At 33.6% G+C, this 139652-nt stretch overlaps 9 protein-coding genes across 20 annotated transcripts; 7 read left to right on the top strand and 2 right to left on the bottom strand.

Moving 5' to 3' along the window:
- The first annotated feature begins 11271 nt into the window (after positions 1–11271).
- LOC124833474 (ribonuclease J) lies at positions 11272–28040 on the top strand. Of its 3 annotated transcripts, XM_047307968.2 has the most exons (17): positions 11272–11432; positions 11507–11744; positions 11837–11960; positions 16603–16659; positions 16963–17154; positions 17230–17307; positions 17908–18090; positions 18182–18262; positions 19165–19230; positions 19317–19409; positions 19690–19815; positions 20092–20205; positions 24650–24745; positions 24834–24931; positions 25007–25407; positions 26175–26650; positions 27573–28040. In XM_047307968.2, exons 1-17 carry the CDS (start codon positions 11336–11338, stop codon positions 27666–27668), a joined length of 2616 nt encoding a protein of 871 aa, XP_047163924.2. In that variant the 5' UTR covers positions 11272–11335; the 3' UTR covers positions 27669–28040. The 3 variants fall into 3 exon arrangements, with proteins under 3 accessions (XP_047163924.2, XP_047163925.2, XP_087962462.1); XM_047307969.2 differs by lacking the exon at positions 24650–24745; XM_088106336.1 differs by lacking the exon at positions 11272–11432 and having other exon boundaries at positions 11603–11744; positions 11837–11946.
- Positions 28041–36980: 8940 nt separating this feature from the next.
- Positions 36981–41532, top strand: LOC124833477 (proteasome subunit beta type-5). The gene is made up of 8 exons (XM_047307971.2): positions 36981–37109; positions 37220–37350; positions 37537–37666; positions 37802–37908; positions 40366–40500; positions 40581–40684; positions 40764–40864; positions 41239–41532. The coding sequence occupies exons 2-8, from the start codon at positions 37237–37239 to the stop codon at positions 41364–41366; spliced, it is 819 nt and encodes a 272-aa protein (XP_047163927.1). The 5' UTR covers positions 36981–37109; positions 37220–37236; the 3' UTR covers positions 41367–41532.
- Positions 41533–56352: 14820 nt separating this feature from the next.
- LOC124833471 (uncharacterized) lies at positions 56353–57016 on the top strand. The gene has a single exon (XM_047307965.2). It carries the CDS (start codon positions 56453–56455, stop codon positions 56873–56875), a length of 423 nt encoding a protein of 140 aa, XP_047163921.1. The 5' UTR covers positions 56353–56452; the 3' UTR covers positions 56876–57016.
- Positions 57017–62551: 5535 nt separating this feature from the next.
- On the bottom strand, positions 62552–74458 carry LOC124833473 (uncharacterized). 5 transcript variants are annotated; one of them, XM_088106330.1, is made up of 27 exons: positions 74225–74458; positions 73961–74135; positions 73756–73883; positions 73536–73652; positions 73143–73289; positions 72336–72967; positions 70795–70916; positions 70591–70682; positions 70210–70456; positions 70062–70131; positions 69319–69482; positions 69143–69213; positions 68872–69042; positions 68377–68448; positions 68109–68210; positions 67716–67805; positions 65440–65515; positions 65274–65367; positions 65123–65192; positions 64782–64961; positions 64236–64358; positions 64064–64147; positions 63791–63975; positions 63534–63672; positions 63394–63453; positions 63214–63318; positions 62552–63131 (listed from the first exon to the last, which is right to left on the bottom strand). In XM_088106330.1, exons 1-27 carry the CDS (start codon positions 74324–74326, stop codon positions 63018–63020), a joined length of 3732 nt encoding a protein of 1243 aa, XP_087962456.1. In that variant the 5' UTR covers positions 74327–74458; the 3' UTR covers positions 62552–63017. The 5 variants fall into 5 exon arrangements, 4 of the variants coding, with proteins under 4 accessions (XP_087962456.1, XP_087962458.1, XP_087962457.1 ...); XM_088106332.1 differs by having other exon boundaries at positions 63214–63312; XM_088106331.1 differs by having other exon boundaries at positions 70068–70131.
- Positions 74459–84300: 9842 nt separating this feature from the next.
- LOC124846113 (elongation factor 1-delta-like) lies at positions 84301–86442 on the top strand. Its single transcript, XM_088106329.1, has 8 exons — positions 84301–84446; positions 84707–84815; positions 84916–85032; positions 85127–85214; positions 85335–85464; positions 85579–85692; positions 85964–86125; positions 86242–86442. Coding segments are annotated over exons 2-8 (699 nt in total). The 5' UTR covers positions 84301–84446; positions 84707–84729; the 3' UTR covers positions 86244–86442.
- Positions 86443–94437: 7995 nt separating this feature from the next.
- Positions 94438–97184, top strand: LOC124842948 (SWI/SNF complex component SNF12 homolog). 2 transcript variants are annotated; one of them, XM_088106328.1, is made up of 3 exons: positions 94438–94568; positions 94910–96447; positions 96870–97184. In XM_088106328.1, the coding sequence occupies exons 2-3, from the start codon at positions 94931–94933 to the stop codon at positions 96937–96939; spliced, it is 1587 nt and encodes a 528-aa protein (XP_087962454.1). In that variant the 5' UTR covers positions 94438–94568; positions 94910–94930; the 3' UTR covers positions 96940–97184. The 2 variants fall into 2 exon arrangements, with proteins under 2 accessions (XP_087962454.1, XP_047175521.2); XM_047319565.2 differs by having other exon boundaries at positions 94458–96447.
- Positions 97185–112413: 15229 nt separating this feature from the next.
- LOC124829058 (SNF1-related protein kinase regulatory subunit gamma-1-like) lies at positions 112414–115377 on the top strand. Its single transcript, XM_047302499.2, has 6 exons — positions 112414–112706; positions 113081–113253; positions 113667–113837; positions 113932–114207; positions 114599–114765; positions 114876–115377. Exons 1-6 carry the CDS (start codon positions 112541–112543, stop codon positions 115171–115173), a joined length of 1251 nt encoding a protein of 416 aa, XP_047158455.1. The 5' UTR covers positions 112414–112540; the 3' UTR covers positions 115174–115377.
- A 56-nt stretch (positions 115378–115433) lies between these two features.
- LOC124829059 (uncharacterized) lies at positions 115434–120049 on the bottom strand. 3 transcript variants are annotated; one of them, XM_088106325.1, is made up of 6 exons: positions 119840–120049; positions 119368–119538; positions 119189–119278; positions 118845–118964; positions 118702–118773; positions 115434–115774 (listed from the first exon to the last, which is right to left on the bottom strand). In XM_088106325.1, the coding sequence occupies exons 1-5, from the start codon at positions 120014–120016 to the stop codon at positions 118750–118752; spliced, it is 582 nt and encodes a 193-aa protein (XP_087962451.1). In that variant the 5' UTR covers positions 120017–120049; the 3' UTR covers positions 115434–115774; positions 118702–118749. The 3 variants fall into 3 exon arrangements, with proteins under 3 accessions (XP_087962451.1, XP_087962452.1, XP_087962453.1); XM_088106326.1 differs by having other exon boundaries at positions 115434–115771; XM_088106327.1 differs by lacking the exon at positions 115434–115774 and adding an exon at positions 115829–116178.
- A 1406-nt stretch (positions 120050–121455) lies between these two features.
- LOC148203530 (uncharacterized) lies at positions 121456–128011 on the top strand. Of its 3 annotated transcripts, none has more exons than XR_015784179.1 (7): positions 121458–122095; positions 122183–122366; positions 122467–122717; positions 123128–123242; positions 125115–125207; positions 125522–125661; positions 127488–128011. XR_015784179.1 is itself a non-coding variant. In XM_088106323.1 (7 exons), the coding sequence occupies exons 1-7, from the start codon at positions 121737–121739 to the stop codon at positions 127602–127604; spliced, it is 1263 nt and encodes a 420-aa protein (XP_087962449.1). In that variant the 5' UTR covers positions 121469–121736; the 3' UTR covers positions 127605–128011. The 3 variants fall into 3 exon arrangements, 2 of the variants coding, with proteins under 2 accessions (XP_087962450.1, XP_087962449.1); XM_088106323.1 differs by having other exon boundaries at positions 121469–122095; positions 125518–125661; XM_088106324.1 differs by lacking the exon at positions 125522–125661 and having other exon boundaries at positions 121456–122095.
- Positions 128012–139652: the final 11641 nt, after the last annotated feature.

Raw genomic sequence — 139652 nt, 5'->3', positions numbered from 1 at the left:
AGCACATGTTTTTAGTTTCATAGAGTTGCACAAGGCAAGGCTAATAAAAGCAAAAAATCAATGGTGGAGAAGGAAAAGTAAGAGGCAAGAAAGGAACAAAATAGTAACATGACAAGGAACTTTCATGCATAGGAGTTTATAAAAGAAGCAAAGTCCTTAATGCACATAAAGTGATGAAAAAGCTTCTACCACCTTTTTTCATTCTTTTGGACAAACAACTATTTATTACGTATATATTTAACTATCTTTTTTAATGCTGCAACAGTTAGTTTTGGCACAAAATGTGAATACCTACTTTCTTCATGACCAATAATTGAAATAATTTTAAACTATCAACGGTTTATTTTGAGAATGACGCGGGCAAAGAGTGAAGGAAGAAAGATTGAAAAATTATATTTAATAGGAGTAGGAAGACTTAATTATTGTTTTTTTCAAATTTAAAATGGATATCTTTATAAAAAAAATCATGATTTTGATACTTTGTAATTGAATTTTAGTCGCAATAATCTGTATATGGTAAAAGTAAGTATATTTTTTTTTATCAAATCAGTAAGTATGTTTTATTTGTTTTTTTGACAGTATGTGATGCGAATGTACTGGTAGAAAACAGGAACTTTTAAGAACAGCTTTTCACATTAATTGGAAAACCAATTTAGATTTAGAGATATAAAAAGTATTACTTCTCATATTGAAATATATATATATATATATATATATATATATATATATATATATATAATTCATTTTAAGATTTCAACAAATATAACGATAAATTATTTAAAAAATTAATTTTTTTTAATCAGTTATAAGTTACAATTGATCAAACAAACAAATTTTCTATAGCATATTTGTTATAGTATATCACCTTTTTAAACATTCTATTCATTTGTTGCGTTTAAAGCATAATAATGTAATGTCTAAAATTAATTAAGAATTCTTGGAACTCATAACTTATAACTTAGATAAATACAATGTAATGTAACAAACTTACGTAACAAATACAACTTATAACAACAACTTCATTACCATCTTTCATGAAATGGTCCTATAGTGATAATGGTGAGTGTATCTCTTCGCACATAATACTTATAACTTTAAATTGTGTTTGCCAAGCAATTAAACATATTTGATATATATATATATATATATATATATATATATATATATATATATCAAATAATAACTATATAGCTTAATTAAATTACCTACTAAAATAATTATTAAATATACTTTTTATTATCATGATTATATTGATTAATATTTTACATTTTCAGTGTAAAAGTAAATATAATTAAAAATAAGAATTAAAAAAATTGTTACAAACGGTTATAAATTTAAAAAGATTAAATATAATTTTAGTTATAAATTATGATATAAAATTGGATTTTATTCATAATACAATTTGATCCCAAACTCCAAAATTCATGTATGTTTCTATGTGACAGCATATGAAAACACACACGTAATAATGTGATTTTTTACATCATTAAATATTTAATGTTGTTTGGTAACGAAGACTATATTCATTTATTAATAAAATCTAGAAATGAAAATGATTCCAAGTTTAGGATAATATAAAATCTATTTTTTCATGAAAGATAAAAGACTTAACTCATATTAATCTTTTAAAAAACTAAAATCATTTTAATTTTTAATATATATAAAAATTAATATGCCTTATTTTTTTTAAAATAATTATCAAAATTTGTTCTAATGAACTTAACGTAAGTTTAAGGTTTAATACCCAATTTTGTTCCCAGTTTGGTTCGAAAATCTTAATTTAGTCCGTCTTTAGAAAAGTAATTGTAATGGATCCTTACTTGTAATTATGTGAGTCAAATTAGTCCCTTTCGTTAACTATAAGCAAACGGAGTTAATGGGCTGATGATGTGGTAGTAGTCATTGGTTAGGTGTCACCATGCAATTTTGTGCGTGCTTACGTGGTGTTAGGGCAGCTGATTTTAAAATTGGGTTTATTTAATTGGGGATAAATTGGCAGCAGTTAGGGTTTGTAATTAATTTTGTGCAATTGAATAGAAAGAAAGTTAGGGCAGCTGGAGTTGGAGTTCTTCACGTACATTGCCAACACGGAGCAGTTGTGGGTGTTGTTGTTCATGATCTTCTCATTTGTGTTGTTCTTGTTTACGGGTTGTGCTTAAGTCAGTGGTTGTTGGTGGTTCGCGGTTGGCGAGTTCTTCTTCCTTCTCAGTGGTTGTCTCGCTTTGGGGTTCGCAATGTCTTCGAATCACGGTTGTTCGTCTTGCACATGGGGGAGCTCTCGTGGTGGTTCATCCAGAGGATTGGTTGGAAGCCAAATATGCCATTGTGGGGAGGCTGTGTTGAGAGTGGCAAAAACAGTTAAGAACGAGGGGAAACAATTCTGGGGCTGCCCTAACTACAAGGTTTGTAGTTTAATGTTTGTGATAAATTATTTTTAGTTATTAATGAAAATTTTGTGGTTGGATACTTTGAACAGCGGACAAGAAATGAAGAACTTCAAGGATGCAATTTCTTTAAATGGCTTAATGAAGATTACGTAGATGATGCTGCTAGTACTATTGGAAGGCAAAGGAGGAAGATTAATATAGTGCATTAGCTTCCTGTGGTTGGAAGGACACTAGATGTAGGCTTGGCCGAACCAGTATAAAAACTCAGTGTTTGATCTTTCTATCCCTACACTCTTTTATTCAGTCGACTTCTTTGTATGCAATCGACTTTGTTTCCGCTGCATTTACACGTCTTTTACCTTGCGTTTCAAGAAAGCTTTAAAGACATCACCTTTTGTGAAAAATATTTTAAAAGAACATTGTTTTTACATTTCACCAATTCACCCCCCCCCCCCCCTTGGTGTGAGAAATTGAGCCTTTGTATTTTAACATTTTGGAACACTGATTTGAATGTTTTAAATTTGGACTCTTTTATAGTTGCGCCTACGAGCTTGGATAGATACATCGTACATTGTCAATATGAATTCCTTACTACGAGTTAGACATGAAACATGCATTGGAAAAACTCCATTTAGATGGTGTTTAAACATTGTGGATCCTTTAGAGGTCAATTTAAAATTGTTGAAAGAGATGGTATGTCGGTGGGTTGGCCACCATCAATCGTTTAGAGTTAGCCAACATCTGGTGCGTTTCACTGTGGTCAATGTATTGATGACTTTAGGTTTAGGAGTAGGGGGTTTTGACGTGCCCTACGATGAACCAGTCGTTGGTAAAGTTGGTGAACCATTTAATTCAAAAACAACGATTTTGAAAGACCTGATAAATATGTTTAATGTGCTTGCAGTTAATGATGATATTGAGGTAGATGTGGTATGTCGTTTGTATATATTAGTTTGTTTTGTGGTATTTTATTTTCCTAGGAAGTCAAAATATGTTTCTAACACGCCTTGTTTAGTCTTAGATGACTTAGATAGTTTGTCTGATTATGATTGGACTAGTGTTGTACATACATATATTGTACATAGTATAAATAGATGTAGTAAGAAAATACTATCTAGAGCGATTGCTGACTGATAAACAAAATTTTTGATCCCAGCAAAGGTGCCAAAAACTTGTTAAGACTCTGGCAAGTGTACCGAATTGTATCAAGTAATATAAAATGGTAAGACCAAGTATCGTATCCCAAAGGACACACGACCTAAATTGTTATGTGATTTATTGATTAAATAGTACTTGAAAACAAACTCTTTTAGGTTTAGAATGCAAATACTAAAAAGTAAATATGAAGGTTTAATACCCAATTTTGTCCCCAGTTTGGTTCGGAAATCTCAATTTAGTCCCTCGTTAGAAAAGTAACTGTAATGGATCCTTACTTATAGATTTTGTGAGTCAAGTTAGTCCCTTCCGTTAAATATAAGCAAACGGAGTTAATGGGATGATGATGTGGCAGTAATTAGTGCTTAGGTGTCATTGTGTGCGTGCTTACATGGTATTAAACCTAAATTTATATATGAAATGGGGAAAACCCGAGGTTCCTGGCTCCTAAAAAAACGCATCCCCAGTCATTACTGTACACCCTCACACACCCACCTTCACCTTACTCGCTACTCACTTACGCTCATTCTCACTCTCTTACTCTTCTTCTTCGTCTCGTCTTCGTCACCTTCGTTTCAATCACACCTTCTTTTTCGTCCGGATTGTCGCCCGCGAAATCATTTCGACCGGATTGCTCTTCGACTGTAACCACCCCCAACAAACATAACCCAATCAACACACAGGGCAGAACAGATCCAGCATTCACCCCTCACACTCAGATGTACACAATACACACTCGTCATTTTCAATCCCAGTAAAACATCGAATCAATCAATGCCAAATTAATCAGTAAATAAATTAAAAAAATGAGAAAAAGAGAGGGAAGAATGCTTCGGTCCGGTGGTGATGCTGGAGACGAAAGAACCCTTGAAAGAGAAATAGGAGAGTCCATCGCGGCAGCCTCGGTGGCGGCAGTTTCCGCCTCTGTGGTGGCGGTGACTATGGACGGAGAAGGGAGAGAACTTCCCGCGTGCGACGAGCGATGGAGGAGGAGAAATTTCGCCTCGATTGGCGACGACTCTGGTGGCTCGCGGCTGCTAGTCGGGTGGAGGTTTGGACGTGCGATGAAGACGAATCCCTCCCTTGGTTGCCGGTGTCGGAGAGAGCAAACGGGATCGGAGAAGCAGTGGCACAGTGGCTGGAGTTGACGAAGCAGTGGCGCGGTGGCCTGTTTGGTAGAGGGCTTTTCGCGGTAGACAGAAGGAGAGTGTGTCGGCCTCACGCATGAAGAAGAGAATGCAGCGGCGCCGCGGTCGGCAGTGGTTCCGGTGGGGCCTGAGGTCGAAACAATGCGGTATCGGCGGTGGCTCCGACAGGTGGGAGGGGAGCGTCGACGAAACCATGGCCTGGTGTTTGTTTGTCCATGAGAAAGTGGGGGTTTCCGTTTTGTGTTGAAGAAGAGGAGATGAATTAGGGGTAAGGGCAGCTTTCTTGGCTTCTTTTGTTTGAAGTAAGGGTAAGGGCAGCTAACTTGACTCACAAATGTACAAGTAAGGATCCATTACAACTACTTTTCTAACGAGGGACTGAATTGAGATTTTCGAACCAAACTGGGGACAAAATTGGGTATTAAACCTAAATATGCATGTAATTTGATCAACTAGACAAAAGTGCAAAGATGAACGGGTTTGATATTATGGAATGAATATGTTGTTGGGGTTAGATTTTACCTAGTTTACTCTCATGTATATGTGAATTCTACTTCTCCATTAATGTTAATGTCACTCTCTAAAACACTTAAAACTCAATTCCTCGGCGAAGAAAGTCTATCCTTAACTATTAGTTCATACAATTCCTAGCATTCCTAATAATTAATTCTGAAGAACAGAAGCTTAAGATAACCAGAACTCATACCCTCATTTTTGAGCAATACTGCTTCTGGGAATAATTCTCTAGATCATGACTTGTAATCTACCTTCCGGTACTCATGCAAATCATACATCATGCTAAAGAATGATTTAAACGAAGCAAGCATTACGCAAAGAAGAATTACTCTAAAAATTAATGAAAGAAGCAAATAATATCAAGAATCAATTCAATACATGAGAGTTTACAAAGGTTACATCATCCCCAACAACAAATAGAGTATAGTTCACCATTAAAATGATGAAACTAGATGAACAATGGAAAAAGAATGAAAGATAGAACCCTAGAAATTGAAGATAGGAGCTTCCGCATCCATTTCCGCCTTGGAGGAAGTGAAAAGTGTGTTTTTGAGTCTATTCCATCCAAAGATACAAACCCTAGGACGTCCAAGTCCTTAAATAGAACATAAAAATAACAGAAAATAAGTCTAAGCCCACGAGATTGGCGCTCAACGCCCCACTTATGGTTAGAGCTGTCAATTTGACCCATGACTCCGGGGCTAGCCCTAACCCACTCTTGAAAAAGCCCCCTCTTAAGAATCCCCTCAAATGGGGGCCAAAAAAAAAGTCCCAACCCCCAAAAGCCCCCTCTCAAGGGGTTAGGGTCAGGGTTAAGGTGGGTTTAGCCCACTAAAAAAATTTTGGAAAATAAACTTCAACATTCTGATAATAATTATTAAAAGTACTAAATTTTATATTCATGTAATTGATTTCTTATTTCAAATTATTAAATAAAACTAATTAATTATAGTATAATAGAATATTTAATATTCAAAATAACTACTTTTTTAAATAATTAAAAACAATTGCAAACCTACAACTAAATAGTATTACAAATTTCTTTTTGCTAAAATATTATAAAGATGTTTAATTTTGTTGTCAATTTTAATACAATTATGTCTTATATTGCAGACACCAATTATTAGAAAATTATATATAATTAGTAATATCAAAATAACCCAAGGAGAGATAATAACATATTAAATTAATTTAGTATTTGCACTGTTTTTACAGTTCTTAAAAAGAATCACTGTTTTTGTTTCCTCGACTTCTAAAATATCACTCAATCTGTTTTTAATTATTTAAAATTAAAAATAATTCAAAAATTTTATTATCTAAAATTTTTGGATCAAAAATAATATTAATATTTTATGTGTAAATTAAACTTATGTTTTATTTTATTTTTTTCTCTCTGATAATCTTTTCTCCAAATCACCATAAGATATACTATAAAAAAGAAAATTAATTTCTTAAAAATTTATAAAACAAAGAAAATTTTAAATAGACGTAAAGTACTAAAGAATGACAATGTTATAGTGTTTCAATTCTTTAACTAACACATTAAATAATTTATTTTTAACTTTCAATTAGAACACATAACATAAATGTATGTTTATGTTTATGACATTTAAAATGTAAACATTTTGAGTGAGTAGTACGACAAGATTGAATCCTATGGACAAATACAACTGTAGCCTGCATAAGGTTTATGAGTTTTTTCTTTTTACTTATTATTTATGTTATGAGCATGATTTGTTGAGTATAAAATGAAAAATAAAATCATTTATATTCAATTTCTTTTTCAATAGCTTTTTAAGAAAATAAAGAAGCCTTATTTTTTTTTTTTAAATTAAGAGCTTCAATTACAAAAAATCTTCTCTTAAATTTCAATTAGGATAATTTTAGATAGAAAGTTAATTTCTGACTTATAACCTATAAAAAAACGAAATTAAATATTTAAATTTCAAATTTATAAAATGACCCTTTAATTATATACTTAGAGAATCTAACTCAATAAATATTGTCATTTTGTTTTTGTTTCTTGATTCTAGAACTCTCCTCCTATAAAAATTTCAATTTATTTTCTATAATAACTATTTTTGTAACAGATTAACAGTTAATTATATTTTTTCTTGTATTCAAAATGATCATTTTTTCTAAAAAAAAGGCCCATGGGTTGGCCCTGTCCCACAGGACTTTTGAAGAAATTTTGGCCCTGTGTACTTTTTCTACAAGGGGTTTTTTGGCCCTGTGAATTTTTTTCGGCCCCAACCCACGTGGGTTAGGGTCAAATCATGTAAGGAGGGCCAAATTGACGGGTTTACTTATGGTGCTCAGCGATGTGCGGTTCAAAAGTTACGTTCAGGGTAAGCTCAGAAGGCAAGCAAGCGTGGTACGTCTCGTCATAGTTGCGCTCAACGCCCCTGAAAAAGGCGCCCAGGCGCGAGCCAGGGGTATCATACGCTGAGGGCTCCAGAAAAGGGCAGTCAAGCATGAGACAACGTGCTCTAGCGCTAAGGGCCCCTAAAGTGGCACTCAGTGCTGTTTGCGATCACCATTTTATGCTTTTCCATCTCTTCCCGAGTTTCAACTCCTTCCTACTTCAACTTCTTCTTCCAAATCAACCCAATCCCGCTTAAAACCAATGAAATCTAGCACAAAACCATCAAATTCCCCTTCAACTCTCTTTACTCATCAAAACCATGATTCCAAGCTAGTTTCTAAGTCAAAAAGAGTGTTTTTAGTATCAAAATTAAGTATCAAATAATGGTATTTTCAACCGTTATCACAACCTCAAACTTAGAACTTTGGTTGTCCTCAAGAAAACAAAATGTAACTTAGCTTTCAACCAATCCATACAATGGTTCTAACACATTTCAAACTTTTCTTTCAAGACAAATAATTGCTCAAATCAGCTTATCGTAAAGAATATCAGTTAAGATGAATAAATCTCGTGATTCAATTAAGCTCATTGTGGTGCTCATATACTAACAAAATATTCATCAGATGCTATACTCATGAATTATCAACCAAGCAAAGATGAAATCATGCATACATGGAACTATTCCTCACCAAGAAAAAGTGTTTCTCTCAAACACACAAGTGTATATAGAGGTGACTCATGCACTCTACTATCACAATGTCACATAAATCAACTTTGCCTTTCATTTAACCACAATCAATCAACTCACAAGCAAGTATCATCACAAGGGCTTTTGTATGGCTTGTAATGTGGGTGGGCTAAGAAGAATAATTGGTTTTTTCGGATCACAAAATCCTTGAGTTAGAAGAGTAATTCATAATTTCATCATCACAATCTCTTTTTTCAAGAAACCATTCTTACTTCTTCCCAACTTTCCCTTGCATTGAGCTTTTCTTTTGCTTTCTTTTCTTTTTATTTTGCTTTTCATTTACTCAACACTTAGCTCAATGCTTATTTATTTTCCCTTTTCAAATTTTCCAATAACCCCAAACTTGAACCTTTATCAATACCACACAAATATTCTCAACTTAACTCAAGGTAAAGATTTTCAACAGGGGTTTTCAAAACCTGTTTAAAGCTAAAGGTTCAAAGGATAGAACACATTATGCTCTCTTTTATTGGGCTAGAATCATGCATTGGCTAAAAAGGGATAACAACAGATGACCTTCATCATATGACACATACAAGCAAGTGATTCAATCATAGAAACCTGGGCAAAGTCATTCATACTTTCAAAGTAATAGCAATCATTCCCAAAGATTCTAGAGTTCAAACCTCACATAGGCTAATTCAAGTTCCAACATTTAGATAAACGTCTTGCTTAGTAACATAATCACAATTCATGCATCTGTTTCACAATATTATGAGCAACCACCTATATATCAGCATCATGCATCATCTCAACATCAATCAATATAATCAGCATCATGAAGCAACATTCATCACAAACATCATTACATTATGATCACAGGTTGATCACTAGGCTGACCGACCAAGCCGATCACCAGGTAGACCATTAAGTCGACCACCAGACTGACCGACTAGGTCGACAACCAAGCTGACCACTAAGCCGACTAACTAAACCAACAACCCACCAAGCCGAACACCTAGACTGACACATAGGTCGACCGGGCTGACCACCAGGCCGACAACATGGTCAGATTATCAACGATAATAACACATTAAACTCTTAATAAAGATTAAGGTGTGATTGGGTTGTCATTAGGTCAGCAAAATGTAAAGACCTATTGCAACTAGTATAAATAAATGTCTCATGTATGACTTCAGACATCATGCACACAATATGCATTTTTAGTCATTTGAATGGTCACCTTCTAACTTAAACATCAGAATATCTTTTGCAAGTACCATCACACATGTTCTGGATGAGCAGAACAAAATGTAGTTGAGTTTCCCAACAGCTCGACCAGTCTCCTCAGTAGTCCATCTAGTTTGCTACATGTTCTACTCTTAGTTTCCTACACTGCTCGATCTACCTTCTACATATCCTGTTTGATCTGCTAGTGCTTGGTCAGCATGTTTTGTCTAGTTTGCTACCATGCTCCTCAACCATCTCCATCCTCAAATTTGGCCTAAGATCCCACACCCCGATAATGATATTACTCGATAAATTTGAACCTATTTCAATAACAATTATTAATAAACACTCGTAATAAACATTCATGAGGTGCAATGTTCCAAATATGTTGAACCTTATTTTTGGTGTGTATGTACTCGAAACCGTAGATGGTGTTTCTTGTTGATGACACAAAGTCCGAAACAAAACTGTAATGAACATTACACTGCTAGGCAAGGCAGAGGCATACACTTGTTGCGTCTTCAATCGTGCATATTGAACGATTGGTCGGGTTTAACTCTGAAATAAGATGTCATCATAACTAAAATTATTATATTATATCTATTCAATACATCAAATTCCTCTTCTTAAAATTAAGAACTAAATTTTCATTCCAATAATCATATTCTCTTAACATGAGTAAATGGTAGTTAGAAAATAGAAAGAATTTCTTTTAATTATTTAAATTTTGAATTCGGTAGTATATGACATATGTATGTTAATCGTTTTGGATAAAGTTGTGCGTGTTATTATTAAAAAAATCCTTTAATCATAGTATGATATCATTAAAATACTATTTACACTTTGTTTGATGTTCCGGATCCAAATAAAGAAATAATATTAAAAATACGGCAGGATACGTTGTTCTATATTTTATATATTTGTATCCATGTTTTTATTTCTTTTATCTCTTCTCTATTTCGCTTTGATTAAATAATGTCTTTAATTTTTACTTTTTTTTTTATCTATTTCCGCTCTATTAATTTGATTTTATCGAACTCATTTCATATTTGTTTTTTTTTCTCTATAATACATTATTAAGTTATATTGCTTTAACAAAATTTAATATTTTTTCTTAAATTTCTAAATTTTGCATACAGTTTTTTTTTTCCATTTGGTCACTGATAAAAAAATTGGTTTGGGATTTGATTCCTTATAAATTTTTTGGAGTGGCGATTGAATTTTTTTTACTGGAGAATAAATTTAAAAGATTGAAAGGAAAAAATGAAAAAAGAAATTATATAAATTAAACGAAAAGAAAAAAGTGAAAAATTAGTCAAAATTTTAAATTCGAAATAAAAAAATTATTATAAATTCTTAATAAAAAAACATATTTAAATTATTTTATTTCTAATTTAATATTTATTATTTTAATTAATTGTTTTATTATAATATAAGATAATATATATATATATATATATATATATATATATTATATATTTAAGGCACTTCTGTTACTTTAATGGAAAAAATTTATTTCAGAAACATTTTTTATGATATAATTAATTATTTAATTATATTTAAAATGTAATTGATTGTGTATAAATTCTTTCCACAAATCTCTTCATTGTTCCGAAGAAAGTTTAACGTATAAAATCCTTGTAATGTTTCCGAGTATTTTTTCATTTTTCAAATACACTTTTTCTATTTCAGCGGTTTCATCCAAGTGACATGAATGGCAGAATAATATTGACACGTGTCCCTTTTTCTTTCTGTTATCTATATTAAAAGTTTTCTAATTTTAGATGAAAAAAACTCCATTTCCCGCTATTCCACAGCTCCTTCGAGGTGGGATTTCTTCCAACCAATGGCTGCTCTGACCTCTCTCTCCCTCTCTCTCCGTCCCCTCTCTCTCCGCCGCAAACCAACCACAACAACCTCCGCTACACTTTCTTCACTCCCAGGTACGTCACCACCCAACCAATCCACGCCATTTCGCATTCACGTTTATGGCATTTCACGCACGTGCTGTTTTCAGGGAGAACCCATGGGTCTACAACCAAAGCGCCTCGCAGAAGAGCTAGGCGAATCGAAGGTCCTAGAAAAAGCATGGAGGACTCGGTTCAACGCAAGATGGAGCAGTTTTACGAAGGCTCTGATGGGCCTCCGCTTCGCGTTCTTCCCATTGGTGGTTTGGGGGAGATTGGGATGAACTGCATGCTCGTCGGCAACCATGACCGCTATATCCTCATCGACGCCGGTGTCATGTTTCCAGAGTAAACCCTTCGTCTTCTCTGTGTTACCGTATTTTGTGGCCAAATCAAAATTAGTGACACCACTTCTATTGCATTGTGCTGCGCTTCTTCAGCTATGACGAGCTTGGAGTTCAGAAGATTATACCTGACACCACGTTTATACGAAAGTGGAGCCATAAAATTGAGGCGCTTGTCATAACACACGGTCATGAAGATCATATTGGTGCGTTGCCTTGGGTAATGCTTCCTTCTCTGTGCTTCTTAAACCAATTAGAGTTTCTTTCGAAAAACTGCCTGGCCTTCTGGGAGCTGAAAATAAGAAGAGTGAACTCTTGCACATGTTAATGTGTTAAAACTGGCTTATGCACAGATTAATTATTGAAACTTCTATTATATTAACTTTTTTTTTTCTATTTTTATATTTTATAAATAATGGCTTTACGGCTATGTAGAAGTTTATTTCTTTTATTTTTCTCTCTCTTTGAAGTGTCTATGGAGAAATTTATCAACTGTGACCCTTAATAATATAAAAGATGTTTTACTGAATTGTGGGCCTTGCAACTTGGTAGTTATAACTTACAAGGCTGTTTCTGTTCAATTTGTGTAACGTGATTGTGGACTCCACTGACAATCGACTATCACTTCACATTTTGGAATTTAATTTTTTGTTAGGTTTTTTTAAGGGAGTATTTTAAGTATTTGTTGCTTATTTTTAGGAAGTTACGTATGGAAGTTGTTTTATTCCCCCCTATGTATAGTGCAGCTATTAGGCAGCAGTTATCCTTTTGCTGTTGCAGTTTGTGATGTGATGTAAGGCATATATATTGCCAAACCAGTATTGTTTAATATTACAGTTGATTTCTCTACTTTCTCTATTTTACTCTTCCCGACATTTGGTATCAGATGCTCTATTAGGGGGGCTGGTTGGAATTAGAAACAACAGTATCTGTGAGTGTAGTGTTTGAAGCATGACAGAAGATAGCTGTTTTATGCAACTAGTAATTCCAAAGTTTGATGATCATTATCATCATTAGGCAATGCTTATGGAAAACATTTTTCGTTCAAAACAGTTTTGGAGTTTGGTGGAAGATGGCGTTCCTGCAACAGAGGATGTTCCTCTCACAAAAGTAAAGAAGAAAAACATTGATGATGCAAGGTTCAAAAATTTGAAAGTAAAGAACTACCTTTTTTAAGCTCTAGAGTGTTGTTTTCAAGAAACTATCCTAAAGAAGGATACAACAAAAGACATTTGGGATGCCATGAGACAAGGTTCCACTAGAGTTAAGCATGTATATTTGCAAACCCTTCCAAAGAATTTGAAGTTATGCAGGTGAGTCTATGAATGAGTATTTTGCTCAAACGCTTACCATAACCAACAAAATGAAAGCAAATGAAAACAAACCCGGATGTTGAAGATGTTGAAAAGATCTTGAGATCAATGGCACCCAAATATGATTATGTTGTGTTATGCTGAACTGTCAAAAGGTACATTTACCTTGGCCATGGATGAGTTGCAAAATAGTCTTCTTGTTCATGAACAGTGAATAAGTTCTGATGTTGACGAGGAACAAACTTTGAAAGTTACTTATGTTGATCAATCTAGAGGAAGGGGAGGTCATAGTACTTTTAAAGGAAGAGGTCGAGGAAGAGGTAAAAGAAGAGGAAGACAAAAGTTTGATAAAACCACAATAGAGTGTTACAAATGTCAATTGTTTGGTCATTATTATCAATGTGATTGTCCAAGCGAGGAAAATGATCAAGTAGTAAATTGTGTAGAAGGTGAAGAAGAGGTGTTGCCGATGGCCCACTTGGAGTTGCAGAAAACCAATGAAGAGAACACATGGTTCCTTGATTCAAGTTGTAGTGATCACGTGTGGAAAAAAAGAGTACTTTTCAGATTTTGATGAGAACTCTAGAGATTTTGTAAAACTAGGCAGCAATTCCAGTTTGAAGGTAAAAGGAAAAGGAAATTTGAAGTTACTAGTCACTGACATTGTGCCATCATCACAAGAGTGTTTTTTGTGCCAGAGTTGAAGAACAATTTGCTGAGTGTTGGCCCATTACAAGAAAAGAGACTCGTAATTGTGGTTCAACATGAAAAATGCGAGTTGTACCATCCAAAGCGAAGTTTGATTATGGAAACAAAATGTTCGTACTACATGCAGTGTTTTAGTGACTTACATTTGCTTGTTTTACCAAAGCTGTAGAAGATGTTGTGCAGCTTTGGCATTGTAGGAATGGATATTTAAGCTTCAAAGATCTCCAGATTCTATATCAAAAACAAACGGTGAATGGTTTACCATAGTTAAAGTCACCCTTAAAGTTGTGTAGAGATTGTTTAGTGGGAAAACAACACTGAGATTCAATTGAAAGGAGGGATAGAAGTGCACCAATTTGGATGCAAGATTATGAAACTGGAGAAGGCTTGTCAGATGAAGAGAATGTAGCATCTTTGCTAGTGTTTGCTGCTGCAGCTGCTGATCCAATTTATTTTGGAGATGTTGTCAAGTGTGACTAGTGGAGAAGGGTCATGAATGCTGAAATAGAAGCAACACAAAAGAATGGCACATGGTGAAGTTAGTAAAGGTCTGCCTTGTGGTGAAAGGTTATCCTCAAAAGTATGGAGTAGATTATACAAAAATGTTTGCACTTGTAGCACATCTAGACACTATTCATCTTGTGATAGCATTAGCAACCTAGTAACGATGGACCATATATCAGCTGGATGTAAAATCTGTGTTTTTACATAGTAACATAAATGAAGCTGTCTTTGTGGAACAGCCGTGTGGATATGTTGAAAGAGAAGCGAGCAAAAGGTTTATAAGTTGAAGAAGGCACTTTATGGCCTTAAACAAACATCCGATGCCTGATGAGTATAGAAAGTTATTTTATGAAGGAAGGATTTGAGAAGTGTGAATATGAGCATACTTTATTCATCAAGATAAAAGAAGGTGGGGAAATTTTAATTGTTTGTTTGTATGTTGATGATCTGATTTTCACAAGGAATGACGAGTTGTTGTTTATACAGTTAAAAAATCCATAAAACATGAGTTTGACATGACAAATATGGGTAAAATGAGGTATTTTTTGGGTCTTGAAGTCATACAAAAATTTGATGGAATTTTTCTTAGTAAAAAAGCTTTACTGTGGAAGTGCTGCACAGCTTTAGTGTGGCAAAAAAGCAATTTTGTGAGAAATTCAATGGTTCCAGGCACAAAACTTCTGAAGGATGAAAATGGTGTCAAGGTGGACAAGACTTACTTTAAACAAATCAAATTGTCCAATCTAATGTATCTCACAGCTACTTGACCTGATAGAATGTTTACTGTGAGGCTTATCAGTAGGTATGGAGAATCCTACTAAGCTTCACTTACAAGCAACGAAAAGGGTGCTTAGGTATTTTGAAAGGAACAACAGATTTTAGAATTTTCTGAAGGAAGGGAGGAAATTGTGAAATTGTTGGTTATACTGACAGTGATTATGTTGGGGATTTGGAAGATAAAAAGAGTACTTCAGGCTGTGTTTCTAATGGTTTCAGGAGCAGTATGTTGGTCTTCCAAGAAGCAACCAGTAGTTAGTCTCTCAACTACAGAAGCTGAATTCATTGCTGCAGCCTCTTGTTCTTGTCAAGCAGTTTGGTTGAAGCGAGTGCTAGGAAAACTAGACCAAACGAGCAAGACAACTGTCCTTCATTGTGATAATACTGCAATTAAGCTTTCAAAGTATCCTGTTATGCATGGTTGCAGCAAACATAGATATGTATTTCATTTTCTTCGTGAGTTTATAAAATCTGGTGATGTGAAGATGGTTTATTGTGACACAAAGGAATGATTAGCAGATATAATGACTAAACCATTCAAACATGACACCTTCTTGAAGCTTAGGGGACTTTTAGGAGTATGTTCTGAAACTGAACTGATGTAAACTGAATAATTGATAACATTCAATTTAAGAGAAGAATTGTTAGGTTTATTTTAAGGGTGTATTTTGAGTAACTGTTACTTATTTTTAGGAACTTAAGTATGGCCGTTGTTTTATTTCCCTACTATGTATAGTGCAGTTATGCGGCAGCAGTTATCCTTTTGCTGTTGCAGTTTGTGATGTGATGTAAGACATATATATTGCCAAACTAGTATTGTTCAATATTACAGTTGATTTCTCTTCTTCCTCTGTTTTGGTCTTTCTAACATTTTTTGCATTTTCTTGGACACTTTTTATCCCTTCAGTTTGGAGACTATCAGATTATGATTTCCCCCCCTCTAATCCCTCTATATCTTCAGTGGTATATTATAGAGTTATTTATTTACACATTTTTTTAGAGGGGGAATTCTTACTAAAAACACTTGGAGAGCTCTTTTTAGCTATTGCTTCCCCCACTCTTGCTACTCTAAGAGTATTTCCTACTGCAATGAGCTTCCTATATCATGAATCCGTGTGTAGCAGAGCAACTATTTCTATATGGGTATCACAGATACAAGAATAATTACAAGAACGTACAATTACCCTAATTTAGATAATCACAATGATATGATCTGCCCTATTTACAATATTACTATAATTACAAGAACAACTATTTCTATATGGGTATCACAGATACAAGAATAATTACAAGAACGTTCAGTTACCCTAATTTAGATAATCACAAGGATATGATCTGCCCTATTTACATTATTACTATAATTACATATTTCCTATGCTAGATTTCAAGATGCCTTTCAAGATATTCTTAGTTATTCTTGCCACAATAAAAATTGATGTTCATAGGTGTCAATTTGTTTGTTATTGACAAGTGATTCTAACCAATTATTGATATTTCATAACAATGTTTATTGTTCTTTCCTTTTGTCTATTGTTAACTTAACTTACATTGTTTTGTCAGGTCATCCCAGCATTGGATTCCAATACACCAATTTTTTCATCTTCCTTTACAAAGGAGGTATCTGACTAGAAATTTTCTTGAAATAAGTCAACTTGTTAATTTGTTCAGTTTATGTGTGGATTGAAAATATTAAGGCATAGTAAGCGATAAAAGTCGGATCTTAGTGTTAACATTATCATGAAGTTGATTAACTAGTGCTTTAATTCTTCATTTTGTGTTACTGTAATTGATATTTGTTATTTACAGTAAAAAATTGGTACACTTTCGTCAAAATATTCTTTCAGATCAGATTAAAAAATGTGTTCTTTGTGTTGTTTATTTTGTATGGTCCAGAGAAGATAAAAGTTTTCTTTTTAACAGCTTATAAACAAACGTTTGAAGGAACATGGTATTTTTGTTCCATCTAGACTCAAAGTATTTAGAATGAGGAAGAAGTTTGTGGCTGGGCCATTTGAGATAGAACCTATCAGGGTGACCCATTCTATTCCTGATTGTTGTGGATTAGTTCTTCGCTGTTCTGATGGTACTATTCTTCACACTGGGGACTGGAAGGTCAGTATTTTACTTTTACATCTCCGAGCGTTGACCCTCTCTTTTATTTAGCTTAATCTCCTGTTGATTCAATAGATTGATGAGACACCATTAGATGGGAATGTTTTTGATCGTGAAGCTTTAGAGGAACTCTCTAAAGAGGGAGTAACATTGGTAAGTCACTTGGATATTTGCTAATTGCTCCTCGATCTTGGTTTTGAATAATTTATCATGGGCTTATCCCTAGATTAACATTACGGATTTGAAGATTGAGGGGCTTTAATAGTCTTGTAATTGACATTTCTAACGGGTCAGGTGTATACTTACAATTATGGTTTGTGGTGTTCTCTGAGTAGTGCCTTATATATTAAGCTTAATATGGCTTTCATGGCTAGTCCTGGACTTAAAGGAGAGCATGTTTCCACATTTTCAAAATTTCAAATTGTATTCCATTGGTAAATATTAGGCTTTTTAAATTAGCAATATTATTGTAGTTCAGGGATGTTCTTTTCAACATTTTTTCTCCCCTTCTACTCATTATTGTTAGAAAGATATTTTTCCATATTTTTGTTCTGCTCTGTTTAATTTTGCTATTATATATTTGAAAATGAATAGTATTAAATGTCATGTTAGATGCACATCGGTTTATATTTAGTATGACCATGCAGACAGTTTTCTTCTTTTTTGGTTAGATCAAATATGTATCTCTTCCATCTTTTTCCTTTAATGTTGACAAAAGATAGAAACAATGTTTGCTCCGGACATTACATACAGATGATGAGTGATTCAACAAATGTACTCTCACCTGGTAGGACAATCAGTGAATCAGTTGTGGCAGATGCATTGTTGAGACATATTTCAACTTCTAATGGAAGGGTCATCACCACCCAATTTGCATCAAATTTACATCGGCTCGGGAGTGTGAAGGCTGCTGCTGATTTAACTGGCAGAAAGTTGGTAATGTTCTCCCTGTTTAGTATACTTAAATGCAATCAGAATTGACTTATTTAGAATGACAAAAATATTAAGAGATTTTAACTGTTATCAGGTATTTGTTGGCATGTCCTTAAGGACATACTTAGATGCAGCTTGGAAGGATGGAAAGGCTCCAATTGATCCATCCACTCTGGTATTAAATGTTTGAACTTTGCTGCTGAAATTAGAGAACTAGTAGTTAAAAGAAAAGAGAGAGATTGAGAACTTGTATTCTGTTCTTGATATTTTTTTGTACCTTCAATTGAAGAGATCAGTTATATACTAGTCAGCTTTCAAAGCTTGAGAGAATAACTCTATTACTCTTACAAGAGCTGCAGAATTCTGCGTAATTCATGAGAGATTGATTTCAGCGCCATAAGTATAGTGCATACCAGCATGTTTTATTAACTAGGTTGTTAGCAGAAAGTCAGTGAAAGCATGTTTTGGCTTTTTTAGAATCTGGAAAAATCTAATGCTGATCAACTTGATTTATTAATTTTATATTTGAAGAAGTTCGTTGCAAGAAGATTAATCTTGACTTCTGAATTTTTCCTAATTATTGAAAGGTTCCACCTGGTCATCTAAATACAGTATTTGTTTTTTTAATCTCTGATGAACTACTTGGTTCTCCCTCCTTTGTCACTGAATTCAAAAATCATCTTTCAGAATATGCACTTTTGGACTTCCAAGACTAGAAGACTTTCATGTTAGATGGTTTGTTACAATTATTAATATAATTCTTGGGCTGTTGTACTTTACCAGCTTGAACTTTATGGCAAGTGAGTTTTTTGTCACCATCAATCACAACATCTTTGTTAGAATTTTCTCGAAGTATTTATTGGTTACTTTAATACCTCGTGAGCCAATAACTATTTTTTTAATTGTATGATTCTAATGAGTTGCATGTTGTTTGGATAATTGTGTCCTGTTTATTCATTATTTGTTTGTGTTTATAAATTTATATTCAAAACTATTCATCTTTATCCATGTATATAACAGCTTTTGTGAGTCTCACGTCTCTTGCCCTGCATTTCGTTATTTCTAATTATACATAAGGTGAAAGCAGAGGATATTGATGCTTATGCTCCAAAGGATCTACTAATTGTAACAACAGGTTCTCAAGTACGTTATTTCAATATCCTTAAAAGAGTGGCTAATTTCATGAATTATAAACATTGACATGACCATATTATGTACTGTTGTGTCAGGCAGAACCTCGTGCTGCCTTGAACCTCGCATCATATGGAAGTAGTCATGCTTTCAAATTAACCAAGGAAGATCTTGTTTTGTATTCAGCTAAGGTATGAGAAAATATTGTATTATTTATTTGTTTTTATGACTTTATCTAAATGCCAAGATTTCTGTAGTATAGTTAAATGTCTGTGTCTAGCGAATTGATATCAGTATTTGAAACATAATAGTATACTATTTTTAGGCAGCTCATTCTAGTAACATGTTGGATTTTTCTGCATGACCTTTCTCTGTGTCAATATCTGATTTTATTTTTACTGTAAGAATACATTACTTTTTTATCAACAAACAAGTTTATGTTTTTACTCTGATTCTAAATTAATATGCTAGGTTATCCCTGGTAACGAGTCTCGTGTGATGAAAATGCTAAACCGTATATCGGATATTGGATCAACTATAGTTATGGGAAAAAATGAAGGTCTGCACACATCTGGTCACGCATATCGTGGAGAATTGGTAATTTTTTTAATTGCATGTCAATGTTTCTTTGTTCCTTTTATTTATTTTTTCTCAAATTTAGGGGACCAAAACTGGATTCACTCCAAATTTCAAAGACAACATATTAAGCCTTCTCGTTATATCTCTTATTCGTGGTTAGATATCCTGATTGATATTTCACGAATAGTAAGAATTAGCAGATCTTGTGGACTAGTTTTTTTGCTTTGATGCCTTTTCAGTTTAGTCATTCATTTAATGAGTCTTCTAATACGATTTCCATGTGTTTTTTGGCAGGAAGAAGTACTTAGAATAGTGAAACCACAACATTTTCTTCCCATCCATGGAGAACTTTTGTTCCTGAAGGAACATGAATTACTGGGAAAATCAACTGGCATTCGGCACACTGCTGTGAGTCATTTGCTTCTGTATAAGATGTTGTGATGAAATGCAGAAGAGATTAGTGGCCTATAACAGTGAGATATATATGTTAAAATACCAATATTTGGTCCTTTATTCTTTAGAAGTTTCATTATGATCATTTTTTGTTTACAAAAGTACCAAAGTTATCCTCTCCATCAGCCAAAAGGTTACGCCGTTAGTATTAAAATAATTAATTAAATACTGACTATTTTAATCATTCTAAACAAATGTCATAGGTCCATAAAAAAGATTTCGTACTCCAGCATCAATACCGAGCCAGTAGCAACAATACCTAAAGACAAAATCATGGGGTATTTCAGTGGAATTAAACCAATAATTTCCAAATAATCCATTAAAACATTTATTTGTTACTTCCTTCACCCTTCCCTAACCAGAATGATTTTGATCCATAGAGCCTGCGGATTACATTCAGACTTAGAGAATTGTCGGAAGGAAAGGAGAGCGAGGACAAGAAAAGAAAATGAATGGCAGGAAGCCTCATGTGTCACTGAAAAGGCGATTTCTGACTGCCATGGGCTGTGGTGCTTTCTCGTGGCTCTAATCTTTCTTTCTCTGTTCTTTTACCTTGTATTTCTTCCCATTTTCCTCTTGCTCCACCAATTCAGCCCCTTTCCCTCTTCTTACACTTGCTTCCATGGTGGACTGCTGCAACAGCAACCCTGCAACTAGGCCCTCTGTTAAGAAAATGCTTTAGGAATATTTTATTTTATAATTTTAATTGAGTCAAAGTCTATTCCTTATTTTTAGGATTTAGTTATTTTTTTTAATTATGGATTGGAGTAGTGGATTAAAATTAAGATAAAAATGTTAGTGGGTAGTTACTTTTTCAGTTTTTAAATATTATAACAATTCTTTATTATTAATTGTAAAATAATGAGAAACGTTACAATATTTAAAACCTGAAAAAGTAACTATCCAATAACATTTTTATCCTAATTTTAATCCACTACTCCAACCCATAATTAAAAAAATAACTAAATCCTAAAATTAAGGAATAGACTTTGACTCAATTAAAATTAAAAATAAAATATTCCTAAAGCATTTTCTTAACACTCCTCCTTGCTTTAGGAACTGCAAACGTCCATGATAGGTTTCAATAAAAAGTATCTGAATCCTGAACTGTGAATTCTATCATAACCCTTCTTGAGAGCTTCAGTGTTGACTTTATTAGCACCTTTAGGCTCCTTCTCTTCTTTGTCTTCATAGTCAAGAAGGTCCTCTTCGTACGCCTCGTTCCAATAACTTACTAAATTGTTTCCTAATTCATCCATGATACGATCATTAATCTTTCCACATGGTCACCTTTTGTTATATGAAACTGCTGAGGAGCATTATAGCTAGATGGGACAACAAATACATCACTTTGTAGGGGCATGTCCTCAGCCCTATTGACCTTCCTGATGAAAGAAATTGTTTTGCCTCCATGGCAAACCACAACCACATTGAGAAGGATCAAAGCAATGTTGCAGCCATTGCTGCAAAATAAGAGAAACTTTTTGCACCCAACATATGATGAGGATGTCTTAGCTTCTTGTGCCAGATTTCTGTCACATTTTCCTTGAGTGAGAATACAGTTTGCTCCTCCTCCAATGGTTTTAGAGCAAAGCTTTTCCCTTACATTTTCACCTTGAACATATCTTGACCAGCTGCATCTTTAATCAAGCAATTTTTGTCTTCAAAAATAACTCTAAATTCTCTTTCAATCAGTTGACCAACACTTAACAAATTTTGGTCAATTTCTGAAACGAAAAGAAGGTCTGCAATAAATTTTGTGCTTGCACAGCTTGTAATTGCAACTGGCCCCTTTCCTTTGACTGAGATATAATCACCATTGCCTATTTTGACTTTGGTGACATCAGTTGGCCTCATATCTCTAAAGAGTGCCTTGTCAAAGGTCATGTGGTTAGTACAACCACTATCAATTAGCCAAGATTCACTTGAAGCATTGGTTGAAAAACAGGTTGCAACAAAAAGTTGATCTTCCTTTTCTTCATTTACAATTTGAGCATCTGCTTCCTGTTGCTGATTTTGGTTTCTGCATATGACAGCTTCATGCCCAAGTTGATTGCACTTGGTGCATTTAGCGTCAGGCCTTCTCCAGCACTTGAATGAAGGATGACCCATCCTGTTGCAATGCTTGCAAGGAGGATACTTTCCCTTGGAGCTTCCTTCTTTGTTTTCATTTCTGACAACACCTTCTCTATTTTGTTGTTGGTTCCTTTTTTTGTTTTTCCAACTATCTTCATGTTTAACAGGCAAGGCTTCCTCAAGAAAGCCTCTTCTCTCATAGCCCTTCGTTGTTCTTGTGCCTGCAAGGAATTCAACGACTTTGCCAAGGTGATCTTTGAAAAATCCTTAGTGTTTTCTAACGTGGATAGGGTAGCTTCAAATCAACCAGAATATTTTCAACAATACGAGAGTCCTTAAATTTAGAACCAAGCAATCTTACTTTGTTTGCTATGTTCAAAAGCCTCTCAGAGTACTCCTTGATAGTTTCAGATTCCTTCATCTTCTGCAATTTAAAGTCTCTAATGAGATTCAACACCTTCATGCCTTTAATTCGATGATCTCCATCATATTCTTCTTTGAGATAATCCTATATGGCTTTGGCTGACTTTAGAGACATGATTCAAGTGAAAATGGTTGGTGAAACTACTGCAAAGAGGCACGCCTTTGCCTTAGCTTTTTTGGTTTTTCCGTCCTTGTGATTCTTGATTTGAGCCACCGTTGGATTGCCAAGTAGCACAGGAATTTCATAATCCTCTTCAACTGCCTCCCATAAATCCAGAGCTTCTGGGTAGGCTTCCATTCGTACCGCCCAAATTTGATACTTTTCAAATTTTAACTTTACAATTAATAATACAGAACAATTTTAGCTTCAAGCTGCTACTGTTTTTATTCTAAAAACCAACACCCTCCCTTTCCTGTTTTCCCCCTTTCTCACCCCAGTTGTGGTGATCTTGCTCTCATTATCATTGCATCTTTGTGTCTCTTGCTCACCTTCTCTTTTTGTCCTTCTTTCCTTTCATTCTCCTTTCTTTTTCTCTTCATGTAGTCAAGGAGAACACTATGTGCTCTTGCAATTGCTCCAAGCATTCTTGATTGAGGCTAGGGGTCATTATGATGTTAATGGTTTAGGGTTCCCATTTGTTATCATTTGTAGAATGTTGAGTTACTGGGGTCAAAGTTTACATCTCTTAACCTATTTTAAAAGATAAAATGAGGAAAATATTTATCCAAATTCAAAAAGTAGAGAACCAAAATGAAAATTTGATGGCAATCTCCTTAGCTAGTTGGGCCTAAGCTAGAAGATAAAGCCAAGTGCAGGGTGAAGGGTGAGTGTTTGCGAAAGTTGGTGGAAATGACAGCTAAGCTCACGGTTTTGTGTAGTTTATGGTGATGGAGGTGATGTTTGATGATTCTCTAAGAGAGGTTGGGCCAACTCTTGGAAGAAGGTGGCTAGAGGAGGCCACTTGGGTTGCTCTAGCCTAGGGTGACCTAATAAGAGTAATATGGCACAAAATTGGAAGCATAACAATACTTTAAATTAAAGGTGAATACAAGAGTGGGAGACACCACTATTTATAGGCTAAGGGTGTCTCCTAATTTGTAGAAACTAGACCTAAAAACCCTACCTTGGCTAACTTGGAGAGCAAGGAGAAAATCATCTCCATTAGGAGAAGGACAAGTGGCGAAAATCCTCTCTAATGAGAGGGGGACATGTGGCCACTACCTATGGAGAATCTTCTCCATTCCTACATGTGATCATTAACTAGGAGGAAAAACTCTCCAAAGAGAGGAATACACATGGCATGGACGGCCCACTCTCCTTGTCCACCAAGTTTGATGAAAACTTTGACCCCTTGGTAAACTAAACCAAATTTGTGTCCCACTTTGGTCAACATTGAGCTTTGGCCTTTTGTTGATTTGAGTGATCAAAACCCTATTATACTTGGCCCAAAAATACAAGGCCCAAAATAAATCCTACACTACTAGGCGTATAATACAAAGCCCAAATAAATCCTAAACTACTTGGCCCAAAATACAAGGCCAAAATTTATTCTTACTCTACTAGAAGCTTCATGATGGCTCAAGATGGCCCAAGAGGAGAGAGACTCTAGGCCTATCTTCCACAAATGACTCCAACTCTTCTTGAATGTGCTTTGGCCATGGCTAGGGTGTATGCCATTAAAATTTTAAAAGATAAATGAAAAAAGAATGACAAAAAAGATAAGGGACCAAAAGAGTATTTTTAGCCATATATATATATATATATATATATATATATATATATATATATATATATATATATATATATATATATATATATATATATATATATATATATATATTAATATATCATATGACTTGTTCATAACATATGAACGAATTGATGAGCTTTATGCACCAGGTCATTAAGAATGGAGAGATGCTTGGTGTTACACATTTGAGAAACAGAAAAGTCCTTTCTAATGGTTTCATTTCTCTTGGAAAAGAGAATTTACAGGTTGGCAGCCATCTGTGCTCTGTTGGCTCCCTAGTATAAATTATCTAATAATTTATGTTTTATTTTCTGGTTTCATTTTTTCACGCAGTTGAAATATAGTGATGGAGATAGAGCATTTGGTACATCAAGTGAACTTTTCATTGATGAAAGATTGAGAATCGCATTAGATGGCATCATTGTTACTAGGTAGATCTTTCAAGTTTTAAATTAAAAAGAAGGAAGTATGCACTGTTTAGTGACATCTTAATATTTACTTTTCAGCATGGAAATATTTCGCCCCAAAATTTTAGGTAGTTTGGCTCCAAATACCTTAAAAGGGAAGATAAGGATTACCACAAGATGCTTATGGCTCGACAAAGGAAAGTTGATGGATGCACTCTACAAATCAGCCCATGCCGCTCTTTCAAGCTGCCCTGTAAATAGTCCTCTGGCTCACATAGAAAGAACTGTGTCTGAGGTATTGAGAAAGATGGTGAGGAAGTATAGTGGTAAACGGCCTGAAGTTATTGCCATTGCTATAGAAAATCCTGCATCCACTATTACTGATGAGATAAACACAAAATTGTCTGGAAAAACCCATGCGGGTCTTGGAATATCAACAGCAAAAAGAGCAGTAGATAGACATGAGAAAGGAAATCAGCCCACCTCACTGCAAATTACAGGTAACATCAATGTACATTTGAGGAATGCGTATAGAACTGTGGAGATATGGTCTGTTTGCTTTTGTGCTTGTATTCAGATTTTATTAAATATGTGACATCAAGTGTATGTTTGCTTGATTCCCTCGAATCTCCCTGAGTTGAAGGGTGTGTCTATATCTAGGTGACTCCCAGGTGACTGTTGCTTGCATGGCTAGGGGAGCATGGCAGCATCTCTAGTTGAGAATAAAGTATCTCAGGGCTAATGTCTTTCTTTATCATTGACATGTGGCACTCAGTTTCTTACATATAACTTATTTATTGTTTGTGAAGCTTAAGGAAGGTTTTTTATGTATACCTAGCTAATCATGGTTTTCACACTAGAAGTTTCCTTCTCAACGAATCCAATATAAGGTCAATGTCTTTGTCCGAATAAGTTTTGATTGCTCAGAAGTTGGCTACTTTTTCTAGTGAATAGAGATAATGAATTCACAGTTGTTTCAAATGCGCAAGCAATTGACAATATGAATGTTTTGGACTGTACTTGTTCTTAAATGAATGGCACTGTAAATTTCTTCATTATTCAGATGCTTTTGTTTGACTTTTAGTAAAAAGACATCTGAATGCAATGGACATGCATGGTTTATAGACACTATCTGACTTCGCTCATGCATTTTTACACACCTGGAATGGAGATATATAGCTTCTAACATGCATTTCTTCTAATGTAATGTTTTTTATGCTTGTGCCCTTCATGTTTTTTCTTATGTGTATTCTATTATTTGGAACAGATGATAGTATTCATAATGCCAGTGGACCTGAGGATTATTTATCTGATGAAGACAACACTGCAAGTGGAGCTGAGGGTGATTTATCTGAGTTAGAGGATTCAGATGAATTTTGGAAACCATTCATTGCACCATTACCTGTCGAGAAGCCTTTGGGTGCTAACAATGCATATGATTCACAAAAGGAGCATGAGTCCAATCGGAAGAAAGATGATTCTAAGATCATTGATAAAGCTAAGTCTGAAGAAATCTCTACTTCTGAACCCAAGTCTTCAAAATCAGTAAAGAGAAATAAATGGAGAACTGATGAAGTTAAGAAGCTGATTGGTATGCGTGAGGAACTACATGACAGATTTCAAGTTGTGAAGGGAAGGATGGCCCTCTGGGAAGAGATATCTCAAAAATTGTTGGCTGATGGGATCAGCAGAAGTCCTGGACAGTGCAAATCTTTGTGGACATCTTTGGTACTTAAATATGAGGTGTGTTACTTCTTGTTACCCGCCTTTTGTTCATATTGTAAACTGTTCAGCCACTTAAAAAACCATCCTCAATTGGTAAGCTGCTTTTTATGATTAATGCTGATCACCGGTTGTTTGGTATAATGTATAAATGGGATGAAAAGTTCATGCGCTTAATAATGATTCGTGAAAATTTTCACCCACATAACAATTTGACCTTAAAGAAAGCTTCTGTTCATGTGAAATAAGCAATTTAATTTCTTATTCTAGTTGCCACTTTTTAATTAATAACTCGAAGGACATTTGTTTAACCTGTTTACAATACTTCCCTGAAATCTGAATGTCAAGATAACTTATTCAAAATATTCACATCATAGGCACCGATCTACTTTGCCTTTTGTGGGAGTTCGATTTTGTCAAACTTTCTTTTCTTGTGTTTGATGGAAAAACCATTTACAAATTTTGGTCTTGTGAGGTTTTCTTACACCCTTTTAGTTGTCAGAGTACCCTCTCTACAAGGGATTGACTTGATACAGCTAGGATGAAAATTTTGTTATAACTTCGTGTCTCTTGTGAATTGCGATATTAAATATCTACTGTACCCTTTTATCATTGTTGGCAAAAGAAATTTAGCCAGTTTTTGTTTCAATGAATTCCTCGTATCTCAAAGAATAAGTTAAAGAAAACGGGATTCTTTCTTTCATTGTTCTCTCTCTTCTTGTTAGTTACATTAATTAACATACAGATAGTAAACTCGTTCTGTGAACGAAACCACCTTACATTTCATATTTTGGTATTATCATAATAGAAGGGATCATATTCAGCTGCAGTACAAGTGTACTGTAGAACAGTACAGCTTTTGCACTGAACAAAATGATAACAAATGCTATTATATGAGATAGCTACTATATCCACAAATAACTTATTTTTGTATTTTAAGCAGGGGATCAAGAATGAGAAGGATAGCAAGAAAAGTTGGCCATATATAGAGGACATGGAAAGGATAATGTCTGATAAAGAAGCTCCTGCAACAAAATGATTGGAAAAATAGTGGATACTGGGCTGGATAAGAAATATTTTAAGAGCCATCTATTACAATTGTTGATCAGTTTGAGCATGGTGAATGGGAAGATAATTCATGGCTTCCATGACATCGAAGATCCATAGTTTTGTAAGGGTTGAGGGTTAGACAACATAAGTGGGTTTGCCTTTAAATTGATACGGGAATATCTAGGTATAGGCAACGATTTCTTACCCACCTCAAATGCCTGTCTCCTTTTTAATTTGTCAAATACATATCTTATTATTATTTTTTATTATTTTTTCTGGTGGCACATATTGGGTGCCCGAAGCAGCAATTGAAATGTCGGTATTTTTCATATTGAACTGAAAAAAAGTGTTATTGCTTTTACCTTCATGTGCCAACTTAAATTCCCAGTCATATGTATACGTCAAAGTTGAAACATAAAAAGGGGGAACTGTCAAAAGGATTTGAACCATATTTTAAAAGAACAAGGTGTTGTTTCGTTTAGAAGTTGAGTGAGATGGTTCTAGGAAAATTTAGGTCTGTCTTGGCAAGCATTGAATCATTGATGACATTTAACAGGTGGGTTTTCACTTATTCTGGTTGATTTTGTTGAAGGCCGAGTAATATATGTTGTAAAACTTGATATTGCAAAAGTTAGTTAGTAATGTATGAACATTACTTTTTAGACGTTGCTTCTCCTACGTGGTCAAATGAACACTATAAGATTCGGTCAGTGTAGAGTTTCATCAAATCTTCAAGGTTTTGTAAGTCATAGGATTGATTTATGGTGGGCTGTGATTTTGATCATTTTCTAGTTCTATAAACAGAAGCTTGTGTTTATCTCCAAAAACACACTTTCTTCTTTTTCTCTTAATTTTTTTTTCTTTTTTTTCTTATAACATATTGGATTTATTATTTTACTCTTTTTAGAGTTTCTTACTAATTTTTATATTCTCATAAACTTTTGGAAAGTTCATGATATCCTATCCTTAAAAAAAAGTGAATTTATACATTTAGAAAAAATCTTTATTCGTGGCTTTTATTATTTTTTGTCAACATTTTACAACATTCTTAAGAACTTATGGTTGATATCAACAACCCAATCTTGAAGGATCAAAACATTGTTTCCAGAACGTAGTTGGTCTTCGCTATACCTTTCTCGGATGTGTTGCAAATCAAGATCTTTCTTGGTTAGAATTTTTGGCGTTGGCAAGAACGTGAGTATACTTTTTTAGACAAGTACATAATTATTACTAATCTTTCATCTCCAAAATCCGATTATAGTTTCTCTTCAAATTCAAACCAAGTTGAAGATTGGATTCATGCGAACAAAGTATGTTGACACACTTTACTTAGTGTACTTTCTAATGATTTGTTCCTATAAGGAAGTAAAAGACATTTGAGATTCATTGATTTTCAAATACATTATTGAAGATGTCGTCAAACAAAGGTTCGTCATTGAGAACTATTACCGCGTGAAAATGATTGAAGATAAAAACATAAAGTCTCAAATTAATGAGTACTACAAGCTGCTCGAAGATATCAAAAAAGAGAATTATATCCGATAAATTTATTTCAGAACTTTTGATCGAAAAATTGTCGCCATCTTGAATTGATTACAAACAACTAAAACATAGACACAAGCAGATGTCACTTTCAGAGCTCATCACACATATAATTATTAAAGATATCAACAGGACAAAGTGTGCTACTGCGAGGGCCAAAACTTTGTCTGCAAAAGCAAATATGGCATAAGACAAACATGCTCCAAAAAATGTACGAACATAAACCTGATCATAATTGTCGCAACCGGAATCGTGACGGGACGACGATCCAAAAAAAGGAACGAGTTTTGATAAGAGATTTGGGGTCGCTATCATAGCTTATTCTGGAAAACTACGGAAAAACCATAAAAGGATAATGCATGGTCTACAAGAACCAGATTCTGGGTTCGGGAGTCGGTTACATGTAGGGAAGGTATTAACACTCTACAACGCCTGCCCTAAGGCAATACCTTCAACTAAATACGCGAATACGATGTGGTTTTCAAAATGTTTAACTATCCCCTAAAATAAAACTCTAAAGAGACAAAATATATTTTTTAGTTTTTTGGGCCCGACAAGGATTGACCTTGCTCCTACGTATTCTCATTCAGAATGAGAAATTAGGGTTACGTAGTTCTTTTGAATCTGTTTGAGAAATTTGTTTGGAAATTGTTTGAAAATTTGTTTTGAAATGATTTTGGATTTTGGTAAGTGAAAGAGAAAAGTTTTTTAGCACAAGGACGATGTGAGCGACCACACATGTGCTTAACCTTTAAAATGTATTTTTTTGTATTTTATATAAAAGAAAGATAAAAGGTTTTTAGCATAAGAATGATGTGAGCGATCACACATGTGCTTAACCTTTAAAATATTTTTTTGGTATTTTTTATGAATGAAAGAGAAAATGTTTTTAGCACAAGGACGATGAGAGCGATCACACATGTGCTTAACCTTTAAAATATTTTTTGGTATTATAAAAGAAAGAGAAAAGGTTTTTAGCACAAGAATGATGCGAGAATCACATATATCCTTAACCTTTAAAATACTTTTTTGGTATTTTTTATAAAAAAAAGAGAAAAGGTTTCCAGCACAAGGACGATGTGAGCGATCACACATGTGCTAATACCGTTATTTACTTAGGAAAATTGAGGGTATTGAGTGCTAGGCTGATGCGGACGATCGCACGAGCATTCATATTATTATTTAATTTTTTATTATTTTGGATAGTGAGTACTAAGCTGATGGAGACGATCGCACAAGTACTCATATTATTAAAACGATATTTAATTATTTTTTGCTTTATAATTTTTACTTTTTATCTTTCATTTTTTGTAATTTTTATAATATAAAAATAGTATTTACAAAAATATTTAAAATAGATTAAAAAATAGTAATAATAGTTACGTAAGGATTTAATATAACATAAGAATAACATTTACTGAGTATTTGAAATGAAACAATGATATTATTTACATATCTATTTGTAAAAATGACAATATTATTTATATAAGTATTTAAAATGAAATTATAAAATATAAAGTAAAAGTAGTAGTTACGTAAGAATGTTTAAAGAGACCTAAAAATGAAACAAACTAAAATTATACTGTAGTTTTTAAAAGGGTACTAAATAATTAAGGACTAGTAAGACTATTTTTGTTATTTTATAATCTATATAATAAAAAACTAACAAATCAAAATTTTATTTATTTATTTGCAAATGGAGATGGATCAGATGTCCTAAAGCCATTTTTTAAATTTTATAATTTTATTTTTTTCTTTTTATCTTTTTATTTATTTATTTTTGTTGATTTTTATTAGATATTTTCATTAGAAAAATGAGTGTGTGAGATGGAATACAGCAGACAAACAAACCTAATAAAATAAAACACAAGGCAAAGGGGTGGGGTTATCTTAAAACAGGTCACATGCAGTAAAAAAAACTAATAATCAACAAAAAAAAAGAAAAAACACAAATGTATAAAATAAAATTCAAACAACAACAAAACAAGAAAGGCTTAGTAAAAGAGTAGGAACGCAAAGATTAAAAACCAGGAATGTGTGTATAGTTCGAGTCCACGAGGATAGGGGTGCAACAATGAATTTGTAGAGGTACGATCCAAGCCCAAGGCCCATTTTTTCTCTCAGATAAGAAACCAAGTTTCTTCCTTCTAGATTCACAACAGCGTTTCTACTTCAAACAAAAGAAGCCAAGAAAGCTGCCCTTACCCCTAATTCATCTCCTTTTCTTCAACACAAAACGGAAACCCCCACTTTCTCATGGACAAACAAACACCAGGCCATGGTTTCGCCGACGCTCCCCTCCCACCGGTCGGAGCCACTGCCGATACCGCGTCGTTGATGCAGGTGACCGTCTCTACTTCGCCGCCGTCAGCCTTGGAGGCTGCTACCGATGCTACCAGCTCATCTTCCCCTTCAAATGGGGTTCATCTTTTCCCAGGTTCACTACCGCGAATCATGGCTCCTCGCTGATGTTGCCGCTCACCGCCACACCACAATGTCGTGACTGGGAATTCCTCCTCTGTATTGTGTTTTATGTCTTCGCATGGAAGTGGCCCTTAGGATTTTTGGCGGTTGATGGGTGAAGTCGAACAGGATGTTGAATTGGGTTTCTCTGTTTTTGTTTGTTTTTGTTTGAATGCAGGGGAAATAGGAGAGAAGTATGATAAGAAGGATGAAACTTAATATTTGACTGAGATGAGGATGGTGGAAGGGTGTTGGTAGTAGCCGTAAGTGTCAAGATGGCTATGGCAATGTGTGAATATGGATGATGGTTGATGATTGGGTGAGGGGAGTCAAGGTCTAGTGGAGAATCCAAGCGGTTGATGGTGGCTTGCAAGGGAGACAAAGGTTGGAGTTTTTATTGTTACCGTGGGCAGCGGCTAGGAAAAATGAGTGAATGAGGATGTAGGTTGGGGAATGGTGGGTGTGCCTGATGGAGGAAATTCTTGAGGAGTTGAGAGTAGTGTCTCCCTGTTTAGTGAGTAGAGAGTGAATAGAAGTTTTTGTGAGAGGCGAATGATGGGTTCTGTGTTGATGTCTCCCCCTTTAGCCTTGTTCACGCTTCAGATGAAGCTTAAAGTCAAAATCATGGCTTGTCCGATCCTGTTCTGCTTTGCTAAGACAATGTAGATGCAGCATGCATGACGAGCAGAAGATTTGCACCAGAATGGAAGATGGCGTAATGGAACCAAAAAGCCAAAACACTAAAGTTGGCTCAAATTGGACTGACATTTTTATGTTTTGTTTCTTTTCTGTTTTTTTTAACATTTGACAGAATGAATTAAAGTAAAAGAACGTAAAAATAGAATAAAATAAAACAGACTAAAATAAAATAACTCTAAATAAATAAATAAAATTAGAATAACCAAAAAATTAAAATAACCAAGAATAAAATAAGAATAAATAAAATAAAACACAATATAATAAAATAGAATAAAATACAATGTAATATAATACAATGGCTCAAAATAACCTAAAATAAAAATAAAAGTAACAATAACATAAAACAGAACAACATAAAAAATAAATAAGATAAAATAAATTTCATAATTATTTATTTATTTATCCGAACGAAATTGGATGTTGACAATAATAGAAAAAATAATTTTCGAAAATATCGTTCCAACGGATCTAATCCCACTTTTAAGAAGAAAGAAAATTGTTTCGTGTGTGGAAAGTCGGGCCATCATACACCATAATGCAGGCGCAAAGCAAGAAACAACAATCCTCCTAGGGAAAATATAACTGAAGGAGATTATATTATTGTTGGGTCTTGTGAGTTCTTAAAAAAATAGAATATCTCATGAGAAAAATGTTAAAACCCATGTGAGTTGTGGAGAGGTTATCAACCCAACTTTAAATATCTAAGAGTATGAGGGTGCCAAGCTAATGTGATGTTAACCAATCCTAAGAAAAAGAAAATAGGCTCTAAAACCTCTCATTACATGTTCTTAGGTTATGTTGAACATAATGTTGCCTATAGGTTTCTTGTTCTTAAAAGTGATATGCTTGAGAGTAATTCTATAGTAGAAACGAAAAATGTCGAGTTTTCTAAACATGTCTTTTCCTTAAAGGTTAGTGAGAAGTTTGAACCTATTGATAATAATAATGGTGACACATTAGGCGAGGATTTGAGAAGAAGTAAAAGACAGAGGAAGGAAACTTCCTTTGGTAATGATTTCTATACTTATCTAGTTGATAATGATTCAACTAACTTTGTAGAAGGTACTAGTGCTCCTGATGCAAAACAATGGGATAATGCCATATGGACTGAAATTGAATCAATTAAGAAAAATATTACTAAGACCTTAGTAGATCTTTTTAACGGAGCAAAACCTAATGGTTGTAATTGGATCTTTAAGAAAAAGTATCACCTTGATGGATCTATAGAGAAGTATAAGGAAAGGTTAGTAGCTAAAGGCTTTACTAAAAAATCCAACAAAGATTATTTTGATACTTTTGCCTGTGTGACTTGGATTTCCTCTATTCGAGTGTTGTTAGCCTTAGTAGTTATCCATAAGCTAGTGATACACCAAATGGATGTTAAAATTGCCTTTTTGAATGGTGATTTGGAGGAGAAGATTTATATTACTCAACCTGAAGGTTGTGTAGTACCTGGTCAAGAGAATAAAATATGTAAACTTTTAAAATCTTTGTATGGATTGAAACAAGCACTAAAACAATGACATGAAAAACTTGATAATTTATTGCTATGTGGTGGTTTTTCACTTAATGATGTTGATAAATATGTGTACTCTAAATATAAAAATAACGATTATGTCATTATATTCTTGTATATGGGTGACATGTTAATTTTTGGTACATGGAATGAGATATTCCCTAGAACTAAATTGTTTCTAGGATTGAATTTTGAAATGAAAGATATGGGTGAAACCAATATAATTTTAGGTATTAGAATCATAAGGAAGTGAGATAGTATAGTACTATCCCAAGAACAATACATTGAGAAATTTCTTAAGAAGTTTGATATTATGACTTCAAGATAGTGAGTACCCCTTATGAAGCTAACTGTAAATTAATAAAAAATAGAGGAAAATCTATATCTCAGCCTCAATGTGTCAAGATAATTGAGAGCTTATTGCATTTGATGAACTTTTCTAGACCTGATATTACTTATGTCGTAGTAGACTGAGTAGGTACACTTAATGTCCAAATCAGGAACATTATGATGCACTTCTAAGACTTGTGAGGTACTTAAGAGGTTTAATGGATTATGCCATTGCATATAATGGATTTGTCGTTGTACTAGAAGGGTACAATGATGCTAACTAGGTCTTTGATTCAAATGATACAAAATTCACTAGTTGTTATGTATTCACACTTGGGGGTAGTGCGATTACATGAAGATCAACTAGACAAACATTTATTGCAAGATCAATAATGAAATATGAGTTTGTTGCTCTTGAGATGACTAATAATGAGATTGAGTGGTTCAAACATTTCTTAGTGAGCATTCCACTATGAATGAAACCAACTCCATCAGTGTCAATACATTGTGATTGCCAATCGACAATAGTTATAGCTAAAAACAATAATTACAATGGAAATAAACATATACAATTAAGACACAATTTGGTTAAGCAACTACTAAAGAGTAGAACTATTTCCATTAGTTATGTGAAGTTAGAATGGAATCTAGCAGATCTTATAACAAAACCTTTGAAAAGAAATATGATCTTAGAAACATTGAGGGAAATGAGACTTAAGCCACTTACAAATAAACAAGTGATGGTAACCTAACGTTTGTGATTGGAGGTCCCATGAATAAGGTTCATATGGGTAAAAACATGTAACTTTTTAGTTTTAATAACACTAAATTGATTTTTAAATCAAATATGTTCATTCTTATGGTATATGTGAAAGTGATAGAAACTGCATTATTGAGAGTTTAAACTTTGTAATAAAATTCTTTTAGGTGAAAGAATTTTAGTTTAAATAAAAGTTTTAATAATCTTCATATCCCTTATGGGTAGAATATGATTTGCAGCATACACTTGATGAAATCACTTATATGAGTGTCAAATGAGGTCGCTTGCATGGGATCTAGACATAATCTTTAGAGCACGGACAAATACTAGGCACGTGCATGACCTAGTAAGCGCAACATAGCGTTAACAACAAGCATTGTAGGGGTGTATTGTGATTGATGAACCTTTAACACGTGTCAAGCGTCCTTGATTCATATAACTTGTTATACCATCTACACTGTGTTAAGTTTTTCGATCTAGGACTGGTTCATATAACTTGCTATACCAGCTTTGATGCATTACATCTTATAAAACCCATGAAAATTACTTTCTTTCTCTTTCTTTCAATCTTTCTTTCTAGTCTTTTGCAATTTGTGGGAGATTGTTGTAAAACTTGATATAGAAAAACTTAGTTACAAAGAAAGTAATGGATGAACATTACTTTTTAAATGTTGCTTCTCTCATGTGTTCAAACGAAAATCACAAGACTGGATCAGTGCACAATTTTCACCAAATATGCAAGGTTCCACAAGTCATTGGTGGACTATGATTTTGATCCTTTTCCATCTTTACAAATAGAGATTTGTACTCACCTTCAAAACACACATTTTTCTCTCGTTCTCCTATTTCTCTTAATTTCTTCCTTCTCTCTTTTCTTTCTTATAACATTTTGGGTTTATTATTTTACTTTTTTTAGAGTTCCTTACTAGTTTTGATATTCTCAAATTTTTTTGAAAAGTTCATGTTATATTCTAAGGGCTTACGCAACACACCACAAATAAATTTTTAAGAATAATAAATATATACACTTCGAAAAATCTTTGTTCGTAGTTTTAATTATTTGTTGTTGGCATTTTGCAATAATATGAAGATGCAACATTGTAATACAACCTTCACATGTGAAGGGTTTCTTTCTTAGCAAGAGTTTGAGATCAAAATGCCATGACAAGCAATTAAATAAGGTAGAAAAGTGATGGTGAAAATGAAGGATTTGACCTATGATGAAGTAATAAAGATGCACGGTAACACAAAATAAACAATTATATAAAAGCCTTTTGAAGTGTGACTTCACCTTGTTTTAAGTTTATTCAGAAAAAAGAACGAGATAAATTTGAAGTAGTTTTGTAAGAGAAAAAAAGTTATTAAGGTTTTTATTATTTTTTTTATAGAAAGTAAAAGAGAAAATAATTATACATTAAATTATATAAATATTACTAATAAAAAAGTAAAATAAGAGTATATTGATATTTTTGTTATAATTAAATTTTGTTTCCAATAATCTATACATTCTGTTGAACAACCAAACATCTTAATAACAGTTATAGATGTTTTGGGCTATAAGCATGTGCCAATCATTATTAGTAATGGCTATTGCTTCCAGTCTATTTCCTCTAGCACCTCATCACTTCCGGAATTTATTTCCGGAACACTATAAACAACTCTGGAAATTTTTTTGGAGAAAGCAATCACTCCCTCCTAATACGGAAACCGAAGCTTTTTAACGGAGGGGAGGGAGAAATTTGACGGAGTACAGGAAGGAACAGCCTATGGTAATTAGAGTGAGGAAAACAAAATATAATCTTTATATCATTAATTTATAAGAAGTACTATTATTTTTATTTCTCGGCTAATTATTTTAAAATTCAATAAATTTATCATATAATAGTTTGTGATTAGATGCAGCGAAAAAAGAGAGTAAAAAAATAAGAAAAAGAAAACTTAGCAAAAACATGGGCCATTATAAAAGGAGCACATACATGTGGGCCGAGCCGGCCCAAATAAGTCCTGCCTTTTTCCTCAAGACAACACAACACTGAAAAACAGTGTCTTTCTACTTTTTCCCTCATTGCTCAAACTCGACAATTGAGATCTCACTGCAATTGCTTCTTCTACTAGAAAAGGTGCCAAAACTGTTCTCAAAATTTGCGATTATTTTTCATATCTCCCCATTTTATATATATATTATCTACTTTTCTATGTTATTTTGATTTTAAGGTTTGTTTTCATTTAGGTCACTAATCTTCCATCATGAAGCTCGATACCACTGGTCTTGAATCGTTTCCCTCACTGCTTGCACCTCAAAGCGACGTCGTTGGAGAACTTTCCGCCGCTCCGTCCTTCGACCTTCCGAATTCCAATGATGTGAGTATTCAGGTTTTGAAACTGTTAAAAGTTTCAGAGGGGAATTTTGGGCTGAGGTTTTGTTTCTGAAATTGTTGGGGAAAGAAAATTGAAAGCTGGCTAGGGTTTAAATTTTAATAGAGAAGGGTTGAAGGTTGATGGTTTTAACTGATGCGTTTGGGTATTTTGTGTGTATGTTGGTGATAGTTCGATGGGTTCTTGAAAGAGGCTATTCAGATGGTGAAGCCCGCGAAGGGTACAACGACTCTTGCTTTTATCTTTAAGGAGGGCGTCATGGTAGCAGCTGATTCTCGAGCTAGCATGGGAGGATATATATGTGAGTGCTTGTTAAATCTAATAGCATTTTCGCTTTTCTTTGTTCCTTTGGGTAAGTTAGTCAGATATTTTCTGTTACTTGCTTCGAATTAAATGATGCGTGAGTTCTTGAACTTTGAGTGTTGGCTGTCTCCAGCATCGCAGTCTGTGAAGAAGATTATTGAAATCAATCCGTACATGCTTGGGACTATGGCTGGAGGTGCTGCTGATTGTCAATTTTGGCACAGGAATCTCGGTATCAAGGTAATCTATGATACCTTGAACCTTATATCTTGTATGCTTGCTTCTGTTCTGTCTGTTATGTACTTATATTTTTAGACCAGTCTCCTACCGAGTTTCTGCCCTAGTCTCCTACACCTTGGCATTCCTTGGTTATTTCCTTACAATTTTGTTATTGATATTGTTGCTGCTGCTATAGTGGAGTAGGTGACAATGAACCTTCTTTTTGAAGTATATTTATATTCATTTCCTAAAAATTTCTTGTGCATAGGAAGCATTTAGCCTGTTTTTGCATGCAAAGAAGGAGCATAAAAAAGTGGGTAAATTGGAAATAATGATGGGTGGGTAGTCTGCTATTCAGACGTAACTTTGTTAAGAGAAATTCTTTAGATGGATGGTTATGTAATTTAGAGATATCCTAAACTCTTAATTCTAATTTTCTCTTATTATTTTTACCGTGATGAAATGTAGAGAGAATAATTTATAGGGTGCAATTGTGTAAGTAAAATGCATTTTTCAATTTCAATTCCAATTCCTTTCTCGTTATATCTAGTTGTCCCAGTGGTGTGATATAGCTTTCACATCTAATTTTTATTTACCTTGTCAATAATTTGTTTTCCTTTAACCTATATCAACTTTAATTTATAATTATGTGCTTGGCCAGCATGTTTGAATATATTTTATAAATCTCAAGGGGCTACTGTATTTTATTATTATTATTATTATTATTATTATTATTATTATTATATATATATATATATATATATATATAAATAATATGTGCATGCACTTCAATGTGAAGGCTTTCGTTACTTTTTCTTATATAATAACATCTAACAAGATATATTGGTACTTGGAATGTTACTTAATTGACATTGATTTTTTTGGATCGGTTGATTTTTGATCTGTTAAGTTTCTGATGGCAATGCTCTAGCTAAGACAAGCCAAATCTAGAAGAAACCAAGCCAAAAGATCAAGATGCTCATGGCTTTTGATGAAATGTGAAATGGTGGTGGTATAAGGTGGATGTTGTCACGGTTTTGTGTGTTTGAATGGTGATGGAAGGTGTGTTTGGTGGTTCTCTAAGAGAGGTTGGGCCAACTCTTGGAGGAAGGTGGCTAGAGGAGGCTACTTGGGTTGCTCTAGCCTAGATTGACCTTAGAAGGGGTTGTGTGCACAAAATGACAGGATAACTTTACTCTAATTTCAAAGGTGAATACATGAAGGAGAGACACCTCTATTTATAGGCTAAGATGTCTCTAAATAGGCAGAAACTTTAACCTAAAAGAGCCACCTTGGTTGGCTTGGAGAGCAAGAAGAAATCCTCTCCAATAGGAAGGAGACAAGTGGCAAAAATCCACTCAAATGAGAGGGTGACATGTGGCCACTATATATGGAAAAACTCTCCATTCCTAGGGTGACACATGGCCACTAACTAAGAGGAAAAACTCTCAAATAGGGTGCCTCCACATGTCTAGGACGAAAATGAGCTCCTTGTCCTCCAAGCTTGGTCAAAAATGTTTACCCCTTGGTCAATGTTGGGCTTAAGGCCCAATGTTGACTTAGGTGGTCAAAACCTTACTCTTCTTGTCCAAAATGCAAGGCCCCAAATGGAAATCCTACGATACTAAGCCCATAATACAAAGTCCAAATAAAATCTAGACTACTTGACCCATAAACAAAGCCCAAATAAAATCTTGACTACTTGGCCCAAAATACAAGGTCCAAAAATTATTCTTACTCTAGGATCTTCATGATGGCTTAAGATGGCCTAAGAAAAAGATTCTAGGCCCATCTTCCATAGATAACTCTAACTCTTCATGAATGTGCTAGGCCATGGTTAGGGGTATGCCATTAGTTACACTCTTTGGTTGAACTGGTAATGAATTCAGATTGACTAACTAAATAACTGATCATTTATCACGGCAGTTCTTGCCAAAACAATAGCAGGCTAATAGTCTGGTTGACATCAAACCATTAACTTGTACTATCCTTTTTATAAATTTCCATTAGATTTCTAGTGTTTTTAATCTCCATATACTATTGTTTTTTCCTTTTTGATTTATGGCACACAGTTTCCTGTAACCTTACAGCCCAGGAGGCTTGCTAAAAACTGCTCCCCCCTCCTCCCTTCTTCCGCTTAACTGATGACCTCCTCCTACATGTCTATACATATAACCCATTTCTGCTTAACTTGCCTAGTCAGCAAGATCTTTAAGCCTTTCCCCATTCTGTCATTTTTTATTCCTAATGATATAAAACTTCTAGATTATGGACACTTGGCTTGGGTCATTAATGAGCTGGAGCTCTTCCACTAACAGAACTAAGCCTAACAGAAGATCTAAATGACTGATTCATATAAACTTAAAGTTGTATGGTTTTCTATCTTTTGGTTTTCCTTTCCAAGATGCTTTATCCTTTTGTGTTTATGAAGTTGGAAATGGAAATGTATTCTCTAATCTGTTCCATAATTTTTTGTAGTGTCGTTTGCATGAGTTGGCGAATAAAAGAAGAATTTCAGTAACAGGAGCTTCCAAGCTACTTGCCAATATTTTATACTCTTATCGTGGAATGGGGTTATCGGTTGGTACCATGATTGCTGGATGGGATGAGACGGTAATTCACTTGTCAAGTTACTGAACAACGTTATGCTCAGTTAGTCCAATAGCTACTTACAACCGTTAATCTCTCTTTAGGGACCTGGTCTATATTATGTTGATAGTGAAGGAGGAAGACTTAAAGGCACTAGATTCTCTGTTGGATCTGGTTCGCCATATGCTTATGGTGTATTGGACAGCGGGTTAGTTAAACTATGTATTTAACTATCTCGCATAAATCTCATGTCAATTTTCTTTTTGACATTTTCCTTGTTATACCAGGTACCGATATGACTTGTCAATTGAGGAGGCAGCTGAACTTGCTCGACGAGCAATTTATCACGCAACATTTCGTGATGGGGCCAGCGGTGGAGTTGCTAGCGGTATCTATCTTTCTATCCCCGTTATTAACCCAGCTACATCACAAACTTGCTTCTAAATCATGACATTTTTGTTTCTATCCTCTTCCTCACCAGCAAGAAAATAATAGACTTACACTGACAAATGCATGGTAACTAAATTGATATAACCTCTCTTAAGGTACACTTGCCCATTTTTTCCGGAGCACAACTGCTCATGATCGTCCAAAACATAATGTGCATTTTATTATATCCATATAAATGAACAATCGAAAATAATCCATGGTCTCTAACTTAGTCGGGTGAAAATATTAATACAGTAATTTTATCCTCATTATAGTTGACTTGGTGCTATTTTTGATGCATCATTTATATTTATAAATTTTATATGATTTTAGTATACTATGTGGGACCAAATGGATGGAAGAAATTGTCTGGTGATGATGTTGGTGAACTGCATTACCATTACTACCCAGTTACCCCAAGCACAGTTGAACAAGAAATGGTGGAAGCAACTGGAGCATGATGAAGTAACTCGTGGATACCTTCTTAAACTTTCTTTGCTTGCCAAGCTTATTTTTAATCCATTGCATGAAACTGATTACTCAATTTGACATTAGTTGATATATGTAAGTGCTGTACTATCATGATGTGGTTCAAAATGAAGTGAATATTTACAATTGAAAATGACATATCAGCGGCAATGTGGAGTGGTTTAAACGAGGAAAGTTCTAGCTATTGCTAATTTAATCCATCTTGCCATTAATGGTTTTCATGGCAACTTTCTGAAAGTTGTACAAGAAACTTACTAATGCGAGTACCTTTGTTTGTTATGGTTATAATAGGTTGTCCTAGTCAAATTAGACTTAAATAAATGCTTTAACTAATCAACTTTGCAAAAAAAGATAATTTTTAGCCTTGATAACGTGAATCAGCTAAAGTGATGAATAGTAACAATTTTTATATCAAGTCTCATCTCACTTTGTACAAGAGATGACTAAATCTCTAAGAAATTTCCGCTTAAATCAAGCCATAAATTATATTCCAAAGTGATTACCCATTGGGATTTGATTTTGACATATCATGTCGTGAAGTGTTTGAATATCTAGAATCATTTTGGAATGTTTGTTTAAGTTTTTTTTAAGAAAACGAATACTTTTTAATATAATAAATTTTAAAAATCAATTAAAAATAATTTAAGTAGTTACTAGTTTTTAAATACAAATACACCTACTTTATTTTTTAGTAGTTACTAGTTGTTAAATAACTTCCATTCTTATTTATGTTGGGTTTTCCATTCTTATTTATGTTGGGTTTTTTCAGTTAGATTATTTTCTTCATTTTTTCTCCAATTAAGTTTTTAAAAGTAAAAAGTTGACTCAATTGAGTCATTGTTGTTAAATTTGGTTAATGGAATTAAGTTTTTGATGACATGACATCTTGATGTGGTAAGCTTTTAGTATGTGACATTTGCAGAGATTTATACATGGAAATTGATAACATTAAACATTTAAAAATTAATGTTTGTTGGTGGATTTTAAAACGTGTAGATGATGTTAAATGTAAACATGAGGATTTAAGGTTTATTGTTCTTGAAGGTTGGAAAGCACTTGAAAGTTTGCAAGACGAAAGTGGGAAAGCGCAAGACGCAAGAATGTCTATGAGGCATTCGTGTTCATCTTCCACTTGCAATAAGTGTCGAAAGCAATTCCGCTTTATCAGCTCTCGCAGAGATGGAGGGTGGAACAGGAAGGACGCATAAAATCTATCATTCATAATTGACCAACGTTACTTTAACAAAATGAAATTAACACCAAGCTTTTTAAAGTAACTCCAAAACATTACTTTGAACTTAACAGGATCAGTTTTACAGTAACATTCTGAATTCAAGACCCATTACTCAAAACAAGAATAAGTTATTCCCATTCTTGTCAATATTCATTAAAGATAAAAAAAAAACATAAGTCTATGATGGACATAAGTAGTACAACAACAGTTAATGGCACATAATGTAGAGATCCATTACTGATATGAAAATGGACATAATAACATACGTTATATTAATACCAAAATGTAGTCATCCATTGTTGATAGAAATACCAATATCTACAATACTGAAACATAAAACATTGTTGATAAAATATTGCTTTCATCTATTACATTTCCTTTCATGTATTAAAATATTTATTAGACATGTCGTCCTATGGTTAAACTTCTTTCGCATGTGCTTGACCCTCAGAAAATGGAATGGGTTCTTCTCCCTATGGTTGCACAACAGGTTCTTCATTTCTTTTGGGACGTGTTATGTTTTTGCCCACTTCCCTATACAACTTACATCTCTTCAGCAATCCACCTTTTGTCATTCTTGTGGTATCATTTTTCATCTTCCACTGCTCTAACCTCCTTTACTTCTTAGGTCTGCTACACAACTTTTTTTTTATGGAGGCATGGCGTTAGGATATTGGGTGATCTCCCAGAGATTGTTTCCATTAATAGGATAGATAATAAAGGAGTAAATTTCTTCATAGGTTGACTTCTGAAAGCAAGAAGGTATGTAGTCGTCTCCATCTATGTTTAGAAACCTCATTGCTGCCAATGCATGAACATAAGGTATTCCACTAAAGCTCTATTTTCTGCAGGACCATGAATATTCATCTATGTTCACCACAAAATTTTCCCACTTTGTGCCACACTACTATCACTAATGTCATGTTCTTCCAAATCTGACTCAGAAATAGCACTCCAATCTGACCTCTCTATTTCAAGTAAAACAAATTCAACTTTAACCTCCATATTACCAGAACTTTCACTTTCTCTAAAGTCATACTAGACATTTATGTTAACTAACCCATCCATACTATTCACCTCACCATTATCATCATCATCTAATGTACTCCATTCACAGACTTGTACTTTTATGTCCTCCAACTCTACTACTTCTATTTTGTTCGCCTCACCATCATTTAATTCTATCTTGTCAACCTCAACATCATCTACTTCTAACCTGTCACCCTCAACATCATCTACTTCTAACCTCTCACCCTCACCATCATGTGCTTCTCTCCTCTTAGCCTCACCATGATTATCATCAACTTCTATTCTCTCACCGACAACATCATCTGCTTCTCTCCTCTCACCATGACCTTCATCAACTTTTATTCTCTCACCCTCAACATCATTTGCTTCTATTTTCTCAGCCTAATCATCATCAACTTCTATCCTGTCATTGTTAGCACCTACCCACTCATCCAACTATTGTGTTACATCACCATCTCCCAAGGATTGGCTACGACATACGCCATCAACATCATGTATTTTTGTGGCCTGACCAAACTGTTCAGTTACACCACCATCATCTTCTTTTGTCCTCTCATCCAACACTGCACCCTTACCACCGTCATGCATTACTGGTGCAACTTCCTCACGTCCTTCATCAACATCATATTCAATCATGTGAATGACATCATGTTGAGACACAATGTGCACAACATATAAATGAACCTGACCATTTACCTTAGCTAAATTTGCCATATGCATGGCTCCTATGTCATCACACAATGCTTCTAGCCTATCATCTAACACAGAACCACATCCAATAGAGAACCACAATACCTTAAATCCATCATACCCAAGCTCTTTTACTACACTCACTACAACAAAGTAACTCCACAAGTCAGGGTCAAAATACATAGTATCAGTTTCACCTTCATACTTGAGGCACCCTTCGTTCACGAACTTCCTCCCATGGTGAATAACAACCTCTATATCATCCTCTATAACTGATAACACAATCAACAATATTCTACACCTATAAATAACCATAAAACGACAAGAAACATCGTATATTAAAATGAATACCAAGTGATAATGACAGAAGAAAGGAACTTTAACTATGGGGACCAGAACCGCAATATGCATACAACACGTTTTCGGACAACCCCAACCCCACATTCTAAAAAGCATGGCCACATAACTACAAAAAAACACTGAATATCAAATTGAAAAATACCAATACTATAGATACTAACCTTCCACAAAATTTCACTCCAACCACTTGCGATACACGTCCAAGGACTTCGCGATTCACGTCAAACCTCCAGATACCAAGGATCACTACAATCACGAACCTTCAAAACCCTAATTAACCAAATACCCTCTCTAGTAACGACTTCGCGCAACGTCCAAGAACACTCTACTTCAGATTTTTAATCCCAATTTCAATGAACCCTAATTCCTAATCACATTATACATTTCAGAAATAACTAATTTAAAATGTTTAATGTTATGAAATTCCACTTATAAAAACCTCTGCGAAGGCTATATACTAAAAACTTTCCACGTCAAGGTGTCAGGTCATAAAAAACTTAACTTTGTTAACCCAATTTAATGAAAGGGACTAAAGTGAGTCAATTTTTTATTTTTAAGGACTCAATTGGAAAAAAATTAACAAAGTGATCTAACTCGAAAATCCAACATAAATAATAACTCCAAAAGTGGTTTAACCTTACTAGTTTTTAGTAGAAATCATATTGTTTTAACAAAATAATATTAATTTTATTCAAAGTTAATTGTGGATTGCATATTCATATGCACTAAATATTTTCAATAACGTGTATGTAGTTCTTTTTGGAGAGATTGACGTTTGTGCGATAAATAATATTTTTAAAATACACAAATCATTTATTAGACAAGACTCTTACTTAACGCACGTGCAATGAAGGCATAATGTTGACATTCATTTTATATGTCATGTAATGATATATTTTAATGAGAGGTGCTCAAGAATTTTAATTTTATGAAAGTGCAAAGAAAGAAAAAAACCTTTTCATTATTAGAGAAATGAAACGTCAACAGGAAAAAAGAAATTAAAGTTTCATAAAAAACATATTGATTTCCTTGGTTTGCATTGAACGACCACAAACCAATGTTATATAGAAAAAACGTGGAATAACATTTTCATAATATTTTTCCCTTAATTACTTGCTTGATCTCCATTTTAGTGAGAAAATTTCTTAGTTTCCGTTTTTTTAAAATGTTTTAATTGTTTTAACTTTTTGAAAATAGTGTCTTAGTTAGGTTTTTGTTTAGAAAAAAATTACTAACAACATTAACTATATGTTACAAATAAATTTATAGTTTTTTTTACTTTAAAATTCTTTTTTTTTTCACATAACAGGGTTATTAGTATGACACATAACACTATCAGTATTAGATAACAGACAATGTTACGTGTTATACATGTTTATTTAATTCAATTTAGTTGTATTTTTTTTTTCAAAATGAAATAATATTGTCCCTTTTTAAATTCAATCAAATTTATTATTTGTATAAATGTTATATATATATATATATATATATATATATATATATATATATATATATATATATATATATATATATATATATATATATATATATATATGGGTTTGTTAACTTGCGTAGTATGTTTTTCAATTGGTATATTTTAGCAATGTGTACCGAGTTTTAGCAAACAAAAATACTCTCATATATTATGGATTCTAAGTTTTAAGGTGAAGACTATTTGAATAATTTTCACTCTCAAAACTAAAAAAAACAAGAAACCCCAAAACTCTTACTCACCACCCTGATTTCTCTCAACTCTTTATCTTTCATCTCTCTCACTCCAACATTTTCTTTGTCATCCTATGGTAGTCCCAACTGAAAAAAAAAAAATCAAAAACACAGTTGTAAACAATCTTTCAAAAAATGATTTTATGATGAATTTTCATTTTATAATTTGTCTCATCTAATTTTCACAAGTATAATGACATATGAAGGAATTAGTAATTGACTTGGAAAAAATCAGAAATACTCGCGGTTGAATAATTTCTTACAAAAAATGATTTTATAATGAGTTTTTGTTTTATAATTTTTGTCTTATCTAATTTTATCTAATTTTCACAAGCATAATGACATTAAAGGAATTGGTAATTGACCTGGAAAAAATCAGAAACACTCGTTGTTAAACAATTTCTTACAAAAAATGATTTTATAATGAGTTTTCATTTTATAATTTTTTTCTTATCTAATTTTCACAAGTATAATGACATCTGAAGGAATTGGTAATTGGCCTAGAAGGTTTTTGAAGAGATCATGATTCAACATCTGTAGATGATGAAATTAGAGACATTAGTGAAGATGATGAAATTGAAGAGATCTTGAATGAACCTTTGCCTGAAGGTGAATATGCCACTCACTCAACTCTTTAGAAGGGCAAATTGTTTAACGGCGAGTGTTTCTGATTTTTTCACTTGGGGCTACCGTAGGGATGAGAGAAAAAATTTTAGAGTGAGAGAGATGAAAGAGAAAGGGTTAAGAAAAATGAGGGAGGTGGGTAAGGGTTTGAGGTTTTTTTGTTTCTTTTTTAGTTTTGAGAATAAAATTATTCAAATACCCTTAACCTTAAAACTTAGAATCCATAATATATGAGGATATTTTTATCTACTAAAACTCGGTACACATTGCTAAAATTTACCAACTGAAAAACAAGCGTACACAATTTAGGAAACCTCATATATGACAGAGAATTCTGATTTGGGTACGGGTATGAGTATGGGTAATACTCAAATTTTTCAATTGAATATGGGTAATACTGTTTTGATACTTTTTACATAATTATGTTTAATTTCTAACTCATTATTATAAGTCTAATTTTATCACCATAATTGCATAAATAAATTTTATGTACTATAATATAATAATTTAAAATAATTGCTATGAATTTTTTATCACCATCCAATATATATTGAAGTTCAAAAGATGAAATATTTATGTTAAAATTTTTAATTATTATTAGTTTAATATTTGTTCTTTGTGTGATTTTGAAATTGATGAATTATAATTTTTATTACGCTTAAATACTCTTTGGGTTCTTATTTTCGTCGACTTTGTTCAATGTGTGACTAATTTTCTTTTTCAGATGTTCAATGTGGTTCCTAATTTAGTAAATTATGTTCAACTTGGTCCTTTTCCATAATTCTACCTAAATTGTTAATGTAAGAGGATTAATCTTTATCACATGTTAGTTTGTGATATTTTAATTTTTATTAATTTTTTTAAAAATTTGTCTTTATTTACAATAAGTTGTCACTGTATCAAATCACATTGTGTCACGTGGCAATGTCAGTGTCACGTATGAAGTCAGTATTAGTCTTGTGTGTCAGTGTCTTGTATTCAACTTAGTCCTAATTATTATTAATTTTTTCAATTTAGTTCTAATTTTTATTCATTTTGTTCAATTTAATTCTAATTTTGTCCCTCTATAAATTAAGACAAAATTCAATTTTTATTAAAATTCATATTTTTATTAAATATTTCTTCATTATTTTTAAGCTAACTCTAACTCTAACTATATCACTGAAATATAATTATTAGATCCATGTATAATTTTTTCTACATGTAAAAAATAGGGTTAGAATTGGTTTAAGAATAATGAATTTTTTTTTTCTAATTTTAAAATAATAAATAATTTTCCTTCTAACTCTAAAAAGAAATTAGAGTTTTCCTTCTAATTTTAGAAATAAATTAGATTTTTTCTTCCATGAGAATTACAATTTGTACTTGTTTTGTAAAAACACTTTGTTGTGTTGAAATATTCATAAGTGAATTAAAAAGTACTTTACAAATTAAGCGTTTAACAACTTGTGTAGATCATTTAATCCTTAACAAAGTTATTAAACGATTTTTTTGGCAAAAAGTTTTCCACAACATTATTCACCTCTTCTCCTTCCCTTCCACCCCTCCTCTTCTAGTGTTTTGTAGTTATTTCAAGATAGGAAGAATAACACTCTGAATTTTACGCTGTCATTTTCTCTAAAGTTTTCATCGTCTAACACTTTCTTTGAAAAAGAAAAGTTTTATTACAAGCCTTCATATTTCTTTGTATTGAAAACTTATCCTCTCTATGAGAGTTATAATTTGGAATTTTTTTGTAAAAAACCTTTGTTGTGTTTTTATATTTAGAAGTAAATTAAAACACTTGGTTGGTTAACTCAGTGGAGTTAAACGGTCTAGTCAGTTGTACTAGTGAGATATCAGGAGTGTTTAAACTCGTCTAACCAGTTAGGTAAGTTTGTAAAACCAAGAGTGTTCAAACTCATTTGTAATCTTTGGAAAGATTAGTGAAACCTCTTAAGAGTGTTTAAGGAAGAACTGGATGTAGCTTAGTTTGGAGCGAACTAGTATAAAAATAAGTTTGTGTTATTGCTTTCGGTTTTAAAAATTTTCCTAAACAATTTAGAAATACTTAAGTGTTTCACACTTATTGCAGATTTCCTAATCCCTGCAAAAGTACTTAAACACTTATTTGCGAAAACTTTTAAAAACTTTATTAAGCCTATCTTGGAGGGAAATAATACCACATGGAGAGGAGGAGAGGCTCATCCTTGGAGCCAAACATACCTAAGTGCATATGGAGAAGCATGAGTAGTTGACCTTTTCTTCTAGAAGGTTAAGGGCGCATATGACTGGCTTGGAGACCAAGCTAGGTTTCTCTCATTTTCAAGACACATCCTTTAGACCTAGCTTCTAGAAGCTTAGATTGTCTTTTTATGTGTACACCATTTGGCTTTGTATTAGTTCAAAGAGACTTTTACCATCAAGTACATAAAGGGCTTTTCAAGACTTTTGAAAGGGTTGAATGTTTTGAGAAAATACATACATTATATTCGACCATTGTCTTTGCTCTCTTTTATGAGTGTTCTTTTCTTAGCCTCATCTTGAGACTTGCACTCAAGTGGTGGCATCCTTACTCATTTTGGGTTGGTGAAACTTTATGCCCCCCTAAGTGACGTGTTTCCCTTTAGTTTCTCATCCCCTCTTCTTATCTTCCCACTTTGTTAGTTTTTTTTTTCTTTCATTTTGGCTACTTATATGCATGCTAGATTAATCCGTTTGTGTTTATATTGTTGTAAGACCTGAGAAATGTAGTAATTAGGGAATAAAGTGGGTTTGAGATTTGAGTTTTATTGCTTGGGAATTGGTGTTTAATGTCTAGGTGTTTCTTAGAATTATAATTACTATGTTAATTATTTAATGTTAGTATTGATAAAGTGCAACACATGATTGATATGTTATTAAATTGGTGATTTGTGTGTGTATGTGATGTTACCAATGTGATGTGTTGGTTTGTTGTTAGGAATGTTGTTTAGGATGGAATGGATGTGGGTTCAATGCCTAGGGAAAAAAGTTTAAGAGAAACTTAGATTTTAATTGTATTTTTGGCCTAGGGACAAAAGGGTCTTTTTACCTTCATCAAATGGTGCAGAAATTAAGTTAAGGAGGTTTAGAAAGTAAAAGAATGAAAATAAAATATGAATAATAAAAAGGTTACATGGATTTTAAAAGATTTACTAGTTATTGATATTTTAAAAAGTAGTTGAGATAATATGGGAGAGGAAATCTTGGTGGGTTTTTAGAGATAAAGTGAGAGATTTTATTAAAACCAAAAAAATAGAAATAGAGGGAGAAGAGATAAAAAGGAGAATAGTAAAATGGGTTTGCACATTGTTACCCTAATTCTAAAATTGAAAAAGAGAGAGATAAGGGAGAGGAGAGACGTTTTCTAGGAGACAAGAGGAAGAGTTGTAGCAAACCTTAGTGCAAGGGAAGATTTATGGTGTTTTTGAAGTATAGATAAAGCCCTAGTATTGGCCAAGGTATGGAGATGTTTTTAATTTATTTTTTTTCTTGTTGCTTGTATGATGAATAGGGTTTGTTCTTGATTACCTTGAAAGTTAATGTTCACTAGTGCAAAATTGATCTTTAACGTCACCCCATAGACGTCCGTCCACCAAAACTCCAACGTAAATAATTGACCGGTTACATAAATGTAAATAATTGCGTGTGGAGACGTCCGTCCTAAAAGGGGCCGGACGTCTATAATATTGTAGACGTCCGACCCCTCTAACGGACGTTCAAAAGTCTGACGGGAGAGTTGAAGATTCAGCCTTTTGAACGTCCGTCCTGGAGGGAGCCGGACGTCTATATATATTAAACGTCCGGCCCATAAGGGACGGACGTTCAAAAGACTGACGGGTTAAACTACCCTGTCAGCATCTTGAACGTCCGTCCTAGAGGGGGACGGACGTTTAATATATATAGACGTTCGTCCCCCTCCAGGACGGACGTTCAAGAGGCTGACAGAGTACTTGAACCGGTCAGCCACTTGAACGTCCGTCCTGGAGGGGGACGAACGTCTATATATATTAAACGTCCGTTCCCCTCCAGGACGGACGTTCAAGTGGCTGACAGGTTCAACTACTCTGTCAGCCTCTTGAACGTCCGTCCTGGAGGGGGACGGACGTTTAATATATATAGACGTCTGTCCCCCTCCAGGACGGACGTTCAAGAGGCTGACAGAGTAGTTGAACCGGTCAGCCACTTGAACGTCCGTCCTGGAGGGGGACGGACGTCTATATATATTAAACGCCCGTCCCCCTCCAGGACGGACGTTCAAGTGGCTGACAGGTTCAACTACTCTGTCAGCCTCTTGAACGTCCGTCCTGGAGGGGGACGAACGTTTAATATATATAGATGTCCGTCCCCCTCCAGGACGGACGTTCAAAGTGCTGACAGAGTTGTTGAACCAGTCAACCCCTTGAACGTCCGTCCTGGAGGGGGACGGACGTCTATATATATTAAACGTCCGTCCCCCTCCAGGACGGACGTTCAAGTGGCTGACAGGTTCAACTACTCTTTCAGCCTCTTGAACGTCCGTCCTGGAGGGGGACGGACGTTTGATATATATAGACGTTCGTCCCCCTCCAGGACGGACGTTCAAGAGGCTGACAGAGTAGTTGAATCGGTCAGCCACTTGAACGTCCGTCCTGGAGGGGGACGGACGTCTATATATATTAAACGTCCGTCCTCCTCCAGGACGGACGTTCAAGTGGCTGACAAGTTCAACTACTCTGTCAGCCTCTTGAACGTCCGTCCTGGAGGGGGACGGACGTTTAATATATTTAGACGTCCGTCCCCCTCCAGGACGGACGTTCAAGGGACTGATGGGTTGAACTTCTGTCAGTCTCTTGAACGTCCGTCTTGGAGGGGGACGGACGTCTACTATATTATAGACGTCCGCCCCTGCCACAACGGACGTTCAAAAGACGTTTAAAATAAGGACTTAGTAACCAAAACGCGAACCCGCGAGGAGTTATGCGAACCCGTGAGAGTTCCCTCTGCGCCTTGCATTTCTAGGTTGGTTTTTATCTGTTTTGGACCGTTTAATCTTACTTTTATTCCGATTAAATTGTTCAGTAATGAAATGTCTTTCATTTGGACCGATTAAAAATCATTTTCTGTGCTTTTTTGTGCAGTTTGTAGAGTGTTCTTGGGCGGCGTTTTTGGCCTACGTTTTAGGTCGTTTACTCCTCCGTCTCCCTCCATTTTCATTTCGAATCTGCTCTTCAGACGTGTTGCAGTGCACAAAAAAACGTCCAAAACCTGTAATCCTAAATAACCCGTAAATAACCCGTCTAATAAAGCCCTTTCTGCAGTAGTGTATAGACGTCCGAGAGGTTCGCAGCGGACGTCTATATAGACGTCCGCCTGACACAGCGGACGTCTATATAGACGTCCGGCCTGACACAACGGACGTCTATATAGACGTCCGGCCTGACACAACGGACGTCTACATAGACGTCACCTGTAAAGACGTCGGTCGAACGTCGGACGTCAAAAAGCCTAAAGAACGGACGTCTATGGCCCTTTCTGCACTAGTGGTTGTTTTGATGCATGGGTATGTATGAGAATATGCTTTGCATGATAATAGGGTTTATATCATGTTTGTATTGGGTTTTCCCTGTGTAAAGTACATATGTTTTTGTTGGGTTATTCTATAATAGGTATTAATGCTAAAGGAGAACAAAGTTATGATGCTTGAGGGGGTTTTACCATGAAAATATATGTTATAAAGATGGTATGATAATCATATATAGAATACTGGGTTTGTTAGGTTATAATTTGCATAATGATGTGTTTTGGATGATTCAAGTGACATAATGTATGCATTAGGGTTTGATCATAAGGGTGTATGAGGTCAAAATACATGCATGACGTATTAGATATGTTTGCTCGTGATCTACGGTTGTTGTATGTGTGTTTTAAACACTTGAATTTTGTCCAAGATGTGTTTTGAATTGACAATAATCAATTATTATTAGTTATAATCAATTATCTACGCATTGATTTTGAGTGTTCTTTCAGGAATAATCGATTATCCTTTGATGTATGATGAATTTGGAAGTTCGTTGTGTTAGAACCATAAAATAATCAATTATCATAAGTGATAATCGATTATCACAGATTATTTTGTGTAAATGTGAACCTCTGGGGAATAATGGATTATCACTTATGATAATCGATTATCTTAGTGTATTTTTATTGGAAAAGTGTGTTTTGATGAAGAAGGGACGTGGACCAAGCTTGAGGAGCTAGGAAATGTGAGAGAGTGAGGTTAGTGATTATGTTTAGGGTCAGTTTTGACTTGTAGTTGAGGTTGAAGCATGAGTGAGTGTTAGGGTGTACCTGAGTATGTTGTTGATGAGCATGAGAGTGGAGGATAGGTTTACTAATTGTATTTAGTAAATCCTGGTTCTATCTGCAGAGGGTGCTTCCTTTTGCCTTGTGTACAAAGGAAGGGTTATTCCGGTATTGAACCTTCCTTGTGTGGGGGTGATAGTGTTATCCTTATCCTTGTGTGACAAGATTACTTGTTCTTAAGCTGTATTGCGAGACTACTCGAACATATCTATAGGACATGCTACAAATTGGTTTGTAGGAGCAGTTATATATTGATCTATAGGAGCGACTACAAACAAGTGAGGTAGGGTACAAGAGTGAGACTGACTCTTTCCACTAGGGTATTCATGGTACGGTGATGTTCATGGTGTTGTTTATGACTAGGATAGTAATGACAGTGATGTATCTATGATGATGATCATGGTATTGGAGATGCTCCAGGTGATGCTATGTTGATAATGATGTTACTATAATGGTTATAGTAAGTAGTTAGGATTGGTGCTAATGAGTGGATAGACCAAGGGTCTATGTGTGAGATGTTAGTAATATCATCAATGGTCAAGGAATCAAGGATCGAGGATCGAAGATCAAGGATCAAAGATCGGGGATCGAGAATTGAGTAATTCATTCTGACTAAGTTGTCATGCTAGAGGATTAGGAATCTTATTGTTATGACTATTGGGTATCGGGTGGTTTATGGTTGATATATATTTAGTGTGTTTATATCTTATTATTATTATGATTGTTTTATAGGTAGCTTACCTCATACGTATTTGTGTTTGTGTGATATGAATGAAATTATCAGTGATGATCGTATAATGTGTTATACGTGAGCATATGATGTTGCAGATGGTGTTGAGGCATGATAGATTCGAGAGCTGACGGGGAACAAATTTGGAATTTTTAAAGAAAGCTGTTTTGTTAAATTTAAGACAATGTAGTTGGAATTATTTTATTTCATTCGTTATTTCCATTATTTTGAATAATGTAATTGGACAAGTCTTTTGAAACTCATATGCTTTGAATAAATTATACATGTTTAAATAGTAAGGTTTTGAAAAATTTGTTTCCGTGCTATGATAGAAAGTTGAAGTTTCCACTTTTTTAATAACTCATGACACCTTAAAATTTGGGGGCGTTAGAATTGTCATCGTTGTTTGTTTTTTTGTTTAAATGACTTTTTCTCTTCTCATGAACTCCTTAAAGTGTACTTTCACATCTAAATAACCTTGATTATCTTAATGTTCATTGAGAATCTTCATAGAGTTTCTTAATCACTCAACACTATATTCTTTAAAATAAAAAGTGGGTTGTTATTAAGTATATAATTTTTGTATTGTAGATCCTTTTAGTAAATGAAGTATTATTTATCTTTCAATAATTTAGTTTTTCTCGTATACGATTTGTAAATATATTTTATATACTTGGTTTGTGTTTTTTTATCAACTATGTAATGGTTTAAATATTAGTAAATTGAATCCAATTAGAGTGTTATAATTAAAAACAAGACTTTATCCATACACTTGCATTTATTAAACTAATATAACTTTTCAATTACTTTTGTTGTTTAATTACTATTACAAATTTGGTTATTAAAAAAATTGAAAATATTCTTACATATTGATAAAAAAATAATTAACTACGATATTTAGAAGTGAAATGAAAACTCTCAGTTCAAAAGTATAAATATTATCCTCATTAGTTTTAAGTGTTTCTAAGTAAATACTTAAGTAGAAAAAGAAAATCTATTAAAAGTGATCAAATGATGTTTTTTATGTGTACAAAATCAATAACAAGGTTAAAAAAAACATGGCATCTAAGGTTAAAAATGCAACATTGGTGTGATAAATTTGATAATGAAAAGTGGCAAGTGATGGTGATGCAAGACCAAATATGGCTATTCCTTATGTAACGTGCTACCAGTGCTCCATCTTTTCAACAAAAGGAATAAATACAGAAGAAAAATGTCAATTTATATAAATCACTCCAAATTTAGGTTATGTTTAAACTAGTTTTTACATAAACTTTCTCAAAGAAATAAAATTACTCATAAGTTAAAATTAAATAATAAATAAGTTAAAATAAAAATTTAGATTTTTATGCAAATGTATAAATTAATTTTAATTTGCAAAAAAAAAAAGAGTTGGTGTGAAATTTGTTCCAAAGATCCTTAAGTTATTCTTTGATAATGAGAGACAAGGAATAGAATAAAAGGACGTGATTGTTTATTCCTTTGTTTTTCACTTCAATTTCGAAATCGCGTTTGCTCAGAATAATAAACGAGGCGAAGTCATACCGTGTGCCGCCCCACTATACAAATAAATCACATATCATTAACCATAACAGCAAATATATTATTATAGTGTCGAGATTATCTTATAATCTTTACATAAGACATTTTTATTAGAAGATAATTAAAATTTAAGTTTCAAAAACCGGCTAACGGTAAATTTAAAACTCATGATAAGTAAACCGCTAATTCATAAAAATAAATCTTTAAGAAAAAAACTTTTTTTCTCAAAAAAAATTAGTTATGATAAAAGGTATTCTAATATGAGAAGCTCTAAAAGTAATCGTGGTATAATAGAATAAAAAAATCAACTAAGATGATTGAAAAACGTAATTATAACGTATCTATGACAATGAAATTATTGTATTAGTACGGAAAACGGACACGTTGCTCCCACCAATTCGGAAGCGGTTTTCCGTTACCGCGTTAAGTCATGTACCAAATTTGAATTGCAATTTTTAAGTGTTTATTTATGACATTAATTAATCGGTTGACCTGTAATATCTTGCCACGTACCCTTGTCGTGGCTTCCATGTCCTTGTTAATCAATTATTGTGTTTTGAAAATTGGAACACTCTGGGCAACTTCATAGGTTTATTAGAATTTATGATACACCGCCTCCACACGTCGTCAAACCGACATCAAAACATATATATATATATACACACACAAGACAGTTTCATACATCTAGTTTAAATTTTTGGTAGTTTAAATTTTTGGTAGAGTCTGTGAGTTTGTTTGGTCCAACATACAGACATATAGAAAGGAGTGTGTATTGTGAGATGGGGCAGAAGGTTGGGTTAGAGGATGTTGTGAGATACTTTGATGAAGATGGTGATGGAAAGGTTTCGCCTTTGGAGCTGAAGCAGGGGTTAGGGATGATGGGTGGTGAGCTTCTGTTGAGAGAGGCTGAGATGGCAATTGCATGTTTGGATTCTGATGGAGATGGGTTGCTGAGTTTGGAGGATTTCGTTGCTCTGATGGAAGGTGGAGGAGAGGAGCAGAAGTTGAAGGACTTGAAGGTGGCTTTTGAGATGTATGACATTGAAGGCTGTGGCTTTATAACTCCAAAGAGCTTGAAGAGGATGCTTAAGAAGATGGGTGAGTCCAAGACCCTTGATGAATGCAAAGCAATGATCAAACACTTTGATTTGAATGGCGATGGCTTCCTCAGCTTTGAAGAATTCAGAATCATGATGCAGTGACCCATAACGCTCATATTTCATTCATTCTTTTGTACATCATGTGTATGTATATTTCTTAATTATGGTGTATTCTGGTTCATTAGTGCCCAATTATTTGTTATGAATAAAGGAATATAATGTTTTTGGATCAAGTTTTACTAATCTCTTGACTCATCCTGATTAGTTGATTCTGAAACGAAATCTTTAACATCTAGTAAATCATATTCATGTAAATAAAGGGATTTTTTAAAAGTTGTGTTAAGTGTTTTGTTTTGCAATTACAAATATTTAATCTTGTTTCTAAATCAATAATTTCGAAGTTGCTATTCGCACTCTCATTCTCCGTTTGGACATATTATCTTTACGGTTTTATAAAAATATCCTGAATATTTCAGTGTGCAATATTTTAAAATGGACTAAATATGATTCTACTCTTTTAACTTCAATGCAAAATTAGATTTAAACTTTGATACAATTTAATTTTTAAACTTGAAAAATAAATAAATATGATTCTCCTTACTCAATTGTTAATGATGAAATGTGAGGCAGATAATGTAAGTCAACATGCAGACCCACAAAAACATTATTTTTAATCTCTTAATCCGTTTAGTTTTGTCTCGCATAACCCTTAATTCACATAGGTCAACTACTGATACCTGTAATTGGCTTGCATAGCTTACATTAACTTAAATTCAACAACCCGTAATGTGTGTTTTTTTTAAACAATTTGCTCAAATTGTGTTTCTTATCATATTCATCTATAGCAATACCTTGCTCATACGCATCCAACTCATCCAAAAATAGTTTCTTCATTTGCATGTTTTTTCTTGTTTCGATTCAGGTCAAAGTCTCTTTGTTTCACTCTGGTTCAAAGTCATTTTTATTCTCAACATACTTATTCTTAAAAGTTAAAAATTATAAAATTAAATATTACTATTTTAGAAAATAAATTTATAAAATCTATTATTTCTACTAATTTATTAAATAAAAATAAATAAATAAATTACAAAAGAAATATTTTTTTATATTCACTACAAGTCTGAACTAAATCTTTTATATAATTTGTAAACTGGCCTACAAACTCGCATCCAAATGTTAGACTATTTCTCCTTATAGTTCTAAAGATTTCTTTTTTCACCTCTAAAACACCAAAATATCTTTCAGTAAAACTAAAAAATAATTAAAAGAATTAAAATTTTCAAAATCTCGTTAAAATTCTCAGTTGATTTTGAAATCTATTGAGAAATGTAACGGATTTCAAATCTGTTACATTTTTCAACGGATTTCGAAATTTGTTACATTTTTCAATGAATTTCAAAATTCATTCAGAATTATTTTTAAATTTTTTTTAATTTTATTCTTTTGTATTTTTTTGTTTTTAATTTTTTTAAATATATTTTACTTGTTTTAGTCTAATAAAATATATGTTAAAATATTAAAATATTAGCATATATTAAATTAAATTAAATATTTACTAACTTTTAAATTGAAAAAAAATTAAGAATATGTCAAAACGGATTTCAAAATTTGTTAACATATATGTATTGAAAGTCTTAAATGGATTTTGAAATCCTCACATTTCATTGAACATTTTAATGAATTTTAAAATTTGTTGAAGACCTGAACAGATTTTCAAATCTATTGAAATTTTCAAAAAATTTTTTAATGAATTTTGTAAGATTTGGGAAAATAGGAGTTTAAAAATAAAGTAGTTTTGATACTTTGTGTTTTTGTTAGAACATAATTGTTGTGTTATTTATTTATTTTTGTGTTTTTGCTTAGGGACAAAAAAAGTCTTTTACCTTTATTTAGTTGGTGCAGAAATTCATTACGGGGTGTTTTTGTGTTTAGAAACCCTAGAAACTCTAAATCAAAGTGAGAAAACAAAGAAAGAGAGGACATTGGCGTTTTGGGACAAGAAGAGAGAGAGCGATGAGAAACTCTTAGTGTAAAGGAAGATTGATGGTGTTTTAGGATTGTAGGTAAAACCTTATGATTGGCCAAGGTATGTGGAAGCTTACCTTTATTTATTTATTTATGGTTGTATGTTATATGTGTACTTGATTATCTTGATTGGTAATCCTTGTTTTAATACATGTGTATATGAATATGATTATATGTGGTTGTTGTTGGGTAAGAGTTTGTGTATCAATGGGTATGGGGTTTATGTAATATTTGTGATGAAATTTTCCTATGAATGTATTATATATGTTTTGTTGGGTTATCCCAACAAAGGGTTTGATGCTAAGGGAGAACAAAGTTATGATGCTTGGGGGTTTCTATGCAAATATATGTTGTAAGGGTTGAGTTATTGGGCTCCCTTCCTGTGGAGAATAGACCAAATAATGTTGATCATTATGTCTCACTTTGTTTTAGTGGAGATGGTTTAGATTAGTAGGGTACATTAGAGTCATTTGAAGAGAGGGAAAAGCCAAGAGAGAGAGAAAGGAAGAGAAGAAGTCATTCCCGCATAACATAAAACCTACACTGGTGTTTTCGTCGTTGTGAAGTTGTTCACCGTGGACAGTGGGTTCCAGACTTATGGTTCTTCATTCTGACCGTTTGAATCGTCAATCAGAGGTCTAGATCGAGAGAAAATAGTCTCGCATCAACAGCTCTGTTTTGAAGAATATCATAAAATCTACACTAGTGTTTTCGTCAATGTGAAGTCGGTCACCATTGGATCGGGCTGATTTTTGGACAATGGGTTCCAGACATATGTTTCTTCATTTTGACCGTTCGAATAATCGATTATCATTAGTTATAATTGATTATCTACGCGTTGGTTTTGAGTGTGGTTTCGGGAATAATCGATTATCTGGGATGATAATCGATTTTCCCTTCTTGTGTGATGTTTCTAGGTGAATTTCACTAAGATGATTGATTATCTTAAGTGATAATCGATTATCAAAAATTATTTTGGTGAAAAATGGTGAATTTAATGAAGAATGGACGTGAACCATGCCCAAGAATAATGTTTCAGAGGCATGATTGACTCGAGAAAGATGGAGAATAATCTTAAAATTCATTCAAAGCTATTTCTTTTTACAAGTTAAGATAATATAATTAAAGTATTTCTTTCATTATTTTGTTACTCTAGAATAAGATTTTTTTAAGTATGTTTTTGTAGTATGGTAAATTTTTTAATTTTACCAATTTTTAATAATTCATAGCATCCTAGAAATTGATGTTACATATTTTGAAATCCATTGAAACGTAAAAAGTGGAAGGTGTAAGATTTTTTGAGTTGCAGACAATCTTAAAAATAATTACTTTAAGTTAAAAAAAGAAATTACAAACGATAGTTTTGAAATTTAAAAAAAAAGGTTTAATACCTATTTTGGTCTCTCGGTTTGTGAGGTTTATTCAAAGTTATCCTATCTTTTTTTAGACATTCACAATTATCCCATATTTGGTAAAAAATGGTTCAAGTTGATCCTTTTTGCTTACGACGTTAAAAAACTAACGACACTTAACCAACCTGTACAATCTTTCATTACGTGGCAACTGTGTTGCCTAATTGACGTGACACCTAGTATTTCAAAATAACTAAGATTTACTTCTTCACCCAAAAACCAAGAAGCAATGTAACACCATCGTACGGTTGCGGTGCAACCAAAGACGTCATCGACACTGTGTTTGGCATCGCCGTCGGTGACACTCCCATTCTTCCTACTCTGTGTGCTCACTCTCTTATGTCAATTTCTATGTTCCAAGAAAGAAAAACAAACTAGAAAAAGCAAATGACTGCCTAAATTTGGAAAGTTTCACGAAAAGGAAAAGTGGATTTGAACAATCAAAAGGGGGGAAAAATCTGAATTGATTCAGATCTGGAGGATTAGAGAGATACCCATTAAAGGAAAAATGAAGAACTATTATATACTATCCACATCACACACATCATCTTATTCATTCACAATTCAATTACTACAAAATCTATTAAGGTTTGATTATTGATAACTATCAAGAACATGTCTCAAAATAAAAGGAAAACTTATAGGCATATTAAATCATCAGTACTTAAAAAAGTGAAAAAATGTTATGAATAAAAATACATATATGTATGTAAAATCTTTAACTGATATAAAATACTTGTTAAGAAAAGTAACATGTTGAAATGGAGAAATAGGAGAAAAAAGAAAAAAAGAAAACAAAAGAAGAAAGATGAAAGGCGAAAGCGCAGACCAACAATCGTATATAATATGTGTGTTGGTGGTTGTGGCAAAGATATGAGAAAGCCCTTACTCATGGCAAAGACCCTCGGACAGAAGCAAATCAACAATTTACAACTTCCACTTAATTTATTTCTACTCAAATTAAAAAGCCCGAAACAGGGGAAAAATGTGTAAACATTAATTATGTCGTCAATGAGTTTGAAAATGGCTTCCCCGCTGGCTTGGAGAGTGCGACGAAGATCACCATCGGTGAAAGTTTCGGTCAAACAATATCGGTCATCGATCACGAGGAGGCATCCGCATACTTTACTCGTCAGTTCCATAAGTTGAGAGCATAGAGCAGAGCTTCCGGTGTGTGATACTCCTATATTGGGTAATCTTATAATGTTGCCATGTCAATTAAGTCACACAGTTGTCACATGAAAAATCAAACAATCTGGATAAGTTTGGTTAGTTTTTTTTAACGTTATAAGAAAAAAAATCAGCTCGAACCGTTCAATATGGAATACCTGTGAACGTCTAAAAAAGATAGGACAACTTTTAATAAACCTCATAAACAAGAAACCAAAATAAATATTAAACCTAAAAAAAAAATTGAAAGTGCACGAAGATATAGTTTGAGGTACAGGGAGAAACTTTCGAAATATTATGCAAGACCATTCTACTTTTATGGAGACCAAATAAACCAACCCACATTAACATCCTATTGTTTGTACTAAATATTTTTAATTAATTGTACTAAATATTTTTAATGTATTTCAAACTTATGTTTGGACCAAAACAACTGACTTGCATTATCATCTTACCAATTATATTTTTTTTTAATATATTTTAAGCTGACATTTAAATTGTTTATCGAATCTAACAATTATAAATCATATGCGAACCTAGAATAAAAAATATTAATATCATTAAATTAGAAAAGTAATATCCATTTATTTCTATAATTTAGAAACAAAATAAAAATGAAATCCATTTCAAAATTTGTCACTACTTTATTAAAAATAAATATACACTACCTTAATTTTTATTTGTTTTTTTTAACTAGAAAACGCTATATCTATTTATTTCTAATATTTCTAAAACTTAGAGACAAAAAGAGAAAAATGAATTCCATTTCAAAATTTATTACTTTATTTTATTAAGAAAAATAAACACTACCTTAATTCTTTTTTGTTTTTTTTTCAAACTAGAAAACTCTAATAAAAGCCTACAAAGATAAAGACTAGTGAAATATTTTAAGAATTCAAGGGATCAAAATATTTAATCCATACAATAACGGGAATAATGTAGACATTTTTTTCAAAGCATGATAATGCGATGGATACATTCTTCTGTCAAAAGATTGGACAAATAACAGTAAACTCACTAGTGATAAAATCATTAATGATTTAATGTGATTGTCATCGTTATATCGATTACTACACAAACTACATGACATAAATCCCGACATTATTTGTTGAAATTAACATGCAAAACGCCAATTTTTTGTCATTAATAACTGTTCCGAGTATTGCCAGTATTGAAAGTTGAATAAATTTTGCATTGCGAAGGAGATTGAACTAAGGGATTTTCTATGATATGATGCATATGTACATACGACAGAAAGCAGGGATGATCTAAATGCTTATTGTTTGTTTTCCATTAGGAGGGGCAATAAATGCTTTCACAGGGGTCGTTATGACTCTTGTTTTGGGAGAGACATTTTCAACACACATCTTTGGAGAGGTGGCGGCCAGGGGATGAGGAACAAAATAGATGCAGCAGAGCCTGTTCACTATTCTGCAAGGCTCCACTCCTTTCAAAACCCACCATCCCACAGGTTAGGATAAAAAAATACTCGAAAAACCTATATTTCACCTTATAAACGAAACGGGCTCGGCATCAAGCCCTGCAAGCGTTATGAGGCCGGCACAAAACTACAAATACTGGAGGCTTCTAGAACATGAGGGGCAGCAATAGGAAAAACATTTGTACAAAGGGTTTTCTCACATGAAATAGCTTAATGTTCTTTTTACTCTTGAACCACCTTCACCGTATAGTTCATTCCATTGTTGAAGCTCCGTCATATTTACGGATTCAGAGGAAACGCTTGCACACACCTGTTTCAACATGACAAAGTTATATATATATCTATTTTAAGAGAGGGAGGATCTTCGTATGAAAGAGACCCCTTTCATATACCTGTTGATGAGCATACTTGAAATCTTCCATGTTTAAAGATCGGATATCTGCACTTCCACTTATTGCTGGAGCAGGTCTACCTTCTGCCAGAGCAGCAGCCTGTTCCTGCCATGCATCGAATTATACGATGAGTATAAGTCATTGATGCAAGCTGAAAACATTCTGCCATAAAGTAACTACCTTTTTTTCCTTCTCTAATATCTCTTTAATTGGACAATGTGCAGCAGTTACACACAAATTCTGCAATAAAAGAGCAAGCTTGAAGGCATGTATAACCTTAATTTAAAATGTGTACTAGTTTAAAAAAGAATGCCCATAACCTTAAGGTCACTTCCGGAATATCCATCAGTCATACTTGCAATTGCATTCAAATCAAGACCAGAAGACAAATCTTCTTTTGCCAGTATGACTTTCAATATTTTTGCTCTATTTGGAGCATCTGGCAAATTTACCATTAACCTGCAGAAGACCAATTTGATTAAGAAAAACTTCACACATTTATTAGTTCTATTAAGACCCCCTCTCTTCCCAAATAAGAACACCAAGGAATTGAAGTGCAGTTGAACATGGTGCTCACCTCCGAGGCAGCCTCCTTATGACAGCTTCATCTAGGTCAAAAGGCCTATTAGTGGCTGCAAGCACCAGAACTCTCTCAGTATCCTTCGTGCGTAAGCCATCCCAATTCACCATGAATTCATTTTTCATCTTTCGCATGGCCTCATGCTCCCCAGGATTTTCCCTCCTGCCCAACATGCTATCAACCTATACAAGAAGCCATACTAGTTTTCACTGATTTATTTTTCAGCTGATGAATTAAAGCAAACTAAAAACATTCATGCAAAAGGCTTACTTCGTCAACAAATATCACGCTAGGAGCAATTTTACTTGCCAGGGAAAAAACAGCTTTCACATATTTTTCGCCCTCACCAAACCACTGAAGCAAAATTGGAAAAGAACACAGTTTAAAGAAAAAATATCTAGCAGCATAGACGTTAAAATAAATCCAGTGAAGCAAACCCAACCTTAGATGTGATACTCGACATGGAAATGTTGATGAAATTTGCACCAGCTTCGGTAGCAACTGCCTTTGCAAGCATTGTCTTGCCTGTTCCAGGAGGACCAAATAAAAGAATGCCCTTGCATGGCTGCATGGAAGTCAATCAGAATCACAAAATCTGATGAGTAAAAAAACTTGACAATGGGTGGGCTAAAAATTTACTTTATTTTAATATTTGTGAGTATTATTACTTAAGTAAAAAAAAATATTCCAATATTAGGAAACAACACCAAAACGAGTTTCTTAAAAACAATTGCATATCACTGATACTCTAAGCTCTCAAGGAAACTTGTAATCCCTTGCGAACATGCCATGCCACACATTTAAAAACTACTTAGACACCATGAGCAGGGTCAGATTATTTATTTCCCGTTGATCAGTAAAACAGAAAAAAGAAAATAGTAAAAAGCAGGGAAGGAAATAAACAACAATAGAATCTAACTCCAACAGTCAATAGACAAAGGGGAATGCATCTTAAACAATAGAATGTATTTCAATCTGTATAGTATACCTTGGTTAATTGCCCTTTGCAAAATAACTCAGGCCTCTGTAAAGGAAGCATAACCAATTCCTTCAATGTATCCTTGACGTTTTCAAGAGCTCCAATATCCTCAAAAGTAACACCAATGTCGTTAGGTGGAATAACATCAGCCAAAAGCCTCTTTTCAAACTCATTTTCTGTTACAATATCCTGATTTCAAAAACATAAGAGGTATATTTCAGAAAACAGCTCTCATGAAATCAAATGGTTAAACCCTATAAACAGAATAACTTCCAAGTAGTAAGTTGGGAACAAACTACTACATGTCGCTATCTCCCACAATCAAACCAGCAAAAGTTCATAACAACAACCTTAAGAGACTTCTTCAGGCTTTTTGACTCATTCTGGATAGACTGTAAGATGCCAATTCCATACTGGATGCTGGCAGAATAAAAAATAGCTAATGATTAATAACATGACCCTTAAGTGTTTTATATGTGTGCATGTATATTAAATAATTACCTCTCACAAGACAACACAAGCTTTGCATCAGGATCAGTTTCAGCATTCTGCATGAGATGTCGGCTTATAGCCCAACCAACAATCTTCTCTGCATCTGTAATATAGCAAAAATGATATAGAAGAGATTTAAACAGTAAAACCTTAAGCACTTACTAGTAGAACATACTTTCAATACTAAGTGTTTGATCCTTAATGCACAAGGATTCAAGCCCTTCACATTCCACCCCACAACGGCTCAAAACCTATAATTATGAAACACAATTTAGTACATCATGAAAGCAATTACAATCAACACATCCGACATGGTCAAATAGTGAATTATTTAAAAAGACTAAGAAGAAACACAATTATAGCTGAAAGAATGTAGGAAAGAGTTGTTAGGAAACCAGTAACGGAAGATAAGAATAGAAAACTTCTTTATTTAATATTGAATGAAACAAAGAAAAGGAAGCAATTAATCACGAAGGGGAGGGGAGGGGGCTTTCTACCAGTGGTTCAATTCCCAAATGCCACTATAATAGTTTAGAATGCTCACTCTTATCCTTATGTCCTCCTACTTATTTAACTAACCCCCCACAAATTAACACCCAAAATGTATAATTTTTTTGAACAATTGAATATAGTAGAATGGATTCTTCTCCAGAACCCTAGAAACATTCTAATTCTGTTAATGCCCCTTCCATCCTTATTTTCATCTATGTTTAGAACTAATACCCCCAACAAATTAACTAATCCCTTCTAACTAACAGCACCAAATTTCCCTATCTAAATCTCGCTTCCCTTGGGTCAGAATTTAGAGGGGGGCCTTTAACATGAAGTTATTAAATGAAAAGTACCTTCTCCGTATGTTAAACAGAGCGTCCATAGACATTTTAGGCAAAAAGGGTACTATTTCCTATGGTGAGTAATTGGGTGCAAAGTTTTAAATACAAAAACTGTCTAATAATTATGAAAAACTAAAAGCACGCTATTCCGATAATTTCTAAAAGAGACAAGGAATTAACTACAGAAAACTATACTGTCATCATTAACACTACGCCAGGCTCCTCAAGAACAAGCTAAAGTTCCATTAAGAAACTTACATAATTCCTATCTCTTCATAGTTCATACCACGTTATTTAATTTTTTTGTGGGCCATGCCTTCACCTCTCAATTTTGAGTCATAACTTATGCAGCTAGTGATCAAGGGTTGTACACAAGTAACAAAAGGTTCTACTAACAACAATAGCAGTAATACTAAAGCATAACAACTGCAGAACAACAACGTAATAAATAGCAACCCTGTCCCAGTCTCATAAGAGCTAAAATTGGACCACAAAGACAACATTTAAAATCATTTAGAAGAATAAACCTTGCACAGCCATAATTGCATTTCAAACATCCAAAGACTCCAGTACAAACCTAAAATTATTTATAAACAATAACCCTAGTAATAGATGTGTAGCCACATAAGAAATTACAAGATATGGAATGATTGTGTATTAGAAAATATTAGTGCATGATTGAGTAAAAGATTACGGTAAATAGGTTATCATGGTTTGGATAGATGCATAGAATGTCAGTGAAAGCACCAATGAGAAAAGTAGATTGAATGATTTTCAACCCTGTTAAACTGATGAAAGGACAGCCTTGAAGAATATTGGAAGAATTTCGTTTAGAGGAAACTCACGGTAAATAATTTCGGTAAAAAATTTATCTTCAATCAAGCCTAATGTCATCATGCAATCTACATGGCTAACTTTTGTGGCATAGGGCTTTTATTGTTGATAATAACATCTACGCTTGATATGTGTATCAGTCAAGACAATCACATTTAACAATAATTTGGATGTAAATAATATCAAATTTATAATGAGAAATTATATTCAAGCTTCTTTTCAGCAACATAATTGATGTAACCATGAATTCTATGTGCAGTGCGTGTGGACAACAAATAAAATTTGGCTCAGACACTTCAGAACAAGTTTAAATATCATATCCAGTCTATTTAGTCCTCCTCAAAAATGTGCAGTGCACAAACAGCAAGGTGAGAAAGTAAAGGCAATCATTCATTTAAAGTTAGATGCATTTATGAGGCACTTCAATCAAAACCAACAATAAATGTATCCTTGTTTTCTCACTTTACACACTTGCTCACTTTAGAAGAGCTAGATCCATATCAATTAAAGGATGTACTACCCCAAAAATTATACTAACTATCTTGTACAAAATTTACTTAGGTCCAGAACAACCAATTTATCTTTAAGCACCCATTCCATGTCACCCATACAAATATAAAACCAAACGTATCACCCAAAAGTAGTAGACCCATAATTAAAGACGCAATCCAAAAAAGTAATATTTTGAAAACCAAATATATGGTGTAAGGTTTAATAATAACAATATTATGTTTTACCATGAAAAAAAATTGAATTAAAATTACAAGCTCGCACAAGAACTTACAGAACGTAAATTGTGCAAATTTCCTTTAATTTTAAGAGTCTCAACATCTCGATCAAGTTGCTGCTTCCAAGATGCTAGAAGTACTTCATCCTGGATCAGGAAACATACACTGAATATTGTTAGATATAGAACAATTCATGTACCTTCGCCCAACAGTTTGAATTTCTTATTCATAACAGTATAAAAGGTCCTATATGAACAATTGGTGAAGAGTTCAATCCTTGGCATTTTTCTAACTGAAACTGAAATTTACAATTATATGTCAGCATTATCCTTGCTCCAACCCTAAGGGATTTTGAGTGAGTAAGTGTAAAATATAAAACCATTTCATATACCTTCACCCAAGAACTTCAAAATTTTGGTAGTTGGTTTGAAAGAAAATGTTATACAAACCTGTGGCATGTGAATTGTCACTTTATTCGGGAAAAGTTTAGTTAAGGTTTTGTTCGGCTTTGGGACCTCCTTTCCCCTGTCATGCAATCTTCCAAAACTATCCTGAAAGAGAGAGAGAGAGAGAGAGAGAGAGAGAGAGAGAGAGAATGAGGGAGGGATGTTATTGCAACAGTGAAAGCCTAAAGAAGACATGTAAAGTATGTACAGGTATTCTTGTTCTGTTCTTTCAAATATAAATACTATACTCCAAAGGAGATGATATTCTTACGGGGAAAGCCAAATCAAGAAGAGCCGTCTGATTACTGCCAAACTTCGTAAAAAGTAAACCCCCAGGATGTGACTGCAAGAAAAAATAGTTAAATATCAATAACAAAATCATTTATACACATTCATTAAGACCAACAATCAAACGATAATACAAAGAACCATGTACTTAGGATATCCAATTCGTATCTTACTTTGACAACGGACATCTTTCTCAGTTTCTCAATAAAATATAACCAGAAATATATATATATATATATATATATATATATATATATATATATATATATATATATATAAAGCCCACAGCTACCAAAAATATAGATTACTGGAAACTGATCAAGTCGGGTAAAAAAACTAATGATATGGCAAATAGAACTTGGCTCAATTTTCTCACCATGGGTTATTAAAATATTTTTCTGAATCAGTATTCGTCTGATGGCTTAAAATGACTCAACGATTGTACCATTCTAGCATTACAAAAACACTCAATTATCACCTTCTCTTTGCGACTGTCAGTGTGAGTATGTGAACCTATTACCACCACGTTGTCCGGAAGATTTTCAAGCCTACTTTTAAATGAAAATGGATCTCCGTTTCCTACTATAGACTTCTCTGCATCTTTCATGAACAAAATGAAGGGTTCATTTCTGCTCTCACTGACCACAACCTGAAAAAAACATGTACAAACTCTTATTGTAAGATTAAGAGACTGTATAATATGATTAGAGAAAAATTTTACTAGATCACAGAGTGGAGTAAAAGGTGACCTCAAATAATGTATTAATGAGTAATTTGTCAAGTTCTTCAATGCCACTGTTTTCCAACCGAAGATCATTCACTGGAATGAGAAAAAGATAAGTTCGAGATGTAGGACAAAGATAAAGTTGTAGATAAAAATACAAAATATCTAAAAAGATAATTTATAAGACAGATAAGAAATTACCATGGCAGAAAAATCCTTGACCACCCTCACAGCAACCTCCAAGGTCAACTCCATCAGGTATGGGTTTATCAAATCTTACACCAATTTTTGACAACGGATTATCATCGAAAAGTAAGACAACCTTCCCCCGACTTCCATTAGGTGGACCCCTGTATATGTGATTGCTGAGCAAAATTATAACCAAAAATAAAAACAATTTCACTTTGTTTGGTAAACAATATAAACAAAAGAAAAACTACTATATTATCCTTAATCACACAATCTGTAAATATCATTTTAATGAAATTGAAAGCAAGTATTAGGCAAATAGGGCAGTTTGTACCTAACATTTTTGCCCTACATTTATTTGATTGCCAAAAAAGAAAGAAAAATAATTTCTAATACATCCCTCTCATTTTCATTTCTCACTTTTTCCTAATGCATTTCTCCCTAGCAAAGTAAAAGTTGCAATGCAACCTGGAGTGGATAGATATAGAATATTGTTTATGCAGATAAAAAATTTGGCATTGGCAATGACTAAAGTAGAAGTGCCATTTATCTGGCGTAACTGGTATAGCTTGCTTTCAAAAACATTGTATTCACCCGCAAAACCATACATTGTATAATTCATTATTTGAAGTAATACCATGTTTCAATCATAAATTCAGGTGATATGTGACTGTTAAATTTGGTAAAACAAATTCCGCCTTGTATCAATGAGATCGTGAGAAATGGAAACCAGCCGAGAACAGTTTAGCACAAACCTGTACCTTGTAGAAATTGTCTGAAGCTGATATATTCCCCCAGAATATGAACTGTATTTTACCCTGTCACCTGAAGGATTATATCTGAAAAACATTAACCTTTGTGACAAATTAAGTCTCCTTAAATGGAGAAATGAAGCAAACCTACCTAGTTTAAACACACAAGTTTTAGATGCCCCAGATGTAGATGGTAAATTATCAGCTTCAAACTTAAGTTGAGACTCAAAACCACATGGAGTAGGTGCATTTGAGGAGTTCTGTGTCTCTGGTTCACTAACTGGTGGATCCATGCTCCCAGCCATGTCTGTAGTTAAAGGACTTTGTTTAGCACAGCCACAGGATTTATCAGCACCAAATCCATCTTTGAGCAGCTCAGCTTCCTTGGAAGTTAAACCCTGTTAAATATGAACATAGAACAAATGAAGATTCATTACCAGCTTATAGGTAAATAACCTTCAATGGCACATTAATGAAAAAGGTGTTCATGGATTAATCCAAATATCAGATCAATAAGAAAACTTTATCTTACACCCAAAAGCGAATGGCTATCAAATATGAGCAATTTAGCTCCAAAGTGTTTCGCAAGTGCTTTTGCCAGCATCTCCTGATATATTTCTGACCCTGCAAAAAAATGGCAATTGAGAGAAACAGTGAGTTAAGAAGGAAGTCAAAACAAAAATAAAATCATTGGAAAGGAAAAATATAGGAGAAGAGTAATGCAATTCGCATACACCTGCAGGTCCTGAAAGTAGAATACGAGGGTTTATGGTTGTAAGATCAGTGGTGTACTTTGCATGTTCTCTATGCTTCAGGTGTATAAAGCAAGCTGCAATTAGAACATTTTTTGTATTCTCACTGAAAGAAGATATAAATATGGTCAGAAACGCAATCAATGATCAAACCAAGAAGCTACAACAATCAAGCATGAATGAAATCACAAACATAAAATCATATTGAACTCCTAAATTTGTATTAAAAACAAAGAACCTTTAAAAAAAATTCACAATCGAGGTTTTAAATTGAGGAAAATATCATATGATATAGCTAAAACAGCTCATTATAGTACCCCTGCGAAACCCAGGTATTGAAGATCATATTAAACACAAATGCAATCAAGTCCACAATTTAAAATCTTTTTCAAAATTTACAACCACATGTCATGCCACTGCAAAGTTCTACCAATACACATTGGATGAAAAACCATAGTTGATAAAAAAACAGCACTGGAATCATGGCATCCAACTGCATATAACAAATTCAAATACAAAACAGTAAAATGAAGAGAAGAGAATAAATTATATACAAACGAAACAACTGCCTCGATAAGTCTCTCTTTCATGTCATAACATTGTACCTGTTTCTTTAACCAATATTTAGTTCTAATCCCTGCTTCTTATTTTAGCTCATAATGTAAGAGTAGCGGAATTTTCCATCAGTATTCAGTACATATTGTGTGAATAAGAGGCTGCAAGGGTTTTTGTGTTGATAAGGGAAAAACTAGGAGTTGTTTTCCAAATAAAAAAATTGGGCTTGTTGGAAGGACCCGTTTGAGAGCACTTCATTACTTACCTTACACGAGAAATACAAGTTTAGAGGGGGGAGAGGAAATATAGGCTTGGGTTAGAATTGAATTTAAACATTATCGTTTGTATATCATCTAATAACAGAACACAATATACCATTTGATTCATGTACCTAACTTCACATAGAGGGAATAAACTTTAATTGTAATTATAGCTATTGTCCCTGACATTGTTGTTGTATCAAGTATATATATAAAATGGTTACTTGAAATCAATAAACTAGAAACGATGAAATCCAATTACTCTAGAATTGTAAATCAGACAAGTATATTGTACTACTTAGTGTCTGACAATGTGTGCCTTTGCTCTTGGAAATGTTTTGATTGTTGATTCAAATTAGTAGCATGGACCTTTGTTAGCAATGTAGCTCCTAACACAGTAAAGTCCATATATCTATCTAGTATAGGACATAAAAATTCCCATTTATAAAGAACAAAATTGTAATTGTTTTAAAAAAGATTAATTTATTTCCTTTTATAAATTTTAAAGAATGCAATTGCATGTTCAATTAGTTTGCAGGAAACAAATGAACATTAAATGTTCAATGGGAATTATCTTTAAATAAAGGAGAATGATAGGAAAGCACATGAAAGGAACAACAAAGAATGACAATTTGAAATTCACTTAACACATAAAGTGCCAAAACAAAGACAAAAGCTGTGGAATTGACTGAGAAATCCACTAGTTATACCTTAAGTAGTAAGGGAAGTTGTCAAAGGACACTTCTATTTCATTCCTATCAAGTATTGCAGCATGAACATCCTCTTTAAAAACTGCACTGCGAACAGAAGTACCCGAAGTCGATGCAGCTTGCACATCCCTCGTCCCATGTCTTTCTTCGAATACCTGTTTAAAGATACTTTTGCTCAATTTCACTTTACAAGTAGATCCAGCTAGAATCCTGAAGAAAGGCCCTAGGAAAGCATTCACCCCAGAGATTTTTACATTGCCTGCCTCTGTGCCAGCATCATCTGAATCGCAATCCATAGGCAAATTCTTGTCACTTGCTCCAACATCAGCAGCTTTATCTGTCGCTATATTTGGAACAGAGTTGCCTTCCACACCTTCGAGCCCGGTCTCTGTACCATCAGGGAGAACAGAATGACTAGGAACATCAGTACCCTGAATAGGTTTACCAGCAGTCTGAGATGGAGACTTCCATCTTGTAAGATCCGGTCTGAGGCTAGAAAGAGAAGCCAGAATAGAAGCTCCAGCAACGGCTGAAGGGTCTCCAGCCCTCCTTTCAATCTGGAAAAACTTGCTGACACCACCCTGAATTTCTGCAGCCTTAACTGCAACTTCAGGATTTATTTGCTGAAAAATCTAAGTCAAAATAAATCAAGGAACCACATGCAGACAGAGATAGAAAAGGAAGGACATAAATACTTAATACAAGGAAGCAAATAGAAAATTTTGATAACTCCCGTTTAGAAAAAAAGAAAAACAGTAGTAGAAAAGACTGACAACATATTCGAATGCAAAGAGTGTAAAAGGATACATAAGAATGATTCCCAATCAAACCAAAAATCACCTCGTCCCCCGAGTTAAGCACATAACTGGTACTCTTCTTGAGGAGCGTGCCATTCACTACCACCGATCCTTTGCTACCCGTACTTTCTAGCACGGCCACAGCACTTCCCTCGCGCTGATCATTTCCAGAAACAACAGTAATCATACTGCACATACATATCCTACGATATTTACCTCAAACAACTGTAAAGAAAAAGAAAAGGAAGGAAGCAAACCAAGCACACACTTTCGCACAAGCATTCACGCACATCTCAAACAACACAAAAGAAAAAAAAATCACTGGCAAGTGTCAAGGCTTGTGGTCGAAAAAAAAAATCCTTCCATTCCTCGCACAATCTCAGACTCCAAGAGATGTGTGTACCTGCGTGTGTTTGATCTTGCACAAATTTCCACTTATAGTCTGGTCCTTCAACGGGAAATTGCAACCCCTACTAGACCCAATAGTAAAGTTGGGTGTGCAAATTAAAACATTGGGATTCTGCAGCAATAATAAAATTAAACTCCAAGTAAACAAAATTTGCAGTGACCCCCAATTCACTCAGAAACAAAAATAACAAAGAAATAAAATATTACAAATTTACCTGCGCAGATTGAGACAAGAGTCTGCACCAGGGAACTGAAGCCTCGAAATTCGGGTTTTGCTTCTGATATATAGCCCAAGAAGAGAACGAACCCCTAGGTTTATCAGCAACCACAGTCGGTGTAGAACCTTCACGCAAGAAAACAATAAAAATTATAAAAAAAAATAACAAACTGAAGATGAAAGTGTTAGTGGCAAAGATGAACCATCGGCGATCGGCGGCGTGGGATCCGCCTTGCCGTCTGGATTGACGTCACCGGCGATCTGAGCGTCTCGAGATTCGCATTCTCCGGGATCAGCGGGAGGCTCCCGCATGCCCAAATCCTTGGAATTTTCCGCCGGCGGCATCGGTTTCTCCGAGGCGGCAGCAACATTGTCGACCTGAGAAAACATAAGGGAGCGAATCAGAGAGGTGAATCGAGCGAGAAATAGAGATTATTGAGAGAAAGGGGTAAAAAAAAAGGCAAAACCTTTTGGCGCTTGGGGGAAGGGGAGGGAGTTTTGTCGTCAGAAGAAGACGGCCTCTTGTTGGCGTTGGAGAAAGATCCACTGTTGCGTCTCGTTGAAACCATGCTTCTTCTTCGTTGTTGCTTCGTGTCCTTCTTCTAGCTTCAAGGACAGACACACATAACAAGAAGAAGAGAGAATAAAGAAAGAAAGGGGATATGAATGAAATGATCGATTTTTGCAGATTTTTGGTTAGATTTTTTTATTAGTTATGATTATATATATATATATATATATATATATATATATATAGATATAGGTGAGTGTGTCACCATGTTATTATTAATTAATTATTAATTGTTGCTAATATATATTATATATAGCTGACTGTCATCATGTTATTATTAATTAATTACTAATTGTTGCTAATTATTATTAATTCATTAATTGGTGTGTGTTTTTGTTTGCTTCGTCCTTTTCCTACTATTCTGCCGTGCCTGCTTCTCAGTTCGGTGCAACGCACGATTGGCGCACAATAGCCATTGCCCGTCGATTGGGACAAGTTGGTAGCGCATTTTAGTGTTTCGTCTTATACTGCGCCGCTGGAGGGGATATGCTTTGTTTTTCGAGATTTCGAGCTGCCCATAGTTTTCTTTATATTTACGAGAAAAAGATAACAAAACACCTTCACACTTCTAATGGAATACTAAACATTTTCTCTACTTCCAGCATATTCCAAAAAATAGTAAATATATATTAAATAGTTGGTTTTCTTGTAATGTTTTAATTAAACTTTTATTACAAGAAATTATTTTAAGGTTAAATATATTTTGGGTTAAATATGTTTTTAGTCCCTAAACTATTGGTCGTTTCTGGTTTTCGTCCCTCTTTCAAAGTAAGGTACAATTTGGTCCTCATTTTTTTCGAAAATGCTCGTTTTAGTCCTCGAAAACTAACACCGTTTAAAAAGTTGGTCCTCATTTAGCAACAAAATGAGGACTAAAACCAAAGTTCCGAGGACTAAAACGAACGTTTCGAAAAGAATGTGGACCAAATTGTACCTTACTTTGAAAGAGGGACGAAAACCAAAAACGGCCAATAGTTTAGGGACTAAAAACATATTTAACCCATATATTTTTAAACTTTAAAGTTTGATGTGAATTTGAAATTTTGATATATTTTAGTCAAAACACTTTAAAAAAGAATAGATGTAATCTTTTTAACCAAATCATTTTAAACTTTTTTATCTCTCAAACGTGTTTTCTCAACTGACATTGAAGGAAACATTTAAACAACTCATATACTAACATGAAACATTTTTTAATTGACATTGAAACAGAAACGTATCAAATAGTGTAAATAACTCAAATACTAGCATGAAATATTTTCTCAATTAACATTAACACGAGAACTTGTCAAATGGTGTAAACAACTCAAATCTAGCATGAGATGTTTCTTAAGTGACATTAAAGCGAGAACGTGTCAGATGGTGTAAATAACTCAAATACTAACATGAACATGAAACGTTTTTTCAATTGATATTGAAGTGAATATGATGGAGGACTATCTCTTCATCATATAGAAGAAGAACTTGAGGATTGCAATTCAAATGACCTATGACAAGGTCAAAGAACAAACAGTTGGAAGAATAAATCTCTTTAAGACTCGTGATGCTCCATAAAGACTAGAATTCAAGGGACATGAAGATCATGGCTTAAAGCATAATTATACAATAATTTAGGCACTTAAAATGATTTGTAATTTTCTTTTAATTGTAAATAATTCCTTTTTGCTTTAAAATTTTTGAGTTATTTTTGGGTTGATGTCTTTGGGCTTTCTTTTAGAATTTCTTAGGTGCCTTAAACATTTATACCTATATATAAGGGAATCAAACACATATGTAGACACTTTTGAGTCATATTGTTTGCATTTGCATTCTTTAAGAGAGGATTCTCTCGGTTATTAGATTAGAACTCTGATTCTTATCAAAAATTAACATCTTTATGATACCAATGAGGAACATTGGTGTCTTGAAGTGATTTTGATGATGTTACTACTGAAGACATGAAGAATCTTTTGTATTAATGTTAAAAGCATTCTTTGTAGAAACAATTATATAGGATTCATTTTGTAATTGTAAAAAGCTCAGAAGCATCTCAAACTAGAGTTTCATCACAACAATAATTGATTATCTAAGGGGATAATCGACTATCACAAACTAAAATAGAAAGGGGTTCCTTGCGCAAATAATCGATTATCACAGGGGATAATCGATTATCACTTCTTGGTTTAATATTGTCCAAGGTGCGCAAATAATCGATTATCACTAGGATAATCGATTATCACTTTTTCAAAAACCCATAACGGTCTCAAATAATCAATTATCGCTTATGATAATTGATTATCACTTATGATAATTGATTATCACTAGCAGTTGGGCACAGGTTTTTCAGTTTCTTACCCCTGGCCTATATATACCCTTTCGTAAACCCTTAGAAAAATAACTGAGTCATTTTGAGAATACAGAATAGTTTTGAGGAAGTTCTCAAAGTCTTAGAGAGTCCAATCTTGTGAAAAAGACAAGCTTGCGTTTAGTGCATCTAAAGTCGAAGCGGTTATCTTCAAGTTGATTGAGCTAGGTTCTTTCATTGTGTGTCAAGGGAAGGTGTTTTCTATTTCTTATCTTTGTATAATCTGTTTGTAATATGAAACAACATTTTAGTGCAAAAGGTTAATGACTATTTATAGTGATTAACAACTAGACGTAGAATCAGTTGATTCGAACCAGGATAATCTTTTGTGTGATTTTCTTTGACTCTATAACTCTTGCGTTTAAATTGTTTGACGAATTCATAATTTTTTGAAAGAACCAATTCACCCCTCCCCTCTTCATTTGTTGACCGTTATCATGCTCTTTAAAATGTTCCGTTGCGCGATACCAATCTCAACACTTTATGGTGAATCTTTACCTGACTTATCAATCTGCTAGATTATTGCGTCATCATCCATTCTTATCTGATTTACTTTTGTTGTGCCTCTTGAGGATTTAAATTCAGAAAAGATTGTACTTTTTCCTAGACAAAATCGTATAAGGAAACATGTCAGATGGTGTAAACAACTCAAATACTAACATAAATTTCTCAACTAATATAACACCCCAATTTTCTAGGTGTCACTAAAACGCACCAAAAATTAATATTTTTGCAATCAAGACTAATTTCTCAAATAACTAGTTTTCTGAATAGGTTATATTTTTTGTCTTAAGCCTTGGTAGTATAAAATTAAAAAGGGAAGTTTAAAGGGAGACCGTGACTTTACAAGTTTGAAGTTTATTTTTTTTAATGCTAGAAGAGTGGTTTGAATGTAGAGGCAGGGAATTACTTTAATCCTTGTGAGCCTCGCTGCTTTGTCTTTTCTAAATTTTGTAATGCATTTGTGGTTGGCACATAATGATTCTTCCAATGTGGAATTCCTTTGCCATGTTAATTCATAAAATAGATTTTACTCTTAATTTGGAAGGGTTTACTTATGAATGGATGGTATGGCATCACTTGGGTTTATTATTTTTTAAATATTGATTTATAGTATGGTTAGTAGGAAGAGAAGTTGACCTTGTAATTACAAGATTGGTGATGAGACGAGCAATGCATATGATAGAGATTAAGTATGCAATAGAATGAGAGTTTTTTTAAAACCTTAGACTTGTTGTATAATACGTGTTATTGAGCATGCGTATTGATTTGTGATGTGAGTGCAAAACTACGTCATTTCTTTGTACTATGGTCAGTCATGTGTGAGCTTTACGTTAAGGATGTTGAGTCTCGTGTAGAGATAGAGATTCAAGAGTCACCCTTCATCATGCGCGAGGACTTGAGAGAGTTGGATGTCTTGCCCAAAAGGCTTCGGCTCATGTTGAGTCTAGTGCACCGGTGTGCACAGTGTCGGTGTGTTTACTCGTTAGTCTTTAAGAAGTCCAGCAGATAGGTCTGAAGTTGCGATAGAAGACGACTCGAATCGCCTTGTTAGTGAGAACAAGTTATGATGGTCATGTTAGTGAGAACAGGTTATGACGACACAATACAAAGAAATGACATTAGTTTATAAATGATTTGGTTGTGATATTGATGTTGTGATGAAATATGATCATATTGTCATGTGTTTAAATTGATTACTATACATTGTATGTTATGATAATTTTGGTTGCTCACCCTTGCATGTTGTGGTTGTGGTTTCCACCTACAATAATCGTACTTGTATAGAAGTAGATGACGTTGCAGATAAGACTAGATCAAAGTTGCTGACGTGAGAGTTGGGATCTTTTAGTTAGGGGTTGATGATAAAAGTTTTTCAGACTCGTTATTTTATTGTAAAAGAGATAATTCGAGAATTTCGTTTTGAACAAACGATGTTTAAAGTTATGATTTGGTTTTGCATTTTAATTGAATAAAGTTTGATCATCTCAAATGAATGTTTTATAGAAAAGTTGGGAAAATATTTTACACGGTGACATATCAAAAAGCAGGGTGTTACACCCACGAATTATATGCATAACAAAGTTTTAAAGCCAAATCAAAAGAATAAAGAAACAAATTTGGCTGTAGAAGTAAAAAGAACAATATTGAATCTTTATAGGAGATTCCTGAAACAAGAAAATGAAAGGTAGGGATGAAAATGCAAACCAAAAAGAGAAGAAGATAAGGAAAAATATAACAGAAGGCGTGAGATTCATCTCCAAGAGTTTCGGTGGTAACAGAAAGGTTAAAAAGATAATAAAGGTTTATCTTTAGGGATTGTTTAAAAACGAAAAACACAGCAAAAACTAGGGGGAAAGGAGAAAACTGAGAGCACTTTGAGGCAAGATGAGATAGATAGTAAGGAGCAAAAATGGGAGAAAACCCTAGGATGAAAGACGTTGGGAAGAAGGGATAAAACTTATCTAGGTAAGGGGATTTAACCCTAATTTTATGTGTTGATCTTGTTAGAGTCTGTATGGTGTATCTTTTTATGGCATATCACCAGGTTAGGGTTGCGAATTGTTAGGAGAATACAAGTGTAGGTGTATGGTTTCTCAAAAACTATGTAATGGGGTAGTGAAGATTTAGAGGAGATTGACAATTCTCGGTTTGGGCTTAGGTTTCAGGGTAAGGGTCTCATCTAATCTAACACAGGTTTCAGATTTTTGGGAATGGAGTATTGAATTTTCGTTTTGTTTGCATGGGCATGCATGAATCCTGTTGTTCATGAGTGTGAAGAGGATACACATTCAGGTTCAAGTATCTGGGGTTTGGGTTCGAAAAATCTGCACCTAAAGGACATTGCCATGGTGTGAATGGTTTCATATAGGTGTTTAGGTCCATATCAGATACGTGAAAAAGAGCAATCATCCACCACTCCTCTCACTTTTATTTTACCATGTATTCCAGTCCATTCATGGAGGGCTAAGCTTTTAAGGTTATTCCACTGTAATTTCATTTTGAATTATGAGGTTAAGTTGAATCAATGTATTTATTTCTTATGATTATTGATTTGAGTTATCCTCTTTCCATGTCTTTCATCTCTCAATCATATTAGAAGTAATGATTTTTGCATCATAATGTGTTTGAATCTACATGCATATTGATCATATGAGTTCAAGGTTTCTAGGTTTGATTGAAAATGTACTTTGATTGAATTCAGGAACTTTCATATGATTAAACAAGTTTTTACTACTAATTGAGAATGTACTTTGATTGGTGGTAAAAATTTCAACTATAATTAATTGAGAATTTACTTTGATTATTTAACTTTTAATTTGGTTAAGAGATTTAAGAATAAACATGATTAAACACAATAAAATTCGATTGAGAATGTACTTTGGTTGAATTTATTGTGTATAATCTAAGACGAAGTTGCTTTTGATTGAGAATCTACTTTGATTAATTGTAAGATCTCCCTAAAGTTAATTAAGAATGTATTTTAATCAATTTTAAACCCGAACAATAATCAATTGAGCAATAATATGTGGATAATTGATGATGAAAGTATCTTGGAAAAGCAGTGGAATTAGCCTACTTCGTTATAATTGTTTCTAACTTTCACATTTGTTCTTCAATTAAACTCACGATATTCTTCAACATTAAATTCATTAGGATATATTTTCATTCTTATTTTTAAGCATTGCATAACATTATAACCTTTTCATAGTCTTCATAAAAGTTAAGTATTGGAAAGCAATTGTCGTATTCGTTGGGAAACGACTTAAGGTTACTTTAACACTATCTACTTTCTTGGCTACTAACTTGGCAATATCAAAGTTGCCTTGTAAAGTAGTATTAATTTGATAGCTTCAACGATAATGTATCAATGTTCAACCATGCACATCATATTTTAAAACAAAACGAATCATTTAAAGTAGTCTAAACATACATGATCAAGCATAACAAAACCTTGACAGCGAAAATATAATAAGTAATCACAAGATGTATATAATAGTTTTAGATTCTTTCGTAAGGGAATCTACACAATAATGAACATCATCCACATAAGCATGCATTACAGTCACAAAAAAAAGCTAGACGAGCTTACTCCCCAAGACCCCAAAGTTTTTTCGAAAACCTGGTTCTAATACCAATATGTAACACCCTAAATTCAGGGTGTCACGAGTTGTTACAAAAACCGAACATTTCAAAACTTTCTTATAGTGCGGAAACATGTTTTTCACAAGCCTCAATATTTAAAAGTGCGAAAATAATTCAAAATTATATAAGTTTCGAAAGCAATGTCCAAATTACATTATTCACGAATTAAAATATTCAAAGAAATAAAGATGATTCTAAGTTACATTTTCTCAAAAGTATAAACAAAAGAAATTTTAAAGAAAACCCAAATCTTTACGTGTCACCTCGCGAATTTATCATACTTCTGGAACATCTGCAATATCATATGGTCATGTATAATACATTATATGATCATTATTGATAATTTCATTCACAAATATACAAACACAAACAAGTATGGAGTAAGATGTTAATGACATCAATCATAACAATACAATATATGATTAATAAATAACAATACATAACATCAAGAAGCAACCCCATCTTAAGCACTAACAACACAATAAATCAACAATTCCCTCGTAAATGCAAATCAACAACGATCCCTCGATCCTCGATTCCACCACAACATCATACACATAGACCAACGGTCTATCCATTCATAAGCACCTATGCTAACTACAATAACCATCACTATCATAGTCACATCACTATCAACATAGCATTCTTAGAAGCATCTTCAACACCATGATCATCATCATAAATATACCACCGTCATGAATATCTCCATCATGAACACACCATCATGAGTATCCCCTCATGAACATACCATCATGAATATCCCCATCATGAACATCACCATGAGCATCCACAACCCCATGAACTCCATCATGAAAAGACTCGGTCACACTCATGTACCCTACCTCACACACTTGTAGCTTCCCATATAAGTCACTTGTACCTTCACCAAACAAGCCTGCTCAAGTCCTCCTTCGTGGCTAAAGGACCTGTTTCCCTATCACACAAGGACTAGGCAAAACATCATTCTCCCCATACAAAGAAGGTTCAACACTCGAACACCACTCCCTTTTTCGCACATAAATCCAAAGAGAGTTGTTATCCCATATTGCACGACAGATAGTCTCAGGATTTACTAAGTACAACAAGCAGACACACGTCTTCCACCTCTTATGCTCATTGATAAACCACATACCTTAGTGCCTCACATCACATATTTGTGCTTCATCATCAATCAGGTGTCTAACTGACCCCAAACATAGCAATTAGCTTCATTCCCTGCTCAACATCATGTTCTGCAGCCTTTGAAGCTTGTCCCTCCTCCATTCTTCTTCTAACCGTATTTTTCTAGAAAAAATACACTAAGATAATCAATTATCACCTAATGATAATCGATTATTCTAGAGAGGTTTCCAAAAAAAATTTCTAGATATACAACATATGAAAGGATAATTAATAATCATCCCAGATAATCGATTATTCCAGTGATGAAACTGAAAAACGACGCGCAAATATTCGATTACCACGTAAGATAATCGATTATCGCCAAACCCAAACTCATTTTGGACAAATATCAAGTGTTCAAAACACCAATTCTTAAATTACGTGTAAACATACTCGACACATCATTCATGCATACATGACTTATAGATACAAGGAATCTTATCTAAACACACACATCAAAGGTATAATCTAAAATCCCATCATCATGCACATTACACCCAACCTCACTAAATATACTTCATATATCATCACACACCCCTTTATCACACATCTATATGTTAAAACTCTCACCCATACGTACCTTCATCCCTTTTTACAACTATACATACCATCATGAGAAAACCCAACAACAATCATGCATACTCTCTTGAGAAAACCCAACAACAACCACCATGATATTCACCATATCATAGTATAGAAGCACATTCTCATACATACACATGCATTAAAGATATGATTATCTACACCAAAAAAACAACAAATCTCCCTATCTTTTCTCAACAAACTTTTAAAAATGATAACTACCCAATCTTTATCTATCATTTATTTATGTAAATTATAACTTCCAATTTATATTTTATAACTTTGCATGCTTCTCCTTCCTACTCCCCCTATTTTAATTTCTACAAATAAAGGTAAATGACCTTTTTGCCCCTAGGCAAAAATACAAATAAAACTAAGTTTCTTTTAAACTCTTCTCCATAAGAATTGAACCCACAACCATTTAATCCTAAACAACCATCTCTACCAACAAGCCTACACATTACATTGATAATAACACACATATCACAATCCAACAAACATACCAAACATGTGTTGCACTTTATTAAAATAAAATTAAAGAAATAACATAACAGTTATGCTATAACAAAAATGTACACACAAGAACACTAATTACCAAACAAAAATACTAAAGTCTCAAAACTATTTTATTTCTAAATACTATATTTTTCATGGGTCTTACAAAGGTCTCCTTTCTTGTCATGCTCCTAGTAATCCTCTAGGAAGGTCCTTTATGCTCTCATAAGGAGTTGCGGACTCATAATTCACTACTACACCTCACAAATGTATCATGAATTAGGGTTCAAATGGGATGATCCATTGAGGGCCCAATAATGGCAAAGGTGGCTCTTTACAATCACGACAAACTTGTTCATAGAAGGAATGGCTAGCGGCTAGTACATAAAGAATGTGCCTACTCACTTAAAGTGAAAACAGATTTAAACGACGCTGTTGATGGAGGGAAATGAGCGAGAACCTACTTAGGTTCTCATCACTATTACTACTGCTCCTACTAAGTCAGCTATGGCGAGCACAAGCTGACCCTATGAAGGGGATCTGCTCCCACCAGTAAGGTCACTTAACTTAGGGCTCAACGACGTGTGTTGGATTGGGGAAGAACATAAGAAAATTTAGGGGAGAACGACAAGTGAACAAGAAAGAAGAATGAAAGAATTGAGAGAAGAAAGGCTTTACTTGTGTTGTGGTTTTTTGAGGAAAATAATCTTTTGTTTATTTCATTTGTGGATGGGAAAAGAAGGATTTAGGAGAAGAAGAAAAAGAGGAAGAGAGGTGGCTTGAATGTGGTTTTGTATAAGAAAAAGTAAAATGAAAATGAGAAAGATGAAAACCTCCTATGTGTACTCTCTCCTGGTCAAAGGAAAAGAACAAAAGAAATACTAAGGGTAAGGTGAAGAAGAAGCACAGACGTGTACATCAAAGTCTCACTTTAAACTCTTATATGGTAAATCAAAGTCAATAAACAAAAATATATTTTCAAATTGGACACACCTAACACTAATTCAGTCATTTTCACTTCACTGTTAACGATTGTAACGTAGTTAACCATTAGAATCTAATTTTATTATTTTAAAAAAAATGAAAATTTAATTGAATCAAATAAAAATTAAGAAACCTAATTAAATAATTATATTGAATATTATGACCAAATAAATATTTTAGCCTAATATGTGTTATAGTAAACTTAGGAAAAAAAAAAGGTGAGAATAGCAATGTCCATATCAACATAAAATGACAGGTAACCCAATTTGATGATGGCCCATGCCCCCAATTGCAGATTCGGGTTAGGGTTTCAGTTTGAAGCAACTAAAACGGGATTATCTTTCTCTCTCACATTCACTGTGTCAGTCTCTCGTTTGTGCTGCCTTCGTTTGCCTTTCTCGCACTGGTAAGAAGCCTCCTTCGATCCATATTTTTTTCCTGTGGAATTTGGGTTCCCAAAACCTATCCTAATTGCAACACTTTCCTCTCCGAATTTCCAAATTCTCTTGGTGGAATTACATTTTTTTTGTGGTTTAATGGCTTTTTAGGTCACTTCGAAGTTCGAAGCAGTCTGTTAATGGATTTCAATCGAAGATCTGATTTTTCTAATTTTTTTTTGAAATTCTTATTGCTCATATTACAATTCGTTTTATGCATATTTTGTAGAAGAATTAACGCACATAGCAAGCATGGCAGTCACATTCTACGACCTTAGCTCTGCCTCTGGGTTGAAGAAGCTTGATGAGTACCTTCTCTCACGCAGTTACATCACCGGGTATGTCACTGCTTTCATCCATCTTCTTTTGTATATTTTCTTTATTTTTTTTTTCTTATCTTTCTTTTTTGTGTATTGTCCCATTTCACGTGCTCTATAGGTACCAAGCTTCAAAGGATGATCTCACTGTCTATGCAGCTTTGCCAACTGCTCCATCAACTGAGTATGTCAATGTGTCTAGGTGGTTCAAGCACATTGATGCTTTGTTGAGAATCTCGTAAGTTCGCTTCCCTTGACTTTGCTCGCCAATTATATGTATAATACTTGGCACGTGAGATGATTATATTTTAATGCCAATATTCTGTTTACAGTGGTGTTTCTGGTGAGGGATCTGGTGTCACTGTTAAGGGATCTCTTGTTGCTGAGCCTGTTGCAACTCCCCCAGCTGCTGATACAAAGGCAAGTATCTTTCTTATGATAGATATTTCGATTGTGGTGTTGGATTCATTTCTTTTTAGCATTGTGTGGGTTAACTATAATATTTTATTGACCTTTCATTTAATGTACGTTGTTTTTCAGGCTGCTGCTGCTGAGGATGACGATGATGATGATGATGATGTGGATTTGTTTGGTGAAGAGACAGAGGAAGAGAAGAAGGCAGCGGAGGAACGGGCAGCTGCAGCGAAGGCATCTGGAAAAAAGAAAGAATGTAAGTTTCACTGTTGTCATTTACCTGTTATCTTTGAACTTTATGCCGCCCCTCCCCTCCCCTGTTTATAGCACTTTGTGCGTGCATTGATTTTCGGCTGACTCTATTTTTCAGCCGGGAAGTCATCTGTTCTGATGGATGTGAAACCATGGGATGATGAAACGGACATGAAGAAGCTCGAGGAAGCAGTGAGATCTGTTAGCATGGAAGGCTTGCTTTGGGGTGCATGTATGTCATTTTTATTTATATATTTTGGCTTTAGTTGTTGATATTTTTACGTATTTTGAACTTAATTGTTTTCATTTTGATGTACTTCCTAAAATAGTTGAATTATATGATTCAATATTCTGTATTTGTAAATGTTGTGTTCTCAAGTCTTTCATTTAGAGAGAATTCATACTTTTTCTTTCCATTATGTTTGCATGGCGTACTTTTATTTTCTGCTTATCATGTCTGCTCCTCTTTTTCGGTTCTGATATCAATTGTTTTTGTGTCTTAGCCAAACTTGTTCCTGTTGGGTACGGCATCAAGAAACTGCAAATTATGCTTACTATCGTGGATGACCTAGTTTCTGTCGACACTCTTATTGAGGAACGTCTCACAGTTGAGCCCATCAATGAATATGTCCAGAGTTGTGACATTGTTGCCTTCAATAAAATTTGTAAGTATTTTAAGTGGCTTTTTTTCTCAGTAATTCCCAAATGGTTTTGTATTCTGTTGCATATTGTTTATGGTTTTGCTGCTTGTTCTAATGCAATTTCGTAACCTTTGTTACAGAATCAACAATCGTGGGATTTGAAAATCATGGCAGCGAGAGGAATTGCGCTATTTAGAAATTATGTTTTAGGGAAAGCTCTCATGTGAGAAGTTTTGTTTTTAGAAGCCTGCTTGTTACTGTTTTTTTTTTTTATATATTGGTCTATTTGTGTTATGCCGTTGGATTATTTGGAGTAATAATTTTAGGCTTTGATCGTCTGATGTGTGTTGTGTTCGTTATTTTCAAATTGTAGTTGCAGATGATCGTGTCTCAAATTTCAAACTCTATTCTTAGTGTCTTCTCATTGACACCTTCAATCATCTCCTATAGGTGTAGCAGTTTGACGCTTCCACTAATATCTTTCCCAATTCTTTATGTTATGCCTTTTTGATGGTGGTAATGCTTTTACTAATGACCCATTCAATCCATAAACAACATCGTCGAATAAAACAGTCCAACAATATTTTCTTTCTTCTATAATTTTTTTACAATAATAAAAAAAATACAAGGAAGAAAAAAATTAGAAATGCCTTCCCCTACCTACCTGTTTTCATGATAGGTCCAGTCCTCCATCCTTCAAGGATATTATTACCCTGCTTTAGAGACAAACAAAAAAGTACGCTCCTTCCAAAACTTCTTATATCACACTATTTTGTCAAAAACACTTCTGCTTTTATCGACTCTTCAATGCTAATACGTAGCTTTAATTATTATAACTTTCTTTATTAGATATTAAAACCGTCAGTGTGTAACCTGTTTTTTTTTCCTGATTTTCTGTAGTGTGTACTTGAGCATATTAATAATAAAACGATTTTCTTTTGCCATTTTCCTTGCATTTATTTGTGAGAGAGTAATTGATATGTTTATCGATTATTATACTTTTCTCCATATTTAGCTTCTTACGTAGATATGCACATGATAAGTATTCCAGTGAACAAAATTGGAAATTTGTTATATAGAAAAGACATAAATTGTTTCTATAGAGAAAATTACTCCTTTAAATTATTGCGAACACTAGTAATGATTTCATTTGAATTCTTTTATTTTTTTTCAGCACAACATAAGAATTAACAAATTTTAATCAGATTTAGGTCAATTAAAGTAAGTATTATATACTTTTTCTACAGAAAAAGAAATGGGAAAAGGAGAAAAATAGAGAAAATAAGGAAAAGAAAAAACAAATGAAAATTCACAAGACAAACATGTAAGTATTTTATATTTCTTGAGGTTGCTTAAAGGGAAAATGTTATTTATTTTAATCTTTTTACAAAATGCATGAGTACAAAAACGTATATTTGTTTAGGTTTACCCTCTCCTTGCATGAAAAGGAGATATGATCTTGGTGTAGATTGATGAAAAAGTTTATCTTATTGATCTGAAGGAGTGTAAAAATAATTTGCAAGAACATATTTTATTAATAAAATATGATAAACCTCTCACACATTTAAATCTTTGTAAAAAGTTTGATGTAAGTTGAAAATATTTTGGTTAATGGAAAACAATTCCTCTTGACGAAATGTTATATGAATTTGTGATATGTTGTCATTGAAATTATCAAATTAATACTACTTTTTAAGGCAACTTCACTATTATCAAATAGTATTCAAGAAAATAGATTGGGTTAAAATAACCCTAAGTCGTCTCCGAATGAATACGAAATTGTTTTTCAATATTTGACTCTTATGAATGTTATACACTGTTGTTCAAGGATAAAAGTAAGAAAGTATGATAATGAAGTTAATGTTTGAAGAACAAATAAGAAACATAGAAATAATTATGATGAAATAGGTTGATTCCATTGTTTTTCCAATATAGATTCATCATCTTAGATAATTATTCAATTAATTATTGTTCAAGTTTCAAATTAATTAAAGTACATTTTTAATTAATTTGAGGACGATCATGCAGTTAACAGAGTAGATTCTCAATCAAATGCAAGACCTTTATAGATTATTCACAATTAGTTCAACAAAAGTACATTCTCAATCAAATCTTATTGTGTTTAATCATATCTATTCTTAAATCTCCTAACCAAATTAAAAGCTAATTAATCAAAGTAAATTCTCAATCAAAGACATAGAAACCCTTGAACTCATATGATTAATATGCATGTAGATTCAAACACCTTATAATGCAAAAGTCACTGCTTTTAATATGATTGAGAGATAAAAGACATAGAAGAAAAATAACTCAAATCCATAATCAAAAGAAACAAATTCATTAATTTAACTTAACCTCATAATTCATAATGAAATTACAGTGAAATAGTATTAGGAGCTTAGCCCTTCACGGATGGAGTGAAATACATGGTAAAATAAAAGTGAGAGGAGTGGTGGATGAATGAGTTATGATTTCTGCCTCCTTTGGGTCTCTTTATACAAGCTTGATTGGGCTTGGACTCTGAATCTTCTGTTGATAAAATCTTTTATCTTATATATAATATCTTCCAAATATTCAACAGATTTAATCAATTTTTGAGAAATATTTGATAATATCTTTCTAGATTCAAAAGGATTTGCCAAATATTATCTTTTGATATTTATTGATATAGATAAATAAGGTAATTATTTAATAATATCAAATAAAATATCTTAAGATATATTTTCTCCAAATTATCTTTTAAAATATCTAACAGATTTAAACTTGTCCAAAATTATATTTCAACCCTTTTTATTTTATTCAAAATTGCACAAAAGTCCATAAATTTTCTCTAATTGAACTTTTTCAAAATTGAATAGGAGCCCTAAGTTGACCATATTGGACCAGCTTTGACCAGAGTTTAACATCCAATGAGAGTATTTTGTATATTGGACATTTAAATTTAACCCTTTTAATCATTCAAACATTAACTTCAGTTGCATCAACAAACATTATAACATACAAGAATAATCTATGCACTAAAAATCACTTTTTATGCCTCTTTAACTCCCAAACCCGATAACTTCAATTGTCACAAATCCTCTTGACATCAACCATTTAAACATAATTGTTCCACTAAGAATTTGAAATAAAACCTAAAATGTGGGCATAAATATGCACTCATCACACCCCCACACTTATCCTTTTGCACTCCTAGGCAAAATTGATTAATTCTAAGACTTTCTTCTGGGTCATTTTATTCCATATTTGTATTTGGATCAAAAGAATGAATAGCATTGGATATAGATAAATCATCTAGAAATCAACTTGTCATGGACATGTAAATGAAATCACTCTATTATGCACACATGAGTTTACCTTTTGAATTCATAAGAAAATCAAATATGAAATATATCACTCAAGGCAAAATGTATTTATTTCTCCCCAACTCTCTTAGTTGTTTTTGGACTGTGTTTAAACTCAAAATACTCATGTAAGTAGACACCTTTGATATTTTGCAAAACTCTAACATTCACATACTTAAGAAAACATGCAATTATTGATCATGAGGGCTTTCTGAAAGTTATATTAAGGCCAAGGCAGAGGTAGGATTTTTTTTTGAAATTGATATAGAAAGAGTAATGACACTTGATTTTCAAAATCAACTTTACTGTTTGATGTTCTCTCAAGGAAGATTTTCTTTTTGCATTCTCTTTTCCATTTTTTTTATCAAAACTTTAACTTTTCATATTCCTTTTTGCCATTTTTATTATTTTATGGGTGAGGTACTCACCCACACACCTATTCATCACTTACTTCTAACACAATCAATTACTCCTTCTTCTTTCCTAAGTAAGGAAATATGATTTTTCTTCTTTTCTCATTTGACAATGATTGAAAACAAGGAAAATAGACCTAAGGCTCAAAGGGGTTTTCAATGGATTAATGTTAGAACAAGTTTATTTGGCCAACTAGCTAAAACAAGAAATGTCTCAATCATATCAAATCATGCATATTCACCTCAGTCGCAAAACAAAGAATCAAGCTAAATATTAGAGTATCATCAAAACATGGGTAAATCACTCAAGAAAAATAGGTATGGCACATGATGATCCATCATCCTTAACATTAGGCCCAAAACTCACATGGTTCAAATCTCTTTCTCAAAAGATTTAATCAAGAAATTCTCAAGTCAACGTAATCAGAAAATCATTGAAGGAATCCACTCATATCAACATAACTCTTTTTTTTTTCTCTTGAATTCATGATCATCCTAGTTACTAATTCAAACTATTAAATCCATAGCAAATATTTATTTAAGAAAAACAAAATAGGGAACAAAGTTAATTGTTTCCCTACACCCCCACACTTAATCCATGCATTGTCCTCAATGTATGCCATATATATAGAATGCAAAGAAAAATATGAGGATACTTACCTCCTTCATGGTGGAAGGAATGCTAGTAGGACTTCATTGGAAAAGTCATCTCGGATCGAAATGTTATCTTTTTCCTTTTCAATCCTACTAAGATGGTGAACTACTAAGTTGTGTGCCCCACTTCTGTCCTGAATAGGAGTCCACTTATCCTTCTCGTTCTTGACCATTCTGATTCCATATTTCTTGGGAATCACATGTATAGGCCTTACACAAGTGCTGTCAGAAATAGGATATATAATACCTGCTTGTAGCAACTTGGTGACCTCTTTCTTGATAACCTCCATCAGTCTTCTTTGAGGTTGTCTTTCTGGCTTAACATCATCTTTCAAAAGTATCCTATGCATGCAAAAAGTAGGGCTAATACTAGGAATATCTGCCAAAGTCCAGCTATTGCTTCCTTGTGATCTTTAACAACCTGCAACAACTGTTCTTCCTACTCATCAGTAAGAAAAGCAGATATAATAATACGGAGTTTCCCATCCTTCTCAAGATAAGCATATTTCAAAGGAGATGGTAAGGGTTTCAACTCCAAAGTGGGTGGATGTACCACACATGACAATATTTTACTGCCTAAGGTTATCTTATCCACCCTAAAATCACACTCAGATGTTGTAGAGGCATCATCTATTGACACCGCGTCCTTTGGTTTGTAATTTTCTTCATCGCCCAAAGTTATGAACGACGTTTTTGAAAAAGAAAAGTCCAAAGATGGAGAAAAAGTGTTTTCTAACACGTTAAAATGCACCTTCTCGTGTCTTATCTCCATGGTTAGTGTTCCTGCATGCACATTTATCTTGGTTCGTGCTGTCATCATGAAAGGTCTTCCCAAGATAATAGTTGATGACTTGATTCCTTCTTCATCCTTCATATCCAAGATGTAAAAATATACAGGAAAAATTAACTTGTCTATTCGGACAAGGACGTCCCCAAGTACACCTGCAGGGTTAATTGTGCTACGGTTGGCCAGTTGAATAATCACATAAGTAGTCTTAAAAGGTCCCAGAGATAGAAAAGTAAACACTGATAAAGACATTACATTTATAGAAGCTCCTAAATCTAGCATGGCATTGTCAAACCTCGAACTTCAATTAACACAAGGAACAAAAAATATACCTGGATCCTTGCATTTTTTTGGTATCTCAATATGTTTCTTAACCAAGCTAGACACATTTCTTCCCAAATTCATAACCTCATTATCCCTAAAACGCCTTCTATTTGTGCAAAGTTCTTTAAAAAACTTGGTGTATTTAGGGATTTTCTTAGCAACACCTAGAAAGGGAATGTTAATCTCGACCTTTTTTGAAAGTATTTAAGATCTCTAGGTCTAATTCCTCAATTTTTTTGTTTCTCGAGCAAGGGTTCTTTTAAAGAACTCACCCTTCATGCACTTTTATTGAAGTTAGGTCGTAGGGGTTCTTTCAAGAACATGCCTTTCATCTATTTCTATTTAGGCCGGGCAGCAGGGGTTCTTTCAAGAACTCGCCTTTCATTTACTTTCATTGAAGACAAGCATAGGGTTTTTTTGATGGAAACCCATTTAGGACATTCCATTCAAAGGAGTATCAACTTAAGCTAAGGCTAAGAAAGGGAAGTGAAGAAGGATTGTTAAAGACTCTTTCTTAATTTTCTTTCTCTAAGTCTTATTAGAATTCTCTTTAATATATTTATATGTGTTTTGTAGGATTAATAAAATTGGAGGGAGCAACTGCCAGCATAGCATTTGAGCACGTGAAAAGAGAGACTTGGAGGGAGAAGCTTGCTGCCAAAGCTATCAAAAAGCTCAGACAATAACCTAGCTAGCCTAGCGTTTCAGAATTGGTGCTGTTTCACGTGTGCTACTGAGTTGGAATGAGGGATGTTTGAAGCTGACACAAATTGGCGCTTTTTTCTTTAATTTCATTTGCTTTTGGATTGAATTTTATTTCAGATTTAAGGCTCTTATCTTCCTATAAATAGGAGACCTCTTCCCCCTTTTGTAGACACTTTTTGAGCTTAGTCTAATTTCTATAGAAATGAAATTCCAGCTTACCTTTGCTCTTGAGTCAACCCAATTCTTCACTTTCTTTCTCCTTACCTCTAGCTTCCTTCCAAAGTAGAAGGCCCTCTGAGCTGAGAGGTTCTAACCCACTCCATTCTTCACCGAAACCATACCATTCTCTGCATCTATTTCAGAATTCCGCCGCCTTCATTCTGCTCACTGGAACGTTTGCTGTTTGGCTTCCTGGTTCGATGAGTCTCACCCATAGCAAGCTTCCATAATTTTTTTAAAGAATTAGCCCTTCATCAGCTTTTGTTGAGCGACAAGTTCTTTTGAAGAACTCGTCCTTCGATCAAGACATAGACGAGGCTTAATGATCAAGCTATTGAAGCCAAAATGCCTGATACTAAGCCAAATAAGGCTGAGAAGAAGACAAATGAGGTTGTGTTGAGGTTGGGCAAGTGTGTGATGTAGGTGTTTAGGCTTATGGTTGTCTTAGACCTGACAAGTTACATTATAGACTGGATGGGTTATGCCAATTCTCGGATTTCTTCTACTCTACTTCTCTCTCTTGTCCAACTCGGATGGTACCTATAGAAGGTACTCTAATGGTAAAGTCAATATATGACTGACCAATTAGCAATGAAAGTTGTGATGCATATTATGTACGTGTATGTGAAAGTCATACCTTAAACCTTTATATATAGTAGTTGTGATGTGTTTTTACCTTTTTGTCAATCTAATCACGATCTAATCATACCTTAATCGACATTAATAGATTAATTCATCATTACCATTATTAATATTAACATTCTAAAATTGCTTGGCCATGTTGTCGGTCAGGGTAGTTGAGTACTGGTCATTACCATTGTTATGATTGTTCTGCAACTGGTTAGCCGTGCCATTTAGTTAGTGTGGTTAGTTACTTGTCATTATCATTATTATAACTGTTCTGTAACTGGTTGGCCATATTGTTTGATCAACATGGTATGCCATGAAGTTATGTCCAAAAGACCAACTCAAAGTGGGTAGTCCATACGAGTTAACCAAAGGAAATCTATCTGAAATGACCAGTCTTAAAGCTTGATCTAAAGGAGTTTGAATTGGAAGAGCTCAACTAGGACTAATTGGTTTAGAAGAGTTCAGATCAATAAAGCTAAAAGAATCTTAACAAGACTGATTAATATAGAAAACCTCGACTTGAATAAGCTCAACCTAAATTAACTCTATTGGTCATGTGCATAATATTTTTTACAATAATGCCTATAAAAGGATTGTGTTTATGCGTTAATAAAGTAATCCATAGTACATATAGCTAATTATTAAAATTTAGGCTTAAATGCTTACTTCGTCCCCATGTTAAGAGGTGAATTTCTGTTTAGTACCCGGTTTTAAAAATGAAGACATTGGGTCCCTATGTTATGAAAAGTATATGAATAAGGTTCACAAAGAAAGAACAAGTTCAACAAATCATCAAAGAAAAAGCTGAACAAGAGAGAGAAAAAGCTGGACAACAAAAGAGAGAATAGAAAAAATACGGTCACATCAGCATGAACTTAACGCCTTTACTGTCAACTTAACGGACATGACCTTATTCATACACTTTTCATAATATATGGACTCAATGTCTTCATTTTTAAAACCGGGTATTAAACATAAATTCACATCTTAACGTGAGGATGAAAGAACAAAATAAACATTTAAGCCTAAAATTTAATATTAATGAGTTATTTAAAAAATTTGATGTAAGTTTTAAAAAAATCTACATATATTATGTTTTAATATTAATAATTAATGCTAGTAAGAGAAATATTGATGACAATATTTAACATCAATCAATTTCTCTTACCAGGATTCCTCTTACCAGACATTGTAATGGTAAACTGTGTTTCATTCATAAAGAAATGTGTTTTATTAATAAAAACAAGTTATTTGAAACGACAAAGTTGTTTTTCAGAAAAACCAGAGAGCATGTTTTTTTTTGGGTATAAAGGATGGAAAAGGGAAGAAAACATTCATCAGCCAGCAATTTTCTTTGTTGAATTCCTTAGAATCTGAAACTGACACCATCAGTAAGAATCTCTCTTCCTCTTCTACGTTTTCCGTTGTCTTTTCTTCTGCAAAAACTATAAATCATGGACGTTCCTTTTGTTAGGTGAACCCAAATTCAATTTTTGCCCGGTTCTGTTCCAATTCGTCCATCTTGGTTACATGCATTGTGTTTTCGTACTTAGGGTTTCCGTTTTTAAATTTTTCTAAAAGTTTTTCTCTTAAAAATGTTACCTTTTCAGAATTCAGGATCCCCATAATGTTATTTGTGTCTTCTGACAAAAGCTGTTCTGATTTTTTTTTGAAATTTATAATATTTAATATCAGTTTCATGAATTTGAATGCTAAGAAGATTTCCCATTAGATCTTAGAAGCAGCAATCAGAATGAATAATCAAGCAAAGAATGTGGCTGCATCATCTTTGTTTGGTCATTCTGGAATGGGCACACAAGCACACCACCCTAACCCCATTCAGCAATGGAACCATTCAATTTCAACCCCTTTACACTCTCAAACACAACCACACTTTCAGTCACGTCCTCAGACACAATTCCCTGGCCTCTTTCAGTTTTCAGAACCCCAATCTCATGTGCTTGCACAAGCTCAGTATGCACAGACACAAATGCAGTCTCAGATTGCACGTGCTCATCCACAACCTCAAACTCAGCCTTTTGCCCACTTGCATAGTATAAATACTAATGCTGCTAATGGGACATCATCCCCGGCCACCGGAAATGCCAAGCGACCAAACCCAAAGCCCCTGTTGAGGTCTCATAATTCATCGAATATGAACCAATCCATGCCGAGTGCTCAGCATCAAACGAAGAAATCACCAGGGAAGGGGACTATGTTTTTGCCTGAGTCTGCTCTGTATACTCAATTACTTGATTTTGAGGCTCAGGTTGATACTGCTTTGGCAAGGAGAAAGTTTGATATACAGGAGGCTAGACTCCCTCCCCATGTTCAGAAAACTCTTCGTGTTTATGTGTTCAATACCTTCTCAAATCATGCCAAAATTGATTCTGAGAATAATAAGGCCAATGAATCTTCGTGGTCTCTCAGGATAACTGGAAGGATATTGGAAGATGGTATGGATTCGAAATCTGGCATTTCACAGAGATCGAGTCCTCCTTACCCAAAGTTCTCTTCATTTTTCAAGAAAATTACCATACATTTGGATCAAAGCATTTATCCTGATAATCATGTCATTGTATGGGATAGTGCACGTTCACCTACCCAACAGGATGGTTTTGAGGTGAAGAGGAAAGGAAACAAAGAATTTACTGCATTGATTGCAATAGAAATGAATTATACACCTGACAAGTTTATGGTTTCACCACAACTGTCTAAACTCTTAGGTATTGAGGTTGAGACTCGTCCAAGAATAATAGCTTCTATTTTTAACTATGTGAAGTCCAGGAAGCTACAGATTCCAAATGACCCTTCGTCTTTCATTTGTGATCCTTCTCTACAAAGGGTGTTTGGGGAAGAGAGGATGGATTTCACCACGGTTTTTCAGAAGTTAGCACAGCATTTGTCACAGCCACAGCCAATACATCTGGAGTATAACATCAAGCTTTCTGGATATGCACCAGCTGTAACTGCATGTTATGATATGCAGGTTGATGTTCCTTTTCCACTGGAAAAAGACAAGTCTACATTCTTGTCAAGCCTTGAGAGCCAAAAGGAGATTGAAGCTTATGATGAGGCCATTCGTGTTTCCTTAAAGAAGATCCAAGAGCATCGGAGAAGACGGGCATTTTTTCTTAGTTTTAGTCAGTCTCCAGTGGAGTTTATTGATACTTTGATTACTTCTCAAAGCAAGGATTTGAAACTTGTTGCTGGAGATGCCAGGCATAACGTTGAAAAGGAACTTCGTTCTGCATTCTACAATCAACCATGGTAAGTATTATGATGATGGTTGACCTTTTCTCTTTTTGTTGTAAGGTTTGCATGCATAATACACTTGCTTAGAACGTTTGTAACCCGAATGTGAGTATTCACTTGCTAAACTTGTGAGTTTAATACATTGACAATCATGCACAAAAAAAATTGCACCCATACTAAACTTATGTTAGACATAACGTGACACTTCATAAAAAACCTAGACATTTCAGATTTTGACGTGTTACGCTTGTCTGTTCTTAAGTGCCAACTGGTAGGAAATTGTAATACAATACCATACTCACTCTGAAATTGGTGCATGGATTACTTATCCCACAGAGAAATAAAAGTTATGGCATGGATGAATTTGGGGCTAACAATATTCTTTAATACTTTTTTGTCAGAATATTTTCTAATTTGTTTCTGTTTTCTATTTCCAGGGTCGAGGATGCTGCCATTCGTTACTTGAACCGAAAAACTGCAGGAAGTGATGCTGTTGGACGCAATTAAGAAAACATTAGAGGTGGAGTTTCTATTTTGTTTTTCCTAACTACCCGATATACTTACTTTTCATATTCCTTGTTAGGGAAGAGAGTTTCAGTACCCCAGACGGGGAGTAGAAGAACGGAAAGAATGTAGGAACAAAGAAAATGACCTTTAGGTAGTGAAAATCAAGGGGAATGTGATCAAAGACATTCTGTACAGAATTTCAGAAAATATGTATCTATCCATGGATTTTGGTTGCCCCTGGTTCATTTGGAGTCCTCCGAGTCATGCTCTTGCTTCTAAGACCGACCTATGTTTGAGGAGGTTGGATTAACATTTAGAGAAATATAAGAAACTAGCCTAAAAAGACTGATAAGAAATGTTTATCCAATGAAGGATAGTTTAATTAAAGTAATAGAGGTAGACTGAAGACAATGTTTAAATATCATCAAAATTAATTTATTTTACTGAATTTATTACCTTTTTTTGTTATTTTTTATTGAGTGATAAATATAATCAATCCCATTAGGTGTATAAAGCTTTGTTGCTATTGCTATTCTAAAAAGATATTGCATAAGCCAAGATTTAAATTTATGTTTTAGTCAAACTCTTATGATGCAGCGGTAGCCATGTCTGCTTAGAGGAGCCTGTTGCTAACATTTGAAGGAGTGAATAGATTTAAGTTATATAAATTTTATACGGGATATAGGTGGAGATCCATCACAATCATTTGATATAAGTTAACCTCCCGAGGCTTTGAGCCCGAGAATGAAGGTTATTCTCCACTATTGAGGTTTGTTATTTATATTCCTCTTGTCATGTATATTGTTACTTTTTATTTTACTATGTAAGAAGGTGCAATGCAGTAACAAGGATATGAAAAAGAAGCATCATTCGAAGATTTCCCTTCCTATCCCAGCGGGTAACCATTCGTCCTAAAATACTGGAATAGTTGTGTTTATAATTTACCCTTTATCAGCTTGGTGCTTTGCTTCCCTCTAGTATGACTAACACAAGGACTCAGTTGCTAAACTTACCACCTTATTTTACTATTGGTTCGAGTTCATTCCAATTATAATATCCAAGTCATGTTGGCTTGGTTTACCCCTAGTTCCTTAAAATCATTGTGTGGCTTTTTTGGAGTTTGTTGGAAGTTCTACATCGACTAGAGATAAGGCCAATTCACACTTTATAAGTGGGTGCATACCTCACCCTATAAGCCGGTTTTGTGGGGTTGAGTTAGACTTAAAGTCCACTTCTAACATGGTATCAGAGCCATCGTTAGAGTCTATCCTAACGATATTTGTTGTTTGTTGGGCATATTGTTTCACCTGCTATCGGACCACCCATTAAAAATGTCTAATCCCACGCTCGAGACATATATAACTCGGTGTGAGGGGGGTGTGTTGGAAGTCCCACATCGACTAGAGATAAAACCAATTCACACTTTATAAGTGGGTGCAAACCTCACCTTACAAGCTGGTTTTGTGGGGTTGAGTTAGGCTTAAAGTCCACTTCTAATAGAGTTATTGGTTTTTACCGTAGGTTCCTAAAGGATTTTGCTCACATTGCCTCTCCCCTTTTACCAACCTTCTCTGCAAGGACAATTTTATTTTGGGGCCAATTGAAGAGCCCAGATCCTCAAATGACTCACAAAAATTTGTTCCCCCATTGGTCTAATACAACATAACCTAGGTTTAGACCAACTCAGTTCGACATGAGTTTAGGTTTATTCGGCATGACTTTGGTCCAAGTCCAAGGCGACTCACTCTGACCTATAATCCGGGCTGACTCGGCCTTAGTTGACTTGACCTGACCTGGGCTAGGGTCAACTTGACTTTATGCGGGCTACAGTTGACTTAGCTCCACAACTTAAATTTGTTCGACCATAGACTAGGCCAACTCGACTCAAAGTAGGCCTGGGCAGATGAACATGACCAATGTTCGAGTTGACTTTGCTTAACTTGGGCTTGGATAACCTAACTCGTTCTAGCTTGAGGTCAACGCTCAATTAGGTTATGGGTACACTTGGATTGACTAAGACCCCAATTTGACCTGGGCATGGGAAGACTCAACTCAACCTGAGTCCGAGATGATTCAACTCAATCTAGTCGATATCAACTACTATAAACCTAAGCTTGGGCTGACTTACCTTAACATAGGTTTGAGCAAACTTGACTTGACATAGGCACATGCCAAAGAGAGTTGGCATGGATCCGGGGCAACATAACTCAACCTGGGTTTGGGCGACTAAACTTGACTTCAGTCGATTCGTCTCAATTAGGCCTAAGTTGGCCCGGATTAACCTGGTCAGGTTGATTAACCTTGACCAAGTTGACTCACCTTGGCATTAGCTCATAAAGCTCTATTTTACTTGAATTTGGTTTGACTTAGCTTAACCTGAGCTTGGGTTAAATCATATAACTTGTCCATGCCATCTCAGCTCAACCTAGGTTTGTGCCAGCTCAACTCAACTTGTGCCCATGTTGTTTTGACCTTGGTTCAGGTTAATTTAGCTTGACCTTTGGCCTGAACTAACTTTGCTTAACCTTTGGTTTGAGTTGATTCGTCTCGATCATTGGCTCAACCTAATTTGCTAAACCTGGGCTCATGCTGACTTGCCTTGTCATGAGCTCAAGTCAAATTAGCTCAAAGAGGGTTTGAGTTGACTTCACTTAACTTAAGCTTAGATTGACACAACTCGACTAGAGTCTATGTTGATGCAGCTCCACTTGGATCTAAGTTGACTTTGTTTGGCCTTGCTTGAGTTGTTGCAACTTGACCTAGTCTTGGGCTGACTCAATTGGACTTGAGTCGATTGGGCTTGACTTTGACCCATGCCAACTTGACGTAGTGTTGCATGAGTCTAATATGATGCTATCTTGGGTGTGAAATTTGACATTTCATAACTTTAAATTGCGAATGTGCACTTTAATTTTGGATCTTCAAAATTAAAAATATTGTTCAATTTATATCAAATTCAATATCATTTAAATAGATTAGAATTAAAGTCTAAAAATAGGAATTTGAATTTGAGATGAATTCATCTAGATTGAGTTAAAGGGATTTGGATAATTATAAATTTGATTTGACAATTCTTTGATTTTTTTCTCACTTTTAGTTCTACTTATAAGAGAAACCGTCATTTTCATATGTACTAATTGTTAATTTACTCTTATCTCTTAATTTATGGTGAAATATTTAAGTGAGATGATCGTATCTTTGTATAAGTGCATGTATTTATTGGTTTATTAGCAATATATAAGTCGCACGGTAAAAAAATTTAAGTACTACTTACATAATTTAATTGAGGTATTTTAGAAATCAAATCAAAAAGAATTGACGGTAATAATTAAAATTAACTACATACCTAATGTTATGATTTATGTTCCAAAAATAATACCGTTAAAAAATAATTCCGAAATGGACCCATAGCCAATTTATTTCCTAAGATGGACCAGTTGCACTGTAGACGGTTAAATTCCGGATCTTTGTATGTGTCTCCGACTGTGAGAATCCCACTGAAGTTTGGTTCCAGGGAGCTGAAAGGAGAGGAGAAAAAAAATGAAACATAAATAAAAATAAGAAAAAAAAAATAAAATTGATATTAGGAAAAAAGTAAATTGAAAAAATTAATTAAAACTTTGCCGAATGAATTTTAATTGGACCGCGAGAGGAAAAAAAAATTAAGGATGAATAAAATTCGATTTGTAATATTGGTATGTAAAAGAATATGGAAATAAATTTGTTGTTATTATAAAAAGAGGGGTTTGTATAAATATTGAATATTGAATAGAAGATAATTATGAATGTAAATTTGAATAATTTTTATTGAATAAATTTTATTAATGAATGTAATCTTTCTAAACATTGCTAAAGATTTGTTGTGACACCACATTTGTATTCACATTTTGACGTGTGTGTACTATCATGTATACATGACAATGCCATAATTCAGAGTTGAGAAAAAGTAACGAAATCTAATTTCATATAAAAATTAAAGAAGTAAAACCATATTTAAGCTTTTAAAATTACAAAGAAAAAGACATCTTTCCTAATTAAGTATGTGACAATTTTGACTTGAATAGAAAAAATATTATATATATTATATATATATATATATATATATATATATATATATATATATATATATATTCTACATATAAAATATAAAATCATAAAAGAAATTGTATTTAATAGTTTGTTATTCATAAGAACATAAAATAAAAATAAAAATATAAGTATTTAAAATTTGAGTTATGTTATCTTTGTAATTTTATATGTTTCTTAACTTATTTTCTATTTCTTTTATATTGTTATATAATTTAAATGTTTCTACTTCATTTGTTTATAATATTAATATAAAAGTAATTTTATAATTAGCTAACAAAAAGATAAATGCTAATAACTTATTTCATAATTAACTTGTAAAAACATATCCTTTAATACTTATATATGTATATATTTACATAATTCTATTTTATTTTATTGAATTAAAATTTATTTTTTATAATAATCTTTAATATTTGATTTATTATTATTATTTTGTAAAAACATATCTATTAATACTTATATAGGTATATATTTGAATAATTCTATTTTATTATTGAATTAAAATTTAATTTTTATAATAACTTTTTTTATTTCACTTATTGCTTGTTATTTTATTTGAATTTTAATTATTATTTAAGATATTTAAACTTAAATTAAGTTTATTAGAATAAATTTGATATTTTTTTAAGGCATTATGTTATTTTCCATGAAATTGAATTTTGTTTGTATAGCGAACTTGGAATAATTTGTATACTTAAACTCTTTTAATAAAATGCATTTTCATCCTGATCATAGTTTTTTCATTATGTCTATTTGGATCATATTTGTATATTATAATTAGGGATGACAAAAAAAATTCATGTATGTGAATATCTTCAGATAAAATCTGCAACGGATAGTTGATACTTGTAGATTGCGAATAGTGGGTATTTTAATACCCGACGAGTCAGATGCGGGTATTATAATATCCGCACTCGCAAGTATTCACTACCTCCAAAAAAAAAAAAATTTATATTTCATTAAGTTAAATTTAATTTAAATTTAAATTTAATTAATATATAATTTAATTTATATTATATCTTATATATCGTTTTGTAATTTTATTCAAATTTTATTTTAAAAATTTATAAAAACATATATTTTTAAATATTTGTGGGTATCTATGGGTTTTAAAATACCCGTGAATATTTTTTAAACGAATATCCGTGCGAGTAGTGGGCAGGTAGCGAGTGGATTTTCTTTTTGCGGGTTTGGTAGCACGTAGACATTATTTGTACTCGACCTGACCTGTTGTCATCCCTAATTATAACTAAATCTTAGTAGTTTGGTGTGTTAGTTATTATTTATCATTTTTTATTATTTATTATACTATGGTTATACTCCTCACTTAAGTATTATTCCAATAGGAACATAGGTTCATAATCCACATTGATTCTATAAATATAACTAGTATTCTCTGAGGAACACTTACTCTCTCATAAACACTAATACACATAATTTATACAAAGATCCTAACTCTCTTACTTGAGCGTCAAAGAGTCTTTTGCAGGAGGATCACCCCTTCTCGACAAGGAGACCCTTTCCAAACAAAAGGAGTAATCAAACCATCACTAGGATCTTGTCAATGGATGTAGTCTTATAAAATGATATTAAAAATGTGCTGATGTCATAACTACGTTTAAGAATTCAAAACTTAGAGACAAAGCCAAAATCCATTTCCACATGAAAACTAACTCACTAAAAAAATATTTAACACTATTATTATTATTATTATTATTATTATTATTATTGAGGAAATAAAATTTTAAAATAGTTTTAAAAAATGCAATAGAAAATAATTGTTTTATATTTATAATAATGGTTATATATATCTTTTAACTGTAAACTATTTTTGAAAATTGTATTTTTATCCTTAAATTAAATTATATATTTATTTCATCTTTAGATTTTACAAAAATTATGTAAAGAGACGTGAAGTGTTTCTTGTAAGATAAGCAAATTTTCACATTGAACAATAATATAACTTTTACATGTTTGTTGGAGAGGATCTTTCAAAATATATAGTTTAATTTAAGGATCAAACATAATTTTTTAAAATAGTTTGAGGATGAAAAGCATGTTAAACTCTTAATATAAATATAAAATTTATTAAATGAATTTTTTTTACAATAATTAATTATAGATGTTGAAATTAAAGTTTAACTAGTTTGAGAGAAGGAATAAAATAAAAAATAATTTAAGGATTAAACTATTTTGATTTTGTAATATAATTGAGAATTAAATGTGTTGTTATTATTTTTACAATGGTTTACACATAAATAGAATTATTTTAAAGTTATTTAAAAAATGTAATAGGAAATATAAATTGAATTAAAGTGTAAAGTTCAATTATAAAATTTATAGTTAAGAAGTTTTAAAAATGAAAAATTGGAATGAAATTTGAACTTCATCGTTAATAAGTTGGATCTTTTGTACCCACTAATTATAATACGATTACAAGATCTTAGATTTTGTGGTGGTGACTAATTTTGCAATTATGAAAACATTTGTTACATGGTGGGTTGGGTCGTGGTAATTGAGGTTGTGTTTTGACACTGAAATCATAGTGTGGTAGTTATGGAGTCATTTTGGATCAAAGAACTGAGTTTAATTATCAAAGTGTGTTGGATTCATATGTTACATGTAATCGTTAGCAAACAGTGATGTTGTAAAATCCTTTGTGAACAAGTAAGAGAAAAGAAAATCAATTGAATTAGATACAAAGTGTCTTCTGTCATCCATAGTAGGTTGTGATGCAGACGTCATGAATTATTCAACTACAAAGGAATGTAAGTAAAGTTCATCATGTGGGTCATTATAATTGGTTGTAGATGAGAATGTCGACTCAAGTGATGAACTTTGTTGTGCTCATAGATCTATCAATAATTGTGGCATTGGTAAGAAATATACATAACTAGCTTATGGGAAAGAGCCTTTAAAATATAACAACTTAGTAAAGAGTAATAACGGAGCGGAAAATCAATCCTCCTTTTTGCGAGGAGCACTAAACAAATAGAACAAAAACAAAATCTAAAGCACAAAGAGATACCAACAATTTTTAATGTGGAAAACCCCTTAATGCAATGGTAAAAATCACGAGTCGTCCAAACAAAAGAAAAATCTACTATGATCAATAATATGGTACAAAAGAGTCTCCAATAACAACACCAAATGGTGTTTTCAATCAGCCAATTTAAATAAGCACAAATGCTTACAAATGAGAACAAAGAAGATGAAATTCCTCCCAAACTACACCTCCTATTGAATATCTAAACGGTCAGAACGAAGAACCATACATCTCGAACCCACTGTCTATAAATTAGTCTGATCCAATGGTGAATGACTTCACAACAACGAAAACACCAGTGCAGGTTTAGGGTTATGCGGGAAAGACTTTCTCTCTTCCTTTTTCTCTCACTTGGTTTTTTCCTCTCTTCAAATGACTCTAATGTGCCCTACTAATTTGACACATCTCCACTTAACCTAGTGAGACATAATGGTCCATATTATTTGGGCATATTCTCCACATAGGAAGGGAGTCCAATAACCCAACAAATCTCCCCCTCACGACAATGTGGAGATATTTGCCAAACTGGCGATCTCAAAACAAACTTCAAACTTTTCTCTTGGCAATGCCTTGGTCATCATATCAACACCATTATCATCTGTATGAACTTTAGCTAATTTCAACAACGTAGCATCCAAAATATCACGTATCCAATGATACCTCACATCAATATGTTTGGATTTAGAATAAAAAGTTGGATTCTTACAAGGATGAATAACACTTTGACTGTCATAATACAACAAGTATTTACCTTGCACAAAACCAAGCTCCTGCAAGAATTTCTTCACCCATAACAACTCCTTACACGCTTCAGTAAGTGTAATGAATTCTGCCTCAGTAGTAGACAACGCTACACACTTTTGCAACTTTGATTGACAAGCCAAGGCTTCCCGTGCAAACTGAATCAAATAGTCTGAAGTGAACTTTCTGGAATCAATGTCTCCACCCATACCTGAATCTGAGTAACCCACTAAAGTAGGCTTATCACATCCAAAACAAAGCCTCAAACCACTAGTACCACAAAGATACTTCAAAATCCATTTTACAACATTTCAATGCTCTCTGCCTGGATTTGACAGAAATCTACTGACTATACCAACAACATGTGCAATATCAGCCCTTGTACATACCATTACATACATTAAACTACCCACCGCAGAAGCATAAGAAACTTTGCTCATATCTATCTTCTCAGCTTCATTTGAAGGACTTTGTTTAACACTCAACTTAAAACGAGTAGTAAGAGGAGTACTTACAACTTTAGCAATTTCCATTTGAAATCTTTGCAACACTTTCTGAATGCAGTGCTCTTGTGATAGCCAAAGTTTATTCTCTTTTCTATCACGAGTGATACTTATACCAAGAGTCTTCTTAGCAGCTCCCATGTCTTTCATGGCAAATGACTCGCCCATTTGCTTCTTCAACTTGTCAATTTTGGATACATCTCTTCCAACAAGAAGCATGTCATCAACATACAACAACAGGATAATGAAATCATTCTTAGAGAATTTCCTGACAAAAACAAAATGGTCAGAAGTAGTCTTCTTATAGCCATGCTCACACATAACAAACTCAAACTTCTTGTGCCATTTCCTTGGAGCTTGCTTCAAACTATACATGCTTTTTCGTAGCCTACACACATAGTCTTCTTTTCCTTCAACAAGAAAATCAACAGGATGCTTCATGTAAATCTCTTCCTCCAAATCACCATGAAGAAAAGTTGTCTTCACATCCATCTACTCAACCTCCAAATCTAGACTTGCAGCTAAACTTAGCACAGTTCTGATGGATGTCATCCTCACCACAGGTGAGAAAATCTCATTGAAGTCAATACCCTTTCTTTATCTAAAGCCTTTCACCACTAACATGGCTTTATATCTGGTAGATGTAGAATTGCTCTCTTGCTTCACCCTAAAAATCCACCTGTTCTCTAAGGCTCTCTTACCCTTAGGCAATTTCACCAAGTGATAAGTGTAATTATCATGCAAATATTTTATCTCATCCTACATTGCATCCAACCATTTTTTCTTTTCTTCACTCTTAATGTTCTCGTCATAACATTCAGGTTCTCCCTCATTAGTCAATATCACATACTCATTGGTAGAGTACTTCTTAGAAGGTTGTTTTGGCCTGTCAGATCTTCTGGGTCGAGCTTGAGGTAGCTCAGGTACATCACCAAGACTCTCATCTTATGACACATCATGTTCCTCTTCATGAACATTATCAATAGGAACATTCAAGTAATCTCCAACCTACTGATTATCAGTATCACCATGTTGCCCGTCATCATGAACATCAATATCCAAATCATTAATAGACAACCGAATTGGATCAACATCAGCCACATTACCATCTTCCTTAGGTGTAAACTCCTCCATCTTATCAATATCTTCAATGATTTGATCTTCCATGAATTGAACATCACGACTTCTAATAACTTTCTTTTCAACGAGGTCATATAACCTGTAGCCAAATTCATCCTGACAAAAACCAATAAAGATGCATTGCCTTGTCTTCACATCCAACTTGGATCTTTCATCCTTTGGAACATAAACAAATGTTTTACAACCGAAGATACACAAATGATCATAAGTAACATTCTTGTAAAATCAAATCTTGTTTGGCACCTCAGAGTTTAAAGCAACTGCAACACTTAGATTAATAACATGCACTGCTATAAGCAATGCCTCACCCCAGAAACACTTAGGCAAATTTTTGCTTCATAAAGTATACACTTAACTCTTTCAATCATTGTCCTGTTCATCCTTTCTGCTAAACCATTCAACTAAGGAGTTTTGGGAGGAGTCTTCTCATGTGTAACACCATATTGTCTACAATAACGGTCCACAATATTAACCATTATTTTTAATACGAATGCGCTTCAGCTTCTTGCCTGACTACCTCTCAATCAAAGCATGGAATTTTTTAAACTTGTCCAACACTTGGTCCTTTCTCTATAGTGCATAGACCTAAAGCTTCCTAGAACAATCATCAGTAAAAGTAACAAAGTAAAGTGCACCACTGAAAGACTTTACCTTCAATGGGCCACAAACATCAAAATGCACCAATTCAAGCAACTCTAACTTCCTGGAGGGAGGATGCTTCTTGAAGGCTACTATGGTTTACTTACCAGTCATGCAGTGAGTACATTTCTCCAACTCTACACTCTTCAATCCTAAGATTAAAATGTCCCCATGAGATTAAAAACTCATAAATGAAAATTACAAGAAAGACTCTCAAAGAAAGAGAGTAAAATGCAACTGATAGTGTACTACTTCACTTTGTGAAGGATATTACAATATTTGTGCTCTTAACCCAATTCTCACAATCACTATAGATATAAAATTTCACATCGTCAACACTTTTGTATTCTAGCATATTGTTCTATATTGCTTTACTCTGGTAATCGATTACAACCTTGTTGTAATCGACTACCAGAGAGTTTTTGCCCATTTACACTGCTAGTAATCGATTACAACCCTGCTCTAATCGATTACCAGAGATATTTTGCCTATATAAGGTGAAGTTGTGTCCCCTTGCACAACTTAACCACGCAGTAATCGATTACAAGGTCTAGTAGGCGATTACCAAGCCCTAAAATCGTTTTTAGGGTGCACAACTTCACCTCTTACCACTGTGTCAAGGTAAAGTCGTGCAAGGGGCACGACTTCTTCATTTGAAGTCGTCTGGGTCCCCCATGACTTGCCTAAATGCGTAATTTTTAAAATTTTTTGCCTACTTCCTTAAAATCATTATGATTTTTGCCCATTTACATAAAAAAAACTTAAGAATTGCATTGCACGTTCTTCGATCTTTCACTAAGCAATGACTTTTGATACCTTGCAAGTTCCCTTACAATTGCAGACGAGATATAGCCGAAAGTTCTAGAGCTAATCCCAAAATATTCTTAACTTTGTAAAATATTCACCCATAGTATTATCTCCTTATTTCAACTATGCGGCATCCGATTGAAGATCTGACACATAAAGTAAGTCTACTTGAATAATTTCATATTTCCTTTGCATTCTCCATCCACAATATACTCTATATGATCTACGGAGATACGGAATGTACAAGCCACGACACAACCATATTGTTGCATGTGGCCAAAGCATCATGTATGGGATCACTTCTTTCAAGTTCAGTTGTTGAGTCATTTACGAACTGCAATTTGTTCTTTGCACTGAACGCAACAAGCATATCCCTGCTCTAAGAATGATAATTTCCATAATCTAAAATGGGGAAAACAAGGGCAATCGTTGGAATTTCTCCATGATGCAAATAGAGATAGTTGTCACTTGATTAAGAGACTTTTTTGGTTTCTCTTCTTTTTCCATAATGGGAAATGGAAGAAGGAAAAATAAGAAAGCAAGAAGAAAGATTAGAATCAAGATAAAGGATTAGAGTTAACTAGGTGCAAGAGAGTTCTTCAACTAAGCAGAGTTCTTCAACTAAAGAGCTTTGATAGCATGCTAAGCTCCATGCTCTTCCATGATATTCAGCCACAAACAATGCGATTATTCGTGTTGAAACGTGAAAGAGAAGAAATGAGACAAATATGAAAACAGAGAGCAAGAAGACGTGAAAGAAAACTTAAGGGAAGCAAGACTTTATTTATGTGATAGTATAAAATGTACGTTGCAATGATCATGTAAGATCATTATATAGGAAAGGAAAAACTGAAAAAGGAGAAACACATAAACTAACACTGTTGAGCGATAAATAGATAAAACATGAAATCTAAGAATGATCCATGTTGGCATGCTCAAGGGTGTGAGAATAAATGCGCAAATGATGTAGAAATCATTAGAGTCCCAATTATTAACTTCCACTTGCATGCAGTTAAATGTCACAATTCTTTCTCATAAATTGAAAATTTTAAAACAGACGTAGTCCGAAATTATCTAATATGTCCTAACTTGTTAACTTGCATGATAATATTAAACATTCAATAGAATTTATCTACAATTCTATGACTCTGCTTCTTTTAATTGCAACATGAGGCAGTTGCAAGCAAGCTTAGGAGCTGATGAAGATAGTAGGAGGAGTGTGGTTACAATAATTTGCAAGGTATCAACCATTATAGACAATGATGGAGATATGTGTGAGGTGTTTGGTTAAAGAACCACAAAGATAGGTTCTCTATAAAGGATGTTTTGTGGAACTTGTAGTTTGCATCTCAAGTGCAAGATGCTTAGAGAGAGGGGATTCAAATAGTGAAGGGTCACCAAGCTCAAAATCGTGAGGACTTTTCTTTCACTTTTTTTTTGTTTTTGTACAGAAAAATGGTATTATGACATATTTTTACATTCATTTGACATAGGATATAAGAGTAAAATAGTTATAAAAGTGTAAAATTTTGTATTTTTTCAAGAATGAAAAGAAGTAAGTAAGAGTACTGTCAAATGAACGTAAAAAATTTACGTATGTCAAATAATCATTTTTCTTTTGTATATTTTACTATAAGTTCTTATGTTGTAACTCCTTTGCCCCAAAAAAACAAGTAGCTTCTAATGAAAAACTATGATTTCAAAGTTTGCACTATAATAATTTGTAAGCTTTTTATTTTCTAAATTCACACTTACACAATTTATGGTGATGCCTAGTAATACTTTTGAATTTAATAGATTAATTTGAAATATATTTTGTAACATTTCTAAACTCAGGAAACTAATTTGATATTATTTGTTAGAGATATTTTATAGATAAGTAATTTGTGGTGATTTATAATGCATTTAGTAAAATACTTTTTCAAATTATATGATGAATAATATCATTATTATAATAATCTAAAATAATTTTAAACAAAATAGACAATTAAAATATTGGTTATAAAATTAACAAAAAATAATTAATAAAAAATTTTTGGATTTCAAAATTTTAAATATTCTTTTTGACGATTTTAATACCTTGAATAAGTGTTAAATAATAATAAAATATGATAAATTTGTCGACGATTTTTAATTGTCAAAATATAATGAAATATTATAAAATAAGAGTAAATTTTGTAGTGATTTGTAATTTCTGCTAATTTTTCTTCTAGCAATAATACTAACGCTTATAACGCATATACACATATGTATATTATTTATTATTTTATTTGAATTTTAACTATTATTTAATATATTTAATCTTAAATTAAGTGAGAAATTTTTTTAATAATTATTTTGAAAAAAAAGATATGTTATTTTTATATATATTATTGCTAGTAAAGTTAACCTCATTTAAATTAATTATGAAACATATTTTCTCTCTAAATTTTTAAAGATCAAATATATATTTTTTTCTATCACAAACTTTCATTCATTTTCATTTCAAAACTTTATTAAAGATTGAATTTAGTTATCATAATCAAACAACATTAAATATTTGTTGATGTAAGAAAGGGTAATGCCATATGTCAATACGTATTCACATGAATATATACATGTCCATGTGTGAGCACAAAGTTGTTTAATACATTAGTAAATCTTTAATGTGTGATGACTAAATTCATTCATTAATAAAGTTTGAAGATGGAAATTGTTTAAAATTTGAAATATATATAAAATTTAATTTTATATAAAAATTAAGAAATTAAAAACCTATTTAACCTATTAAAAAATTCTAAATTTCATAAAGTTTATAAAATTGAAAAAAAAAGACACAATGAGAATCACATAATTTCATAAAATCTCTTAAACCACATGTAAAAACATAGTATACAAACTTAATGGTTTTCAATAAGTCCATGATGTAAAAAAAATTAAAGAAAAAAGAAGAAAAAAAACTAAGTTAGGATCTCAAAATTACGTGATTCTCACATATATTATAGGAAGACTATCTTTGTATAAAAGATCACCATTAGGTGTTCTAGAGATCCAATGAGATGAATGACTCATGTCATTTCTCTCTCTGACGTGTTTTAGAAATTTAATTACCTAATGATGATGATCTAAGATTTCATTTCATGTATTCTCTATTATAATATCTTTCTATCTTAAAATACATAGGACAAAGATATATATATGTACTTCTTAAAGAAGAATTTTTGTTTTTCCGTTAGTAATTTGTTATTTATATAGGTATAAACTTTATTATTTTTCTAAACTCATAAGATATCTCTCATTATTCGAAAATACTTTCAACCCAATTACTATCTTATCTTTCATTATAAATTTATTTATACATTACTTCTCTAATTAACATGTCACGTGCTTCTAAGACATAAAAGTTCCTCTTTTAATTTACTTAAACTCTTTTTGCAAAGAAATTTTTAAGTAAGATGTGTCGTAAAAAAAAAAAAAAAAACAACTTTCCTTTCCACATACAACCTAAACTACTAGTAGTTCCTCTTATATTATCCTTCTCTTTTACTTGGAAATAAGATATTTGGGGAGTTGGATAAGAACAACAATAATATCAGTCAATTGTAGGAGTGAAGGGGGAAGAGAAGAATTATAACATATTATCGAGTCAGCTTAATGAATAGTGAATGTCCCAATCATTTTCCCTTTTCTCCTATCAGCCGCTTGCCCAACAATAAATATCCTACTCATTATCCTCTCTTTAGTGTAAAGAAAGTATATATATAAATGGTCACTCATAAATGAGATCAATCATTGTTGTTCGGATAAAATAAATCAATCATTGCTTAACAAAACTAATAGAAGAACTTTTTTGTCCATTAAAATTACACAAAACTTCTTTATAAGTCAAAATTAGTTTATATATAAATTAATTATATTATGTATGTATATATATTATGTATGTATGTAATGTTTGGACAAATTTTCTAATAACAATTTCAAGCAAAAAGATAAAAGAAATGGAACCAGTTTCTTTATAAGTCAAAATTAGTTTATATATAAATTAATTTGTAAAAGCTTTATTGTAAAACGTTTTTAAAGCGTGCATAAATTGATTTTACCGAGAAAATAAAATATTGGAAATAATGTTTTAAAATATATGGATAAAGGTAATTAAAATAATAAATAGCACAATAAAAAATATGGTACATCAATAATATAGTTAAGAAAAAAATTAACAACAGCTAAAACTAAAATGAACCTCTTAGAAAAATGAAGTAATGTGAGAAAGCTCCTATGGTGCATGATAGCACCGCACACCGTTATTAGCAATAAGAGTGGTATGTTGGATGAGGACGTGTGCCGAAAATATAATAGAGAGTTTGGATAAGCTCGGTGATTAGTCGCTATACAGCGTAGGACAAGACAATGAGACATTACGTGTACAACAAACGACTTCATCACACAATGTGTGATCTCATCGTGTTCCTCCACGTTTTCCCATGTTCCTAAGTCAACGAATTGTGTTCCAAGTTTTCAAATCATGCGGTGGATATCTTCGGTGTATGGGAAGTAGCTTGTGAAGTGGTAGTAGATTATGTTTTCTTCTGTTGAGCTATTTATGGGGATGTGTAAAGATTAGTTTTTGAGCATTGGTGTTGGAGAAAGAGTGAGAGTTATGGTGACAATGGAAGAAAGTCCACGGAGCCCAGAGGCGAAGGTGGGGTTGAGAGTGGAGGATCTATGGGACGTTCAGGAGGCACAGCTGAGTCCTGATGAGAAGCTCAATGCTTGCTTTGAGAGCATCCCTGTCTCTGCCTTTCCTCTACCTCCTTCAAATCAAGGTACTCATTCAACTCACATCACTTCAGTTATCAATTTTTACCAAGTTTAGGAAAAGGGTGACTGGGATTTTGCCTGATAAGATTTTTTGGAAGTAATTGTGACTACATCAATTGTATTTGTCTGTAGTTTTTTTTATACTTTACTCGCAGTTATAATTTTTAAAACCTTGATTCTTAGGGATTAAAAAAGTGATTTTGATTATAGTATAATCATTATACCCACATGAAAAATTAATCTCTAGTATTTGATATAAGCTACGCAAATGTTTTGCACTGATGAACACAGAGTGTTTTGGATCAACTGACAGGAAGAGAAAAGATTGTAATTCTACACAAAATGTAACTCTTTTTGGTTCATAATTTTGTGTCTTCAGAAGTTGAGATAAAATCAGATACCACTCTAGCAGAAGCAGTGAAATTGCTTGCACAACACAACATTCTCAGTGCACCTGTGGTGGATGTAGATGCACCTGAAGATGCTAGTTGGATCGACAGATACATAGGAATAGTCGAGTTTGCTGGAATTGTTGTATGGATTCTGCATCAGGTTGGTATGTCAATTTGATTAATTAGTTATCTACTAACCTTCTGCTTCTCCCCACCAACAGAAAAAAGTTGCCGTAAGAAAAACGATGTGTAAATAACATATTTGTGGATCTAATTTAGGAAAGCTCAGAAGTGAGAAATTTGGAAGAGGAAGCAAGAACATGCTAAAAGGACCGTTTAATTGAGACTAGTGCAAGTATCATGTTTAATATTATTTAAATATTCTGGTGGGGTGATGTGAATTTTGTTTCTCGGTTCTGGGTAGGAGACTTATTTGATAGTTTCTTGGATGAAAATGTTGAATTGGATCATGAACTAGTTGAAAAATGATGTGTTTCCTTGTTCATATCGAAGTGATTTTAGTGGATTCATTTTTTCACACGCTTTGAATATGACAATCAATGCTGTTGACAGTCTGATCCCACATCTCCTAGGAGTCCATCTAGTGGATCTGCTATTTCGGCTGCTGTCAATGGAATAACTTCAGCTTTTGAACACGAAACCTTAGGCCTTGAATCTGCCATGACAACTTCAGGAAATTTTTTTGAGGATCTGACTTCTTCTCAGCTTTATAAGGATACCAAGGTTGTGTGTTGGACTTATCAATGCAAACTACTAACAGATTTGTTTTAATTCGTTATAATTCATTTATATAAGTTGCTAATTGTTTAGTAAACAGGTTCATGACATTTCAGGGTCATTCCGCTGGGCCCCCTTTCTCGCTTTGGAGAGATCAAACTCGTTTTTGACCATGCTTTTGCTGCTTTCCAAGTATAAGATGAAGAGTGTTCCTGTTGTGGACTTAGGTACAGGTCGAATTCAAAACATTATTACACAGTCTTCTGTAATTCACATGTTGGCAGAATGTGTTGGTCTTCAGTGGTTTGAGAGTTGGGGAACCAAGAAGCTGTCTCAAGTTGGTCTTCCCATGGTGACACAAAATCATATTATAAAGGTGGATAACTGTATTATGTTTAATTTCTGATTCATGGTGGAAAATTATGAATTTCAGCTTATACTCTCCGTGTTGTTTACGTCTGCTACACATTACTCTATGATATACTAACAAAGCCTTACTAAAACATGTCACAATATATCAACTACAATCCATTATGCCTTCTACCATCACAATACACCCAGGCTTGTTTGGATAACTTTTTCATAAACATGTTTTATAAGAGTAGAAAATAATAAGATAAAATAAATTGAGCTTTCTGCATTAGTTAAAATCTACATATCCGTGATTAAATTTTGTAGAAGTTCTTTTCATTTAACTTCAACAAAAGCTAAAGTCGAAGGGTTGATTTTATATTTACCAACTTTGTAACAGGTTTCGTTGTTTTCAGGTCTATGAAGATGAACCAGTGCTTCAAGCATTTAAACTGATGAGGAAAAAGAGAATTGGGGGGTTGCCAGTGATGAAAAGGGCTGGTGGCAGCAGGGCAATTGGTAACATAAGCCTGCAAGATGTTCAATTCCTCCTAACTGCTCCAGAAATCTACCATGACTATAGGTTTGTCATCACATTTCTGATAGACAGGAACTAGGAACTTCTTTATTCCCCATATTTCTTTGCTGTTCTATATCCGTGGCATGCTAATTTATAAGTTCTCCCTATGACAGGTCTATTACAGCAAAAGACTTCCTGACAGCCGTTAGAAGCTACATAGAGAAGCATGTAGGGACCTTTCCAATGTCAGGTGAACTGATTACATGCAATACGGACTGCACAATCAAAGAACTGATTCAACTGCTTGACCATGAGAAGATTCATAGGGTCTACGTTGCTGACAATGATGGAAATCTTAAAGGACTGATCACCCTGAGAGATATCATCTCAAGGCTAGTACATGAGCCCCGTGGCTATTTTGGTGATTTCTTTGATGGGGTTCTCCCGATGCCTCCCAACAGCAGGGTTTGACATCCATCCGACAAGAATGACTTCTAATGCATCAGTAACAAATTGATCTGTTTCCCATCATAGCTGACGACAAGATCTTAGGGCAAGGCAAGGCCTTTGTAAAAAGCAACTTTGCAAGTTTATTGCTCTCATTTTGAGTTAGGTGAAACCGTGAAATGTGAAATTTTGTGTAAATTATGACATAATAATCAGGAGTTTTGGTCACACTTCTTTCTTTTGAACAAGTTGATCGTTTTGTTTATCGAAACAGAAATTGCTGATGCCCAATAAAGTAATCCATAAAGGGAATCCAAAGATCTTCATGTTTACAACTTGAGAAAGCAAAGGGAAAACGAGAGAAAAAAATGACTGGCAGGAAGTTATGTACGAGGGTGTCCCATCCACAACCAAAGGAGTTTCTCACTAGGAAAAGGGAATTGCTAAATCCATTAAACTAGAAATTTAACTAATAGCATTGGAATTATCTTAACCAAAAACCATGACTGTTAACCATATTTCTTTCTTATATAGGGAATACTAAACTACGTAAATGATTTCGCCAGTTGAGGCTGAAGCCCGAATCTTGATTCCCCCTGCTGGGTCTGTCATCGATGTCCTCCTGCTATACCAGAAAAAAGAAATTCCTCTATCAGATCAAATTGAAATCACCATGAGCTTTGTATTTCACTATTTCAGACTAAATTTCAACCACAATATTTGACTGGCATTACATTGTTCTTAGGGCTATCAAATATACAAGAGCGACAAATTTTAGAGAATTGTGAACCCAAAATCGCAAAATGGGTGGCGCAGTGGTTTAGGTATCTATATGGTACAGAGGGTGGTAGCAGTCTTATCACCAAAAGGAGGGAGGCTGTTTCCAGTGTCTAGGCACTCACAAGACATTAAACCTTACCATTACGCCAAGGCTCAGCCTCTGAGAATTGAGAATCTAAATTACAATAACATTATGTATTCAAAATCTCATGTTTTCAGTTGAGCTCAACCATAGAGCCAATTTAACCTCTGAAAGAAGAAAAGGGAACAAAGATTTCAGGGTAACTCAAATTATGCAAAAAAGCACAGCACAGGTACCTATAAAAAATTTACAATAAAAAAATTGGTTACTTCATTTGAAACTAGAAGAATGGTGGTTCATGTATGGCGTTGCAATTTCTACGCTTCAATAAAATGCATTGAAATTCTTTCACAATCATCACTGTCTTCTTGTGAGAGTAACTAGAACATATCCATTTACTCATATTTGATATTTGTTGTTAAAACTTTATATTTTATAGTTTTTTATTATGAGATATGCGTTTTGATCATGTTGATTTAGTTAAATAGTAAATTATGTTTATTTACATTTTTACCATTTATAAAATTTAATCATATCTATAATCAATTATTTTCTTTATATATATAATTTTAAAAATTATATTAAGTACTTGTACCCCAATTTTTTTTTTGAATGCTGTGTTGGAACCCGTATCAGATACCAGTACTGTACTCCGTGCAACATAAATTTAAACTTGTGCTGAAAACGAATTCAAAATTTCAACTTTTAGTAATCACTTTACAAACTGTACTAAAAGGAATAAGAAGAATTTTTATGGTCAATTTAAATGATTTTCTCACCTCCTCCCAGTTCTAGTTATTATGAGAATACACAAACTTTTGAAGAAAGCTTTATCAATTAATATAAGTGTTAGTAACGCGTAAATTTATCTCAATTGTAAGCAAACACCATTAACACAGCAAGAATTGGTCATCTATTGTTTTAGTTAATACTGCATAATATAGACCCCATTTCTGATAAATAACACTCATTTTATAGCAAGATTGATAGCAGCTTTATTTGCTTAAGAGGTGGTTAACTTCCTGGAATTCCAAAATCTATTCTAAGGGATCCTGACAGCTTATTTGCAAGTTTATTTTGGTAAGAGTTGTTGAAGCTGCGAGGAATAGTTTTAAAGATGTATTCACCCTATTAAAATTAAATGGATAGCCAATCAGAAGTGGTTTTTACCACTGACTTTGGGCGGAATTTTATTACAACACCAATTTTCATGTAACCACATGTGCTACTTCATTTCAAGAGGCAAATGGAAGTGCTAAGAAATAAACTTTAAACTTAACTCAATCCCATAAAACCGATTTTTAAGGTGAAGTTTATACCTACTTATATCTAAATATTAATGTGTGGTCGATAGCAGGTAGAATGATATGTCTAACAAACACAAATCTCGCTAAAATAAATTCTAACTCATGGCTCTAATACTATGTTAAGGAGTAGACTTTAAACCCTAACTCAACCTCACAAAACAAGCTTATAAGGTGAGATTTACATCCACTTACATATTCTAAATTGGTCTTATCTCTAGTCGATGTGAAACTTCCAACAGGAAGAAAGCCTCACATTCCATTCAATGGCTTGTTAGTTAAAGGAACAAGATTAGGCACTAAAACAGGTCAAACATCATTTATACAAGACTCAAAAACAGATGAAACATTGTATCGATGAGAAGCATAAGGAACAGAATTAGTGGAGAGTAAATTTTCTTCAACCTTGGGCTGCACAGACAGCTATGCTTGTACCAGGCTTTTATGGTTATTTTCAGATATTGAAAAAGTACGGAGAGGTGTCTTACAAATCGAAGCTACCCCCTACTTCTAGGGAACTTCCTGTATTCCATTTGGCCAAAGAATTCCAGCTAAAAGCTATTGGCTTCTATGCAACAGAACCTGAATTTCCGGCTGAACTAGAAGCTCAAGATGAACCAAAACAGGTTTTGAGTAATAGAGGATGTATACATGCAGGAAAGAAAATGAAGCAATTTTTAATTCAATTTAAGGGCAAGCCAGCTGAAGATGCAACATGGGAGGAACAGCTATCAATTTCCAACTTCAGCCTTCAGGAAAAGGTTGCATTTGGAAGGTATACTCAAGAAAGACATACAAGGTCTCAGAAACTGCTATGGAGCGCAGTTATTTTGTGGAAAGAAGTTGCTAGAACAGTTATTGCAGAAAGAAATTGCTTTGTAAAGAAGTTATCGTGAGAGGGGAGAGTGTGTTCCTTTGTAGTTATACTCTGTTATATAGGAAAAAGCAATTTTGTCAGATGTATGAGGGGAGAAGTCATCTCTGTAAGAGCCTTGGCTCCGATTTTGTATCTAAAACAGTGTATTATTGAATTCAATAAAACTCCCCTTTTAAATTCAGAAGCATTGTTTATTAAGTTCATGTTTTTTCCATCTAGTAAGATAAGACATTGATAGATACTAGACCAATTAACTGAACCATAATTAGCTCAACTGTCCTATTCTAACCAATAAGCAAATTGATATCCTCTCATTCTCTTGTATTTGCAGAAATAACATTTTATCCATGCAAGGAAAATGCAGTTTGACTAGTATCCTGATGATGACCGTGCTCAAGTTAAGTTCTCAAACACAAGTACTTCAGCACTTTAAATTTGGCCAATTTTTTTCAATAAGAAGCATACTGAGTAAATCTAAAAGCAAAATGCAACAAATTAGTCAAACATACCATTCATTGTAAAAACAAGTTCTAAGAAACTCCTTCGGTTTACTGGTGCTAATGCCCATTTAGTGTCTCATCCTGACAACAAATAACGAGCTCATTATAAAATCCAATCTGGATAGAAGTTCGAACTTCAGTTTAATGTTTACCATGGTAGAAAACTGGTCTCTAATACAGTGCATGGTTTTCAGCATCATATCTATAGAATCTGTAGCCAACTGGAACTTTACATCTTGAACTCCCGACTGAAATGGAGCATCATTTTGAAGCTGAAACGGAAACAGTTAAAACAATAAAATCACATAAAACAACATTTGATTATTTTACATACAATACATATGCATATATACTTAATAATAAAGCCAGACCAGAAGACTTAATTGATACGCACATCTGTTACTTCTCACTTGTGTTTAAAGTCTAGAGCAGCACAAAATGAGCATTGAAGGAAGGAAAGTCCGTCCTCTACTCAAGTTCAATAGGTGGTATTTACCTTCAAATCAATAACCGCTGCAGGGTCTGCTGATCCTTTCTCCAGATTTGCCATATTCCATGTCATCGCCTTTAATCTAGGCACAATATTCTTGAAAACAATACAGTTTAAATTTTTAATCTCAGATTAATGTACCCAATTGAGCTCACTTTCACAAAGTATACAGTAAAACAACTTACTCGATCTTTCATCACATCTTCTTGCCACTCTCGCTGAAACTTCTGCAACAGAAGTGTCAACAGTTTTTGCAATTCAGGCAGAACTTCATCCGGAAACAGCTTTGGAATATCCTCCTTTGAAGTATTCTCATAAACACACCTCCTAATTAACATTCGGAGGCAAACCAGAAGCTGCAGATAGCGTTAAAATAATATTTTGTACCGTGATAAGGATTCCTATAGAAGAACTTATAGATAAGCATTTGTGCCGGAGAAAAATATTGTCTTTTTCAATATCGTACCATTATATCATACAAAGTTAAAATAAAAAGTTTAAGAAATTAAAAAAATATATATAAAAGCTAACTTATATATAAACTAAACTGGCTTATAGATAGATGCCTTTTATTTTTCATTTGAAGTTTGTCCAAACATAACCTAGATCATTGCTACTACTATGTATCCATAAACGTAGAAGAAAGAGAGGGAGTACTGGGTCGAGATCAGATTCATTGTGTAGTTGAAGCATGTCTTGGATGACGCATCGATCAGAAGTGCCAAGACCAATCTTTCGAGTTCTCCAAAGGGCTTGAAGAATGTATTCGATAGATTCTTTGGAATTTGCCCTCATCAGCACCGGCAAATGACCCCATATGGTTTGCTCCATCATCAACCACCACTGTATTGGAATTTATGAAATAGAAAGTTCAGGTAAGATTTATTAACCCTATGCCAAAGTGGTACCCTATTCCTCAGTAAGAAAATAATAATAATAATAATAATAATAATAATAAATTTTTCTAGTATTTTACGTTGTTAAACAAATTAAATGATTTGTTCTGTGTCTAAATATTAAAATGTTGGCTTAATTAAGGTGAATGCCTAATAAATTTTCGAAAATATTAATTGAATACTTGTAAAATTATTGAGTTGACTTCGTTAAATTTTAAAACTTTCCTTCAAAATTGCATTTTTTTTGTTAATTATAATGTGACACCAAATGTTCTGTATAACAATACTATGTTACAAAATGTCACGACGAGTATTTCCTTAAAGAATTTGTTATATTTAACGAACACTAATGCTAAAGCATATTAAAATTTTAAAATAAAAAATTAAAATATTTGAAAAATATGAAATTATATAATTATAAATTATAAATTATAAAATTTTCGAGTTAGAAAATTATAAACTATAAAATTACAAAATTAAAATAATATAAAATTATAATATTATAAAATTACAACATTACAAAATTACAAAATTATAAAATTAACAAATTAAAAATTATAAAATTATAAAATAAAAAATTATAAAATTGTAAGAGTAGAAAATTATAAAATTATAGATTATAAAAATATTATATTATAAAATGTTAAAAGTAGATATTAGTAAAACCTCTTGGCCTAACTAGTCCGACTAATCACTCAGGCTTTGTTCTTTTGAGGTAATTTGAGAGAGATGATTTGGGGGAGATGATTTGAATGGATTTGAATAGATTTGAGGGTAATATTTTTCTTGTTTTTTAAGTGGATTTGTAGGTAATTAAGAGTAGATTTGAGAGTAAAATTTGTGAGAATTAGTGTAGGATTTGATTCATAGGACATATTTAAAAAAATTGTTTAATTGATAAAAATTAAAGATTACAAAAATGTCCCTAGTTATTAAAGTAATATAAAATGATATTCGTTAATGTTATATTTAATTGTAAAAAATGTTTATAAAGAGTAAAAAATTAAAAATAATTAATAAAATTAATTTTTAAAATGTAAAAAAATTAATAATTATTTAAACAATACCATATTTTAGCTTAGTATAATTTTAAGATTAAAAATTTAAAATATACTTATTTTGATGGTAAAAGTTTAAATAGAAAACCTATACTTTAAAATAATATAGTTTATTTAATTAAATAAAGTCATTTTTTCTTAATATAATTTTAAAATAAGTAGTTATGTCTTATATTTGACACAAAAAGCTCTTTAGTGGAATCCAACACTGCACTTAAGAATCCAATACACTTTCAAATGTTAATATTATCGTTTTTATATATTATGCTGCACATTGTCTTGGAATTTTTAATAATGATACAGGGCATATAAGTCATTTCGAAATCCTTGCATCCGAAATGGAGAGATGGTCTGAAGAGTGAAATTTGTGCAAATCATCGCTTTTCTATCGTTACATATCAGCACAAGCAAACACGATTTTTTCGTAAATCCATCTTCCCTGATTCGCTTAAAGAGAAAATTACTTTCATCCGAACACAGCGTTAGTCCCTCTCTCTCTCCATTGAGAAGTTCCCAAACAAAAATCCTTCTAAAATACATTCAAACAGAAACGTGCCCTCTCCTCGTTTTTGAATCCCTCAAACTGACAGTAACTCTGCCATGGCACCGAGCGATCTCCGCCGTCCGTTCAAGCGACCGCCGATTTCTGATCAAGAGAAGCGCAGGGCACAGTCTCTTCTCCGCCAGGCACAGAATCGCCAAGACGCCCAGCGCCATGCGCGTTTCTTAGTCAGCACCGTCCTGACTCTCCCCTCCCAATCCTACGTACCAGAATCCCAACCCGAACTCGAACTCGAACTTACCGAATCCGTTTCCTCTTCCGGCTCGAACTCGCTCGAGAACCTCGACTTCGTCGGAGTCTCGAAGCTGAAGGCAGCGGAAGCTCGCAAGTGGTTCGCAAAGCAGCTCATGCTCCCCGAGTGGATGATCGACGTTCCCAACAACCTCGCCCAAGATTGGTTCTTCTCCTAACCTAAGCTTCCTTCAACCTCTCTTCTTCGCAATTTCTTACACCTTAACCGAAACTTGATTTTTGTCGTTTTCAGGTTCGTCTTCGCTCGCCCTTCCGGAAAACGGTGTTTCGTCGTTTCGTGTAACGGAACGACTATTAGCCGTCTGCGTAACGGTTCCATTCTGAATCGGTTTCCCTCCGCGCTACCGAGCGGCGCCAGGAGAAAGGAATCTGGTTCCTCTCAGTCTTACTCTATATTGGATTGCATCTTTCACGAGGTTACTACTTGCCTATCTGAATGGATTTTTTTTTTAAAATTTTTTTAATGTTAGTGTTGAGTGTTGACTTGTATTGTGTGTGGTTTTTTGGGGGTGGCAGCTGGATCAGACCTATTACGTTATTGACATGGTTTGTTGGAAGGGTTACTCTCTGTCCGATTGCACTGCGGAGTTTAGGTTCTTCTGGTTGAATTCCAAGCTTGCAGAAAGTGGTGCTTGTGAACCTCCTTCTTATTATCACAAGTATAGGTTCAGTTTGGTTCCGGTGTATGGTTGTGACTGGAATGGTCTTCAAGCTGCTTATTCGGCACCGGTGCCTTATGTCAAAGATGGTCTTCTTTTTTACAACAAGTAATTGATAACTATTTCATTACGTGGTTTGCTTGAAGCAAACCTTTCTGCTAGTGCCAAGTGCCAACCTAATGGATTGTTTTGCCAGATTGTTTAGAACCGTTATCTGATAGCTTTTCCCATGAGCTACACTTTGCTTTATAAGTTAAAATTGACTTTTGGAGAAGCTATAATGAGATAACTTCAAGATCAACTTATACATAGATTACTTTTAACTTATGATAGAAGTTATTTTATTCTTTCTTCTTAAGAAGAAGTTTATCCAATCAGCGTTTATTTCAACTCAAGTCATGGTTCTCTTAGGTCGTATAATCTGTTATGCAATGGGATTTGTTATTAAACATGGGTCTATTTTCCCATTTTAGGCTTAGTATTTTGGGTTGACCTTTTTGCTTTGATGTTGTTTTTAGGCATGCTCATTATCAGGCAGGAATTACGCCTTTAGCATTAGTTTGGAAGGATGAAAACTGTAGTAAATATGTTATGGACACGGACAGTAAAGGACAGGTTCCGAACCAACAGCAGGTTTTCCCTTGCTTCCTTTTCATCTTTTCATTGCTTTGCTTTCGGTGCCTTTTCTTTGCTCCTTATATTTATATTGTATGCTTTTGTGGTTTTCCGGACTTTAGATTGGAAATTGTATGTATGGAACACTGGTTTCCCTTGTTGGGCACCCATGGAAAATTTTTCTTGCTTCATGTTTTCATTGCAGCCATCTACCGTCTAATAAAATTGTTCAATTATAGCTGGAAGGGAAACTGCATACGTACCAATGCAGACATGTGGTTGCTTTGATACAGTTTTAGGTTGCATAGAGATGGAGAGAAGATACTGTATGTTAGAGAATGGAGAGTTTATGTGAGAAGAGGAAAGCATTAATAGCCTAACTGCCGAGGCAGTTAGGAGAAGCGGGGAAAGAGGGAATGTATAAATAGAATTCATGTATTGTTTGGAGGGACGTTTTTTGACAGTTGTTGAGTTGACAGGAGTGTTAACCCTGTGGGGGAGGTTAGGCTCTCAATTGAGATTGTACAGTGTATTTCTTTCTGCTGTGAATACAAGTTTAGCATTCTTTGGTCTTCTGTGTGTGAGTACTGTGTGTGCGATCTCTCTTTTGGTTAGGTTTAATCCATAGAAACCTAACACTGTATGTGAACATGTGCACTTCCAGAAACTTCTTTTGTGTGGCATCTAGTTTGTTGAGTTATATCCTGATGCTACAGAAATAGGAGAAACTCACTGGCATATGCCATAAGCAGACCCTAGACATCTTCTAAGTTCAAGTTTAGGCTGGCATCTATTCCCTCTTTCCTTCTTTCTAGAATGGAAATTATCATTGTGTTATGAACATTTGATGGCTTAACATTGGCTATTGTTCTTTTTCAACTACGTTGCATTTTTTTTAATGATAAATTGATAATGAATCTACCTGCAAGTGGCTTGAAGCTCAGACAATTTTTTTTTTTAAAATTTAAAACTGAAAAAAATGCATAATTACATTCAGTGTTCTAATTATATTTGACATTGGATACCTAGCTTGTAAAGCCTTTGATTGAGCAGTTTTATATTGTGCACGTTGATGTTAGATTTTAGATGGTCAAATGTGAGATAAAAAACACGATTGAATGATTGCTTGGCTTCATGAAATTTGGATTTAATTTTGTTTTAGCCTTGATACAGCAGTAAATTTGCTGCTTATGGACTTGGAGGTCATGGGTTCAACTCCTGGAAACAACTCCTCTTTGTGGTTTTGTACGCCAGTCCTCCTTAGACTTCATTAGGGGGAAGAAGTGTGCATTAGGATGCCAATTTTGTTAGTGAAATATGTATTTTCTTCATGTGCATCTCTAGAGGTTTTGGCAACCATAGTTTCGGTGATTATAATAAAGGTAAGAGATATTAGTTAAGGAAACATGATTATTTTAATTTTGAACTGATTGTGGAATGTTGTTATTTTGTAACTAATTATTTAAAACATGAGGCTGACCAGAGTTTAAGACTGTAAATTTCATCCTCCCCAAATCCACTGCCCTACATTGGAGAAAGCCTTCTGGACTGGTGCGTAGGAATAAGATCAGTTCATACTAGGTACCAAACTTTGTAGAAAGACACTTTCAACAGCTTCATTATGCAAAATAAACTACATAAATCGACTATTAAATTATGTAATATTATCTTATAAACTTGATCTACTTTTTATAAGAACATTAAATCTACCAATTGGATTGATAAAATTTACTTTTGATAATAAGTTATTGAAGGACTCTTTTTACTGAATTGTGGTGAAGTCATGTATAGCAGGTCTAAAATATAAATTTTTTATTTGTATTAAGATACACTTGTTGACATGTGATATTTATCATGTTGCTTAATCATTTTATCCACCTTTGCAAACAGTTGGTTTTGGAGCTTCAAGAGGATGGAAAACTGACCACTTCGGACGATCCTCCTATTGTATTTGGCTGTTTGGATGGAAGCTTTATACAACAGGTTTGTTTCAAAGAGGTTTCTATATAACTGTAAATTGGCATCTCTTGCTTAATGTGGTTATGACTTCTGTGACTCAGAATTGACACTTTCTGACTACACAATCTTACACCACTTCCTGAAATTTGATTTTTTTTTACACTACTGAACTGATTCAAATAATTGGCTGTGAAATATCAATTCTGGATGGGATAGTCTGTTGTTAGAGTCATGAAAATTAGAAATAAACAAGCTCGGATTTAGTCATGGGACTCAAGTTTTAATTTATTGTTTAGGCTTTACTAAATAATTCCTATTTAACTTCATTTTGTAGTCAGGGCTGCATTCAGGATACCTTGTACGGTTTTCAATTGGGGAGGGAGGATTGATTTTGATGGATGGGAAGCTTGAGAAAGCTGATCTACATTATCTTGGGAAGGCCAACCGAGCTCGTGGTTACGCTGATAGTTTCTCTAAGGTTGGTTGTAAGGAAATATTTCAGGACAGCACCAAAGTTTTTCTATTTTTCCTTTCATATTGTTAGATGTTAAGATATTTATCCAGAAGCACTATTGGATACACGAATCAACAAAGAAGGTGACGTGGATGTTTTAATCCCGTGGCAACATCTTCCATCCATTGAAAATAGTTGGGAAGCAGCACCTACCATTAGTAAGGTGTTCCCTACATTTCACCTTAAGGACAAGGTGAAACTTCATGGAAGGGGTATTGATAGGTTTAGTGGCAAGTAGGTGTTATAACCTCCTGAAGTTGTATTGTATAACAGACTATTATATATAGTCTATGTTAGGTTTTTGCAGGGAGTATTTTTTTTTGGGTTGTTTTGAACAAGGATGTTAGGAGAGACAGGTCCTCTCGAAAGATCTTGAGTGTTGTACTTGGTTGTTATTTGTTCTTACCACATTGGTAGAACAGTTAGTTCATTCCTAATAATACAAGAACTGTCTTGTAATTCTCAGTAATTCTGGGTACCTATCACAAAGATGTTGGACAATTGAGTGTTTGTTTCATTTGATGTGCTTTAATTTGAACTGATTTTATATGGGTCCACGGTGTAAAGTTTATTTGTTGTATTTATGAGATTTGAAAAGAAAGCCACTGTGGCTTCTAACTTATAGGTGAAAGAGGTAATATAATTGATAATATTAGACATACAATCGATTATATTGTATGCATGGTTGATTATGTTGCCAAAATATTATGTTTTGTGAAGTATTATTTTCTTACATAACTGATTATGGATTTGTTTTTCTTTTTTTTATTATAATAATAATGGATAATTACTAATAAACAATAGGAAATAAAATTATGAGTAACAACAAAATCATCTTATCCACTTATTCCTATTCGCCTTGAACTCATCCAAATGATCTCTCACCTTCCATTTATATCTTGTCCTTTATTTCGTTTTCCACTTGCCTTCCATTCATTCTATCCAAACAAAGTGTTAGTGTTGTTGGAGATTTGCCTTATAAAAAGTATTATATGTATCTAGTTTAGATGCTTTATGAGTGGGGAATTAGTCATAGGTTTAACTTATGTTATGGTTTATCCTCTCTTTTTCTCTTTTCCTCTTTTCGTTATTATTCTATTTTACATGTGCCTTGCGATTATTCTGTTATTGCTATGATCTTTCAAAAGTTTATAATTTCTTCAACCTCTAGACGTGGCTTTGTGATGATTCCTTTTATTTTCTTTTTTGATAAAGAAATAATTTATTAAGAAAGAAATGAGATGCAAATGCAAGAAGGTAAGGTATCATCAAAAACTAATCCAATACTAGAAGAAACGTGTAATTTTCCATGCCAACCTCCGCAGATCAACCAAAGACAGTCCTCCTAAAAAGACCTTTAGCTGAATACCACAAGAAACCTAAGAAAGCAAGACTACCCCTAGTGAACACCAAAAGCATCACTTGACCAGTAGTAGTTTTAGCATTTCTTTCCAACCACACTGTAAAGACATGTCCTTCAATTTATGTTATGGATTACTGAAACTGCATTGTACTACAGAGTGGTAATTAAGCTAGAAATTTTGGAGGCTTTCTCAATTTTCGGCAACAGAAAATCAGAGTTTCCTGAGACGACTTTATGAAGTTAATTTTGTTGTTGCTTCCTTGTGCTTTTTTTTTTTTCGTAATATTCATTTGACACTGACCTGTAAATGTTCAGATTTGAAATGCAGGAGAGTTGGACAATTTTATCTAATTGATTTGCTTATTTCGCTTGTTGCTCTGATTTTGGAGGTTCTGCTTACAACAATGCTGCAATTTTACACTTTCAGGTTATGTTCCAATACAGTATTCGACACTCCCCCTTAAAAATTGATGTTTTGTTGGAATCTGTCAGCTCACCAGTTGATCAAGAAAGCATAGCTTGTGATGTTGAGATGGATGGTTGATTGAGCAAGCTCTCTGGATTGCATCAGTTTTTTTATCCTGAGTGCAATGTTAAAGTCTTCACATTAAATTTTTTGGTTCATTAGGATGCATGTTTCTGTGAAAGCTTCAATAATTTATAGAGCAGAAGATTGACGCGTACCACACGTACCGAGACACAGTTGTAATAACCATACCTAAATTGTGATCTGTAAATGAAATTTCTTCTGCCCAGATGGGAGGAGTTGTGCATACGCAATAATGTTATTCTCTTGTGTCTGGTTGGTTAGTTCGATACTACTGGTAGCCTCATGTTTGTATTTTGATCGAGTTATTCCTGAGTCAAGCAGTGTACGGTATAGCATATGAAATTGTACAGTCTATTTTAAATTTAAAGTCGAATTCACTACAACAGTCAGGTTATTTGCCAGACTTCCGCCATCTTACACTTAAAAGCACTGATACTTTAAATCGATCATCGTGATGATATTTGATTGATTGAGGCATGTTGGCCACTCATCAAATTCTTTGGAATACTTCTAGCCTTTAAATTTTAGTAGACGTTTGTTATTATCAGAATTAGATAACTAGGACATTAAAACATTAATCTATTACTATTAATGATTAAAGACACATGGTATTATAAGGTTTATTTTCTCTAAATCTATATCTATTAAATATTTCTTTAGCCAAGTGTAACAACCTTAAACAGAAAACGAAATAGGAAAGAGGGAAAGTTCAATAATCTTCGCATATTCGATGTAGTTTTTAGAATTTGATCTATTCATATTCGGAATTGTATCATTTGACTTATCTTTCTTAGTGTTTACAATCATGTTTCCTAAATCTTACTTGAAAAGGAATAAATTAGTTACTTAGTGCCAGAGTAATATTTCTTTTCTGAATTCACACATATTCTGCTTCACATGCATTTAGATAATTAGAAAACATGGTTCAGTTGTAGTGTATGTAGTCTTTGTAGATACCTGATAAACGGGGCATATTCTTCCGTATTTGTGGACGTGATCATAAAATACCATGTCTACTTTGTTTTCTGCAATCCTTCGCATTGGAACTTCAAATGCTCCCAACCAGACCAAGCGTTAGATGAGTATCCAAGGGGATCACGAGCTGAAAAGATTAACCATGGTTGTTGCTTTCTATCCACTGTTGCAATAACATGCTCAATTACTTGTATTGTTCTGTTCCTTCATTTTAATCATGTTCACTATGCTATGCAGGAACAGAAAAATGCCATAATCTGCCGCATAACTACATATTTCCAAATTTTATCTGTCACGTGTCAACATAGTATTGGAATATGTTAAAATGATTTTTTTTATTTGAAAAATGTAACATGGGAATGTGTAATCAAATTACACTTATGAATCCCAAAATACCCTTGCTTTTTTCATTTAGAAAAAAAGGATTCATTCTCTCTATACAATTCAAATTCTCCGTTCTCTCTCCACTCTTCGTTCTCTCTCCAGTCCTTCGTTCTCTCTACACTCTCAGTTCAAGGTGTGTCCTTTTTCTTCTCTGTTGAAGGTTTAACCTTTCTTTGTTGAAGGTTTTTCGTTTTTCTGTTGAAGGTGTGTCCTTTCTTTCTTTAAGGTCTCGTTTTTGCTTTTGTAAATGAAAACTTTCTTTTGTTTGTTCAAGGTCTCACCTTTTTGGTTTGATTCCGTAGATTGTATTGCACGAAATGGAATTGTCCAGTGAGAGCAAGGTATATGCCGTATGACCTTTGGTTTTCCCTATCTAGTTTCGGTTTTTGCCCTTTCCTTTATTGTTAGAATTTCCTTTTATGGTTTTATAAATTGTATTTTTTGTTAAATTTCAGTTCGTTGATGATGTCGGTGCATCAAGCAAATAAATTTGTTACTCCTTTGTGAAAGCATCGGCTAATACAATTGGAGAAGATTTAAAGGAACAAAAAAAAAAAAACCAACACGTTAAAAACAACCTTATGAAGGAATGACGACGAAAGCGTTACAAGAGTAGAGCTTATAGTACCCCGTATATTGGATATCGTCCGAAACATGAGTGAATTTTGTATTTAGTGATTATTGGCAGTAGGAGATCAATGTAGATAGATGTAAATATAAATGTAAATGTAAATGTATTGTAATAAATATTTTGAATGTTAATAAAGATGCAAATTATTCCCATTGTGATTGTCATTTTCATTTGAACTGTTGTTGGTCATAGTTGTTGATCATTCATCAGTTTTGATTTTATCAACAATTTTTATTCCATTTCAATGTCCTTCATAACCGAAATTTGCCATGTCCATTTGTAGAAAGTTAAGAGCAAAACAAACAGCAAAGGTCAGAAAAACAGAGTTGAGGAGTGTTGTTCATGCAGTTGGGGAGTATAGTTGAAGTTTCTGTACAAATGACCATTTTTTCTCTGGTAATCGATTACAAGACCCCTGTAATCGATTACCACGACAAAAAATGGCCAAAAATGCTTATAAAGCTCATCTAACTTACATGAAAGCACCTAAATGACATTTTTTCTCAACAATTCAATGACCTAACATGTCATTGGTGCACTAAACACCACTCATGACCGTTAAACTCACTCACCCATCTAAAATAACAAACATGAAACAATACCTTGAAATTAAACTCATTTATGATGCTTAGAAAAATGTTGTTTTAGGGAAATTAATTGCACCTAGTACAGTGGTCTAAAAATTATGAGTTAGCAGTCATTCGAAAGCTCTTTAAGTCTAGATGCCAACAAAACAAGAACCAACTCATTTGGAGTTCGGTGGAGAAAGTTAAGAGTAAAACAAGCAGCAAAGGTCAGAAAAACATAGCTGGGGAGTGTTGTTCATCTAGCTGGGGAGTATAGTTGAAGTTTCTATACAAATGACCATTTTTCCTCTGGTAATCGATTACAAGACCCCTGTAATCGATTACCAGGGCAGAAAATGACCAAAAATGCTTATGGATCTCATATAACTTACATGAATGCACCTAAATGACATTTTTTTCTCAACAATTCAATGACCTAACATGTTCATTGGTGCCCTAAACACCACTCATGACCATTAAACTCACTCACTCATCTAAAATAACAAACATGAAACAATAACTTGAAGTTAATCTCCTTTAGGAGGCTTAGAAAAACATTGTTTATGGAAAATTAATTACACCTAGTACATTGGTGTAAAAATTATGAGTTAGTAGTCATTCGAAAGCTCTTTGAGGCTAAATGCCAACAAAACAAGAACCAACTCGTTTGAAGTTCGGTGGGGAAAGTTAAGAGCAAAACAAGCAGCAAAGGTCAGAAAAACAGAGTTGGGGAGTGCTGTACGTCCAGCTAAGGAGTATAATTGAAGTTTCTATACAAATGACCATTTTTCCTCTGGTAATCGATTACAAGACCCCTGTAATCGATTACCAGGGCAGAAAATGGCCAAAGATGCATATAAAGCTCATCTAACTTACATTGAAGCATCGAAATGACATTTTTTCTCAACAATTCAATGACCTAATATGTTCATTGGTGCACTAAACACCACTCATGACCGTTAAACTCAGTTACCCATCTAAAGTAACAAACATGAAACAATAACTTGAAATTAAACTCATTTAGGAAGCTTAGAAAAACGTTGTTTTTGGGAAATTAATTGCACCTAGTACAGTGGTGTAAAAATTATGAGTTAGCAGTCATTTGAATATACACATAGGGTCTCTATTTATAATAGAAGAAATATGGACTAAGCGCAAAATACAAATAACAAATAATAACAAACTAAAAGATAAAAGATAAACATAACATAAAGATAATATATCTAACACTCTTCCTCAAGCTAGTACATACATATGTACCAAGCTTGTTACTAATATAATTCATCAAGTTCTAGTGAAAATATTTGCTTCTGTACTCAAGTGACACCAAATTGCTAATGATTTGCAAGACGACATATAAGACGAAATACCAACCCAAAAGACTCCTCCTGAGCAACAAATCTAGGAGGTTGCTCTATGTAAATCTCTTCTTGCAAATCGCCATTGAGGAAAGTCACTAGTGGATAAAGAGGTAATTGTTGGAGAGCCACCACGACTATAAATAAACTAACAAAAAACCATCTTTTCTACGAAAAAAAAAGATATATGGATAATGGTGACAAAAGAGAGGTCAGAAGAGACAACAACTGAAGAAGCCATAGGAGAGATAAATCTTACAAAATTCAAGATTGTCCAATCAAGGCACCTGAAAAAAAAGGAAAAAGAGCAACCTCGATGCTCTGAATAGCTGCCTGAATGAGATGAGATGTATGACAACACATGATGAACCTGAAAGAGGAAAAAGGGTGACCTCGACGCTCTAAATCGCTATATCAAAGCCGATGGTTTGTCTTGGGGACAGGCTTGGACGAGTAGAATGGTCCCTATATCGAAAGTCTTCCTGGCGAGGGGTTCCAAGTAAGCGTGTCTCGTTAAGATGAACGGCGGTACGAAGGGCTACTTGTGATTATGGTTAGATGGAAATGCTTCTGCTGGAGGGGGAGTGTACCAATGTGGAAGGGACTCACCCTTGAGGGGAAGATTATTGGGAATCCAAGTGTGAGTCTAAGTCCCACATTGGATAGAAATAAGAATGTAGAGCACTATATAAAGATGAAAGACCCATTAACCCATTGCTTTAAGGTTTTGGGTAGAGAGTGGTGTCAATCCCTTATATGGTTGGGCTCAGTTCTCATTAGTATTGTGTTTCTCGAGTGAACCTCCTCCTTAATAGACCTAACAATATGTATAGTTTTTCACTATATTCAAAAAATATAATTGATTAATAATAGATTAATGTTGTAATTTAAAATTTAGGAATAGTAAAAATTTGAAGCACAAAATAATTATTTTAGTTCTACAACTGACTTAGTTATTAAGTCAAAATTTGCTTATAGTTTTAGAGATTAAGTTATAAATAATTTATAGAATATACTTTAGAAAAATTATACGAACAAAATGTAGTTTAGATTGATTATAGAAGTAAGATGTATTGTGGTATGTTTGAATGATATTGTATAATTTTGTTGTATTAATTTTCTTTACATTAGGTATACTCATCATGAAAGTCTAATAGTGTATAATGGAAGGAGGTTTATGAGAGGACTGACACTTAAGGAGGCAAACATAAAGAGTTGACAATAACTTTCTCGTCGAGAGCCAACAAAGGTGGCACCCAGTGCTGTAATTCACTGCCAACATTGACTTTTGCTTATAACCTTTTCCACATACCTCTAAATGAATGGAATTTTTTTTATTATAAACTAGACTTTTGTATTGGAAACAAGACTCATGGAACTTTAATTTCACTACAAAAGCTTAATTTTTGGACTTGAGAAACATATATTTTAATTTTCAAAATCAAAGAGTTGCATAGGGAGGTGGCACCGAGTGCCATATTTGCAGGGACTGGTGACTCCCAACAACCAGAACTTGTGCCTAGACTGGTAGATGACATTGTCAACATGTATTAGAAGAACTTGAAGAAAAACATTTACAATTCAAATAATATATGACAAGATCAAAATATGTCTTTTTGAATCTTATAGTATTCCATGATGGAGGGAACTTAAAAGAACATGATGATCATGAGCATAATTGAATAATAATATAGGAAATTAAATAAATTGTAGTCCCAATTAGCTATTTACCTTAATCTTGCATGAGTTTTGGTGTTTGAAGGACAATATCTTTAGTTTTTTTCAAAATCTTTTGGTGAATAGTATTTTTAAAATCTTTTGGCAAAATAGGATCTAATAACTTGTAAATAAGATGTAAATTCTAGCTTTTATAATGTGAGTAAATGGAAAATGTTTCGAATAGGAAAGCAGTAAACCACAAATTTTTATACTGGTTCACTCAACATGAGCTACATCCAGTTCTTCTTAAGGGTTCCACTAATCTTTTCAGATTACACGAATTTTACCTTTATAGGATCTTACCTAGTATTCTCACCACTTCTGGTTACAACGAGTATTAGCACCACTCCTCGTTCCTTAGTCAACATGACTAGAACGAGTTTAACCTCACTAAGATCTAACCCTAGACAACTGCCTAGACGTTCAACTCAACCTAAGCTGAAAAACCAAGTATTTGAGTTCTTTTATGAACTTACAAAAAATTCATAAATTGATTTTCTACATGGTCTGACACTTAACTCTCAGCCAGAGGATATATGTTAAAATACAATGCAATCTATAACACTTGAAAGTATTTCTCTCTTTACAAATATTTTTCTCTAAAAAGATATTGAGCGTCTGGCGATGTAAGAATACTTTAAAATTTTCTCTCTTTTCACGTTGCTATTCTTATGCTATCTTGAAGTTTTCATCAACAACAACATCCTCTCTTCAAGCTTTCTTCTCTCTCTCTCTCTATATATATACATATACATACATATATATATATATATATATATATATATATATATATATATATATATATTCTCTAAAGATGACCATTAGACCGAGAAGTTGACTTCTGAAGAGTTGGTAGCCTTTAGATGTGAAGTATGACTTTAGTCTACTTTGTAGAGTCCAGAGCTTTTTCTTAAAGCCTTAAGCTAAACTCGAGCTTGTACGATGTGACAAAACAAATGGCTTCAAAGAAACATTCCCAGAATGTTCTTTTTCTCTCACAATGTCTTTTTCTTGGGTGCCGTTATTCTCATAATATCTTTCTACGTTATTGATATGCACGAATATCAAGAAACAAAGTATACAAGCATCAAAGTACTTTTTCATACATCCATTAAATGTTTTGAATGTTGATAATGGAGTATTCTCACCACTCCTGGTTACAACGAGTATTAGCACCACTCCTTGTTCCTTAGTCAACACGACCAGAAAGAGTTTAGCCTCTATAAGATCTAATCCTAGACAACTGTCTGGATGTTTAACTCAACCTAAGCTGAAAAACCAAGTATTTGAATTCTCTTCTGAACTTACAACAAATCCACAAATGGATTTTCTACAAGGTACTGACACTTAACTCTCAATTAGATGATATATGTTCAAATACAATATAATCTGTAACACTTGAAAGTGTTTCTCTCTTTACAAATATTTTTCTCTCAAAAGATATTGAGTGTCCAACGATGTAAGAACACCTTAAGATTTTCTCTCTTTTCACGTTGCTATTCTTCTTATGTTATCTTGCAACTTTTCATCAACAACATCTTCTCTTCAAGCTTTCTTTTATGTATATATCTTTTCTTGAAAGATGACCGTTAGACCAAGAAGTTGACTTCTGAAGAGTTGATAGCCTTTAAATGTGAAGTTTGACTTTAGTATACTTTGTAGGGTCTAAAGCTTTTTCTTAAAGCCTTAAGAAAAACTTGAGCTTGTACGATTTAACAGAACAAATGGCTTCAAAGAAACATTCCTAGAATGTTCTTATTCTCTCACAATATCTTTTTGTTGGGTGTCGTGATTCTAATAATATCTTTCTACTTTATTGATCTACACAAATATCAAGAAACAAAGTATATAAGTATTGAAGTACTTTTTAGTACATGTATTAAATGATTTGAACATTGATAAGCATTAAGCAGTGTAGCGTGTTCAAGACCTTTTATCATTTGTCATTTAATTAATAAATGCATCGTTTGGTAAGACAAGTGTACATTTATTAGATGGTATAAAAAAGATGCTTTCTCAATGGATAAATTGTTTATTGATCACTTAAACGATGTTTTCTCTAGAAGGCTTTGCTTGATATAAGAATGTATTGAAACATCTTTTTTATCCTTGGGTTATATAAGGGTAAGACTTTTGTTTTCATAAGAAGCTAGCTTATTTTGCTCATATAGTTTATTCAAAGATTTCAATGAGAAGAACTTTGTTTTAGATGGTGTATATGATTTTCTAATTTATTTAAACAGTATGGTCAGGAAAACATTCCTTTAACTCTTAGCTTCAAACATTATAAAATGCTACTTTATTAGGCGCTACTGTTTTAAACTACTTTTTCTACATAGTAATATTTTTTTGTTAAACTTCAAAACTAGGTTTCTTAGACGGTCTATTCTCTAGACGATTTTGTCTTAACATATATAAATGTGCTATACGAGTGGAATTTGAGTGAAACACTTAGACGAGTGGTGAGGATCTAAATATATTTTGTTATTTTGTTTTCTTAATATCTTGTAGGATTTATCAATATTGAACAATGCAACATATTCCAGAAGAGACATCCTTTTAGAAGTTGTGTGTTCATGAGGCCTTGGTGAAGAATGTCAATGTCTTGAAGCCTAGAATTGTAAAGTTGAACACTAAAATTATTAGTATTAAAAGGAACCACAAGCATGGCAATTTTTTTCCCCAAGGGTTAAATCAAGTGTTATAATGTGAAGGCTATGGCCATAAACCTCATCAGTATCCTAATTGGAGTGTAGGTCCCATGACTACTAATGAAGACTTCAAGAACTACATTCTATGTTTGAAAGAGGAGGAATAAAGAACTTTCAAAAAGTTAGATGCGTTGAAAGAAGACAAGAGTGAAAGATTAAAAGAGCACAAGAAAAAGAAGAGAAAGTAAAAGAAAGTGAAGAAAGAGAAAAAGAAAAAGTAAAGAAAGAAAAGAAAGCGAAAAAGGAGAAAGAAAATAGAGAAAAAGAAGAGAAAGAAAATAGAGCGAGAGAGAACAAATGAAATAGAGAAAGAACGGAGCAAGAAAAGAAAGAGAGATAAGAGAAAGAAGAAAAAAAAGAGAAAGAAAAGAAGAAAAAGAAAGAAAAAGAAGAGAGCATCTTGATTTGTCATTAAAAAAAACATTAACTGGTATTTTTTGTTTTGTTGCCTAAGGAAGATTTGTTTATCAAGGAACCATGACATCAACATGAAATTATAGGGAAAACACTAAATGGAGTGAATAATGTTTTTAAAATCTTTTCATAAAGCAACATCTAATAACTTGTAACGAGAATGTATAAGGATTTTAGGATTATTAGACCTTAGGTTTTGTAGTACAAGTAAATGGAAAACAATTTTAATGAGAAAGTAGTAAACCAAATATTTTTATACTGGTTAACTCTATTTGAGTTACGTTCAATTCTCTCTTAAGAACTCTTAAGGGGTTCCACCAATCTTTTTCAAGATTACACAAGTTTTGCCTCTCTAGGATCTCACCAAGTATTCTCACCACTCTTGGTTACAATGAGTATTATTAGTACCACTCCTGGTTTCCTAGTGAAAAAGACTAAACCGAGTTTAGCCTCTCCAAGATCTAATCCTAAACAACTGTCCAAACGTTCAACTCAACCTCAGTTGAACAACCAAGTATTTGAGTTCTCTTTAAAACTTACAAAAAATCCACAAATGGATTTTCTATAAGGTATAAACGAATAACTCTCAGTGAGAGGATATATGTTCAAATATAATGCAATCTGTAACACTTAGAAGTGTTTCTCTCTTTACAAAGATATTTCTCTCAAAAGATATTGAACGTGAGATAATGTAAGAATGCTTTAATCTTTTCTCTCTTTTCACATTGCTATGCTTCTAATATTATTTCACATTTTTTCATCAACAACAACTTCTCTTCAAGGTTTCTTTTATATATATATATATATATATATATATATATATATATATATATATATATATATATATATATATATATATATATATCTTGTCATGAAAGATGATTGTTAGACCAAGAAGTTGACTTTTAAAGAATTGGTAGCCTTTAGATGTAAAGTCTAACTTTAGTCCACTTTGTAGGGTTCAGAAGTTTTTCTCATAGCCTTAAGTGAAACTCAAGCTTATGTGACTGGGCAAATGGCTTCAAGGAAACATCTCTTGAATGTTCTTCTTTTATCACAATGGTTTTTTCTTAGGTGCTATGATTCTGATCATATCTTTCTGCTTTATTTATCCGCACAAATATCAAGAAACAAAGTATGCAAGCATCAAAGTACTTTTTCATACATGCATTAAATATTTTGAACGTTAATATGCGTTAAGCAATGAGAGTGCTCAAGACATTTTATCATTTCATTAGTAAATGCCTCATTTGGTAAGACAAAGTATATCGATTAGATGGCATAAACATAAGATGTAAGACCCGGGGAAATAGGGGTTTTAGGATTAAAGTGTTGTTAAGAGTTCACTATATTTTCTTTTAAGAGTTGATAAGCATAATAAGGTGTTGTATGTGAATATCTTTGTTAAATCATAATTATGTTATTTCTTTGATGTTATTTTGATAAAGTGTAAAACATGTTTTGGTATGATGGTTGGATTGTGATATGCGTGTGTTTGATAGTACCATTGTCATGGGTTGGCTTGATGATAAAAGGGTGGTCTAGGATTGAATGGTTGTGGGTTCAATTCTAAGTAGGAAGAGAGTTAAGGGAGACCTTCAGTTTATTTGTATTTTTGCTTAGGAAAAAAAATGATCTTTTACCTTTATTAATTGGTGCAAAAATTAAATAAGGATGGTGTAGGAAGTAAAATCATGCAAAATAAAGAAATAAAGGTTTGAACGTGGAATAAAAGAAAGATAGAGATTTAGATAGATTTGGATTTAAAAATATATTATGATAATTGAGGGAATATTAGAGATAGGGTTTGGGGTGTTTATAAATACTAAGATATAGGAAAAATGGGGTATTTTGTGTAGAAACCCTACAACAAAGAGAGAAACATAGAGAAAGAGAGATAAAAGTGACGTTTTTGGGAGAGAAGAGAAAGAGGTGCATCAAACTTTCACTAGTGCAGTCAGGGGAAAAAATATCGGTTATTTTTGCCTATAGGCAGCGGTTCCTGAACCGAGGCATATCCAGGCGAGGTAAAAAGTGGTAGACTTTTTGTCTCGGTTCAAAACCAAGGCATAAAATGGTGGGATATTGCCTCGGTTCAAACATAACCGAAACAATAGCTTTTTTTTTAATTTTTTTTCTCAGGACTTTAATGCCTCGGTTCCCTCTGAACTGAGGCAGTATGTGCACCCCTACTGCCTCGGTTCAGGTCCCAACCGAGGCAGTAGGGTCCTTTTTATTTATTTATTTTTGCTTCTTTCGTCAACCTTTATTTTTTAAAGGGGCAATCTTTGATTAATATGCACTTACAATGTATCATATTTTATGAGTCAATTCCATCAGAATCTTACCTCCTAAGTCCAACAACCTCCATCATCTTGTCTGTTGTTGTTCCACTCCCATTAATAATTCATTTCTAACACTTTCTTTTCTTCTCTAAGCAAAAACCTGTTGCCATCCAACCAATAATCTTCCCTCAAATCGGGGGATTCATTTTTAATACAAACTGATTGACTTACTTAAATTAGATTTCTTACATTCACCAAAGATTTCTCCTTCATTTCACCAGTGTGTAAGTTTCACTATCAAATATTGCAAGCCCAGCAGAAGGTGAATTCTTTACTTTTAACTAACAAGATTCAATAAGAAAAAGAAAATTGATAAACAGTAAAAAATAGTTTTCCAGCCTTTTGTTTACCTTGCAAATTGAATATTTTTCAATTTGAGTTACCTTTTCTCAATTAAATACTTGAAGTTTTCCATCACCATGCCTATGATCAATACATACACAAATTTACATATCCCATACAATACAATGAGAAAAACGAAGGAGTTTTCAAAAAACTTACCACGAAGAACCAAGCCAGCGCAGACAAGAGATGAACCCATGGAGGAAGCGACGAAGTCTAACGTTGTAGGAGGTGGTGCAGCAAGAAGGGCCAAGGAGGATCGTGGCAGTGAGAACAAGGCAAGGACGTCTTGATAGCGCGGAGGCGAGGCAGCGACAAAAGGTAGTGGCGGCGACGCAGCAGCGACAAGGCAACGATTTGAGTTATTCTGCGAGAAGAGGCACCGCGAGCACACTGTAGTGGGGGCGATGGAGAGGCAACCTTGTAGCGGTGGCAAAGGCGAACGAGCGACCTTATAGCGGCGGCGCTAGCGATTGGTTGCAGTGGTTGCAGCGGCGATAGTAGAGGATGAAAAAAAGTGGAGGAAGAAAAGAGTGCGCTTAGGGTAATTTCGTAGAGGGATGAAAATATAAAGGCATAATGCCTCAGTTGTGCAAG

The sequence above is a fragment of the Vigna umbellata genome, chromosome 2 (assembly GCF_029865625.1).
Source record: "Vigna umbellata cultivar VRB3 chromosome 2, Vumbellata_1.0, whole genome shotgun sequence".
Taxonomy (NCBI): domain Eukaryota; kingdom Viridiplantae; phylum Streptophyta; class Magnoliopsida; order Fabales; family Fabaceae; genus Vigna; species Vigna umbellata.
The sequence above is the reverse complement of the archived record's forward strand: the minus strand, read 5'-3'. Positions and strand labels throughout refer to the sequence as shown.

Bases quoted from the DNA above. Each gene is read 5' to 3' on its own strand.
- LOC124833474 (XM_047307968.2), top strand. From the start codon at position 11,336: ATGGCTGCTCTGACCTCTCTCTCCCTCTCTCTCCGTCCCCTCTCTCTC. The intron at 16,660-16,962 runs GTATCTGACTAG...TCTTTTTAACAG, and splicing joins CATCTTCCTTTACAAAGGAG to CTTATAAACAAACGTTTGAA. The intron at 19,231-19,316 runs GTACGTTATTTC...CTGTTGTGTCAG, and splicing joins TTGTAACAACAGGTTCTCAA to GCAGAACCTCGTGCTGCCTT.
- LOC124833477 (XM_047307971.2), top strand. From the start codon at position 37,237: ATGAAGCTCGATACCACTGGTCTTGAATCGTTTCCCTCACTGCTTGCA. The intron at 40,685-40,763 runs GTTAGTTAAACT...TTGTTATACCAG, and splicing joins TATGGTGTATTGGACAGCGG to GTACCGATATGACTTGTCAA. The intron at 40,865-41,238 runs GTATCTATCTTT...ATATGATTTTAG, and splicing joins CAGCGGTGGAGTTGCTAGCG to TATACTATGTGGGACCAAAT.
- LOC124833471 (XM_047307965.2), top strand. From the start codon at position 56,453: ATGGGGCAGAAGGTTGGGTTAGAGGATGTTGTGAGATACTTTGATGAA.
- LOC124833473 (XM_088106330.1), bottom strand. From the start codon at position 74,326: ATGGTTTCAACGAGACGCAACAGTGGATCTTTCTCCAACGCCAACAAG. The intron at 68,211-68,376 runs GTAAGAATATCA...TCTCTCTTTCAG, and splicing joins TTCTTGATTTGGCTTTCCCC to GATAGTTTTGGAAGATTGCA. The intron at 67,806-68,108 runs GTTTGTATAACA...TTCCTGATCCAG, and splicing joins TGACAATTCACATGCCACAG to GATGAAGTACTTCTAGCATC.
- LOC124846113 (XM_088106329.1), top strand. From the start codon at position 84,730: ATGGCAGTCACATTCTACGACCTTAGCTCTGCCTCTGGGTTGAAGAAG. The intron at 84,816-84,915 runs GTATGTCACTGC...CGTGCTCTATAG, and splicing joins TCACGCAGTTACATCACCGG to GTACCAAGCTTCAAAGGATG. The intron at 85,215-85,334 runs GCAAGTATCTTT...GTTGTTTTTCAG, and splicing joins CCCCAGCTGCTGATACAAAG to GCTGCTGCTGCTGAGGATGA.
- LOC124842948 (XM_088106328.1), top strand. From the start codon at position 94,931: ATGAATAATCAAGCAAAGAATGTGGCTGCATCATCTTTGTTTGGTCAT. The intron at 96,448-96,869 runs GTAAGTATTATG...TTCTATTTCCAG, and splicing joins GCATTCTACAATCAACCATG to GGTCGAGGATGCTGCCATTC.
- LOC124829058 (XM_047302499.2), top strand. From the start codon at position 112,541: ATGGTGACAATGGAAGAAAGTCCACGGAGCCCAGAGGCGAAGGTGGGG. The intron at 114,208-114,598 runs GTGGATAACTGT...CGTTGTTTTCAG, and splicing joins CACAAAATCATATTATAAAG to GTCTATGAAGATGAACCAGT. The intron at 114,766-114,875 runs GTTTGTCATCAC...TCCCTATGACAG, and splicing joins GAAATCTACCATGACTATAG to GTCTATTACAGCAAAAGACT.
- LOC124829059 (XM_088106325.1), bottom strand. From the start codon at position 120,016: ATGATGGAGCAAACCATATGGGGTCATTTGCCGGTGCTGATGAGGGCA. The intron at 118,965-119,188 runs GTAAATACCACC...TTTCCGTTTCAG, and splicing joins CAGCGGTTATTGATTTGAAG to CTTCAAAATGATGCTCCATT. The intron at 118,774-118,844 runs GTAAACATTAAA...ATTTGTTGTCAG, and splicing joins GAGACCAGTTTTCTACCATG to GATGAGACACTAAATGGGCA.
- LOC148203530 (XM_088106323.1), top strand. From the start codon at position 121,737: ATGGCACCGAGCGATCTCCGCCGTCCGTTCAAGCGACCGCCGATTTCT. The intron at 122,096-122,182 runs GTTCTTCTCCTA...TGTCGTTTTCAG, and splicing joins AACAACCTCGCCCAAGATTG to GTTCGTCTTCGCTCGCCCTT. The intron at 123,243-125,114 runs GTTTTCCCTTGC...CTTTGCAAACAG, and splicing joins AGGTTCCGAACCAACAGCAG to TTGGTTTTGGAGCTTCAAGA.